At 39.9% G+C, this 128194-nt stretch overlaps 1 protein-coding gene across 6 annotated transcripts; it reads left to right on the forward strand.

Annotated features, from left to right (window-relative positions):
- The first annotated feature begins 30866 nt into the window (after positions 1 to 30866).
- On the forward strand, positions 30867 to 118963 carry GADL1 (glutamate decarboxylase like 1). Of its 6 annotated transcripts, none has more exons than XM_074860784.1 (15): positions 30867 to 31024; positions 42227 to 42399; positions 43208 to 43334; positions 45025 to 45115; positions 45815 to 45921; positions 47341 to 47456; positions 53251 to 53330; positions 53446 to 53500; positions 56901 to 57017; positions 63121 to 63185; positions 63429 to 63510; positions 70860 to 71059; positions 75350 to 75401; positions 78471 to 78560; positions 116156 to 118963. In XM_074860784.1, exons 1-15 carry the CDS (start codon positions 31018 to 31020, stop codon positions 116327 to 116329), a joined length of 1536 nt encoding a protein of 511 aa, XP_074716885.1. In that variant the 5' UTR covers positions 30867 to 31017; the 3' UTR covers positions 116330 to 118963. The 6 variants fall into 6 exon arrangements, with proteins under 6 accessions (XP_074716885.1, XP_074716896.1, XP_074716901.1 ...); XM_074860795.1 differs by lacking the exon at positions 30867 to 31024 and adding an exon at positions 32536 to 32598; XM_074860800.1 differs by lacking the exon at positions 30867 to 31024 and adding an exon at positions 32570 to 32598 and having other exon boundaries at positions 42244 to 42399.
- The last annotated feature ends 9231 nt before the right edge of the window (positions 118964 to 128194 follow it).

Below are 128194 nucleotides of genomic sequence, written 5' to 3' on the forward strand. Positions count from 1 at the left end.
TCTGGTCCCTGTCAGAGAGAGGATTTTGGCAGGAGGGACCTCTGGGCACACCTGCCAGGACTGTTACTACATTCCTGAATTCCACCTATGCTGAATATTTCTTAGTATTCATTCAGGTGTAGTCAGAAGGGATAGATGTTGTGTGTGTTTGGAGGATTAGTACAAGGACTGTGTATCATCTGGGTTTCCTTTCTGCTTCAAATAGTCCATAGACCATGTGCCAGCCCTCTGCATGAAGTTGGCATTGAGTCCACAGAGTGTGAGCTGGTTTCCTGAATGGATGAGAAGGCAGGTGGCAAGCCAAAAAATTCTAGTTTTCAAAGCCTGTGACTGGAGAATGAAAGACACAGATGTGTAAAGAAATATCTGTATTATAGATCTAGACAGACATTAATGAGTATGTGTCCTAACTATCATACCAAGGTTATAAACCCCTGCTTACACACAAGACAAATCTAGTTTGTCTAGTTCAAACTCTGGCAGTTCAAACTCCCTCTTAATTACAAGATTTATGCCTTTGCCTTTATCCTAAGGGCTGACTTAAAAGAATGAAAGAGTCGCTCAGTCTCTCAAGTCCCCTTCCTTCTTGTTCTCATTATCATAAAGGTAAAGGTGCCAGTTAAAGTTGGTCAGACATTTTTATAATTAAAGCTTTAAAATTTAATAGTGAAGCAAATGTCTTACACTTTGGCACCTTTGGTTGCTCCATCAAATATTGTTTGTGATCTTCATAATGAAATGAATGCAGTGGGGTGCTGAAATACTTCAAATAATTTGTCCTCGGGGTTTCCTCCTCTTGATCTCCATTTTTGTTTTTAAAAATTGCTTTCCTGTGGTGCAATGGTTTGTGAAGTTCTGGCAATGTCACCCAGTAGTTCAGAGATTAATTTTGAGTCATCCCCAGGATAAGGAGTCGCAGGTGCATGTCATGTGTGGCTGGAACTCCTCTGAATCTGCCAGCATCTCTGTCACTTGTCCCAGGGCCAGTGGAGAGTAAGGATGGCTCATTTAGTGTATTGATGGCAGGGCACCTGGAGCTTTTCATTCATTCAGAACCTGATTTTCCTCCTTTTAGTGTTTACTAATCTATCAGAGTGATTTCAAGTTGAGGCTTGTCTCACAGCTTTCAATTTATTCCAATTTATCCTTAAAAAGACCGGGAAACATTTTGATCCCACTGAATTTGGTAGGAAGAATCTCAAAGGTACCCCAAGTGGAGCTACAGATGTCTCTTCTCTTGCCTCTGACCTCGTAGATAATCTTGTCCTTTCCCCTCTTCCTCCTTCTGCCTCCTTTTCAAGTGCACTCATGTTTTCTTGCGGGCATTTTTTCCCCTCAGCAGTCCCACAAATGCTTTACGTGCTCTGCACTCTGCTGATAAGTGCCTACTTGGTGGTGGTTTGTGCTGGAGTAGTTTGCTTGCTACCCGGTGTGTCCTGGCAGGTGGGGTGTCCTTCTTCAGAGAGAGGTGAAGAAGCACTGCACTGCTATCCTTGCACACAGAGATCAGTAATTTCTTTACCAGTGGAGCAGTGGCTTTAGTGCTCCTTCATTGCCTGCCTACTGAGACTGACAGTTCAGATTATTGTGTACGTTCAGAGAGATCTAGGAAGAACATAACAAGTTCCCTGTGCCTCGGAAGTTGCTCCTTTTACAACACTGATTCTGCTAGATAGACATATACTGTTTATATGAAGAAAATAAATCAGTATGTGTTTGTTTTGAGAATGCAGCATCATAGAATAGATTTAATTTCATTGCAACATTGTCAACATTGATAGCAAATAACTTTAAGGCAGAACAGAAGGTCATTTATTTCTTCTTTTTCTCTTATCATCTTCATATTGTTTTCCCTTCTGTTTGATCCTGCTGCTATAGACTGGGAACCTTTGTGCAAAGCACAGAGACAACTTCAGTTGTCATCAGATTACTCAGTGCCTAGCAAAACTGGATTTTAATGGGAACTTGATGTCATGTTCAAAAAATATTATTTTGTGCTGCTCCATGGTAACATTATTTTCACATTCAAATCCTTGAAAAAAAATGTGCTTGCATGCTGATTGGATGAAAAACTGGATCTCACTTTTAGAAGATCTATGGATCTTTTAGTAATGCCTTACGGAAAGCATTGATTATGGTTATATGTCCAGCAAAGTTAGCATACCTTTTCGAATTAAAACAAATTATGAATCTCTCTTGAACCATGGTTGTTTGAAGTGGCACAGGTAGCCCTGTGCACATGATGCTTTTTGGATAGTATGTTTTGCTCTGTTTCACCTAAGCAGTCAAATGGAATCGAAAGGAAAATCCTCATGAGTAAATGTAAAAAAATCCACAGAGCTTTTATGGCTGTGCCTACCAAGCAGTGAAGAGGCACAGCATGCATACACTTACCAGAAAGTATCCTGTACATAAGGGTACTTCTGCAACTGGGCAGGCTTCAGAGGAATTCACAACACCCCTCTGTTTCAAAGCCTTCATTAAAACAAATATTTTTCTGCTTACCTGTGGCATTTCTGTAGTTTTTCAGAAGAGTATTCATATTTATCCTAACCTCTTGGGAGGAAATTCAGCTCCATTCAAGAGCCAGGAAAAAGTATAGACAACCATTTATGTCTCGCTTAAAGCCTTGTTTTGAAGGTTTAAGTGCAATTTTCTACACGGAGATGAATTTCATTCTCCAGTAGTTCTAAGTATGCTGTTAAAATTGGCTATATGTCACATCAAAGGGACAGCTCGTCTCATGGTCCCTGCGATGTTCTTTAACCTTATTTACACAAACAGTACCTATAAAATGCCTTTACCCAGAGCAGAATTGCATCTTGCTTGCTTCCTACTCTCCTCCAATAATAAATAGGCCATATTTGGTTGGTTAGAACAACTCCTGAATTTGAGATTAATTCAGCAAATGATGTTGGCTGAAACAAACAAACAAGAAAACTAAAAAGAAGAGATGCAAATGTTGACAAGGATAGTTCTGTTATTTTCCAAACATGAGTATTTCAGCATTAATTTGACTGATTTGATTCAGAAAGGAACTTAGATACCACTTGCAACAATAAAGAAGAGGATGATATCTTCCTTTTCTCCATTAATAGACCATATTCCAGTGGTTCTTGCTTGGGCTTTAGATGAGGAAGTTTTAAATCAAGTGTGGTGGTTTAGTTCCTGCCGGGGTCTGAGACCACGCGGCTGCTGCCCCTCCCTCACAAAGGGAGTGAAATACAAAGCCCTGGGCTGAGATAAGGAAAGGTTTAATACAGCAGTATAACAGCAACACAACAAACAATAACAATAAGGATAACAGTAATAACAATGAACAGAGCAAAATATCTACCAATACAGCAGTGAGAAGCGCGATGGCATAACACACGTGTTAGCTGACCCGTCTCGCTTCGGCGCCAGGATGTGATGTCCGCGTGGTATCTGAATAACCGGGCTAGAGCTCCCCCACCACTGCTGGGGAAACTTAACCCTATCCTGGCTAAACCAGGACATCAAGGCTGAACCTAAATCACAACAGTGGTTCTCACATCTTGGAACAGCCCTTGTTGCTCATCTCTGGGATGTGGTGTGTTGACTCCTCTCGATGTAACATTTTTACTGCATAGTAATACAGAAGCATTTATTGCAGCAGAGAGGCCTAATAGCTTCCTTTACAAGTAAGACCTGAAACCATCCAGAGTGATTCTCACTGTCTCTCTCTCTCTTGTCAAACTATTTGAATGTGCTCTATACTAAAGATAATTTTCAGATGAAACCAAATAGTTTAATGTTGAGTCAAAATATTTTTTCCATTTCTTGGTTTGGTCACTGAATCAGAAAAATTGGATATTTTTGCTTTTTATTCATGATTGGGAAGAGCTTCAGAAGAATATGCATTTAGTAATGTACATATTAATTATAATGCACACCACTAAATGCTAGAGCAAGAAGCTTTAAGCACGTTAAACAGTAGTTTAAATAGAGTATATTATACAGACATAGCTATTTCAGGTGCAAACTCCCACCAAAGGTAAAACTGATGTAAAATCTTACAGACTTTTAGTTAACAAGATATAGCTGAATCACAACGGATTGTGGGGGCAACAGACCTGACCTGTAAAAATCTTTTGTGAATCACTTTCCAGTTTTCCAGGAACCTGGATATAGTAAACAAACCAAGAAGTGGTCTTGTTAAAATAATTAAGATAAACCAAGTACTGAACAGCCCTCAGCTCCAGGTTCAGTGAAAATTCTGTCATTAAAACAACAGGCTGAAGGGAGAACCATTAATATGTAAATGGCTGGTCATCCTCTGCTGCAGCTGTAGCCCCTTTTCTGACTATAGCAAGAATAAGATAGAACTCAGTGACTGAGAAATGGATCTGGTGGCAATAATTATTGAAAATCAGGTGTGCTATCTCCTTTGTTAAAATCCTGCTACGCAGTAACTTTTTGCAGGTTCCCAAGAAGTATTCCTTTTCATACAGAACTTTATCTTTGGTGCAGAATCAATACTTTACATCTTGTGGCTATGGAAGTTTGCTGAAGTAGGAAAAATTACGTGGCTTCAGCATTTTTTTGTTGTTAGAGGAATATATCCTGGAAGATCCCCAGAAGTATGTTCTTTAATATAGGATTATTTTCTCTCTACCTCCAGCATTTACAACTCTCCTCTGTCCAGCCAGTCTATTATGTTTAAAATTAAACTTCTGCTAGAATTTTGGGTAGCATGTCCCAGTTGTCTTACAAGACTTCCCTGCATATAAGATATCCTCTTTTTAACAGTTATATCAGCTATATTAGATTAAGTTTACTTAATACCAGCTTCTCCTTCTTTGCCTGTCACCCTTAGGAAACAACATTAAGGGCTTCTGCTTGAATTGTTATAATTTCCATTGGGTTTCTAAGCACATTTTAAATGTAGGCTGTCATTTATTTCTTTGCTTTCTTTCTTCTTCCTCTCTTTTCCTCCCTTTGTCTCCAAGTCCATTTGTGATATGTTTGTGGAGTTGTTCTTCAGCTTCATTAGAGCATTGATTTTTTTTTTTTTGGTTAATTTATCTAATTCCGAGTCAAATTAGGACATGGTACTTGTAAATCATTTAGTTTCTCATTAATCTCTTCCAGTTCTGGCTCCATTTTTCAGCTGTCTTCCTATTTACTATTTCTAGTGAAAAATATCCAGTGTTCCCATCACTTGTCACAAGTAATGTCACGGTTGCTGTGAATCCATTGGCCTGAATAATCAACATGATTTTTTTTTATTAGAAATCAAAATATTTGCTGCTGCTCTAGAAAGCCGCATCTTAAATCCCATGCAAGGAAGTTTACTAAATGAAATTGAATAAGCAGAAGATCTAAAGCCTGCCCTGTTACTTTGTGCCAAATCTTATTCATTAGTTTTTATTTAACAATAGCTGTAGAATTTTAAGATGCTGTTTAGAAGAGCAGAAATACTGAGAGCTGCATCCTTGATACCCCTCTGGCAGAGATCCCATTGAGATGAGAGGAATAAGGACTTCAGCATTCACTTGAGAGATGCAAGTATCAGCTTAGCCAAACCCACAGATAAAGAATTCTCTGCTGCTATCCTTGACTATAAAACACTGGTATCACATCAGACTTACAAGCTGCTTATAGGTAGATTGGCAGGCCAGGCAGGGTGCCTGCTCATATAGCAAACTAGCAAGAAAATAATTTTCTCCTGAAATGAAGATATTTCAGGGCAATAGGTGGTACTCTACCTTCCGGCTCAGCACCAAATACTGCCCTAGCAGGGTAGGAAAGAGGATTAAGCTAAATTTCCAACTGAAGGGAAGGGTTGTCATTGCCCATAGCTGTTATATTAGTTTTATTGTTGAGGTAGGATGGGCCTCGCCTTTAATGTTCCCTGGCCAAATCTATCCTTCAGCTGCATGAGAAGAGTGGACTCTTGTGTCCCCTAACATTGCTCTGTACTATATGATAGCTTTTCCAAGTGGCTCTCATTGCATTTCAGAGATGTTTGCAGCTTATTTCTGTATAAGCATATATATGCTTTGTGATCATTAGATCATTAATCTCAGCCACTGATTATTATCTTATTTTGAAAGAGACAGATTTTGCCAATAGATTTTTTCTTGGTGTCACCCATCCTGACTTTGTCAATAGGCTTTGTGCAATAGTCACTGAAAACAACTTCAATGCATGGTTATTTTAGTTGCCACTCAGTGACTCATATTCTGCTGGCTGTAATGGGATTTAAGGAGCATTTAATGTTCCCTGCCATGTACGGGGCAGTTACTTAGCCAATAGCATGATAAGCATCTTAGATTTACTATAGATAGAGAAGTTAGGCTGATGGGAAGGATTAAAACATGTACACATTTTGTATTTGAGACAACAAATAATAAATACTGCCTCTTCAAGAACAAAAGTCCTATGTAGGGAAGATCAGGCCACAGTGTTTCTTCATGTGGCAAAAATATCAGAAGAGATGGAAGAAGATGGTGAAGCTTTGTTTGTAAAGCATGCACCGGTTAAATTGCTGCCCCTTGCTGATTGGTCTAATCCTTTTAATAAGGCTAGGTAAGCAAAAAGGAGGCAGTAATCATGCTGATGACTCAGAGATTTCTCTCTGTGAAAGAAAACAAGCAGAAGATGGTTGTCTAAACAGTACAGTACAGTCACTCTCCAGGTGTCCTTTTCACCTGTAAAATGGTTGCTGGATGACAAGCTAACCAAACTCAGAGGCTCCCAGTGCCCCTAGGTACAAGTGCTAGAATGCAAATCAGTATTCTGTAAGAGTGTGAGACTTGTTATGTTTCAGCCACCCTTCGGCTTGCAGTATGCATTTTTCTTAAGCCTGGATTTGTGTTGGTCCTTTTTGTTTAAAGAATAATGAAGCAGCACAACAGCTCAGAGGCTAGAACCAGCACACAGAGACACCGGGACGCTTTGTTCTGCTCTGATGGATGAGATTTAGCTCATCTTGATGAAACTGCCCTGATCTGAGGATAAGGGATGCTAGTTCTTTTACATCCCCTCATTGTGTTTTTTGTAAAATAATTAAAGGTTTGGGGGGCATGCTTTGTATTCAGTGATTCCCCCATGGAAAGTCCTGGGACACCATCCCTTCACCAGTGTTGATTTCACTGTTTATTGTAACATTTCATTGCAAAATTTGTAGTCACTTCTATTGACCTGGGACTGCAAACTCCATGGGGAGAATCCTGACCACTAGGTGACAGAGTTAGGTTACTTTCCTTCACCCAATGAGCTTTTAATTTTTTATGCAAAGTGAAGCAGACTCAGCCAGAGAGATAGTAAGGACTCCTGCCCCATAAAATAGCCAAACACTTGTGGTAAGAGCAGATTTTTTTAGAAGCCAGTTGAATCCTATCAGGCAGAAGATGGCTTTGAACGTGTGTTTTCTGCCACTTCATTTGCTGAATTTACCACTAGATTGTGGTACAAACAGAGAAGTAGTTCATTTGTTAGCTGTGCTTCAAAAGGCAGGAGTAACACTCCTCCTTCAGACATTCTGATAGACCACCACCTGGATCACCTGTCAATGGGAACACCAACCGGTGGGACCCAGCAGGGATTGCCAAGTGATGTTAAGTATCTGTGTGTATGGCCAGAAGTACTTTAGATACTTGGGGAACACTCATGTTTACACTTCAGTCCCTTGAGGGACTTGAGGATTTACATGCCAGTTGGGGAAGAAGGCAGCCAGCAGTCTTATGTATCTTAGCTTCAGGGCTGGGTGGTAAACACAAAGAAAAGTGAAATGTAGATGTCCTAGCCTTCTTGTGCATCTGGTACTTAGTAGCTTTATCATTTGAACAACATGGCATTCTGCCATTGCAACATCATGCCAAGGAAACCACAGTAATGTATGTTTGGTGCCAGCTGTACAAGTTACACAAAGAAAACTAGTTAGAGGAAAGTTTAGAAAATCTGAATGATTTCTGCAGGGGATTTTTTTTTCACCTACAAGGCTTAATTAGTAGGACTCCAGATTGTAACAGTGCAGTGCTTGAAAATGTGTTGGATTGCATCGGGACGTGCTTTTTATGTGATGCTTTCATATGCAAGTTTTGATGATATAGTGAAGTTGTTGGAAAATCCAGCAGCACTTCCTCAGACATCTCCAGTTCACGCACACTGCTTTGGATATTGGAACCCATTTCATTGCAGGGAGAAAGTTTCACGTTTGACTTCTTTTTCTTCATACAGTTCTTACAACAGTTTTATTTTTGAATTTGTCACTATAGAAATCTACATGACCTTTACTATAATCTTGGCTAGTTGTAGTAGGCTCAGTACAATGTGCGTTCAAATGTAGCTCACAAGGTAGGTGAGAATGTCACAGGCAGTACAGAACATCTCTGTGCTTTGCCTGGGGAGCTGTTAGCCTACTATGCACAAGAAAGCAGAACAGAGCACAGTGCATTTCACAGTGCATATGGCTAGCTAAGCACTTGGTAATATTTTTCACTTTCTATCAATATACTATAAAGCAAAAATGTCAGTATACATATTTCTAGGCAACAGTGCATTTTTGCACATTGATAAATACCATAATTCTCTTCTGGTTGTCAAGATGTGCTACCTATGAGTGTGGGACTTCAAAGGAGGCCATTAAAAAACATAATTTTCCAGTCTTGATTGGCACTTACATGCCCCCCTAAAAGCGAGTCATTGAGGCTGCAATTTTGAAATCCTGCTAAAAAAGGCAGTATCTCTCCCCTGACGTGTCTGTGCACTTACTGCTGGAAACCAGTTAAATCAAGGGAATATTTATAGCACCAGTGAGAGAATAAAGTTGGTCCCTTAACTGTGACACAGCCCATTTCATTCCCGTCAGCTGTCTCCTTTCTGAGCTGAACATCAGAAAGCAAGTTCCATTCAATGGTGGCTTCGTGCTGCTCTCTGCTGCTAGCTGAATCTTCAGTCAATGTCAGTGTGAGTTGGTTATTAGACCCTTCTGTCTGTACTGGCTGCAGCTCCTGCTTTGATCCCTGATCTCTTGCACCTAACATCTACTTGCCCTCTTGATTGTGTAATGCTTCATGGAAGTTTTCTAGTCCATCTGTGTGTAGGATATTTTAAGTATATGCTAATTTTATTGTAAATTATTGACAAGATGAATACGGAAAGATCTGTTTGTACAGCGTTTTTGATACTGGAGAAATCTGATCAGTCATTTTCCATCAAGGAAACCTCTTGTCCTGTTTCCCCCTCTTTGTATGCTTCATTGTGAGTGTCTCCTGCTTGGCAAGTGGTCTGAGAAACTAAGAACTAGCCCCACAGTGTCCATAGCTGCAAATACATGAGAGGTATAATCAAGTTTAGGCAGCTCAGGCTGACTCTGTTGGTGTCTGCATGTTTGGCTCTGTGGTGACTATCATGAATTCCTTCCCTGCAGGTTAGGATGGGGAGGCCCAGTGAACACCTTCTGAGACATGCTCAAGCAAGCCCAAAGAGCAGTGTTTAAGGCAGCTGGATATCATTAATTAATACTGTAAGTGAACTTCCTTAACTAAACCTAGTAGCAATCCTTCTTTGACCTTTCAGTTATTGTGGGTTGTTATTAGGATTATTTTAGGATGTTATTAGGATAATTGTCATTAGGATTAAGAGCCCCAAGCTCTTTTCCTCCTAAATGGATAATGTGTTCTTTTTATTTTAGATTAAGGAAATCACAGACCTGTCAAATCTCATGATTGCTCAAGAGGCTCCTGCCATGGAGTCACATCTTGTTTTCCTCACCTGCCTGTCCTTTGTCTTAGCTGTCCACTATATAACACCCTGCCCTTTCTCCTGCTTTGTGGAACCTGATGATGGAGGATGTGCATGACGAATGTGATCTGAATCTCCCAGTAGTGGCACCTGGTGCATGGGTTTGTGGAGGGACAAGGATGTGGTGCTACCGTGAAGCACATATACGCTCTCTCAGTGAGATCCAATATTCAGAAGCGAATTCCAGAACTTCTTCATCAGGAACCTTTTGCCAAGATCCCTGCCTGTCCCAGGCTTACCAGATCCACTCCTCTATCATCCGCTGAAGGCACTGGGACTTGAATATTGGGAAAGAAGCAGCTTGCAAATGCTGCAAAAAACCCAAACCAAAACAAACCAATCTCCTGCAGTGAAGGCTATGTGAATACCTTCCTTAATAGTCAGAAGTGACTCTAATACGAAATGTTTGCTAGGGTAAGGAGTCTGAAAGCACAACGCATAGAAAACACATACTTTGGCTGCATAAATCACAGAATCTGAAAATATTACCAGTGTCCCCTGTGCAGATCCCTGTTGATTATCTGTGCTGTAGAGAATATAGTTTTTATTTCCCTCCTGCAAACTGATTTTGTACACACTTGTTTGACATACAAACTTTGAAAAAAATATTTGATTTATTTTTTTCAGGTCCAGACCCTGAGTTCCTCCAGTTAGCTGCCAGAAATGAAATCCAGGTTCTTTGATTCATGACCATGTCTCTTTCCCATTATGCCTGAGCACTGATACCCTAAACACTGAATTCTGGGAATTTGGTTCTGAACTTCACAGTCTTGGCCTCTCCATCTGTGTGCACATACCCAGTGGGTACTATGTCCTTATGTGCTCTGAATTGGTATCCCTGTTTAGAGATTCTTGTCTGATATTTCTGGGACTTGGAATTTGCTCTTTTGGATTCTCTTGGCAGAGAGAACTGAACTTGGCACTCTGCCTGCTTCCTTTGGCCTTTAGCCTTTTCAGTGGTATGTTCTTCTTTCCTGAGACCTGTCTTCATCTCAGATGTCTGGGAGAACTCTGTGACTTTTCCCACCCTTTGCCCTGTGGTTTTGCAGGACTCTGACATGATTGTGATCTGCACGGGTCACTGATATTGCAGGGAATGGGATTTCTGAAAAATTTGTCCTCGCTGTTCTTTTTTTTTTTTTTTTCCATTTCCTTTTCCAAGTATCCATCTTAGCACCTTTGCTTTTCATTTGGCCTCGATTTAATAACACATGCAACTTCACACTTTGCCCACTTCACAGCATTTCATCTACCTGCTGATGTTAAGCGAATTCAAAATGTCTTGCGAGCCCTGATTCAGTTGTAAAAATATGAAAATATCAATATGGAGAACATTTCAAGAGGAACCAAAACAAAAGAGTTAGATACTGTCTTATTGTTTAAAAAAGCCCCTAAATATTCACATCTATTGCACTTGGCCATACATTGCTGGAGCTGAAAGTGTCCTTTTAGATTAAACATTGTGGAAAAAGTTTACATGAGATCATTTAATGACTTCAAAATGCAACAGTTAATTTTCATTTCCCTCCCTCTTGAAAAAAATGTAATTTGGTGATATAAACTGTGATGATCTGAAGTCTTCCAGTAAAAGTTTTACAGACTTCCTGAGCAGTGTCAGACGATTTTCATTGTTGGAAAAAGTTATATTTCTATCACAGCTAAATATATACCTATTCTCTTTCAGAGAACTTTTTAAAAATAAGTCCTCTTGACAAAGTTTCAATTATTAAAATTACTTCAGTCTCAGTGAAGAGACTCACTGAACTCAGAGATTAAAGCCCTTCTTCTGGTAGATAAGCACACCTGTAAGTGTACCAAGGGCAGCTTCTCTCTCTAACAATGGATTCAGCCCAAAGTCATCTAGAGTGCTTTTAAGGTGGCAATTAGTGTGGTAATTTAGCCTTAAGACGGGTCTCTGCTGCACAGTGCTGTAAAGATTGTGTAGGGGCAGTGGCTGTGTCTCTAATGCTAGATAAAACAGGCCAGGGAGCATTCTCTGCCCTTAGGCCAGGTAGTGTAGCCTAGCTCATGTTCACATGGCTAAATTCTCTTTCCCTCTTCAAACATGATGACTGAGCCCAAATGGCTTAATAAGGACATGCCAATACGGTTCCATTCCCAAAACTGAGCCCAGGTAGGATGTGGGAGAGTGTGAGTTAGCATGGATGAGAACTGGGCTGGGAGCATGCTAACACCTAAATGGCATTGATGATCATGGATGGGTGAGAACACAGGTCCGTACCTGGCCCTGCTTACATTACAGTATATAGTTTTTAAGACTGAACTTCTTGGGTATTTTAAGTTCCAGTGTTACACATTGTAATGATGATCACCATGGTGGCAGGGTCATAATGCTGACAATTATCAACAAGGCTGACCAACAAGGAAAACAACTATTGCTATTAATGGCTCACCATTTCCAGCAATAGTAAAGAAACTTCGTAAAGAAAAGGTGTGAATACTTACCCCACTTACTCCATTGGCTTTGAATTGGTTTCCTATTCTGTGGCTATGAATGTGTAAGTGCAGTAAGACTGGAAAACCTTTGTTCCCTCAAGGGAAAAAAATAATGACCTCATGGTGCCCTTGCATTAGAAATGTTGCCCCAGTTTGAATCCCTAGTAATTTCTTTTGGACCAAAATAGTTTATTCCCATGGAAACTCTGCATTTGCACATTGCTGCTCTGAGCCAAGTCCTTTCAGACTTTTGCCTTGAGGTACTCTGTCCTGTACAATTCTGATCATGTAGCTATAATCCTGTGCTTCGGTACAAGCCTTCCTTTTCATTCCTAAAAATGCATGTTTTTCAACTCAGTTTTAAGATGACCTAACAAATATATCTCCTGTAACCTCATATATTTGTTTAATGGTCACTGCAGCCCAGGAAGAAATGTCACAAATTTCACTCTTTCGATTGCAGAGGAAAGAAGCAGAAGTTCAACACATGGCATGTCAGGGATGGACAGAGAAGCATAGGCCTAATAAGCATTCCCTAGGTGATTTTCATCCATCTTGGCAGGACAGTACTGATCTGGTCTCTGATCTGAAAGTCGTGTCAAAATGGATCAGTGTTCTCTTCCTCTGTGTTGTGACTGTTATCTTAATTTATTTTTCTGCTTTTAAAGAATAATGATCATCCACTCACTTGGGTTAAAATATAAAGGCATCTGGGAATTCCAGGTCATATTTTTTGCCAGAAAATTCCAGTTAAAATGTTTTCTGATAAACAATGACGTTGATAATATCTTTGAAATATGTGGGGTTTTTTTAGCAATATTTGGTCATTTGGAGGTGAGTTTTATTTATCCAGGAAGAGGTATGAGGAAAGAGCTTATTATGGTACAGTTTTGTGTGTGATTGTCTTTGACCCCAATCCTGCAACTTGATCTTTGAAGAAGGACTTCTCTGAATGCTGCATAGAGTCACTTGAGGTCATGGGGGATGTTTGTGTATTATGTAATGAAACAACACATAGGCCTCTGGGGTACTATTGGCCTGCACTCACACATGTAGATGACACAGAGATGCTAGCCCAGTGCTCTGCAGAGCCCCCAGTCAAGCAATACTGCTGAAGAGCTACACTGGTTATGATCAGCTGCAAAAGGGTTCACGGAAGTGAGGCCTAGACTAAAAAGGTAGGGAGTCAGTGGCCTACAATGTACCATATCGAAGGCTTCTGCAACACTTTCAATTCCCAGCTGAATTATTCACAGGAATGGTCAAAGTGTTGTCAAATGCATGGGGATAGTCCTGCAAAGGGGTTTGGCTTTGACATGGACCTCCTCAGCCATAAAACAAAGGTCCCTCTTCTACTTCTCATCTATACACGGAGTCTGTACAATTTAGAAATATGTAATAAATAGTAATAAGTAGTAAGTAGCAAGTAATAAGTAATAATTCCTTCTGACAAGGGGAAGGCTCCTGCCAGGCTGGTTCAGAGACTAGCAAATTGGGTAACTAGAATTTGGGTAACAAATAGGAGGAGCTTGAAGCCATGATGAAACAGGAAAATTATGATGTAGTGGCTATTACAGAAACATGGTGGGATGTTTCCCATGACTGGAGTGTGCCAATTGATGGCTACAAGCTCTTTAGGAGGGATAGACAAGGAAGGAGAGGTGGTGGGGTGGCGCTGTATGTTAGGGACTGTTATGATTGCTTCGAGCACAAATATAGTGAAGACAGGGTGGAGTGTCTTTGTGTTAGAATCAGGGGGAAGGCCAACAGGGCAGATGTTGTAGTAGGAGTCTACCATAGGCCACCCACCCAGGACAGAGGGGTGGATGAAATATTCTATAGGCATCTAGGTGAAATCTCACGATCGCTTGCCCTTGTTCTTGTGGGAGACTTTAACTTCCCAGACATCTGCTGGGAATACAACACAGCAGAGCGGGACCAGTCCCGGAGATTCCTGGAATGTGTGGGAGATAACTTCCTGACGCAGCTGGTGAGTGAACCGACCAGAGAAGGTGCCCTGCTGGATCTCCTCTTTGTGAACAGAGAAGGACTGGTGGATGATGTGGCGGTTGGAGGCTGACTAGGGCACAGCGATCATGAAATAATAGAGTTCTCTATTCTTAGAGAGACCAGGAGAGGGGGCAGCAGAACTGACATCCTGGACTTCCAAAGGGCTGGCTTTGTCTTGTTTGGGCACCTGCTTGACAGGATCCCTTGGGAGACAGTCCTGAAGGGTATAGGGGTCCAGGAAGGCTGGGCACTCTTTAAGAAGGAAGTCTTAATGGCACAGGAGCAGGCGGTCCCCAGGTGCTGTAAGGGAAGCCGGCGACAGAGAAGACCACCCTGGCTGAATAGGGAGCTTTGGCTGGAACTCAGGGAGAAAAGGAGAGTTTACAGCTTTTTGAAGAAGGGGCTAGCCACTCACAGTGATTACAAAGATGTTGTGAGGCTATGCAGGGTGGAAATCAGGAGGTCTAAAGCCCAGCTGGAAATTAATCTGGCTTCAGCAATCAAGGACAACAAGAAATGTTTCTATAAGTATGTGACCAGCAAAAGAAAGACCAGGGAGAGCCTCCATCCCCTGCTAGACGCAGGAGGAAACATGGTAACAAGCGATGAGGAAAAGGCAGACGTGCTTAATGCCTTCTTTGCCTCAGTCTTTAATAACAAGACTAGTTGTATTGAGGGAATCCGGCCTCAGCCAGAAGACAGAGACTGGGAGAACGACACCCCTGCATTCCAGGAGGAGATAGTCAGTGACCTACTGCATCACACAGACATACACAAGTCTATGGGACCAGATGGGATACACCCGAGGGTGCTGAAGGAGCTGGCTGGGGTGCTCGCCAAGCTGCTTTCCATCATTTACCAGCAGTCCTGGCTGACTGGAGAGGTCCCGACACATTGGAAATTGGCCAATGTGACGCCCATATATAAGAAGGGTTGGAAGGATGATCCGGGAAATTACAGGCCTGTCAGCTTGACTTCAGTGCCCGGGAAGCTGATGGAGCAGCTCATCCTGTGTACCATCATACAACACATGCGGGACAAGCAGATGATCAGGCCCAGTCAGCATGGGTTTATGAAAGGCAGGTCCTGATTGACAAACCTGATCTTCTACGACAGGGCGACCTGCTTATTGCATGAGGGAAAGGGTGTGGATGTAGTTTACCTTGACTTTAGTAAGGCCTTTGACACTGTTTCCCACAGCATTCTCCTGGCAAAACTGGCTGCTCGTGGCTTGGACGGGCACATGCTTCGCTGGGTAAAAAACTGGCTGGATGGCCGGGCCCAAAGAGTTATAGTGAATGGAGGTAAATCCAGTTGGTGGCCGGTCATGAGTGGTGTCCCCCAGGGCTCGGTTTTGGGGCCACTCCTGTTTAACATCTTTATTGATGACCTAGACGAGGGGATCAAGTGCACCCTCAGTAAGTTTGCAGATGACACCAAGTTGGGTGGGAGCGTTGATCTGCTCGAGGGTAGGGAGGCTCTGCAGAGGGATCTGGACAGGCTGGAGCGATGGGCTAAGGCCAACTGTAGGAGTTTCAATATGGCCAAATGCCAGGTTCTGCACTTGGGCCACAACAACCCCCAGCAGCACTACAGGCTTGGGGAGGAGTGGTTGGAGAGCTGCCAGTCAGAGAGGGACCTGGGGGTGTTGATTGACAGCCGGCTGAACATGAGCCAGCAGTGTGCCCAGGTGGCCAAGAAGGCCAATGGTATCCTGGTTTGCATCAGAAATAGTGTGGCCAGCAGGGACAGGGAAGTGATCTTACCCCTGTACTTGGCACTGGTGAGGCCGCACCGCGATTACTGTGTTCAGTTTTGGGCCCCTCACTACAAAAAGGACACTGAATTACACGAGCGTGTCCAGAGAAGGGCAACGAAGCTGGTGAAGGGTCTGGAGCACATGTCGTAGGAGGAGTGGGTGAGGGAACTGGGGTTGTTTAGTCTGGAGAAGAGGAGGCTGAGGGGAGACCTCATCGCCCTCTACAGCTACCTGAAAGGAGGTTGCAGAGAACTGGCGATGAGTCTCTCTAACCAAGTAATAAGTGATAGGACAAGAGGTAATGGCCTCAAGTTGCACCAGGGAAGGTTTAGACTAGATATTAGGAAGCATTTCTTTACAGAACAGGTTGTTAGGCATTAGAATGGGCTGCCCAGGGAGGTGGTGGATTCCCCATCCCTGGAGGTGTTTAAGAGTAGGGTTGACATACCACTTAGGCATATGGTATAGTCGGGAACTGTCAGTCCTAGGTTAATGGTTGGACTAGATGATATTCAAGGTCTTTTCCAACCTAGATGATTCTGTGAATCTGTGATTCTGTGAAATTGGTCTATTCAGTGTGCCCCTGAAGAGCGAAGAGGATGGGAGGGTGCACCACTGGGAAACTGCAGAGCTGAAGGAGTAGAGAGAGGCAACCTTGCCCACAATCCTTCTTCATCTGGAGCTAGACTGCTAATTTCCTTTCATCACAGGTAGCTTTACTCAGACTATGGCCAAGCAAGGGAATGTGACAAGTGATAACAACTTATCACCCGCTTGGTGAAGCTGCTAGAGCTGGTGTATTTGCAATTAAGGCTAAGTCAGTTGCTAAGAAAACAGCTGCACTGGTTTAAGCTCTTAGAGTCTTTTTGCTGTTTGCTACCCTCCCTCTGCCAGCAGTTACTATTGTTGTAGGAGTCCTGGCAAAAAGAAATGTGTACCTCTGCCCCTACCGTTCCCATTCATCGTCTGTCATTTTAGTTGAAACCCACGCTCTTTGGTATTGCAAACTATCAGGTGCATTGGGAGATGATGTGATTTTGTTTTAAACTTGTTGAACAGGGTTAAAACTAACACACTTTATGCTTAATTTAAATTTTAAATTACTTAAAATTAATTGAAAATCATGCTTTTGGTTAAACTAATGTTAAACATCATTGTGAAGTTAAATCCTTAGATTCTCATCTGAATACTCAGAAATGTGAGCAGTTGTGGAGATTTTTTTCCTTATGAATTTGTTGCAGACAGAAGTAACAGGTTTTGGTACTGCGCCATCATAAATGTATGTTACTTGAATCTTTATTGCACCAGATCAAATGCTTCTATGCAAACTGTGAAAATGAAATCCAAGAAAATTGCCTTCATTAAGGTATAAATGAAACCATTTGCTGTACTTACAATGACATTCCCAACCTGCTTTTGGCATAAAATGTCTTTTACAGCCTATCCTGGCACACATATCTCCTGCCTCCCAATTATGAATGCCTCCGGGTGACCAAGTAAGCAATAATTCCAGCTGCTTCTGACAGAAGAAGACACTGCTGCACTGCATTATTTTTCTGATGAATGTATCCTCCCAATAAGCTGAAACAGGCTTTGCATCAGCAACATCTGCAACAACAGGGATTTAGAAAGTGGGTCAGGTATATTGATGGATTGGAGAAGGAGAATGGATGAAGGAGTGCATGTGAGCAAGTGTATAAATGTGGATCTACTTTTGTCTTCATATTTTCCTCCAAATACCTTGCTAACTGACTGAGGTCCTCTGGCGGTAACCATAGAGGGAACTTTCAGTATAAAGTGCTTTACTTGGAGCTTTAGTCACCATGGCTGAAAAATCTGACTCTGTTACAGTTAATAGTAATTCATTTTCTTGACTCGTATGGGCACAGCATTTCTCCTTGTAATTCCTAAACAAGTTCAGGGCAGGATCTAGGTAACACGTTGATTACGGTATTTGTCCTCAGCACTGCTCTTTACTATTGGCTCTGGAATTGTGCATGTGGCAATGACAGCAGGTTGCTTCAGGTGAAAAAATGTCTAAAATAAGATGACAAATTTCATGAGGGAAAGGACTAAAATCTGCAGACCAAGGATTACAATCAGCTAGAGAAAGAGGTAGATGGAAAACCTGTGCTGATGCAAAACCTGTGTTGTTTTGAGTCTGGTGTTAATATATCAGGCAGCCAGGCGGGAGGACGTATTGTGAAAACATCTGCAGTGCGAAGTTTGATTCCCTGGGGTGAGAAAGGAGATGGTGGAAACAGCAGCAGCAGCTGCAGTCAGACTGAGAAATCTCTGCTTTTATTGTTTATTTTAACAGCACTATTGAGCTTATGTTGTGTTGATGGCTCTGGAGACTGTTTAGTTTTCTTTTCACTGGCCAGGCAGGGCAGATTTGGAGCACACTTCCTGGGAGCTGCCTGTGGCTAATGCATAAACTGGAAGGGCCACCTAGATGGAACAGGGATCTTGAAGGAAACACCTCAGCCATCAAATGTAGTCCTCTGCAGTAGCAGGAAGCCCTGTGATAAATAGTAGTGATAAGTCAACAAAATGCTACTCTGTGTACATCCCAGGAGCCACAGAACACTTCCTCCAAACTTGTAGTAACATAAAAGTCCATAATACAAAGGGCAGAACCACAAAAACATACCACAGGAAGAGAGCAGAAGAGATTGGCCATTACCAGTGTGTTCAGACTCTAAAGTATCAGGAGAATTTGTCCCCTAAAGAAGTCCAGAAGGTCCTACAAAGTAAACAATCCTTCATGCTATTGAGAGAGACCAAAACTTTCCAAGCCTTCCCTGCCAATCTGCTCTGAAAGAAATTTTGACCCCAAACCTGGTGACCAGCTTAGCCCTTGATGCCTGAGCAAGATGCATCATGATTTGGAGAGCTGTTTATCCTCCATGTCCATTCAGTTTTCTTACTGGCCTCTAGCTTTTGAGACAGCTAATAAGGTTCTCTGTTAGTATCAATTATGGATATAGTGATAGTGAAACACTCTAGAAATTGACTGTACAGAGACTCTCAGACACATCTTATGTTGACCATTCACTCACCATTACAGAGATCTTATCAAATCTTGTAAAAAAAAAAATTCTGAAAATAAGCCCACCTTTTTTTTAATGTTTGTTTGTTTTCCAGTTAGACCTTGCTGCAGGGTGAAGAAGGGCCTCATTAGAGACTAGCACAGGAGTCTTGTTGGTTTACTTTCCTGTTTTGCCACCATATGTGTCTACTTTTTCACTGTTGTCTATAGTAGCAAGTATCAGACAAAATCTGGCCTTTTCTATGCACTTTTATAAATTAAACCCCTCCAGGTGGGACTGCTGTCAAACTAGGTTAACTTTTAGACTTTTTATCACAGACAATGTCTCTTAAAATTACCCTACAGGGTTTTAAGGCAACTAAGAGCCATATGCTTCTAGCCTTTAAACGAAACAGAAGAAAGCAGATGTGTGGACACTGTGAAAGAGAAATCAACTGAAAACTTCAGCCCATTCTTTACACCAAGGGGTTGTACATAACATTCTGGAGGAGGGCACAACAAAGAGGGGGCTGTGAAAGAGTCCATTAGTCGTTGTGTTGTCCTTGGACAGAAACGGGTAGTTCAGCACATAAATCACCAGGCATTTTCCAAGCAGACAAACTCAACTCTGAGTTGCAAAGCTTTGAAAGTCTCATGCACAGTTCCCAATAGGTGGAAAAGATTGGGTTTATAATGCCTTAATATACCAAAAGTTCCGTTTTCCTTTTAGTGCCGTGTAGATTCTGGAAACACCCTGAATGCAGTCCTGTTATTTACCATTTTGATGTAACCTTTTTATTGAATTGATTTTTTTCGACTGGTAAGGGAGAAATACTAATTAGCTCTCTCAATTTTTGATAGCTTGCCTTATTATAAAACTAATTAGTGTCTGACTTTTATTGTTGTGAGAAATAGAATACTGAAAAAAGCCTCAGAGTAACAAAATTAAAAATATGAGATTTTTCTAATGAGTCTGTGCTGGGTCAGACACTTACGTATTTTTTCCAACAAACTTTAATTTTCTTTGGAAAGGAAAAAAGAAAAGAGGCTACTCCTTGGGATACTTGAAGTTCCCTTACTACATCAGTTCTTAAGACTTGCCTCTGAGAAAATGGGAACAGTAAAGTGTGAAAGATACTCAGGGCTAGAATTGTTAAGCAAAAAATCCCATTTGCTATCAACAGAGGTTTCTGCCTGATAAACGAATGGTGTGATTATTACCTTCATTCTAGTACTAAGAATACTCAGGAATTTGTTTGACATCTGAAAAGAAACCAAAGCATCCAGAATGGAACAAAAGTCCTTATTGCCACTCTGCCACTGTAAATGAACCGAGTAACAAGGGGCTACGATTAAAGAATATATTAATGGATTTACAGAGCAGGGTCAAAAACAGTAGCAGTGTGTGGCGTATTGAAAGCACACAGCAGTGTTGTCTTTTGATGGCCAAATACTGCAATAAAAAGCAAATGGCCTTAAAGAGTCATCTTGAAAAACTGGAAGTAATCTGAGATACCTAATTTTGCTACAGTGGGCCAATTTATGTTAGGGGACCATATTATTGAAATTTTGTTGAAAATGTCTAAACTATAGGGATTGACCTTTGAAGAGGAATCAAATAGCTATATGATTAAGAAGAATGAACTTAATCAATAAAAGTAGTCCTATTTTAAAAGACAATATGCTGATTTGAGCTACTGATTTAGCACTTCTAAATACCAGTGGTAAGAGAATCTATTTCAGTGGTTGTGTAGTTTTTCTATGTGTGAACAGCTACACTGACACTAAAACTGTGCCTAGATAAACTTTTAGAAATGGGTTGCTTATGTGCAGGATGCAACACAGATGATGTAAAGTTACATATTTTGGTTTTATGTTGCTGTTGACATTAAATGTTTGAAGACGGTTATGATTCAGAAGGGAATGTAACTGGTTTTAATGGATCACAGTTGGTTGTGAACTATATAATTTAATGGCATCTTTATCCTTAAATGTGTTATATACCACTCTGTATTGCTCTATGTAAGTAGGTACTAAAAGAATGTGTTAAAATTATGCATTTTCTCTTTATTTAATTTTTAACAGTATGTATATTTATACATTTTAGGTTTATATACTAGTCAGATGTTCCCTATAGTTCAGTTCAGTTGTAAAATGGTACTAGCATCTTTTCTAAAACAAGGTGGAAGCTGATTTCTTTCCATTGCACTGCAGGCAGGCCCTGTATTTTGTGACTCACTTGGCTCCATTCTTTCTGATATGCCTGTAGAGTAAGTCTTTGTATTTGTAGTCTTCTGTGTTGTCAAGTACGGAAGTCCATGCAGTGTTGTCATCTCTACTATTTTGAATACAAGTGGTTGACTGAGCAATCACACTCTGCATTTCTTTACCTGTGAAATCCAAAGAGAAAAGAAGTCTTGACAAAGAATAACTTAAAAGTTTGAATGGAGGATGTCTCAGGAGAAAATCAGTTCTGAACAATTAAATAAAAAAGTATTATTGGAAATAATGAATCCTTCTTCCTGCCTGGGTAGCCCGATACCAGCACATCTCATGAAAGAGTCTACCTAACTGAAAAATCCAGGACTTGGAACCATTTCCCTCAAGTTGCAACTTTTGGTTTGCAGCTGACGAGTTTTTATCTAATTTTCTTCCTAAAAAAAAATCTCAAAAATACTGTGTGAATCACTGTTTCAAGAGACCAGTTCACATAATCCTAGTATCTAATATTGTTCCCAAAGTGTTTGACGGTGAAAGAAATAGCAGCGCAGAGGCTCCAGTCCAGCTATTCAGTTGTGAATATCTTTGTCAAAGAGTCTAAAATGTCTTGGCTGAAAACAGTCAAAAGACCCTCTTGTTCAAAGTTCTTCTATTCTCTCATTTGCTTACATGCTCACATTTCTACACTGGAAACTTTAGTTTCTTTTTAAATTAATATACTGATCATATTGCATAAGGTCTGTAGGTATCCATGTCAGAAGTCTACTCCAGAATAAAGGTTGTGCTATTCTCTTAAAGTACCACATCTTACGTTATATCAGCGTCTACCTCAGGTGGACCTGTCCTAGCTTTGCCTCAGCTCCATCAGCAGAAACAGCTGGTGCTTTTCATGGGTGTCTTCTTTGGAGGAAGTGTTCTTCTGAGTCCTTAAGAAGCAGAAACAGGGGTTACAGTGTTCAGCAACAAGGACAGGTTTTTCTCCTAGTTAGGGGCTGGGACTTCTGCTTCTTTTTGCTGTGTAGTAATTTTAAATCACTGGCTCATTCTCAACCTCAGAATGTGAAAGGTACTCCATGTGCAGGGCACTATGCTGGATGCAGGAGACAGGAGTTCAGATCCTTGCTCTCTCAGGAGTGTAGGAGGTAACTTTCAGCAACGCATTGGCATTGACCTTTCTATTCACTATATTGTCTGTATGCAAGCTGTTTTCTTTAATCTAACAAAAGGGACTTTTAAAGTTATGTAAGAGCTGAGGATGCTAAGAGGAGTGAGCTGCTTAGCATAATTCTTGTCCTGAGAGGTGCTTATATTTCTTGCTTATCTCCTTTGATCTCAGAAAAGATGCTTTGTCACAAACTAACCTTTTTCCTCACTAGAAAAGAATTGATGGAGAAATAACTACCAAAAAAGCCCCAAGACTGCAGACATTACTTATATGCACTGTACTGTGCCCAACTCCCAATCATCTCCATTTCTTGGTCTTAGGCTTGAATTTGCAAGGCCAGCTTGTTGCATAGGTTACCTCTTGGTAGCCAAAGATGTAGCTCGGTGTTATGAAAGCTATATGAGGTGTATCAAGATAGACTCGAATTGGAGTTGAATGTGTGTCCATTGGAAGTAACTGGTTGCTTTACTTTCTGCATGGGAACCTAGATATTAAAACTGCTTCCAGTTATCACAATAACAGTGTTTGGTGTAGTTGTGCTGTTTAACCAACAGTGTACAGACAGACAAAAGGGCCACTGACATACTTGATTTCTGCCTCTGCTAGCATGGAAGAGCTGACATAGGCCAGAAGTGCCTTCTGGTTTCACAGAGCTAATACTATCCTGAAGAAGTTAGTCCTCTCCCTATTGCTGCTTCATTTCTTCTGGAAAACAGAGAAATAGTAAGCCACTTAACTGAAACCATCTCTCTAATCTACATGCGGTATTTACATTATTTAAAATGTGTTACCATTAAAAAAATACTTTGTTCTGGGTGTGGGATGGTGACATCTGTTTGCTTCTTGACTATGCCTAGTCTCTGTATCCCAGCCATGACATCAACTATTACAGTCCCTGCATACAGCAATTTCATTTTACCTCAGACTTCTTTAGTCATAACAGGTCTTTGAACAAATACAAGAAATCGTGCTCACTACAGTGAAATTGTACAAGGTCACATCAGATATGAAGATGGCTCAAAGGAGCTTTTTTTGTCCCCAAATGCAGTTTCATGATGGTTACTGTACCTTGGTTGTACACAGAATTCTACATTTGCTATGCAAGCGAGTGTTGGAGTAATTTCATTTGCAGAACCCACAGACTTCTTTTTTGCTAAATAACATTGCTCAGTATGGTTCTGAAATTGCCTGCAGCTTTGCATCCTTCTGAATGTTATGTGGTCTGTGACTCTTGTTTTGCAACAGGAAAGAATTCATATAAAATCTGTCTTGAATTGACATAAACTTCATTCTTTTCCTGAAGTTTACAGAGACAGGAAGCTCAGGCATTAGCCGTCTTTACTTAACATGGTTACATGCTCTGGAAGACAATGTAGATGTGTTCCACTTCCACTCTGCAGTATCTGTATCTGCTTCCAGATGGTACCACACAATGCCCTGCATTGGATGGTGTTAGACCTGTCTGAGGGCATTTCTTGGACTCATGTTAACTTCTGGTGGCTGCAAGTTACAAAGGACATAAATCCTGATACTAGAAACAATATCCACGCCTTTTATTTTATGGCTTGCTAATGTGGCAACTACAGCATTTGCCACAAAGGTATTTCAGGATGGCATATACTTAGACTGCTCAAAATTTGCTAGTTTTTATTTTTTTGGAAAATGACAAGAGATTTTTTTTTTTTTTTTTTTTTAGGTGGGGAACAAACATGCAAGCTACTCTATGTGGAAAACCAGGTATATTGGGTTTTCTTAAGATTCCTGACACTACAAAATGTGAAAGTGGAGAGTTTGCCCCTTCTCTGCTTCATCACCTCTACTGTTGTGATCTTCAGTTTACTGTCTCAAGAATATCTAGTGAAGCCTGATTCAAAAATATCTATAAAATATTTAGGAAAAGAGCCATTGTGGGAGAGTCTACTCGATGCAGCTGACTGATGAGTGAAACCCTGTCTTTTCACTAATTGTATCTTCAACTTTTGTAATGTTCATACACGGGTTTTCTCTTCTAACTTCCAAGATAAACCAAGGGCTGATCTTTGATCTGTTCTGCCAGCAGATATGATCATCTGTTACAGCCCTGTGCAGGACAGCACTCTGGATGCAGCAGCATGTAGCTCCGTGTGAGCCACGTGCCAAATACTCAGCCTTGAGGAAGAGTCTGCAGCTTGCCTTGAGCATTGTGTTACTTTTGCTACTTCTTTAGCAATATCCAAGCTTGATAGTTTAAAGATAGCTCATGCATGCCCACACTAGCTGTAGTGACCGCAGTAGAGCAGTATCTGGTGTTTTTCTAATTTTTCTCTATCCCTCCTCTGTGATCCCCTTTCTCTTTCTATGCTTAAAATAGAATGTTAAGATTCTTGCATTAAAAAAAAAAAAGAAAAAGCTATATGCACTTCTAGTATCTTTTTGTTTATTAAAAAACTTCGAGTACAGACACATAAGGATGAAAACACCTTGCTTTTATTAGCCATTTTTCCCTAGGCTTCTCTATCTAGAACAAAATATAACAGGCAAATGTGAATTATATGGCCATCAAAAGATTTTGGTAATGTTATAAACCATAAGAATGAAGCTTGTATAGTATTTTTCTTTGTAATCAATAAGATCTTGAGATACAATTAGAGTCTGAGATTTTAAATATCCTCATTTATTTGTTACAATTCTTGAACTGATTTCCTTATTGCTTCTGCTACCTCTTTTGTCTGCCTGATTCAAATAGCAAACAGAAGTCCTGCTCTAATCGGTTGATCGTCCTATTTTTAATTTGCAGGAGTGATTTAATCTCTCTGAATTACAGAAGGGGCAAGCGACTTCATAAACCTGAGTAATGAGATTTGTTAAGCATTATTTTATCATGAGGATCTTTCCCAGAGCACATATCTACCCCAGGAAAATATTTTATTAAAACATAATGGGTGAAACAATATGCTGATTCCCATATCCTGCAAGGTTCTTCCTCCTATGAGGTTTTAAATTCTTTTTCCTCCCACCAAAACCAGCATTAGAGAAGGGATATGACATGACCTGGTTTGCCAACATTGATTAAATGAGAATGTACAAGACATATCAGTTATATAAAAATAGTATTACAATTTTGAGATCAGGCACCTTAGGTAGTCTACCTTTAATAATGTATGTTGCTAGGCTTCTTTTATTAAACATGGGAATAATAACAGTTAGATCTGAAATTATCATTATTGACTTGAATCAACAAAAGCCAGTCTTGAAAGTTTGCATGCTCAAGTGTTATAAATAGCCCTATTTGGATTACTGTACTTTTTTTTCCAAGAAAATATAGACGTGATTTAATAGATTTAAATACACAACGTGGGTATCTAAGCTGGGTCTATGAAACCAGCAATTTGAGTGAGTTTCCATCTGAGCAGCAAGCAGGGATAAAGATAGCAACATTAGGTTGCCACAGACCTGAGCTGGATGTCCAGCCCAGGCCTGCAGTGGAGTGGTGGGATGTCCTTTCAGTGCTTCTGACTCTTTTAGGCTGCTGCTGTTTCCTGCTCATCCTGCCCCTGGCACCACCAGCAGGGACAGCAGTGAGTTCTGGTATTCGACAGGTCCTTGCCCTGCCTCCCAAGGATGCAGATGCTTTTGCTGTTTGTGAACTGCTCCCCGTGCTTTCCTCCCCCTAGACTCTTCACAGTATGTAGAGACCTTTCGACGTCTGACGATGTGCTGTCCAGAAGATGTGGCCTATGTGTGTCTCAAGGGAATGACATTTGATCCCCTCTGATGCGCAGAATATAATCTCCAGGAAGGGTCCTGTAGCCATATTTTGCTGCTTAAAGTCAGTATTCTTTCTGCTGTTTTCTTTGCTGATGCCTTTAGGGTCCGAGCCTCACCTAACTGATGTTTTGTTGTTTTGAGCCTTGACGTTCTGAACAATGTTTTTGCCAACCAGCTAATGTAATATTGTTCCTTTGAAGGCATCAGATGCTGCAACTTGAGAGCCTAACTACTTCTTCGTTTTACTGTATAGAATGATCAGCCTTCACCTTTGGTTGGCCTCCAGTAGCACAGCAACATTATTCCTCTAGGCATGAAAAAGGTAATGAATGCCCTTCAACCTCTTAATGCTTTTCTTCCCTGTCTCAGTTACCTGCACCAGACTACTAATGTTTGAGTTCCATAGGTGATGTTGATACCAATAGAGGTAACCATGACACTTCCATTATTAATTCCCCAGGATCTGATTTTCACAAGTGCAGGGATCCTGCAGCTTTTGTTTACTCCATTTGGAGTTGGGAATTCTTTGTAATTTTAAAAATGGAGCTCACAACTTCTCCTGGGGAAAAGACAGAGAAAGAGCTGAGACCCTACTTTATGCACCTTACAGGTTAGATTTGCAAAAGTATATGGTAATTTTGAAAGCTTCCATCTTTAAGATCATCTAAAGGGCCTGGCATTTTTCTAAATAATTTCTAGAAGTCAGAACCATTCACAGGGTGTTAAGAGCTTACACACCAAAATTAGGTAGTTCCAAATCTTTGAGTGTCTTTTAGATAAAATTGTTTTCTTGTTTGTAAAGCAATCTTGTTTTGAATTTTGGGGTAGCAGAATTGAAAAAAAGTTTACATGCTAATCCCAAAATGAACCCTCCCTCTCCAACTTTATTCTTTCTTCCTTCAGTAAGGAATATATGGTTATTCTACTGTTCTGTTTTAACTATTTGTTTAGAGCCACTGGTTTTCTGCACAGTTTAGAGGAGGTTCCTCACTTGTTGAAAAGGTTGCGTCTTCATGTAACAAACTTCAGGGAGGAGGACAGGTGATGAGAACAGAAAGGGCACCGAGATGAACATTGCCATATCAACTCTGTAAGCAGAAGAGAGAAGATGCAAGTTCACATCCTGGCAAATACAACAATTTAAGAAGAATGTTAGTTCATGAATGTTTAAATTCAGTTCTCAATAGTTTATGTGCAACACAATTCAGTTGTGTGGTCCTGGCTGCTTTCAGAGAGGTAGGTATTACTTGTCAGTGTCAAACCTTTTAGTCTTCACTGCATACCACAGCTCATTATGGGGGATCATAGCTTCAGGTGAGGTAACTTGATTCATTTATGCACAAGCTGGGCAAGAAGTCCATAAATATTTAAAACTGATGTATATTTACTAGTGTAATATTGCATATAGAATTAGTTATCTGTTTTGTCTGCCAGCATTTCGAAGCTTGCAGTTTAATTATCACGTTACCTAAGTCTGATGGCTGGTGCTTTTAATGGACTCATGCTTCTGCCCTTTCCTTCAGCTTCTCCTTAAGCTCTTCTGAGCTCCTTTGTGACCCAGATGAACTGAAATCTTGTCAGCTTAGTGCACTGACAAATGAAAATAGGTGACTAATGTTGATTGTCTTTTGATATTTCATACTCTGCTTGCCAAGAATGTCTCATGCATTGTGATCATTTAAAATCCTACACACTCAGGGTAGGCATGTTTTCATGGAGACTGACTGCAGTCAGTTGACAAAGAATATAATCTTGAGCAGATGCTCACCAGTAGCCACCCCTTCTTATATTTACTTAGTATAACAAGAAAGAATGAAGTAAGAACACAAAGGACCCTTTAGTCATATGATCTCATCTCCTCTGTATCCTATGTTACTAAATTTCACGCATGTACAAGCACTGAGGGCAGTAACTTGCATTTGGCTAAAACCTATCTTCCAGAAAGACATCTTGTCCCAGTCAGGGGACATAAAACCATTAAAAATTTCTTGGTACCTTTGTTAGCTTGTTCCAGTGATGTATTATCACCTTAAGAAGAAAAATTGTGTGCTTCATTTGAATTTGTCTGACTTGAGTTTCTACCACAGCTTCTTGTTATGCCATTCTCTGCTAGATTAAAAAGCCCTTCAGAATTCAGTATTTTTCTTCTCCATAGAGGTACTTATATGCTGTAATCAAGTCAATCTTTTTGATATGATAAACAGATTGAGCTCTTTAAGTCTCACTTAGCAGCATTTTTCTTCAGTTCTCAAATCACATTTTCAGCTCTTAATCTGCCCCCTCTCCAATTTTTCAACATTTTATTCAAAACATGGGAAGGAACATAGTATACAAGATTGGTCTCATCAGTGATACATCCAGAGATAAAACTATCTCCCCTACTTCCTACTCCCCTGATGCAGAATAATCCCTCCTCTTAACAGTGTCAGAGCGAGCATTTATGATGAGTTAGTGACTACAACCCCTAAATCTTTTTCAGCAAGTGCCATCTCCCTCTCAGTACACAGCACCTACAGTCCTTCAAGCTTGTTACAGGGATTTAGTTACAGTATATGTATTTTGTTTGACAAGGCCCAATTTACCACTCAATTCAGACTACTTCATGTGGTTGCTTGGTCCTTATTACCTTTACCACTTCTCTTCTTTTTGTGTCATTTTTCAGATGTGACGCCCTTTTTACAGAAACACATTCATCTGATGAAGGTTCCTTAGTGACAGCTACTCCTTGTCATCAGTCATTTAGGCAAAGTCTTAGTCAATTTAGCATCTGCTTTAATGATATCATGGGGTACTACATTTTCTTTCAGACTGTCTTAAAGAAAGTCTAAATCATCAATATGCACTTAACCAAATGAGCAATCTCATCAAAGAATGAATTTAGAGAAGTTTGATTAGACCTGGTCTTCATAAAAAAGACTGGAATTATTTCTATTCATTTCTTTGAAATCTTTTTACATTAAATCTGTTATTTCCATTATTATTTGGGGTTCTGATGTTGGCTCATATTTTGCTGTCATTGCAATTGCCCTTTTTTGACTACTGGTATAACACTAGCAACCCTTTGGAATTTCAAATTTGGAATTCCAAAGTTTACTAAACCAGGTGAAAGAACCCAAGTATCTATTCTGGAACTGGGAGTAAAAGTTATCTAAGTTTGCTTATGGGAGACTAGTCATGATTCGTATCTTTCTTAATTACTATCAGGCTGGAGCAGTTCTTCATAATCCCCTTGAGATCCACCTACTTGTTTCTTTTGTAGCACAGAAGTACTTCTTGAACATATTTACGTTTTCCACATCAGCACAAAACCACTTATGAACTACATTTACTGATGGGCCAGTATCACCACTGGGGTTTTTTTTATTCCTAACACACTTGAAATGTCTCATTTGTCTTCAGCTCTTACAACCACAGATTTTTTTCTTGCCTATTAACTTCCTTTAGCAATTTTTGATATTGTAATTTATAGCAACTGTAATTTATCTAATTTCTCTTTGTTTTCCATTTTATTTCTAAGTGCCACCTTTGAGCTTTTATGGGAAAGTTACTGCCTTCTGTGATTGCGAAATCGTAAGTCTTTTGGCCATTTAATAGAGTCTTTAAGAAAGCCCCTCTTCCAGTGTTGTGGTTTTTGCCTTGACAGTTCCCCTTACTGTTTTTCTCAGTTTGTGGAAATTAGCTCTTTTGAAGCAGCAGAAATACATAGTTTTGATTAGGGCTGTCCTTCATTTACCCATGATGAATGCAATCAGGCCATGTTCTTGTTCCCAGGCAACTACGAACTTTTAATTTAGTGATATCTACCATTTTTATCTACCACAACAAGGTTCAAATACTTATCTCTTGCAGTATAGCCTATCTATTGAGCTACAAAATCACCTTCTGCAAGTTGTAGAAGTTATTAATGACTTCGAGGAGTCTGCAGATGAAGCTAGAAAAGGGCTACACTTGTTTCCTCACAACCAAGGAAATTTAGGCTACTATATTTGAATAAATGTTTAATTCACACCCGAATGTTTCACTAGCTTCCAAAAATCTTTGCCAAACTTTAATCAGGCCCGAATTTTAATGGAAGACATGATATTTTGAGGGCTTTGGTGGTTAATTTTTGGCCACTCTCAGACTTCTCTGTGACAACAGCACTAACACCTTTTATCAAGAAGAAAGCTTGTTCACGCTTTTTTTTGGTTTATTTTTTTAGAGGTAGCAATTACGTGGCAATAAAGGGATGAGAATTAAGAAGGCCTGTGTCGCGTTGAATGGGGCTGGTGTCCTAGAATAAACTGGAATAAGGAGGTCAGCTACAACGCACCCGGAGGCCTTAAAATATCCCCGGCGGTGCCTTGAGGAGCCGAGGCCGTGCCGGCAGCCGGCTCCTGCCCGCGCTCCCCGTCCCTCATCCCCGCGAAGGGTTTTGAGGCACCGAAACAAACTCTTGTCACGAAGAGCGACAGCACCGAACCCCTGACTTCGGAGTGAGGGCAGCGCCCGGGCTTTAAAAACTCCCTCCTGACTTACCGCGGCCTCCCCGCCGCCGGTCCCCTCACGCTCCGGGGGCAGCCGGGCCGGGAGGGCCTGCGGGCGGCTCCCCCCTCCGCTGCGCCCGGCCGCGTCCCGTCCCCCGCCCCCCCGCCGCCGGAGGAGGCGGCTGGCGGCGGGCCAGCGGCGCAGAGGGTATTAATAGGCGGCCCGGAGGCAGCGGCCGGGCGGCTGCGGGTGTGCGGGGCGAAGGCTGCGGGCTCAGCTCGGCACAGGACGGTTCGGTTCGGCTCGGCGCGGGAGCGGCCAGGGCCACGCCGGGGAAGTGCCTCTCCCCCTCCCCTCCGGTCCGCACCCGGCTCCCACCGCGAAGGCGAGATGGAGGGTAAACGCTGCCGGCCCCAGAGCCGCCTTCTCCCGCCTCTGCTGCCCGCCTCAGCGGGGCTGCGGCCCCCACCCGCCGCGCCTCAGGCTGCGGCCGCCGGGGCGGCGCCCCCTGGGCCGGGCGGGGTAGCGGGCAGCGCCGCCATCTCTGACCCCCCCCCGGGCGCTTTAGCCCGTCCTCTCCGGCCGGGGGCTCCTGGGGGCTCCCCGCCACGGCGACCGCCGGGCCCCGGGAGGAGAGGGACCTCGGGGCGGCGGCGGGAGGCAGGGGCGGCTGGCAGCCAAGGGGCGGGAGGGGTAGGGCTGCCTTCGCGAGGGGCTCCCGCCGGTTCGGAAACTTCCCCTGTAAGCTGTGGAGGTGGCCTGTCAAGTGTCTATCTATAGCCTCCTTTCGTTAAAGTGCAGCAGTAACCTAGCCAGAACGGCTTAATAAGGTAGACTTTGCATCGCTTGTTAGAAAAGCATTGCAGCACAGTATTTCTGTTGAAATAAATGATTTTTAAAGACGGGTGCCTTTTAGCTCGTTATTTTTTTTTTCCAGGCACCAGATAAAGCAGGTGTGGCAATACAGTGATTTGTTTTGGAGCAGAAGGTCTCAGGAAGGGAGAAGTTAATCCTGTTTTATAAATGTATTATTAAGTTAACTTGTTTACCTGCATTAGCAGGAAGGCCTTGCATCATTGTGTAATAAAAAAGAAAAGTTGACCGTATGTTTATAAAAGTTGGGAGTGTGGAAGACCTATGCCTAATACAATAATGGGACTTCTGGAGAAGCTTAGAAAATCCAGAGACTAAATTGTGGTACACCTAGGCTTCAGGTATGTCATTATTTGCAACGTTAAGAAATGAGGAATTCCTTGGTCTTGTGAGTGGAAACTGGTTGCTAAGGCAGAAAACAGTGAAAGTGTTTGCAGATTCCTGTTCCGTCTCCCACAAGATCAATATTCTTGATAAGAATTTCTCCACTTACCCCAAGTTGGGAATCTGTTATGGAAACAGTCAAAAAGGCTTGAGACCTAGTATGTTTCTTTTAGTTTTACCCTAAGCATGAATGAGACAGTGAAAAAGATTTTAGTCCCAGGTTGGGAAAGTCTAGCTTGTCTCCCAGAAGTTCAGTGTCTTGCATTCATGGGTGACCCAAGTCATTAACACTCTATTGATGGAGAATCTCCAAACAAAATAATATATTTGAAAGAAAACTCCTGAAACTTAATATTTTAAGAATGATGACTCCCTTTTGCTTGATTTGATGTAAATTGAATGAGCGTTGTAAAGTTACGTGACAGTTCTAATGTGCAGTAAATACATTCTAGCGTGCATAGTAGTTTAAGGCTGTACTGTGTGAGTAGCAGGAGCAGTACTGTGTGAGTGACAGCAGCTCTAAAAGTGATTTGCTTCTGACGCAGCTTATCTTAATATCCTCTGCCAAGACAACACCAAAGATAAGCTTCGAGTGGTCACTAAGACTGAGATCCTGGTGTTCCCTCCAGCTGAGTAGTAGTGCTCTTGTTCAAATATTGCCTGAAGTACACTACCAAAAGTCTAATTTCCTTCTAAAACCATTGGCTTGTGCTGGTAAGACTGTCTAGTGATAATATGATCCCCCCCCTTTCTGCTGCAGGTTTTCCAGTCTCTCTACCCTATTCATGAGTAGCATCTGTAACTTCTGCGTACCTTATCTCTCCTGAGGAATTTTTTTATTCTCCCTGTCCTCTCTTCCCTTTATCTTTGGTGATTTGCGGTTTTCTGCTAGGTTCTGTTTGATGAATGAACTTCACGTGAGTGGGATGGTTAAGGAAGTTGGGCTGCATTGTAGCCTTTTCTGTGAGTATTGATTGTTGCCTTATTTGTGAATTCAGGTGATTTGGGTTCTGGAGGAAGATTTTGCTCCTGTTATCTTGAGCTGTTGAAGAAGTGGGGCTCTTTAGTTCTTGAGGTGGTAAGGTCTTTGTTCCCTGTGGAAAGCTGCTTTTTTTTTTTTTCCTAGCAAGTGTGAATCCACAGTTAAAATCAGATCTCTTGGGCTGATATGTGCAGTTCTCCTTTCAGTACTGGTTTTATGTGCTCTTTTCTTTTAAGATGATATGGGAAGACATCTAGGAGACAAGGACTGAAGGCACCTGCCTGTTGCAGCAGTAGCATTGTGTTTGCTTTGCACAGTTGAAGCAGCTGGCAAAATGAAGGCTTGGATGTGCATAGAGTTACCCTTGCACCAGCTGCTGTGGTGAACGCATTGGGAGCACTCTTGGGGGGGGGTGTGGGGGGTGTGTGTGACACATTTTGTTTTTTTTTTTTAATTTTAAAGACCCTTAATGTATCTGAAAGCAAGCACTTGTAAGGTTCATTTTGCTTGTTGCTAAGTGAGCTTAATTTCTTCAGGCATTATCACCACTGTCCACAAGGTCAGCCTTAATGACTCTGCAGGGATGAGTAAAAGGATTTTTTAGGCTATGCTTCCACTAACACAAAAGATAGCAAAATTCCATTAATGAGAGGGGGCCAGGTTGTGGATTTGTACTCCTAGCTGCAGAAACAGATCTTGACTGCATATATCTTCAGTCATTTGGCATCAGGGTAGCTTTCCAAGGTTGTTTTGGCATGGAGAAAGCTTAGAGAATTCTGTATTTGGACCAAAAAAAAAAAAAAAAAGAGGTGTATCCTTGTGGGACATAACGGCTGAGTCTATTAAGAAGAGTCTCAAGCAAGTTACTAGCTCATCAAGTACAACAAACAGAGTTGGAGCTGGAAATCATAAGAGGATGGGAGCAGCCGGCACTTATGCAATATGTTGCTCTTTAACTTCTTAATTGCTGTCTGCTCAGTGTGTATATGGTATGTTTGGGGTGTTACGTGGTTTGCATCTTCCAGCAGGATGGGGAGATGAGTCAGAAAACGTTTATTTCATGTAAGATGTTGCTGTGTTACCATCTCAACAGGTGTAATGTGAAGCATGGTAAAACATACTGAAAGTTAGGGTGACTTTAAAGCTCTGGTAATGTGACACTCGGGTTAGTATTTTGGTCAGAGCAGAGGGATAGGATCTCTCCTGTGTCTTAAAATCTAATCTGATAAAAAAGATACTAGGAACTTTGCTAATATCACTTCGTCAGAGGAGGGGAGACATAGGTTTGCAAGAAAAGAAGTTTGCACTAAATAAAGCCATTCTGTGTGAGTGCATTCACTGTACTTCAAAATGAATAAGAATTTTCTTGGCAGTTAATGAACGTTTAGTGAAGAAGCTTAATTTGACATTTGAGAAGTTCAATAAATAATTTTTCTTTCTTGATTAAGGCATCTTTTAAGCTGTCACTTATGCAACAAAGAATTGTCGCTTTTTAATGCATTGAGAGAGCTTATTGCATACTGATTCAGCTATTATTGCCTGTTAAACAGTTTAGATTTCATGTGCCTTGATTTCCCTGCCCTTGATTATTTTAAGCAGCCTGTTTCATTAAAAACCATTTGTATTTCCATAAGCATTTATTACATGTTCAAGACAAAAAAAGTGGACACATTGAAATATATGTCTTTGTATTTCTCTGACCTTCCCTGCCCCCCACGGTCAGATTTGGGATAGTCAGGCCTAATGCTCATCCCAGATGTTTACAGAAACTACCTCGTCAGGCTTTGCAAAAATCAAAAGTTAAATTTCTTATGGCCTTTTTGCTTTGTCTTATGTCACAAACTGTAGTGGCTGTTGGGAAGGTAGTTGCAAAGCATTGATACCTCAAGGATACTCAGCAGGACAGGACTAAATTGGGGCCACCTCCTCCCTTTTTTTATTCTCCCATCTGTGCATGGAAGTTATCTTAACATTAATGGGGTTTATACATGTGCAATGGGGGAATAATAAATTTAAAAGACCAATTTGTTGTTGCTTTGTGGTGTGTCAATGGAGATTGTTTCTGTTGATGATTATTGTCAGGGCAAGTCTAAGGGTAATAAAAGGTGACTTTGACCTGGTTCAAATGTATGTATGTCCATTTCTATTACTGTTTCTTGAGTATATGTGATCTTAATATTTTTTTTTAAATGAAAAACTTGTCAAGTGTCAGCAAATGGAGGTGTCCTTAAAGAAAAGTCATGGGACCAGAGGTTTTTCAGTGCCATATATATGAGGAGGACTGGTTCTTAGAGACCACGGTCTTTTCTTAGCGAAGTAGTAATAACTCTACAAAGTAGCTGGTTAAATCTGGATAATTCAGAAGAGGTTTTGGTTCTGAAGCTTGGATGTCTCTGCCCTTTGTCGCATTTCACCTTATGTAAGCTGAAAAGCCTCATAAATATGATCTTAGCCATTGGCAAATGTCAGGGTTTCAACAAGAAAGGTTGTCTCATAAGCGGCTTGGCTTCCCTCCGCTAGTTACGCTGCAGGACAGCTTGTGTCCCATTGAGCTGCTTAAACTAATTTTTCTCAAGCAGACCTACTCCATTGTTCAGGGATTATTGAGCCCCCTCTGGGGCCAGTATATCATGCTAAAAAGCTGTTACACCTGCCCAAAGGGGAAAGAGCAAACAACAAATGCTGTATGTACCTGCTATTTGGTTGCAGTGCTGATGCTGATCTCAAATGACTGATTAATGTTTTGGCATGGTCAAAAAAGCCCCCCAAATAAGAGGTCTGCCAGTGTTTTCTGCTGGTACTTGCCAATGTGTATTGTCACCCAACAGCTTGGCCTCTTGCAGCTCAGGAATGGTTTCCCAAAACCACATAGGAAAATCAAGGCAGGCACCATCTGAAGTGACGGGTTCAGGGTCCTGCTGGGTCCCTCGTCTGTGTGACTGGTCTCCGCTGATCTGACCAGCAATGTTATAATAGTCTGTGCAAGGCAGCTTGCTCCATTTTGAAAGTGGATTGAACTACTTTGCTATACATAATATGCTAATAAATTATGACTGTCTACATAGGAACTACTTCAGAGGACCTAGTGGGCTGGAAAGTTACATCCTGATTTACTATGCACTAGCTTCCCCGTGTTAGTACATAAGGGCATATCTCAGAGCAATGTTGGAGACATCAATTAGTGAGCAGTAATTGTAAATCCTTCATATGAAACAGAAAATATTGAAGTGTTTATGATGTTAAGAAAGAGGAAAAAAGGTTTTTTGACTGTAACTTGAGTGTAGAGGTAAAACTTCCTAAAATGAAATTTAGACTTTTCATCTATTTTCACTTTTTAACTTGCATTGAATCCCAGAAAACTCAGTTTTAGTAAATTACTGCTTTCTTAGTTGATTTTTGAAAGACTGGGGTCAAAAATTGTTTTTCTACTATGACTAAAAATAATAGTTCTTGCATGAAATTACAGGCTGTCGTGGACTCTCTTGAATCAAGTTGCGGGACTTCCATTTGGAAAAAAACCCCAATTGTATTTTCACTTCATTTTTTTCCAGTGGGAAGCGGAGAAGTCTCAGGGATTCTTTATATTCTATATGGGTCACACATATTTGTCACTTCTGTCTGAACTCTGCCTCCTGAAGTTAACTTTCCTATCCCATGCACAGTGCCTGTGATTGACTTGGATGTGGTAAATATATTCACTTTCCCACAGAAAAAGGAATAGTCATTAAATGTTCATTATCGGTGTGCAACTTCTAATTAAAATAAAAGCCATTTTGTTTCTCAGATGCTTCCTATACTGTTGGCAGATGTTAAAAATTAGAACATGTGAGCTGAGAGAGTCTCACTGGGGTCAGGGAGTGGGGATTTCCATTTCATAGTTGGCATCTGCTGTTTCTCAGTTTTGCATCAAGGTGAATTCTGATTCTCCGCAGCCTTTCTTCCTAATTGGAAATGTTACAGCATGAATCATTCCTGCAGTTACTTGGTTAGGGCATTGAGTTGTTATTAAATATTAACATCAATTCCCGAGGTTTGGCTACATAAAAATTCCTGATTCTTCTTTTTTAACTTTTGTCTGCCTTTTTTTTTTTTTTTTTTGGGCATGTCCTGCCTAGTACTGTTGTGTATAGCAGGTGCTGGCACGCAGCAAATGGGCGCAACATGTCATGAGCATTCAACTAGTAAAGTGCCCCCCCAAGACTCTGGAAACATCTCTGAAAGCAGAACCTCTCTCCTAGTGGGGACCTTGCATTCCCTGTCAGATATTCATCCCTGGGGCTCCTCTCCAGATTTTTCTCTCTCCTCTCAACCTTCCCTTTCAGAATGGGAAATTCAGGTGTGGGACGGAGAATAGGACCCGTTTGTTGTACTGTTGCCATTTAGTGCTAGCAGTGTGCTCAAAGAGTCTATTGAGAGGCCTTTGAGCCTGGACACAAGTACTTTTATTTTCCTTGAGTCACGCTCTATAAAGGTCATGTTTGCATTTTCACAGTTGGAGGATTCCTATGTGCGGGGGACTGTTGCAGGCCTTCTGAAGGGAAGCACCCAACTTATTCCCTGTCCGCAGGCCTGGTCCATAAACCTGCAAAACAGGAACACATAGTATAGGGGCAATTGCATGAGCCCTACCATACATGTACCTACTTTTTTTTCATATGGATGGGTTTGCCAGGACACCAAGTCAACTTATATACTGGATTCAAAGAAACTTGCATCTTCTTTACTTGCAACAGGCCTGGGAAATTGGTTTACTAAGAAACAATGTATTTTGCCTTAAAATGAGTGGCTTTACTTCAGTTATAGAAAGTGGTGATTAAAGAAACAATTTTCTTTAAAGATTGTGTATGCCAACGGACTCAGATAGCTGTACAGTACAGGACAGGTTTGTGTTTTAATACTTTGATACATGATATGGCACCACAGTAATCCATTAAACATGATGATGTGGAGTCTTGACACTGAAGTTCACCTGTTTTCTTTTGCTGGACACACTGAAAGAAAATACTGAGGTCTTCTGAAAGAAGAACCATGACTAGATCATACAGAATGAGAAATTTGAAATTTGTTTCTGATTAATGCTGGCAATTACTGTTGCATTTGTTACAAAGCAGGAATCAGCTTTTGGCCAAAGCCAGCCTTTTGCATTCACTTGAATAGTCAGTGGTGCTAGTACAGCATAAACTGAACAGGATTTGGCTCTGGCATTCAAGCACAAGCTCCTCTTTCACAACCACCCCCTTCTGTTTCTGCCTTTTCCTTGTGAGCAGCAAATCTTTCTGGGCATTTTATTCTACTCTCCCAAATGTTGTCAGAACGTGCCAAGTACAAGACTCCAGTTTCTTTTTGTAGTGCAGGAATTTAGCAGTGAAAGTTTCTATATGTTTATGGAAACACAGATGCAGTTTTTAAAATACTGGGTAGTGCTTGCATAAAGATATAGAAACATCTGAAAAAATGTTTATTTTTCTGTACATTATTTCAGCTCCAATTAAGTGCTGGTTGGAAATCCTTAGGCTTCTGTAATAGAATATTTCATTCAGGATGAAATGTGAGAATTATAGGCTTGATTCTGCCACTGCTGAAGCCAGTGGCTAAATGCCCAATTGCCTTCAATTGGAGCAGGATCGAGTCTTCTCCAACTGAAGAGTCTTCTCTTTTGCTGAAGGATATCTTGAACTGTCAGTAATCCTTAATCTCTGATTTAAAGCACTTCCATTTGGTAAAGTTTTAGTTCTCTTTCAAGCCTGGAGCCATTTGGCTGAAATTGCGTTTGATACACTTTCTGGAAGTCTGTTTTCTGAGTCTGCTTAGGAGTCTGTTTCTGTATTCTTAAATAGAAAAAAATACATTTATTGCAGCCACATCTCTAGATTGTTTGTCTATCATGTTTGAAAACAAAAAAGGTGTATGTGACAAGATGCTTTATCTATGAAGTGGGCTCCATGTGGAACACATTCCCTTAGTCCAATCAGGTGTGTTTGAAGTATATATGTAAAAGGCTCGAAATTCTTGGAAAATAATGTTTTTAGCATTTGAGGTATGATTATTTTTTATTTGTTTTTAGAGAGACAACATGAATTATCAGCTCATAAAGACTGTGTTTCTTAGCTTAGCTTGAGCTCTGAGAAGGTGTTAAAGGCATGCTATTTAACTTGGGTATTGTGACATAAAAAGTGAACCTAGATTCTTTCTGGAGGTTCACCATCTAAAACATAATAAATTGGTCATAGGATCTTTTAAAAATGTGATAAAAAGAAAAAAAATCTTATGGAAATTCAGACTTTTATCATCTAGTTTTCCTCTTCAAGGTTTTTACTGCAGCCAAGAGGAAACACATTTACTTTTCAATAAAGAAGGGTTTGGAATTCTCATAAGAACCCAGAAGTCAGACAGTTATAAGCAGAGGATTAAGTATCACAGGATTTGCAGTAAAATCATGAGGGATGAGAATAGTGTATATATCCAGCAGTGGTTTGCAAAATCCGAAGACATTTACCTCAGAAAATGTGTATATCTGGGGCTTGATTAAGCTGCTGATTGTGAAATAGTTGTTCCATTAATTTCCAGTAATAGTCTTATGGTGTTCCAGGGCAGAATTTAGCTCGGCAAGTTCAGCTTGAAATGGTGAGCGATAACCAAAAAATTATTGGGAAAGCAGCAAGTAATAGCATGGTGTATTATTTCATGAAATATAATGTGGGCTAAGTCCTGAACTCTTTGCTGGAGCCTTATACAGGTAAATTGTTGTTGAAATGAAGGCTCTTTTCTCTCCCTTCCTTCTGACCCTTTGCTTTGCCTTTCTTTTTTCATTGACTGTGCCTGAAGTCCAACACAGATGTGTTGAGACTAGAGGTAGACAATCACCCGTTTTCCAGAGGATGTCTTCTTCCTCAGGCTCCACAAAGTGTTCTATGGAGACTGTAAAACTGTGTAGAGGTGAACAGACTTGCTGCAGATAGGGAGCTGTTGTTAGACCTATCACCCAGCCCCCTAAAGACCTGGTAGAAAAAGTAAAGTTCTGCTTTTGCTTTTCACAGAATCCCTGGAAGAGATCATTGTAGTGTCATGGAAGTACTAGTATAACATCTCTGTGCAAAAGTGTCAGAACTGGGGCTGATGGAGTTACCAACAGAAAGCTTTTGCACAGCTCTTGTTCTAGCAGAGACCTGGGGGGGGGGGCAGGGGGGAGAGCGAATACTCTTGCTCCACTGTCTATTCTTCTTGTAACTAAACCAAGTATCAACATCTGCCCTCTGCAATAGATATTAGTTCCCATACAGTTTTTTTAGATCCTGTCTTCTTTTCCATAGAAACAAAATATCTTTGATATACATGGAGATGGTAGCATCTCCAGGTGATGTTGAGGCTGAAATTATTTTTTGTGTTTATGTTAAACTCTGGTTAGTACTTAAGGCAGCTATTTATGCGTCAAATAACTAACTCTCAATCCGAAAATAGTCCCTGTTCTGTCTGCCCAAAGACCTGATGCCTTCTAATTCCTTGTTAATATGTGGTGTTTTAAGTCTTGTAAAGTTGACCTCTTCTGGCTTGTGTTTTCAGAGAGAAACCTCTAAGACTTTTTCAAAGCTGCAGTTTCTGTACAGTGCCTCAGCTGTGGTGTGCTGGGAAGCATGATGAGAATTGACGTTTTTGACATCTGTGGTTTTCCCTCTTCGCCTGTTGAAGATGTAATACTGTTTACCTGCTTGTTCTGTATCTGTCCCACAGGAACATTTATGCCTCTCCTATAACAACGTGCCAAAGGCTACTCTGTTTAACAAAATTTAGTATATTGCCCCTTTGGATTAAAAATAGAAGTGGTTTCAGAAATGTGAAGACTGGGGGTTTCATTTTTGTCATTGGTGTTACGGGAAGCCCAAGGTTCCATCTCATGTTAGAATTTTATCTTGCTTGTCATACCTCTCCTGATAAGTGAAAATGAACTGAATAGCTTCTCTGAGCTGTCAGTAAATAAAAGCTCATGAGATTGACAGGGTTTCTTTCAATCAATGGACCCTGAATTCATGCACCTTTCTAGGCAGCATTGTTGTTCTTCTATATCCTCCTGTGCATAAGGAACTGGAATTATGATAAGCATGATGAATGTGTCAGACTGCAGTGTCTGGCAGTCTTCTGGAAATTCAGTTGTTTGCTTAGACTTGTGGAAAAGGCGCCTTTCTTTTGTACTTTGTAACTGGAGCAAAAGGTAAAGCAGAAGATAAAGTTGTTTTGCGCATAGAACTTTCTCCTTCATACATCTTTACCCTTCTACCATCCTCGCTGTAGGTGAAGACGACCCTTCGAGGCAGTGCTGCCTGGCTTCATAGATCTTACCTATGCTAAGACAAGATCAGCGGGCAGATGTTGTCTTTAACCCAGATAATTTGGATATGGTAGTTACGGCTTCTCCTTTCAGCACTATACTGTTTCAAATGTCTGTTCCCTTGATATCTCCAGATGTCTCACTTTCATCTTTATCCTCATGTTGATTAAAACTGGAGTCCTGATCTTGCCATATGAAATCAATACATGAAACAGATACGTGGTTGCCGCTATTGGCCAGTGTCTTATAAGCATCTTGGATGTGCTTTCAGAAGTAATGTAAAGGAGGAAGTAGCAATGTGTTTATGGAACATATCAGGAGAGTACGTCTCATGGATAAAGGTGAGGGAGAGGAAAGAGATCGTCATTGAAGTGAATAGACAAGATAATCTGCACAGCAAATTACTGTAATTAGTGACCGAGGGCACTTAATAGCATAACGGCAGAAAGGAAAGAAGTACAGGTATGTGATATTGACAGCAATCTCAAAAGGTTTTATCTTCATGGAGTGTGGGTCAGTGAGATGCTTTGCAAAGGACGCAGAAGACACAGAGCAATAGGACTGGCTGGTGGGAAGGAGCAGCATAAAGATACGGGAAATAAAGCTGAAAATTACTTCATGAAAAAAGAGGAGCAGGAGGGATGACATGTGGAGGGAAACATTTTCAGCTAAGAAAAATGTCTATAATCTTGCATTTTATTTCTGTTTATCCAGCTGTATCATGTTCTAGGCCAGAACTCTATTTTTCTCTGTGTTTGGAAGGTGCCTTGTGTGCTTTTGTATGCTAAGAAAGCAGTAGATACCATACAGTAGGCTATTATTACCTACGTAATAACAATTTAGGTTTGAAGTAACACGTTAGGTTTTTTTGTCTGTAAAGATTCTTCCACCAAAATCTAGTATTTTTGTACACATGAAAAGGCCATGTGAATTTTTTTCCTTAAGTTGACTAAATCTTCAGCAATGAAATAATATTTTTTTAGTTTATGATTTAGTTGTTCAGACCTTGCTCTAATGGTGAGTTATTTACCTTACAGTTGGTATTTGCAAACAGGAGATGCTCCAGAAGAAGAAGAATGCTGTTTTGGTGGATGGGGTCATCCTAAATGGTCCAATAATGGACTCAAAAGCAGGAGAGAAGTTTGTGGAAGAGGCCTGTAAGATTATAATGGAAGAAGTCATCCAGAAAGCTGATGATGTAACAGAAAAGGTAAAGCCATAGAGTTGTGTTGAGAATTTATAACGGAGATAATGAACAGTAAATAATTTTTTTTCTAAACTGTATTTTATTGCACTTTAAGTAGCCTCAAAATTGTTTCTAGTCTGTGCCTGGCTCTGAAATAAAAAGACAGCCTTACAAATTAAGAAAGATCATATTATAAAACCTTTCAATAACATAATTAGCATACATATTTGCCAGAAAATAATGAGTTTTTTCATCTCGGAGTTCAATGGTCACTTTCTTTGAGATGACAAATGGGTGTAGTGTTTTTCTTGTTGGGGGTGAGGGGAGTTACTTGTTTGCTTCTCAGGGGCACTGGTATTGGAGAAGGAGGACTAGTGCATGTGGTACCACTGTGAAAGGGCAATATTATGAGGTTGCTATGGGTTTTGCAGAACCCCTGCTTAAGAGGCTGTATGGGAAGGAGAGCTGCAAATGAATCATGCTTGCCTTTGGGTGTGCACTAGTTGCTCATACCCCTTGGCAGAACAGCATCTGAAAATGCTGTAATTACAAATCCTTACCTAAGGACAGAATTTGACCCACAGGCCTTGTGCTTTTCTGCCTTCCAGCATTCCCCACTCTAATTTTTATGGTCAAGCAATGCCTGAGACACAATAAAACCAAGATCCCATGAGACCAGTTTACCAGAGATATTTTCTGGTGGCATGCTGCCCTGCAATGGGAAGTTTTGTGAAACCAGTGCTGACTGTGGTGCTTACCTTGTACCTTTATAACTTCTTCCTCTTGGCTAACCTGTTCACTGCTGGTGTCTCCTCTCCCTCTCCATCGCTAGGTCTGTGAATGGCAAGCCCCTGAGACATTGAAGCAGATTCTTGACCTGGAAATGAGGGACACTGGAGAATCTCATCAGAAACTCTTGCAACTCTGCCGGGATGTTATACAATACAGCGTCAAAACCAGTAGGAATGTGATTTCTAGTGAAGTTATTTTGTATGCTAACTTAGGAAGACAGAATAATGTTTACAAAGTTCTGTCACCTTTCAGGAGACTGGGAGTGTGAATGTTTGTTTTCTGCCTGCCTATACAAGTATGCAAACATTTGACCCTGTGTCCATCGTTTGACTGAATGCTGGTCACCATAGGTTCGACTAAAATGTGTGTAATCATGGCAAACTAATCGAAAACTAATTCCTGTAATGCCATTGACATCAATGGTAGATTCTGTCATTTTGAAGTCTTGTGAAAGTCACCTAGACAGGTATGATATTACAGTCTAGCAAAACAGGCAGGAGAAGGATCTTTGTATGTGATTTCCTTGCTGTCTGAGTGGTGAGGAGTGGAGTTGCTATCATTGCCCTCATACATTCTTAGTGAAGATTAGCCTACATTTACTACTGTTTTTTTGAGCAATAGTCTTATAGGGTGTTAATTTGCTGATAGGCGGTAATTCCTATTCCAGACACTGAGAAGATAGCCTGCAGTGTTTCAGAGACAGTATACCACATGTCTGCAGGATTAGTTTTCTATGGCTAACCTTTCTGCAGCATGTATATGTTTCAGTTTAATTCAGTTTTAGTGGAAAGGGATGAACAACATCTGTTCAGGAAATAGCGCTGTGGATCAGTAGTTTAGGATTTCAAATGTGGCGTAGTTTAGGCTGTATTTTGGAAAGTGAGGACATTTGATACAGTTAGCTGTGCATTTCCAGGGCATGTTCCCTGCTACAGTCACTGTTGCTACAAAGTAAGACCATAAAATAATTTTGAGAGAGAAAGCATGCCTTTGAAAACCATAGAAAAGTAACAATATTGATCTACAAGGGGAGTACACTACTAATATGCAGATATAATTACTGAGTTACTAGAAGGTGTTCTGTTTATCTTTTGCAAATTGCCTTTAGATTTTCATTTGTTACACTATGTCATCTTAGAAAGGATATTGTATATAAAAATATACTGTGCAAATAGTCTTTAAGTATAACATTTACTGAAGGCCCAGATAAAATATAAATGAAGCGATACAGTTTACCTGGTTTTGCATGTAGAAGCACTATGCTGTGGATTAAAATTTAGGTGGTGATCCCACTGCTGAACTGACTTGTTTTTATAGTCAACAAGAGTATAGAATTTTCTCATAATTAGTCGTATCTCAGTGTTTCAAGGCAGATAAACAAATTCTCTTAACTTGTCAAAAACTACATCAGGTTTTTCCAAGCTGTTATACTGCGCCTCTCTCTCAGTTTCAGTGGGAGCACAGGCACAGATGCCTGGGATCAACAGGTTCATGTATTTTACTGTTTAGCAAAATTTGGCTGAGCATCCATTGTGGCCTCTGAAGACCACTGTTAAAAGCCACTGTGTATACTCAATTATCAATCCCCCTTTTGTTTTTTATTTGTAAAACTTGTGAGCAACTGACATTCATTCTGTGCACTACTTACATCTCAAACCTTGTTTTGGGACCTGAAAGTGCTTATTAAATTTACTTTCAAAGAATTGTCTAACCAAAGAAAAGGAGGGTAACTCCAGAAAATATGAATGATGGAGCGAATTGTGGTTTGCGGTGATCAGCGTTCAACTAAGAGGGCCTGTGATATATTCTCTTTTCATGTATATCCTGTCATTGCCTGCTTTTCATCTCTATTTTCAGGTCATCCAAGATTTTTCAATCAGCTGTATGCTGGAATAGATTATTACTCGTTAGTGGCTCGTTTCATTACAGAAGCACTGAACCCAAGTGTGTAAGTGTATCTTTGTCCTCTTGATGATGAATTAGCATGTTTTTTGGAATAACAGCTTTTTTTGCTCCCTCCCACCTCTGATTTCTGTTTTCAGTGTTACAGAGGAGGTAGGAATTGTGTAGGAATTTGGGAGAGAAAACAGTCTGGATTGGTTGAATAGTTCACCAGAAGGTTGGCTAATCTGATGAGGCCTTTTTTTGTAGTTTGTGAGGTGGGGTTTAAGAGGAGAGATCTTTGTTTTTCAATGCTTTTAAACCTAGACTTTTATCTTACTTAGTGCATAAAAAGGAATTAATCAGACTTACTCAGTTGTTCATTTCCTTTGAAGCATTCTGCATAGCGTTGAATGAAAATGGATTACTTGTCTACTGTTTTCTTGCAAATGTAAAGCCTAAACAAAAAGTAATTGTTGCTTTGAGTAGATTATTATAGCTGAAACTTAAACGTGTGACCTACATTAAAAGCAAACTCTGATGTATTACTTTGAGAGTGAAAGTGTCAATGTGATGCTGTCAGGAAGTAAGCAATTGATCTACTGGGTCAGATCCATAGTGTTTTTAGTGTAGAGTTCTGCTGATGGTGGTCACTTCCTGATAGATTAGAGAAAGGTGCAAGAAACCTTCATCTATTTTTAGCAGTATTCTGTGGCATGAGTTCTGTAGTCTTAATATCAGTCACAATGCTTTTATTTTTGTACAGATATACATATGAAGTATCTCCTGTGTTTCTCTTGGTGGAAGAAGCAGTCATCAAGAAAATGATTGAGTTCATAGGCTGGGAAGAAGGTGATGGTATATTTAATCCAGGTAGGAACAGTTCAGATTTCAAGCTGAGTTATTATAAACCAACTAATACCAGTAATTCCATGAACATTGGATTTGTGTAGAATATTTGAAAATGCATGCAAAAATCCAGTAATGCGCACAGAGAGCTATTTAGTCCGGACTTATCTTACGTGTTTCTAGAAATAAGTCTGTGAATGTGATCATGAATGAATGAAAGCAGTTCTACATTAAATATAATTATGTGGAAATTAATTGTAACTGATGCCCTTCCTGACCTTATTAACAACAATACCAACAGCCTCATTGGATTGAGTCAAACTGGTTGATAGGCAGGGAGCTGATTTATCAGCTAGACACCAACCAGTGGTGCCTGAGGGCACTGATCTGTGTATCCTGCTTATCAGCTGTGGGAGCCAGAGTTTATCTTGGTGGGAGTGTCATGAGCTTAACTCCTTTTAGTTTTGATAATTTTATTAAATGTTACGATAACGCCAACCAAACAAATATTTCTTAAGCTTCTTGATAAGACATGGCTGCTTTGTAAAGTAGCATTCCAGCCCACTGAATTGAAATAACAAAGCCTAATAATATTATTCCACAGGTTATTTGGGTAATGAATTATTAGGCTAGATGTGAAGCTTTTCTATCTAATTTGGGGGTGAGAAATTAAATGAGTAAATGGATTTAAACCCCCCCTTCAAAACCAAAACAAAGTCAGTAATTCTAGCCTAGTAGTAGCAAAATAAATAACTAAATAAACTAAAATTCCCTGGATATGTTTTCACATCAGATTTGATGTGTATTTTCAGTAGAATCCTCGCTTTTAAAGCACAATTGCTTAACTGAAACTTTCTGAGATACTGTCAAAAGATAAATGAATTGTACTTTTTTGTGCTAGTTTTATGTAAGGGTTTTTCTTTTCTTTTGGTCTTGTTCTTTTAAGTGAATAAAGCCCATCCAGATCTTACCTTGCAGATCTTTCAGTTCCCACTCACTGTGTTTTTTTTCTAACAGCTTTTTTCTCCCCATAATGCTCTGAGGCCTGGTTGCCCAAGAGATCTCCTAGACTCTGTACGGTGCAGCCGCAGCTGAGCTTGGTGTGGGCAGCTGAGCTGGCACTGCTTCAGTGTAAAGGGGAAGGAGCTGTTGCAGCGTATTCTCTGTTGGGGAGGACTGTTTGAGCACAGTTCTTATTCTTCAGGAAATATCCCCAAAGAGCATTCAAACACACTCTGTTTCTGTGCATGCTGCAGAGCCCAAAGTTCATTTTATGTCTGTAGGTTTTGGGGGAGGAAATAAGCTATGATGGATGCATCTATAGGCCTGCTGTATGTTTGGGGTTTTTTGTGTTTTTTTTTTTCCCCAATACGTCAAGCACTCAGACACAGGACAGGTGTTAGGACTGTGGCTAATACAATCTTTGTATGTCTTTTTCTGCAGGTGGCTCTGTTTCTAATATGTATGCTATGAACTTAGCAAGATACAAATTTTGTCCTGAGATAAAGGAAAAAGGGCTTTCAGGTTTGCCAAGACTAGTCCTGTTCACTTCAGAAGAGGTAAAAACAAAACAAAAAATGGGTTTTGAACTTTATTTTTCAATGGCTGCAAAACTATATCATTTGCATATTTGATGGGGCACTGGTACAATAAATTTGTCATCAGTGTATGATGTGGAATATTGGAGCTAAGTGGAGAAGTCTGATGGTAAATTTCCCTGCAGAAGCTTCCTTGCTTTTAGAAAACAAACACAGATGTTCCTTCTCTTGGAAACTGCTGATATAAGAATAGATTGTATGTGGGGCAAACCTGAAGCAGAATGCATATGGTGTGTTATGGAGGTCTGCAGCGTTTGATTTCGCACAGCGTAATGTCTAGCAGGAACCATAGGTAGCTTTTGGATGTCAAAGTTTTTTTCTGTAGGTTTAATTTGTACTAAGCTGAGCACTTGTGGACCTGTGAGATGGTGTTCTGCAGCTCCCACTGTGCCCTATGTCTAAATACAGATTGGTTATGGTACAGAACCAAACCTACCATGAAGCATTTTGGAAAAAAATGCTGGATCTTTAGACAGTTCTTCTTTAAAAAGTTGAAAATATGTGGCTAGTTTTAAAGGTTTTGAATAATATCTGTCTGAACTGCCTGTGGGAAATTGAGTTACATTCATATGTTTATTCTGAAGCAAATTTTTTTGTGGCTTTTTTCTCTCACCTGTCTCTCCAATTTTAAGAGTTTATCATTTGATTAGTACAGAGTTGTTAATTCTGACTCCGCTGTATAAAGGCCCCGGTAGAAGTAAGAACCTTGTTGTACTAGGAAGTGTATATACAGTTACTGAAATAATTTCAGGTCTTAAGTTTATGCTCCAAACAGTTTGCAGTGTAAATAGATGAGAGGCTTATTTTGAAGAGGCCTGAGGGATGAAGGCATTGCATAAGTTGTCCAAGACAGCACATATATTTTGGAACTGAATCCAAATGTCCTAAATAAAGGTGTGGTTTTTTTGTTGTGTTCCCCCCCGCCCCCCCCCCCCCCCCCCGCCGGCAAAATATATTAAGCTTTTTTCTTTTTGAAAAGTGTGTATGTGAAATGACATGCCAGTTCATGCTTAATCCATCACATTACATCTTAGAAATAGCTAAGGAGGAAAAAATGAGGCTGAAACATGTTCTGTTAGTGCTTTTGAAATGAAGCACATAGAATTTTTATCATGAAGTAACATTTCATTTCACTTCAAGATTTAACTAAAATGTATACTTGTACTCTAAAACAAACAAGCGTTTAATTTCATGACAAAAGAAATTTTATTTGACCCCCGGTGTAAATTTATTTTGATGTCTTTGCTTCACCAGAAAGACCAAAAACATAAAACATAGAACTGACTGGGAAAAATAAATTGGTAAATTATTTGTAAGGCAGTGCTCTTGATCTCTAATACTTTCCTTGATTCACAAAATCATGTTGTCTTTTAGTAGTTAGATATTGCGGCTGCCACTTTTAGTGGCACTTTTGGTAGTTAGATGTTGTGGCTATTGTCTAAGATCTCTAGTGTGTACTCATGGTTATGAGGGAGGAGATAGGCAGATTCATATATACTTATTTTAGATCCACCTGTACTGAGTCCAAGTTATGTTACTTTTCCAAGTTTGTTTAGTTCAGATATATTGAGAATATGTAATAAATGGCCCACACTGAAGATAAGTACTTAAGTGCTTGTGTCACACAATCTTAATTTTTAATTATTTGTTTTTATTTTGAGCCTTCTTTTTATTTTTTTTTTTTTTTTTTAGTGAAGAGGTACTTGGAGGAGCAAATGATTAAAAAAAAATGATCCTGGAGAAGTTAACAATCTGTGTTTGTCTTCAGTGTGATTCAGGCAAACAGTGTTGGCATGTGGGGAAGCCATGAGGCTATAATGAACTGAAAGTATTGATAAGGAGTCAAAACACGTGGCTGCTCAAGGCATTTGTGTCATTTTAGGGCTTGGCTTCAACACTGTGTTCAAATGAAATGATTTTTGCCTTGAGTTGCCAAGTCCCAGAGCTTCAGTCTGGCACTTGGCAGACTGAAAGAGTTGCCTTCCTGTAGAGCAGGGGAATGCACAGACTTGTCAGTGACTTCATTCTTTGTGATGTGGGGCTATGTATTTCTTGTATATTTGTGGATAACATGAAGATGTATGTTTAATACATGGCCCACCCAAGGTCCTCATGTGCTCTGTTTGGCCTTCAGGAATAAAAAAGCTCCTTGTTCCTGCAAGTAAAATACTTAACTACTTAAAATTATGGTGATACGCAACGAACACTATTTATGCTACTACTCCATAGTTCTCATGCTGGACCATTACATAGTGATTCCTCTTGAGACAGTAGCAGTAGTAGAGAAATCATTATATCCCACTTTCTTGAGGGATGATTTGTGGCTCTGTAGGAGCTGAATACAGTTGTAGTTATAGGTGTTAGCACACATTTTTATCACTTTTTGTTACTTGAGTCTCATCAGAACTTTATTCTGACCCAAGAATGTATTGCATTGGTCTGAAAGGTAGAAATCTGCTAAATTTGAGTTGAGGATGTGTAAACAGTTGAAATGTGCATGCTGATGTGAGCAGTTTTTTAGATGCAATGAAACTAAATTCCTCCCCAGTGCAGCTTGATCATGAAAGTAATAAAGTGAGAGAGCACAACATTAACTCACCATGTCGTCCCCTGTTGAAATTACAATGGACAAAAATGAGTAATAAAACAATCTCATAATAATGTAATTGCTTTATGCAATCATGTTTCTAAGAAACTTTTCAAAAATCAAGGAAATACAGATTTATCTTCTGTTTTAATGAGCAAAGGGGGAAAGTACCTTGCCTTTGCAAACATTATTAGGAAATGAAAACTATAGCTATAGTTAAAATAGTACAGCAGTGCATCTTAAATGCACTGTTCCAATTTTATCTTGTGCTCAAAGGCATTCATTTCTTACACCAAATGGCTACAGACTTAATAATGTGTCCAAACAAACAAAACTGCAAAAGACATGGCAAGAGGACTCTGAACTCATTGTATTTAAAATTATTACTTAAAATTACGTATATAATCTAGATACAAATAATACCTTTTATCTGGATATTTCTTTCTCTTTTTTTGGTAAAGGGAACTATGAACAAGTGAATTAGTTGACACTATTGTGACTGGAGCTGCTAAATGTTCTCTGGTATATTTTTTTCTTAAAATTATGTGGTGTAATTTAGCATAATGGCTTCTAGTAATGATAGCGGGGGAAAAAAAGAAATTGTTGTATGTTTTCAATCAATGTAACTGAAAGACTACTTTTTTCATCAAAGAAAGCATATTCCAAGTCTATGTAGTAGTGTAAGCCTTGTCCCTTTTCTGTCCTACTGAAGACCTGACAAAATTTTCCACGAGGCACAGAAGCACTTGTGGAGGCAAGAAATAATGTATCTTGCAGCCTGTTTTGTGTTGGTATTCCCTTTGTTCTTCTCTTTCTCTCTGCTTTTTGGTATAATCTTTCAGGTGCTCAAGCCTCTTTCATCTTTCTCCCAGTCTTCCATACCATTTTTTATAATAAAAGATATGGTTTAGTCATTGTCTGTTTACTAGTATACTGAATTTGCAGGTCTGTTGCTTTCTCAGTTTGGAGCAATCTGATTATTCCTGGTGATTCATACCTTTCATTTGAACCTAATAGATAGAAATCAGTGATGAAGGCAACTTGTATTTTAAGTGATTCACTAATCAGTTGAAAACATCTCCAAACTTCTGCTGAACAACACACAGCCACTCTATCATTGTTACCATTATTGATGTAATTTGGTATAATGTAAGACTAATTATCCACCTATGTATGTTATTATTCTTGTAACAGCCTAAATGAATGAGCCCTAAAGGCTTTGTGGATGTGTCATGTTACAAAATTAAGCTTTCTTAAAACTACCTGATAGTATCAGGTAGTGTCTTTGTATGCCTTTATTTAAAAAGTGGGTGACGGTGGGGGAAACCTTTTTGTCAAAAAGAAGAGCCCTTTGAGATGATCCATCTCATCAAAATAAGCGTGACAGGTTTTAATACCCTTAATATATTCATGCCCACGCATTAAAATATTGTACATTTTTCATAATTACGTTCCGCAGTAACTGCATTTGTGTGAAATCTTTGGAAGAAAATGGAATTAATTAACCACCTGGCTTCACCTGTATGAAAAGTAACAATTCTAGACATCTTCATGGTTGCTGGAGCATGCGTTGTTTTAACTTTTCAGTAATAATGTGAAAAAGAGCCAATTTAATTTTTTGAGAAGAACAGTGATAATCCATGGCTTGGATGATCTTGATTCTGAGAAGAACTGTGTAGTCCTATGAGATGCTGCATGCTCTCAAAACTGACTCCATTGAGTGGGTAGGCATTTGGCATGCTGCAGGTTATTCAGAGTGGTTTTGACATCTAAAAATATCTTCAGATTAAGAAGGTTACTGTATCTTGAATTCCCAGGCTAATCTTGAAGATGGATTAAGCTGAGATCAGCATACTCTTGTTCTGGAATAAGACTATAAAATGCTCTTATGCTGGAATAATAGTATCTACACTAGAGCAGGTCTTTATAGAGGTGAATGTTGGAAATATGGTAAGATATACCTTGAATATTTGTTTAACAGAAAAAAGCTTGTAAAAAGTACAGAGTGGACTGTGGTCTTGAGTATCCTCACCATTTTACCACATTCTGATTGAATAAACACCCATTTCTAGCATCCTTTTAGCAGGTGAAGGAGCCTCTTCTTTTATGCTCGCTTCACAGGCTTCATATACTAATGCCCTTTATTCAGCACAAAGTAAGAACTGGACTGCATGCATCTGTACTTATTCAAAGAGGTCTCTGTGATGAGACGTAGCTAAAATTCTTTGCTGAAATAACTTCATTTTCTGAAAAATGCAGACTGGTCCAGACTGGAGCCTTTTACAAAATCCATATTTACTTCTGAAGATGTGCTGAGTCCTGTCTGAAGTCTGCTTGCTTTCATTATATCTTCTAAGTTTCATGTTCATGTGAACAGACTTCACAACACCATGATTTTCAGATCCTTTTGCAGAGATAGGGCATTGAAAGCCTTGGCAGTCCCAGTTGTAGCACATCTACAGGCTTTGGTAAGTCTTGGGACTTGAGCTTCTTGATCCTAGGAACAGAGTTTCTGGATCAGGCCAAGAGTCAGTTTAGCATAGTATCCTGTCTATGACAGTGGCCAACAGCTGATGTTTAGAGAAAGCATATAGAAAAATTACAAAGATAAAGTGATGGAGGCTTTAGATATATCATAAGATACATCCTAATTAAAGGTCCAGTTTCCAAGGAGCAGTGCTTTTGGACTTTGAGACTTATCGATTGCTTCTAGGCTGTTGAGTTCAATAGTCTTTGGACCTTTCTTCTCATGCATTTCCTAACTCTTACTTATTGATAGTTTTGACTCAGTTCTACTAAAATAAACAATTAATAATTCTTCCCTGACGACACTTCAAAATTTCTACTTTTCATTCTAATGCAGAACTAGCTTTAAAAAAAATTGTATGGAGTAGAGCTTTTTATTTTTTTTTTAAACCCACATTTTAAACATGGTACACATCTCTTTTTGTCTTATTTTTCCCAGTCTTCAGTGTGTGTCATTGTTAAATACAAGATGGTCTTGGTGCTGCGTAGCTTTGTCAGTTCACTTTCTGTGTTAGAATATGCTGTTGTCATGACTGTTAGCTGCTGTTAAATTAATTTCAGTGTCACTGTTCCCTATGCTAAGAAATTTCTTTCTTTCATTTTAATTGTGTACTTTTTTTTTCATGCCTCTTCCATTTACAGTGTCATTACTCCATGAAGAAGGCAGCCTCCTTCCTGGGTATTGGTACAGAGAATGTTTACTTCATCAAAACAGATGAAAGGTAAGCAAGCAAAAGCCATGGCTGTGGTCTCTGAGCCTTTTTAAAATGCAGTAGTGCTGTACATAACCAACCTATTTGAATGTAACTGAAAAAGTTTTAAATCTGTGTCCCTTAGAGGTAAGATGATACCTGAGGAACTGGAGAAACAAGTCCAGCGGGCCAGGAAAGAGGTGAGAGGGGGAGAGCATGAAGGAGAGAGGAGGAGGAGTGTATGCAGACTGTGTGCTTTGTGTCTGAGTGAAAGGGAGAAAAACTAAGAGTGAGTGAAATCTTAAAAATAGGGCAGTTAATGTAACAGTGTCCTTGTTATAGGTGCAATCTGTTTGCCACAAACTTGTGGAACAAGCCAAGACCTCTAGGTGCTACAGTCTTATAAAGGAGAAAAATTCCACAGGGTGTTTGCTACTAATGAAAATCCCAAGCACAATGCTGCTCTGAAGTATTTAGCACATTTCTTCTAGGATTTTTTTTGCCCTTGATCTGTTTTTAAATGGATGCAATATTTGTTTTCCTTAAATGGCAAATAAAAACTGGGTTTTCAGTTAATTACAGCAGCAATCGCTCTATCCTCTGCAGTGAGCAAGAACTGTAACATGCGGCTTAGTCTCTAAAACTATAATACAAGCTACAAATGCTGAATTTGTTCCTTTCTAGTGTTGTAGCAAGAGTTCAGAGATTCAGTCCTTTGCCTCTTTTCCCCCAGGGACTTTGCCAAACAGAAAGTCAAAGACTAGCATTTGGAAATGTACTGATGTTTATTTGGACAATATTAACATACATTCCCACAGTCTGTAAGATGGCAGTTACTATAGTCAACATAATTTATTTTAGATAGCTTGGAGGACTGAATGTGAATTCTAAGGTGCGGAGCATCTTCTCTGGGCTTGGTTAGCTCACCTTATTTCCCACTTCCAGTTTGTGCATCAGAGCAATAGGATTCAGAGCTCAGCCCTTAGTCCACAATCTGTGAATACCAAGCAGCTAGTCCAATGTCTGTGATGTGGATGATACCTACCCTGGAATCCTACCTTGGGGAAACCTAATTTTGTGGCTGATAGAAAAGCCAAGGCAGTGCTGTCCTGTCATGCACTGCATGACTTAGAACTTTCACTAAGATCTGATTTAGATACATCGTTTGCCAGACAACCATCCCATCTTTGACCTTCATGTTAGAGAGCATAACTATTGATACATGGTGGCCCTACTGACCTAGCAAACTCTCCTGCTTGCCTCTTTCTGTACTTATCTGTGGAGGACAACCTGTACTTTACTCATTTGAGCAAGGTGGAGGGGAAAAAAAGGACTGAAATAAAATGTAGCAAGAGGAGGCAGGCTGACAGGAGAATGAGCTCTTTGCTCTTGCAAAACCAGAATTTGTTTGTTGATGTAATAATAAATTCAATGGTTATTTGAAAGAAATCCTCTGGCATTTATCATTTTTAAAAAAGGTCAACCTCAGTATGATGCTCTGCAATTTAAAAACAAATATTCTATATTAAAATGCTCTGCTTACAGGAGGACACTATTTCACTTGCATTTTAATGGAAGTTACATGTATATTTGAAGGGTTTCATTTCATCAGAGCTTCAGTAAGTGTGTCTGTCCTTGATAAAGTGCTACTTTACAACTTTTACAGAAGGACACTTCAGTGAATTACAGTAAATATTCTAATGACTGTAGACAACAGAGGATGTATTTGCTAGTGATAGAAGCACAAAATGATCACTGACTATGAATAGTAAGAGCCTTAGGTCTCTTTTTAGAGAATTTAGTCAGGAAGATTTATTTAACTATATTGTCAAGAATAATAAAATTTTAATTCCCTTCTTTGTGGGGAAAAAATGTAATGGTAACAATCTTCGGAATTCGTAGAGATCCTAGACTTGTCCCCATATTCAGTCATGTTACCTGCTGGCTGCTGGGGGACCTTTGACTTCAGTGTAGCTGTGGGAGAAAATTGGTGAGAACGCTAACAGAAACTAGATGCAGCAGATACATCTTTGCCTCACTTGCAAGTGTTTTGTACTTGGGCTTAAGGCTGGTTTGTAAGTTTGATTGACTTTTGTGGTAGGCTGTACTAGGAATGAATGATCAAGAAGTGAATTATAGTCTGGTAATTCTTTGTGAATGTATGGGATTAATTTAAATTCATTCCAAGGTTACTTTTCACTGCTGTAGCAGTTTGTAAAGAATTTTAAAAATACAGATAAATCATAATTATGTAACAGTCTTCTACACTGTTAAAGAAGTATAAAACTGTCAGAGTGTAAATGTGAATTAAGCCTGTCTGTCTCTGTAGCAGGTGTTTAAAAGTGGCAACTTTTTTTAAAAAAAAAAATCAGATTTCAGCTGAAGTGAAGATACATAAGACTTGTGTAGAGTGTGATTTTTTTTCAGCTGATGTCTGATTTCAGTGAAGCTACATTGAGTTACATCAGCAGAGAGACTTACATCATCTGAGAGATTTAATTCACTGCAAATGAACACCAGGGATCACAGACTGTACAATTTAATAACAACTTTAGTGCCTCTTCAGTAACTGCATTGTCACGGTGTGGACCAGATGCTGAAACGTGCAGAGAAGTTCCTTCAGCATGTATTTACCAGCAAGTGAGACCACACAGCCATTGCTACAGCTGATACCCTCAATTTCATGGAGTTGCTACAGACTCCACCAACTCTTTTCATTGTTTCAGTTTCTGCTTTTAAGTAGACACAGGCACATACATCTGCAAGGGTATGTGACCTAGTCTGCCACTGTAATTGCACCCCTGCTATTACTTGAATGGGAAAGCAATGAGCAAAGCCACTGAAAGCAAGATGTATGGCTTATGATGGCTGCCTGAGACTGCAACCTGACAAAAGTTTTCCTTATCCCACCTGTCTAACTTTAAAACTGTCTGAGATTTCCAGTGATCTCTCTCCTCACATTCAGTTACCATCTACAGTCCTTCCTGTTTTCTAGACAGGGTAGGAGCAAGAGCGTAGTGCTTTGCTGTAGATGGGGATCAGGCATCGATGAATGTTGCTGTCCTGGTATGTGCCAGTGCTGCCGAAGGCAAATCATCTTCCCTAACTGAAGGTTCCTCTTCACCAGGCAGAGAATAGGGGCATTGTAGAGACAATGCAGGTGGAACCCCTAGAGGGATGAGCTCTTTCCTTGCATGGGTAGCCTGCTGGCTGAGCTAGTAGCTTTATTTTATTTGGCAGAATGGCAGAAAATATGTAGTAAAATGTGGAAGATTGAGAAATGAAAATCAGTGTATAAAGAGAGATGTCAAATATGCGGTATGTTTTGATCTTGACAAAACTAGCATCTGTCAAAACAGTCTGAAGCTGGTGAAGTCTGCCCTGGGATGGTGTTAAGTGGAAATGAAAAATGTTGCTTTTTTTTTTTTTTCTTTTTTTAGTCAGCACTTTTAAATGCAGTACCTTCTGCTGGGAAACTAAAATGTAGACTGTCGCATCTTTGTCCTACATTCCTAGACCTTTTTATACTTTAGCTTTGCAGATAAACTGGAGGAAATGAGCAGTGCAAATGACAGTTTTTTGTTTTGAATCCTATTGCAGGGGTCAGCACCATTTCTTGTCTGTGCTACAGCAGGCACAACAGTGCTGGGAGCATTTGATCCTCTGGATAAAATTGCCGATATCTGTGAAAAGCATGGCCTCTGGCTCCATGTTGATGTGAGTTTGTATACTGTGTAGTTTTGTTTAATATTGCTTTTTTATAATTGCTATTTTTCTCGGACTGTTGATGTTTCTTTGTAGAAGTAAGTTGGGCTCTAATAACTTTTTTTTTGCATAGAGAACCAATACATTCTGATTTGTCTGTTACATGTGCTGAGAAACAGCAAACAATTTGGTTATGAGAAACAGCCAAAGCTATTTTGTCAGTGTCAGGTTATATTTCAAAATGATTTTAAAATCAGTTTCTTCTTGCTATTCCTAAAAATGCTTCAGGGGTAATTACATACAGATTCTTTCCACATTCCATTGGAGAACAGACACATTAGAATTGTTGTATATGGTTCATAGAGGTTAAAATAAAGGTATACTTCTGACTGAACCAGTCATAAATTATTCTGTTTCATATTTACAGGTTTGAGTTTTCTGTGGATCTCCTCATGTGTTCCTAAATTGTTTAGAAATTTTTCTTTTCACATTTCTTTATAATTTTAGGTTTGGATATTAAAATCCATTCATAATTTTTTGGGGAATAATCATTGAGCCTTTTTATTACCTGAAAAAGCTGTAAATGTATTTTTTTGAAAATTAGGTCGCTTCATAATTTCTAAAATTGTATTCTCTTTATAATTGCAATGCTACAAATCAAGAATGGCTAGATAAAAGCCATGAAGCAATGAGAGAATTTGGAGCAACATTAATGGAGACTTTTAGACCCGATCTAAACTTTTGAAGTGTTTGTTTAATGTTGAGTATGTAAAGAAAAATCACACAGGCAGCAATGTATGTTTCAAATAAACGTCTCGCATAATGTGTGAGTCAAAAGAGCTTTCTTATTGACTTGGAGACAAAGATGCAGAATTTAGCCCTAGTATTTAAAGTGCCTGCAAAGCCTCCTCATGGCTGTGTGCTGGTGAGAACAACCCAGCAGATTTTCAGCAGAAGTGCAGCATTCACATTAGGTGCTAATCTCTTGCATGTCTGCTTGTAGCTGGTGGAAAGAGGGATGTATTCAGAATCTGTATTGGATCTTAGGTGAGTTGAATAGACAGGGCTGGAGACACCTGCAATGACTGTAGGAGGACAATGAGTAGTCTCCTAACATACTCCATGTAGCTGAATAACTAAAACCACGTGGGATGAGCCTGGGCCATATTTTGAACTATATACTTATAGGCAGTTGATAGTGTTTTGTAAAGAATTAACTTCTGATTTTTGCCTCCTGTTAAACTAAGGTAAAAATGCCAGTGAATATCTTAAAGTTAATTTGCTGTTTGAATAGTGACTGTAGTTGTCAGATGTTAATTGATTCCTAGTAGAAGGACAAATGTCTGGTAATAAATTAGGTTTATGGTCTTGGAAGACCATTTGTTCTGTTAAGATGTGATTCATATTACGAACCTCTCAGTGGTTCTCAGGAGTTCTGTCAGTATTTTTTCCATCTTTTCTTTCACCCTCTATGAAGAGTTGAGTGGATAGCTGCTTCTTTATTTTTTGTTTAAAGTTTCTAGCTGTATTTATATGAGAACAGAGTATGGGGAAAAGACTGAAAGCTTTCCACGTAAGTGGCATTAGGCATACATGTACATACAAATGTACTATGGTAAAATGAACAGATTGTAATTCATAATGTGACCCTTTTTTCACTCACAGCACCATTAAAAATAGGTTTGCTAGAATAATATGTGAAAAGGTACAGTGAGACCAGGCATCTGCCATTCAGAGAGAGTGTACAAGAAACATAGTGAAGAGTTGGATTTTTTTTCTTTGTTCTTAGGCAAGCCTACCTCCTTCTAGCCTTATAGGCAAGAATATAATATTTTTGAAAGCTTTGAGGATCTACATTCCTCTGAAAGGCCTGGCTTCTGGTTGAATGATTTACATGTTATGCAGTCTGAGTTATAGCAAGTGAGTATTGCTGTTTGGGCCTGCTGTAACTTTGGAGAAAAAAAAAGATACAGTACAATTAAAGATTAAAAAACATGGAAAGTCTCGTCTAATTTAGGCCTTTTCATGTATCATGATGGGAATCAGGATTATCTACTGCAAATGGTCTCAAGAGCTGTTTATAAGAATATCTTACATGAATGTCAGTGGTGTTATTTCCAGATTTACACTGATGTGTCTCATTTCAGAATGTTTTCTGATCCTGAAAATTGATATGTTTGCCTTAGGGAGACTTTTCATTAAATACGAAATGATAAAGCTCATGATTCTTAGGAGGGGCAAAAGGGAGACTGTTAACATAAAATCTGTGGGCTTCAGGAAGATAAATTTCAATAAAATCAGAAATAGTAGATAAGCTCTCACATGGAGACAAACCTAAAGAGGAAAAGGGAGTTAAGGAAAAAGCTGTTTTAAGCATATAATATCAATGAGCCCAAAGTGTCTCAGCTGTCAAGCCATTCAACAGCCTAAGTGCAGAGACTATAACCAGGCTTATTTTGTGCATGTTACAGTATTCGTACAGGCATTCCAGTTGCTTATTGCATTCTATCATACATCTATGATGCCTTAATGACTTGTTTTGCATCATCAATATGCGCTCAAGCTCCAGCACTTATGTATGTCATGTATTGTGTTCGTGTAAATTTAAATACTATGTATGAGTATTTCTTCCCTGCTAGTCCTTACTTTGACTTTTTTTCCTATGGCTAGACCAGTACAAAAAATTATGTTTGACCTATTAGACTGTGCTTAGGTAGTTAGTTTAATGACACTGTAGACACTGTGATTCCTGTCGTTCAGCTGTAAGCGGCTTGTTGCATATGAAACACAGTAATTTTCTTATACCTAGTTACCTGTTACATTGCATGGGACACAGGTGATAATCTTTGTGTTTTGAGCTACCCTGCATTGCTGTCAGCTGAATCTGTCATAAACAAAATGTGTCAATCTAGTTTGATCAATCTACCTTCCTTCTGTAGTTTCATGGCTGGAGGACAAACAGTTAACTTTATTGTGTCTTTGAAATATCTCATCGGAAAGCCAAAGAAACATGCCAAGCTGCAGCTGTGCTAGTGAGTGAAAACCTGGCTTGAAAAATCATACCCAGAGAGAAGTTACCAGTGGTTCACTGCTGAAAGGAGAGAAAATTTTGAGCAGGATTCCACAAAAATCCATCCTAAGTTAGAAGTTATCTGGTATTTTCATTAATAACTTGGATGAAAAAGATTATGCTGACTAAATTTGAAAATAACATAAAACTACTGCAAGAGGCAGTGGGAGGACAAGATTAGAAATCAAAGAGATCTTGACAGTTTGGAGGAAAAAAGTGGAAAAACTAGGCTACAGTTCAATAAAGATAGAGCTCTAAGTTTAAGCTGTAATAATCAACTGCACAAACACAGGCTGGGGATTGCTGGCTAGATAGCAGATCTTCAGAAAAAGATCTGGGTTTTGCAGTACATCACAAATCAGCAGTCATAAGCATTTCCAAATAAGGTTAAATGTCTTTCAGAATTGAACAAAGAAGATATATAAAATAATTCTCTCTTTCTGCTTGGTGCTCCATCTGCTTTATCTAGATTGTGTCCAAATAAAAAGCTGCATTGCAAAAAGGTTAAGGACCTACAGGAGAAAGATTAGAAAATAGTAGAGCAGTGAGGATAAACAGAACCATATCTAGAAACTATGACCAATGAGGAAAGGTTGAAAGCACTGATGTTATTTAAACTAGAAAATTCGTAATAGTCTACGGATGCTTTAAAAGCTGCTGCAAAAAGAAAAGGAACAATCTGTTCCCCTGACCACTGCAGGTATGACAAGTGGTAACAATATTTAGGACTGACAATTTAAATCAGTAGGGTTGTTACAGTTAAACACAAATTAAGTGGTTACGTTGTGCAGCCTCCATCATTAGAGGTCTTTAAAACCAGACAAAGCCAGTGATTCTCAGTCTTAGGTGCCTTCTCACTAATTTTTGGGTTTTTTTTGCTAGCCCTGGATCCCTAAGCAGTTGATCTTTGAACTGGATAAAGCAGTATGGAGCACAAATTCATCTTGTAGCACTGTGGCTTGAGAGATTGAGAGGTGGTAGAGATGCCTGGACCTCCAGTATTATCATCCTTCTCTTCCAGATCTCCAGCAGTAATTTTTAAAACAAAGGCAGAAAGTAGTGCCAATAGTGCTGTGGAGGCAGCAATTGCTGGTGTCTATCTGTACATTATTTTTCACTTTGATGCTAGTCACAAGCTGGGTGTGTTCATTGATTAATAATATCTAGAAAAGACAAGTGTTTGCCAGAAGTGAGATTAGTATGACTGACTCTGGCTTTGGGTGTGGCACACTGTTGAGATGACCTCCTGAGGGCCTTTCTAGTCCTGTTTTTCAGAGACAATGTGAAAATGTCAACTTTTTCAAATACCTTTGGATGCAGATCTATTATTTTTATTATTTATTAAATTTATTATATTTATTATATTTCAATGGATTGCTTATCAGTTATGAAAATCAGGGAATAACTTATTGACTGTTTTGAATGAGAAGGGTGAAATTTGTCTATGAATAGGAAGTTCAGTTTGATTGTCTTCCCATAACATGGCAAATTTGGGCTAGCTGGGGAAACCCAGTTTCAAGTTATGGTTCTGCCACAGGATTACTGTGAAGTTTCAGGCAAATAATTTCCTACCTTAGGTACCACCTGTGCATTGAGCAGCACCCCTTTCCTCAGCAAGGATGTTGTGAGCATGACAACATAAAATATGGTGCAGTGCATTAATGTACTGCATTAATGAGAACGACATGTGTTAAGGCAAGTTATTAACCTTTCATTTCCTTTGTGAGCCTTTACCATGCCTGTCTCCCAGAGATAGCAGATCTTATTCCTAAAGTATGGCCTGTGAAGCAAATATTGATGCTAAATTCTTAGATCAGCTATCACATCTGTTTCTTTCAAGGGAAAAAAAGAACAAAAGCCAAACAAGCATACAAGCATGTATTCTCCATGCTTAGGTCAGGAATCTTCACATCAGTGATTTTTTTTTTTCATTTCTTCATTAGCCCAAAATGTATGATTTTTTTTTTTTTTTTTTTAAATAAACTGAGTCCAGATATTTTGTGGACTGATGCATCTCCGAGGAGCCTTGCTTACTTCACAGGGAATTTGCTTAAGTGGATTCTGCCTACATGAACATTGAAAATCACTTTTTTCATATTTAGTAATATTTTCTCAAATGCATTGTATGACATGTCTACTGTTTGTTGCATCTTCTCTCCACCCCTCCCATGTGGACAAATATTGTTGTTTGAGAACTGAAAATTCACAAGACCTGGTGGGTGAAATCTGATCCTTGCAGAATTCATGGATGAGAATCACCTTCCCTAACTCAAGCTGCCCAGAATTTAAACTTGTGTAATTTGTTGTCTGGGACCCGTGGAGAGAGACATCTGCAAAAGGTGTCACCCTAAGACAGGTATCTAGAGTAGATAAGATGACACTTGATAAGGAGTTTCATTGGAGGGTGCCTCACTACAGAGAAGGCCTAAATGGCTCCTAGACCACACAGTTCTTAGATGACCCAAGGGAGATGTGGTGAATCTTACTCCATTTTAAGGTCAATTGGATTCCTGGTAACAGAAGTGCTGCTATTGACGACACACTGACTTTGCTTTTCATATCCAAATTCTGTGGAAAATCTGAGCCTGGACTTTCCAGTTGGCAGAGACAATCATTTGCTACCATTTCCCTTGTGAATGTCTCAGAAAGAAAACGTCTAGCAGGAAGAAGATACGCAAAATGGGACTTTCTGCTCTCACTGCTTAGGTTTAGGCTGGGGGAAAGGAAGCACCCCTGATTCAGTGTCACAATTGGGTCTGGTTATGCAAAGACACTTTGGTTCATGCTCTTGCTTACACAGAAGGGACAGTGTAGTTTGTGACTCACATAGTGGAACAAAAACCATCAGCTCCTCTATTTTAGGCATAGCCCCAGGCTGTCATCTTTATTTCAGTAGATGATACTAAAGGCAAAATTTAGCTCACTGACCGTGTGGTAAACTAAGTTTTAAATGAGATAAAACATCTTCAGAAATTATTAGTTGAAACATTATCAAAAGAACTTTATACCAATAATATTGTCTTGGCTCTATAAATGTTCCAACAGGCTTCTTGGGGTGGCTCAGCTTTGATATCAAGGAAGCATTGCAGACTTCTTCATGGCATCCACAGGTAAGTCAGTTTAGTTCATGGGCACACTTCCCCATGAAGTGGTGTGTCCTGTTTGCCTCCATGAGAGCTGCATTTTCCAAAATACTATTAATTGGATAGATTTCTGAACTGTGGGGTTGTGCAGGGGAGAAGTGGGAAATCTGATTTGTCTGCTTGGATTGTGTTTGCCCATTTTTGATTCTCTAGTATCCATGATTATAGGTGCAATTTCCACCTCCCTTTCTCCATTTATAAATTTTGCAGGGCTGATTCTGTTGCCTGGAATCCCCATAAAATGCTGTTGGCAGGAATCCAATGCTGTGCTCTTCTGGTGAAAGACAACTCTGTAAGTCCTCCTGTCCTTTTTTCTTTTTTTTTTTTTTTTAATGTAGTAGGCTCTCATTGCTGTAATGTGGAAGTGGAAACAATTAGAAAAAACTGGAAGTCAGTTTTACTAGAGTGCAGTGCAAATGCTGAATGATATTATTTTGAATTTCACCACAAAATTAATAAAAGGGTGAGTAAGAGAGCAGGGTCAAACCGATCCAAGTCACTGTACTCACCAGTGGTCAAATTCTGCAGCTGGTGCCCTTGCTAGTTAACTTCTGTACATGATTTGCATTCAGAATTTAGTATTTTGTCACCTGGGTCTGCAGCACTTAAACACTGAGCTCATCAAAGTCCTCAGAATAGCTGTCATCCATTGGGACTGCAGCAGTACTGCATCTGTTTAAAGTAGGCAGAGCTCCTCTTTGCATCCCCTTACATGGGTGCACCAGAGCAGGAAAGGAGAGGGATAGGAACTGAAGCACACATAGGTAAAGGTGCTGAGCCTTCTCTCTTCACTCTACTAGTTCTTCCTCATCACCAGGGTGATTTAGGCTTTCCAAAAGCCATGGCTAATTAAAAGGTCTGGCAAAGAAACAACAGAGCTCTGATCTCAAGTGGCACAAAAGTAGAGATGAGTCTGCAATGTGGTGAAAGTCCCTGCTTATATCTTTGTGGAATTCTTCTATCTTAATTGACCTCTTTCTGTTTTTTTTATTATTTCAAGTCCTATTTCAAACTCGGCCCTGCTAAAACTTACATCAATTGTCCACCATCAGGGGTGAGTTTTAGCTTGTGCTTCATAGGTTATGAATGACTGAACATCATGAAGATATGGAGCCCCTGAGGTTTGCATCACTATTTTGCGGCCATGGTTTGTAAATCACTTTTATAAATCTCTGTCAAAACAGCTGATAGTTTCTATTCAGCTGCTAGTGGTTAGCTATCCATGTAATTGGTTACTAACTTCTGGTAGTAAGAACTGATGAGGACCAGAGAGCATAGATGCTAATCAGTGCTCTTGTGGAGCTGATTGCTCCAAGTCAGGGGTGAGACATAGCAGGACAGCAAGGAGAAGTGTGCCTCCTTGTTTCCTTAGATTAGAGTCTGGTGGGATTAAAGAGAATTAGACTCCAGTACTACCTGTCCATCACTTTATTCCAGGATGAAAAACAAGCAGAATGAAGTTATTGACTAAGAGAAATGCAATGTCTTAATTGCAGGCTTGGGAAGATTTCAGTGCTATATTTTTAACTAATTAGGCCCAGTACATAGATATAGCCCCAGGTGATGATTAGACTATTGGGGCTGCACAGTGGAAATTTCTCAGAAAGAAAGAGGAAAGAAACGGAGAGGAATGAAATATTCTAGCTGCCCTGGCATTTATAGTCACTTTACAAACACTCTTCCAACTTCAGGGCTCTGGCAGCCTTTCTGTATTCTCCTTCCAGGGAGTGTAATGTCTGGTAGAGGAATCCTATTCCACTTCTAAATCACAGCTAGGCAATGTTGTACTGGAAATACTTGTGGAGTTGAATCTTAGGCCACTAAGGGGTGGAAACACAAGTATTACTGATCATGCAATCAGTTTCTTTTGTACAGCGAGACACATTCTGGAAAGTAGAAGATTTTTATGTGGGGAGGAGAGGGCATTATACTCTGTGTTTAATTTCTGGAAAATTGGCATTTACGTGTGTATGTGCCAGTGCAGTCTTTATATGCAAACAGACACACGTACAGATTTGAATACTTTCTTACCAGCTTTTTGAAAGTATTGAAATATAAATCCTTAAGAAAAAAAGATCAAATGCATCTTAAAGATGCTTTGGCAGAAAGATCTTGCTTCACTTTGATCCTCTCCTTACCAGAACAGGCAGCTGAATCCAGTTTCCCATTAAAAATGCTATTTTCACACCATTAAGATAAGGAAGAGTATGTGTATCAGTTTCTCACCTTGGAGCTTGTTCCACTGCTCCTAAATCACATGAATACCTACGGCTGCAGGTGAAGCACAGATTTATTTGTGAACATAATTCCTTCACGCTGTGGTTAGGATGTGTCAGTGAGAGCTGGAAGAGTTTGGCACACATTACTCTTCTAGTGAATGTTCAAGGAACCTCAGGTGGTTTCTGAAGTGGTGAATTCTGCAAGAAATCAGACTAGCAAAATGCTAAATACAGATGTTAAAACTCATTTATGAATCAAGCCCTAGCTCCCTTTGAAGGTCTGATTAAAGAAGTTTTGTTAGCCTGTCTTCCCATTTGCTTTGAGATCCATTTGGAAACTGTGGACTACCTCAGGATTAGGGTTGGGTGGTTATAAGTGGACAAATAATCTTCAGTTTTTCCTCTCTCTCTCCCTCTCTTTTTTTTTTTTTTTTTTTTTTTTAGGGTATAGATAGTTTAACAAGCCCAAGCATTGTATTTTACTTTATGAAAAGATAATCTTGAGAAGGAATCATCGTATTTCTGATGTAGTAGTGACACCCTGATTTCCCATTAGCAAAAGTAATAGTGACTGGTTTTGTTTGGTTTGGGTTTTTTTGCCACACGGCATCAATAAAGCTATGTGGTTTAGCAATGTTAATAGGCTTAAGACATTGCAGCTAGATTATTAGAATGAAACATTGTATTTAAATATTTTCCTATACAGATTAAAAAAAGGATAAACTGCAATGACATGCTGATAAAAGAGTATTTTACAGCCTTAGCAAAACAAAATTGGAATGATTTCCAAAGAAGGTAGGGATAGAAAAGAGAAATATGTGTTTGACTTGGTTGGAAGGGAGAAGCATTTTCAGCAAGGGGAAAGAGAGATTGGTTAAATCTTTGTAAAAGCTCAGATCAATGACACTAGTTCTTCAGTGCTTAAAGCACTCAAGAAATGCACAGCTATTTCTTTTTCACTGCCATACCTTTAGTAACTTTGATCACTTCTGTAATAAGATAGACTTGCTCAGAAAACACTTGTCTTGTTGTGGTGTGAATTGCAGTGACTGTTTAAACACAAAGCTAGGTGGACCAATATTCTCAAAACATTAGTGATTCAGCTTTGTTCTTATATGTTCTTAAAATGCTATGAATCAGTCTTGGGTTATACATACTCCCTTAGGACCACAGACCTGCTCCAATTTTTCCTTGCTATAATCCATATAAATGTGAATATTATCACCATATAGAGAACTAATGTTTATCACCAATGCCAAAGTTCTGTGACTTGTTAGAATGTAGCACTAGGTTAGGTAATTAGCAATCAATTCTAGGTAATGAGCAGAATTTTCATTTCTTACTTAAAAATAAAGTCTCAAAGAATGTAGCTAATGAAATCCCAGTTTAGCACAGAATAGAATTGATTGAGGTGATCATGGTAGCCATCTACAGTGTAATCTTTTCCTCCTCATTAGCAGTATCACAAAGATATCTACTTCCCTGATTCCTTTACAGGGCAGCTGCGGGAAATAATCTATTCCCATTGCTTTCTGTTTGGGGTTAGTACAACTGAGAGATTCTTCTCACCTCTTGAAGTGAATTACAGGGGTGGCCTTTTGCACTGCACTGCTTTTTAGAATTTTCAAGTATGCCATTTAAAAGATTGTCCTTATTGCTTCAGATGAGGCAAATCAGGAAGTTGTTTGTCTCGGGGGAGAAAAAGCTTGGGGAAAAAAATATTTTGTTAATGAAATTGAAATTCACTTTAAACTAGCAATGGAAATGGAAAGAGATCAGGAGGATTGCTGTAGGTAAGTGCATTCAATGAGAAAATTATGTTGAATTATGAAACTGAAGTTCTTCTATGTATTGATTTCAGTATCAATAATTACTCATTTATTTGCCTTTAATTAGAATACACAGCAACTAGTGTTTGGTTTTGATGAAGTCTATGGATATTTGAAACTTCACAGTGGACTGGGACCTCCATGAAAATAGTATTTCCATTTTCTAAACTTTTAACAGCTCCAATATAAAGCAGAGCTGCTACCATTAGTCTCTGTACAAAGGTTAGAAAGATAAAAGATGCTGAAGAAAGAATCTTAAACTTGTCAAATGGGGCGGGCAGTTCTAATGAAATTTTTGCAATTCTTCTGAACAGATGAAGCAGCTCAGTTACTGTGTGGAAAAATCAGGTTGACATAGCTCTTAGGGATATGGTATAGTTCAGAACTGTCAATATTATGTTAATGGTTAGACTAGGTGATCTTCAAGGTCTTTTCCAACCTAGATGATTCTGTGAAAATGTTGGGGTCTTCTTGGGACTGAGAGTGTTAGAAAACATATACTTTTTTACTTTTTTTTCCCTACTTTTCCATCATATGACTAGGAAAACTGAGATGACTTTTTATGTCTTCAGCATGTTTGAGTCTATTACTTCTGAGACAACAGTGATCAAGGAATAACTGCTTTCTTGAGCATAAAATTTTATCTTGGATTTTTTCTCTCTTCTGTTGTCCTTCCTGCCCAGACTGTTTTTTAACATTGCCTTTGTCTTCACTTCTTTTTCTCCTCCACCTTGCTTCTTGCATTGGTCTGGCATATTTCTTTTTCTCACAAAGCATGATTTTTGTTTCTTCTGTCTGCTCTAGTGAGGTGCTGGAGGATGTCACTGTACTTGCCTGTCAAGATTGACAGTAGGCAATATCTTCAGCAGGATTTCTTGAGCATGTTGCATTATTAGTAAGATAAGCAATGGAAAAGGATCATCAAGCCAGCATGTTTTGTCAGCTTCAGATGTACCAGGAGAGTGGGACAGTACCCACTTTTTTTTTTTTTAAATTAAATATGTTCCCAGGAATTTGAGTTCACTCAGAGAGATTGAACTATTTGTTCTTGTTGCGTTTTCACTCTAGAGCATTTGTTTTTAAACTATGAAACTCTGCAGCTGTACTGTGATCTTAAGTGAACTTTTCACAATCTCTCCATAATATTGCCAACTGAGTTTGGGTTCCTTGTGACAAACAAAAGTTATTATTTCTCGGATGACAGGCATGAGGGGAACTAATATCCTGTGATGTCCTCTATTGTGCAGCTCTATTACATTCTGATAAGACAGAAGATAGTCCCACATTGATCAACCCTGCTATACACTCACTGCAGAAACACTGCAAAATTTTCAAGTCAGTAAGAGACAAAGCAATTAACTTAAATTTTTGGATGTTGCTAGGTGTTTGTTTTTTTGGTTTGGTGTTTTTGGTTTTGTTTTTTTTTTTTGTTTTTTTTTTTTTTTTTAAAATACAGTGTCTAGTAAACTTGTATTTACCCTGAAAATTAAGGTATGGGGATGTAAATGAATAGGGCACAATGGCTTGACAAATAGACTCCTGTTCCTGTTGTGCAGCTGCTAGCCAGAGAACACAAAGCTGCAGAAGAACTGTGAAGGGTGGATGCTTCAGAGCTTGACTTTTCTTTGGTTTCTAGTGTCATCTTCTCGTCTTTCTTTTTCTGAGAAAGTTGGAAAGCGGGTGTGAGAATCTTGTATACTGCAAAAAGAACTGTGCCCGGGATTGGCTTTCCAACTACGGCTACCATGTGCTGCAACAGCACACTATTGCTCTGACCTCAGAGGGAGAGCGGCCACTGCCCCTTTTTTCCCAAGCTGTCACATAAACTGTCTTTTCACAAGCCTGAATGTGCTGGTCCTGTAGCTAGAGTTCAGACTGAATTTGCTGTCATTTTTGCAAACCAGCAATATTACAGTGGGATATTCAAACCCCTACAGAAGTTGTGGAGAAACCTTTGGTGTTCTCCTTTTGTGCTCTGTGAATAGGTGCACAGGTTGGGGTTTTTTTTGTTTTGTTTTTAGTATTGATAGAGGGAACTGAAAAGGTAGGAGAGAGGGAGACTTATTCTGTGTATGCCAGTGGATTATTTCTCCTTTGGATTTTTTGTCTTGACTTTTTTTTTTTCTATTTTATTGTCAGTTCCAAAGTTATCAGTAGTGTATTGTAGTGTAGATCAAGAATTGTACCTCTGTTATGGGAATATGACACTTTGATTAAGAGTGATGTCAGACACTGTCTGCCATTTTAAAATCAGACTTGCAGCAGATGCAGAGAAAAGGATGAAATGTGAAATGCTTTTTCAGTTGGTTCAAATCAAAGAGTGATGTTGAATTGGAAAATAAATTGTGCTATTCGAGATACTGTTTAGCAACTTCTGTCATGCTGTGTCCACTTCTGTTCCTTGGTCTGTTCTGCACAGAAGACTTCTGGTTCAACTGTCACTTAAGTACATGTTTGTAGATCTGAGTCAGATGCTGTGGCCATGTTTTTAACCACATCTGAATTTCTATTCTAGTATTATCTTATAGATTGTGGTTTATTTTTCTTAACCATTTTTAATATCACTGACAAATCTACAACCTTGTCTGTCTCCTGGGCTCCTTGTTAGGGCCACCCTCATCTCTGCTCTCATAACCTGCTTTCTGCCTGTCTTTCTCTCCACTTCATACTATTACAGAGTATACTTTGTTATTTCATTCTTTGGCCAACGGCAAGTCCTATGCCTCTTCTCTTACCCTGCACTTTTAAGTCTGTAACAGCTTCTGTGCTTTCTGTTTCCCAGCTTTTTTCCTAGCTGGAACTTGCCACATTACTCATTTATCTCTGTTTTTTGCTGCTTGTCTCTGCCCAGGCAGCCTCTCAGAATTTGGAGGCTGGAGATTGCTGAATAAAAATAATTTCATTAACAAACCATAATTAGGGTATGCTAAAGTACCTTTACTGAGGTTTATATTTAAATGTTAAAATGTCTGAACTGTGAAAAGAGACAAAAACTGGGGTTGTGCTAATCTTCTCGTGGTGTTTACACTCAGTCAGCCTATGCTAAATCCTAAGTGACTTTATTTTCTCATAAGGGCTAAACATTTATTTCTTGGGGCTAAAACCTTCCCTATCTGCAACTAACTGTGCTGTATATAAAGTTCTTTGACAACGATGGAATAGATTGAGCCATTTGTGAACACATAAGAAGCTCCTCAGGCACTGTTCTTCCAATCTGTGGACTGGAGCAGTGGACAAAGGCTGCTTCTTCTCCTCCCTCTTTCCCACCCGTGTATTTCTTTGGGCAACTGTTTCTGTGGTACTCACTCCCATGGCTTCTTGAGTCAGAATTCCTCTTCAGCCTGCAACTCTTCAGTGACGTGAAGAAGAAAATAATAAAAAAAAGTTTCATTGTTGTCAGTGCTGTCTTCACTGGTTCGGGTTCATGCAGGGTTCTTAAACCATACCATAAGCTTTGGATAGTTTCCTGCACATCCAGTTGTGTTTTACTAAGCAGTTGGTACAGACAGGGGAAAAAAAGGCTTTGGCTTGTGAAGAATAAGAGGTTTCAAAATGCTTATCAGCAGTCTAAGTCTCTGTTGTGTTTCTAATAGGGCCTCCTGAAGAAGTGTTACTCTGCCAAGGCTGCATACCTGTTCCAGCAGGACAAGTTCTACGATGTCAGCTATGACACTGGTGACAAGTCCATTCAGTGCAGCAGGCGTCCGGATGCGTTCAAATTCTGGCTGATGTGGAAAGCATTGGGAACCACAGGCCTGGAGGAGAGAGTAAACAGGGCACTGGCTTTGGCTAGGTACCGCCTCACAATTTTGAATATGTCTAATCTGATTGAAATGTTGACACTGCTGATACTCTGTATCCTGGAACAGACTACATTGTTACTTTTTTTTCCCTCTCCTTTTGTTTGTGTATAATAGGAACAACTAATAGCAATAATAATTAGTGTTACTACGTTTGCTACAGTATTTAATAGTAATTATTACTTTTAGCAATAAGCATAGATGTTGGTAAGCATAGAAGTCCAAATTAGACTATCAATCTACATTGTTTAACATTTATGTTATCTGAACCAGACATAGGACAGGCTTACCAATACACCCTCTTCTAACTCATAACTGTGTGTTCTGGTGTTAATGTAAAAGCAGCCCTATGTGCCAGGCTCTGAGCTGCGTCTATCAAGAAGTGAATTAGCCCTTTTTCTGTTCGCTTCATCCCTCATGGCTGAGGAAATGCAGAGAGCTGATGACGTGGGGAAATTTGTATGAGGACACTCAGTTAATGTTAGGATGTAGTAGAGGTATATGAAGCCATATTGTTCTGAGATACTGCTTGTTTTTTCTCCAAGTTTGCTGAAGTTCTTAGTGCTTTTACAGTATGATCTGTTAGGGACTGAAGCACCTTTTTTGTACAACCTTCCCCTCACCCACCCTGTTCAATTTTATGAAGTTTCTGGTCTTGCAGAAATGAGTTTTACAAATCAATTCTGCAAAATCCTGTGTTTCTAAAGTGATGGTGATGTCTCATTTTCTGGGAAGAAACTTCCATACACAGCTTGTTTTGTCTTCTGATAGAAGAATCAATATTGAAATAAGATAATGGCCCATTAAAAATAATTGACTGTTCAGAATTTATACAAGATAACTACAATGAAATCTTCACCAATTCCTGGGCTAGCTACACACTACTATAAGTCAAATCATTAATACTGAAAAACAGTCACCCATATCATATTGCCATTTTATTTTTTTTTTATGAACTACCAAGTTGAAAAGAACTGAATATTTATTCCAGTGAAAATTAAAGGAATAGTCCCACTTTAATGAAGTCACTTAAAGAAAAGGTAAAAATACCCATGTCCTAAACCCAGAATGGATTAGAAAGGAATAAAAAGAAGCAAAACCAGAAAAGCCCAAATGAACTGTGGCTTTTTTCTCTATTTTATTTCTTTAAGGCCACTCATTGTTTGGCTGGTTAAGTGTTCCTTAGTATCTTCTGGTTAAATTGCACCTTGTTTTTGTTCCGAAGCATTGTACTGTTCTGTGTCTGTACAGAGTAAGTAATTCATTCCACTATCAATAGGAGAATTCAGCCTTATCAAGGTCACTGGCCAAGGTTGTTTGAGAGTGTAGTGATTAATGACTTTTCTGGGATCGATATTTTCTTTAAACGTTAGGATTCAGCTGGTAGTGCTTCTAGGGAGTGACTGGGCTGTCTCCTTTTTTTTTTTTTCCACTTTAAGAAGAAATTCTTAGTCATTATCTGATGAAACATATTCTTTACAGTAGCTGCATTGCTGTCTTGAATTTGCATGGACATGGACGCTTTGCAGCTGAGACATCAGGTTTACTGGGCACTATGCCAGGTTTCCTAACTATTCAACAGCTGTGCAGCCCTTCTCCTGATTTGTTACAGTAGGTGTTACTTTGATGTTGCAAAGATAGTATTTCAGTGTTCCTGAACACAGACCTGGATTATTTCTGGACCTAGTCCACTGACTATAGAATTTAAGAGCAAGATTACTTTTTTTTTTCTTCCCATGGCCAGGCAGAGATGCAAAGGTTTTAGTGTAATTGCAGGCAAATTTCTATTGCATCAGACTTTGCTTATTGGCTATTCCAGTAATTTCTTCTTGCTCTGGAGATGAATCACGTTTTCAGTGTATTAGATATCCCAGGGACACTGTGATGCTACCTATTTGGAAAGACTTATTTTTAAAATACCTACAGTAGAGCATCCTGCTGATCACTTCAGAAAGTTTTTTGCTGGTTTTTTTTTTTTTTTTCAATTATTTTTGATGCGGGGATGTTGCTTTATGAAGTACACTAAAAAGAAAATAGAAGTAAACTGCTTTTAGAATACAACTATAACCACCTCTGCATTTTATGCTTCAGCATCTTTGCAGTTTTTCTGCCCGATTCCTCTTCTGACACCCACTCTTAGCAGACATATGTCTACTTTCACTGCAGATCTCCATCCCTCATTTTCTGTAAGGCTTAATCATAGCAAACACCACTTCTCTGTGCGCTCCAGTCCTCACTGAGACTCAAGCCCTTCTGACATTCTACAGCCATGACATGATAATAAAACTCCACTGTCAACTGTGGAAAGATGCACAGAGTAAATTGCTCCACTGCCATCAAATGGTCCTGGCAAGATAAATCATGGGTGATGGATTTTATAATGGCTGCCTTCTTAGGCTATTGGCAATGTAGTTAAGAACATGATTAACAGTGTTGTGAGCTTGACCAACATCAGATGTCCTATATCAGATGGTGGTATTAAAAGAAGGCACTTATGGTAAGAGGAAGAGTATAAAGGTGATAATACATAGGTTTCTTTTTCATGATTTATTAAAGAAAAAAGAGGGCCACATTTTTTTGCTGATTTCACTTAATGTTGGTTTTATGGCATGGACAAGTATCTTCTAATCAACAGGACAAAAGCACTCAGCTTGTTTTACTTAAGACAATTTCCCTACAGAAGCAGGTTCCCCCCAATACGCTCACATGATATCTAGCCTTCTGCTTACCTTTCAGCATGCCTCTCTTTCAACCTAAACAGTAGTGTGGGCATTAACAGCCAGGTAACAAACAAATGCACACAGTAGGATCTAAATGATCATGTCAGAAAAGGCCCAGAACCTCAGATTGTTATAGTGAGAAGAAACATCTCAACAGTGCACAGTGCGGTGCAACTCAGAGCTGTGTGTTGTGGGAGCTGGCACTCCACCACAGCAATCATTTTGCAGAGATGTGTGCTAAGAGGTAATGAGTCAGATGCACAATACTTGTTAATAATAAATAGTGTGACAACTCCCTATGCTCTGTTTTGAAAAATGTATACTATCTAGGGTATTGATTACTGCCTCCCTAGCCAACCTGTTTCTGCAACATGTCTACTGAATAGCAGGTGTTGCAGATACAACTGTGCTAGAGGTGTCCCTGTGGGGGCAGGTTTCAGGCATGTGGATAGGACCAAGGTGGGTTATTTTGACAATATTTTTCTTCTTCAAGTAGTAGATAAACAAATTATTTGTATGTTGACCAGTAATGCAGCTGCAGGTAAGAAAATGCCAAATAAATGCACCAAAAGAACAGATTCATACACAATCAGTGGCTTATCTGTCTCAGTTTTATTACTGTTAGACAGCAAAATCTTTGTGTGGAAGACTTAAGTTCTGTTGAAATGGAAAAGCTGTGTGAATTTGAGGGTGATTTCTTTGGAGTTTTCCTTGGGAAGGCTGGGTGGGGTGGGTGGGGAATAAAGAGAGAAGTCCCAGCTATGTCAGTGTCCTCTTTGCTTCAGAATTCCTGTGTGATGTGTGCCATGGCAAAGTTGAGGTCATGTGTTAAAAAATTTCTATAAATTGAAGCTGTTTGGATCCAAAGTTTTGATTCAAACTCATCTTCCCATTGAAGGCTTCCATGCTTTTCATACTGACAGGTGAAAGAGGAAAGAAATCAGTATTTCAGTGCATTGTTAGCGTAGGATACCCAGGGATTATTGTGCATCAGCAGTGGCTTACTGAGTGGAAATGTGCACTGTTGTGTACAGTCTGGAACACTGGGAAAATTGCTGGGCTTGAAGTACATGGAAACTTTTAAATTCTGGGCTACACTAAGTGGTCGCAGTTACAAGAGTAACTGAGAGTTAGTGCAAGAGATGTCAGGGTGACCATGAAATAACATGGCAGCACAGCATCAGTACTTGAGAAAGAGATGGAGGAATTAATTTGTAGAGAGCAACATCAATGGAAATTTGCATTGTGAAAGTTCACAGTCTGATGCAAATAGGATCAATTTGTGCCATGTGGCTCCACTGAAAATCTGTGCCTGAGGACAGATTTTGGCCTCTCCTCAGTGCTCCTTGGATGGCTGTAGCCTTCATTTGTTTCCAGGAACTGATAGCTACTGCATTTTCACAGCAGGTAGAAATGAGGTTTAACTCTGGTTTCTTTAGGGGGAGGGGAGGGGAAAAAAAAAAAAAAGGGAAAAAAGTGTATACATGTTCAAGACCTTTTTTTGTTGTTGTCTGCATGTATTGTTTTGTTCTGTGCTTTAAAACGCTGCATTTTTAATTACAGATATCTAGTGGAGGAAATTAAGAAAAGAGAGGGATTCCAGCTTCTTTTGGAGGTAAGTGAAAATGGAACTGAACTGTTGTTGTTATTGGGGAGGGTGTCTATTGTTTGATTTTGTTCTTTTTAGCCAATTGCCAATTTGTATTTGAAGTATATAGTAAGTTTATGTACTGGAGATACACAGATACTATTGAACACCTATAACATGCGCTGTATTCCCTATCACCACTCTACCTATTTTCCTAGCTTCTGGGCCTGTATTGCCTCAGGGGTTATAGATGGAGCACTTGTCTGTGAAAGTGAAGAGTCTGACTGCAAAAAAACCAGTGCTTGTCAGACTGTGTACTATGTGGAAGAATATTTTGATCCTAAAATAGAGTTTTCATTGTTAAAGCTGATGGTTTTTTCCTTAATTCTTTTTCTACACCTATCTCAATAAAAACTACCCAAAAGTTGTGTTTTTCACTCACCTTTGCTAAACCTGTCAGTTTATTACCTGTTGGTGATGTTGTTTGGGGGAGAGTGAGTAAAGAGGGCAAAGCTAAAGCGCTGTTTTTCCACTTATCCTCAGCTCTTTGGTTAATGAGACTAATATCTGAGGATGTTGCAAAGACCTGTCACTTTTGGAAAAACCTTCTGCACTGTTGGAAGTGTATGTGTGTGAAAGACAGCTGGGTATGTAGCATGGGGAGGAAGAGAACACATGGAGGAGGAAGGGAAATGGAATAAGTGTCACACATGAAGACCGACAAACCATAATGATGCAGGTTTGGTTTACACTTGCTGATGCCATGAGCATTCCAGGTTAGAATAGAAGAAATGTGAAATATGAAAATATTTTATGCTATTCATACAATATAAACTTTTCCCTTTAACTCTGAAAACTGAATTTAAAAGTGCGTACTGGGAAACTTTACATGGAGTGAAGGAGTTTGGACCAGCAGCACGTGATGAGATTACAAAAGTGGCAAGTCTGTTAAAAGCTCTCCATTTTCTGTTATTGTAGAGTTCAGCAGAGAGCTCGGATTTACTGTAGATGTGAAGGCTGTTGGTGAGAGCAGAGGCTGCTGTTTAGTTCCTGCAGGAACAGGACACCTGTATTAAAAGTGGGATTGGAAGGAGTGCTACAGTATGGGCTATAAGAAGGAAGTTGAACGAGGGTTAAGAAAAGGTTTTCAGGAGTGCAGGGAGACAAGCAGTGATAATTCAAAGAAAGACTGCTGGGAGGCAACTAGGCCCAGTTATGTGAGCCCTTTCTGAAAGGAATTTGGACTTTGGACAAGAAGCTCAGGAAGATGATCCTCTGGTACGTGCAGTGAGGAAAGTCCTGTAATGAGAACCACTCTATGGCCTGGAAATGCCTCTCGCACTTCACTCATCTTGAACTTTTCTGTGGTATAATTGCTTACCTGCTTGGATAATTGCTGTGAGAAGATAACCAGAAATAGTGAAGCATGGCTGGGGGCAGTTAAGTTTTTCTAGGATGAATGGTATTTTCAGAGGGGGATGATGTATTTGATGTGTGAAAGGAAACTGAGATAATCAAGAAGGCAATATAGGCAATGACAATATGGTAATATATGCCATCTGTCTACTCCTGCCATCTGATTTTAAATATTTTTAAAATAAACCCTGTAACAGTGAGCTAGTGCTTGCACTCATGAGGAAGCCGCAGCCTTTTCAGGGTCTGTGTTTATGTGTGTACTCAATGCATGCTCCTTGGGGAAAGAAATGGGACTTTAAGAGCTGAGCTTTATTTCATTCAGTGGCAGCAGGTGGCAGGTTTGCAGCTCTGTTCCTGCTGACAACGATATTCTTCTTGATGATTAAATTGTATTTAATGCATTCTTTGAAGTGAGGCAGAAAATGATATGAGCAGTTCTCAGTGCCCTTTCATGAAAGAACATGTCTCAGCTGGTGGGCTCTCCTCGTTCAGGGGACTGCCTGGGATTGTAATAGCAGTCGCGTTCACAGTGGGGCTAAAAGATGGTGTGACCCAGCTACTAACTTTTTTTTTCTTTCAACCAGTACTAATGAGGATGGCATGTGGGAGGGGAGAGGTGTGTGGGAGTTTATAATCCACGTTATAATCTAGACCCCACTTAAATACTGTGGTGCAAATAACATAGGTCAAGATTGACTGAGTAGTTTTATGAGTAGTGTTGGATGGATTAGAAGGCAGATCTATTCCTCATGCTATTGCTATCTGTATAGGTAAAAAAAAAAAAATTAAATTTGTTCCAAATTAGCAGGAAATGTAGACACACCCTGGACTGGTCTGCTGGGAACATTTCCTCAATCATAGCTGAAACAGAAACCTCATGAGCATAAAATGCCTTATTTTATAATGCGTGGTGAACAGCCATTCTTGTTGTGAGTCTTACTCTCTGTTGAGTTTAAAGGCAAAATTTCTCTGGAGGAAAGCAGACATGTGGAGTCTCAGTCTTTGCTCAAAAGGCCTGCTTAGATATTGAACAAGATATATCCAGGATATGGCATATACCCTTCAAGGAGTCCCGAGATTCTTGTGAAATGTGGAGATTGAGAAAGCCAGCATTAACTCCAGCACTGTGTAGCATGCTATATAATATAAAAGGAGATTAGCATTGTTGAGTAAAATATGACTAGGTGTACAAGTGTTAAATGGTGACAAAAATTGAGTTTGTGTTTCTGTAAAATGCATCATAGGAAACTTCCATTTTAAAAAAATACTAAAAAGAGTGTTGCTCTCTTTAAAGTTGCTTCAATTTTGAAATCTTTAAGTTGCCTCTGTATGCCTCTCTTACAGTTTTTTTCCTAACCAAAGTTTTTAGTGAGCAAAGCAGAGTTAAATATGTATATAGGAAGAAGAAATGAAAAAGGAACCATAACAGGTTTCCTTTTTCTGGCAGCAGGAAGAGAAATGGATGATATGAAAATTATTTCTAGCTTCAAAAAAGGGAAACAAAACGTGAGTCAGAGAAGGAATTTTTAATGAAAAGGGTATAAACTCAAAAAGGTATTCCCTCCATTCCCTGCCCCCCCCCCCCCCCCCCCAATAAAGCAGAACTCTTTGACAAGCTATAATATGTATTCCTGTTCCATTTGTTACATCTTGTAAGCAATCATTTGTTCTCTTGTTTAGCCGGAGTATGCCAACGTTTGCTTTTGGTACATTCCACCAAGCTTAAGAAAAATGGAGGATGGACCTGAATTTTGGCAGAAGCTACACCAGGTGAGCATCACATGAACAGTGTTATCTGTATCTTACTGATTGATCTGTGTGCCAGATAAGAATGTGAAATGGCCCTTGGCTTTGCTCACCATTAACCTACCAGTAGAATGGGGATTTAATCCTTCACTAGATGTTGGTAGGATTTAAGTTTGTTTTCTGTTTAGACAAGGATAATTAATTTTTTTCTCAATGTAAGAGATGCAGGCATTTACAAGTATTCAGCTATCAAAGCTGTTAGCAGCTGGTGGAACCAAGAGAAGAGGAACAGTGTTGTCTGCATCTCTTGTCTAGACAGAGTATTCATTACCTGTTTCAGACACTTAATGCTGTCCTTGGAACTTCTCTTGCATTATCGATGATGATCTATGATAATGCAAGTGAGGAAGTGCTTAAGAATATATTTCTGATGTTAAACAACCCATAAGCAAGAGGTAATGGCCTCAAGTTGCGCCAGGGAAGGTTTAGACTAGATATTAGGAAGCATTTCTTTACAGAACAGGTTGTTAAGTGTTGGAACAGGCTGCCCAGGGAGGTGGTGGAGTTCCCATCCCTGGAGGTGTTTAAGAGCAGGGTCGAGTTAGCGCTGAGGGATATGGTGTAGTTGGGAACTGTTAATCTTGGGTTGATGGTTGGACTGGATGATCTTCAAGGTCTTTTCCAACCTAGACGATTCTGTGATAAATGACAACAGGAATACAATGGGAAAAACTTCATTGGTGAGTGTTTTGGTAACTGCCATCCTGGTAGAAAATCACGAACATCTTAAAAAAAGCAGCAGTAACATTTTGAAGTTACTACTGGGGAATCAGTAGTTAAGACTTAATTAAGATGCCAATAGACACTATGGTATTATGTTTTACTGAATAAGCTGTTCTGTGAGGAATTGAATTTAATTCATTCTTTGCTCCTCTCTGTAGCAGCTTTGGTGTTCTGCATTTATTTTTTCCTAGAATTTGCTTTTGGAAACTTAAGCTAGAGCATGGATGTGCATACCATATGCAAACATACATATTGTATACATACTGTATACACATGCTATACATACTATATATACATGCATACTTCCTATAACATCTGCTCTCCTTTCAGCAGCTTTTCTTTCACAGGAATTGCTTTCAATTTATGCGGGATGCTGGTGTCTTTAGGGCTGAGGTCTTCCTTAACACTGTCTGTATTGTTTCGGAAAGTATGTTTAACTTTTGCAGTACAAAGCCATGCATAGCCACAGTGTGGATACAAGGGCTTTGCATTTACCATGCTTTCACAAAGCATGGATGGGTTATGATCCTTTCATATGGGGCTTCCCTTTCCCCTGTTAGAGTGGAAGGCCTATATATATGTGTACATATACACACACACACACAGAACTTTATAACAGCTCCTCTGCCCATGGAGGGGTGAGGATTTGGAAAAGAGCAATGGGAAGGCGTAGAAGAAACAGTGCTGCAACTGTCACCTTTTGATTTATGTGTGCTATGGAAGGGACCGAGGAGGTAAGGGCTGAAGTACAATGAATGGCTTTGAGCACATATATTGTGAGTGGCTTATTGAGTGTAACTTACTGGTTCTTTGCTCTGATGCTTTATGGTGCTTCCAGTCAGGGTGGGGAATAGATGCTTGGCTTTATTTTATGTACTGATGTAGATAGACTGATGCTGGAAATGCGGATTTCCTAGCCAGTGTTTTGTGGGAGAGAACTTGGAGGGAAAGGAGCTTGTGTGCAGTTTCTCCCAAGAACTGAGCACCATTGCAGATCTCAACCACTCCTTTCATTTTCAAGGTGACACTTTTTTGATTATTATGCCTCCTCTGATGAAACACTAAGAAACACAAAATCCTAAAACATAACCTATTTTCTTCCTCCCCACAAAAGCCTGAAAAAAAAATCTACCACAAAACAGACTAAAACTCCCTAGCAAAGCAAGGCACTGAATGGCACAAATTCCTCTCCCAGAGGAAACAACAAATGATGATTGTTAGTTGCGTTGTTTTAGGCACTGCTGGGAAGTTCTTGGACACTACAGAAATGAGCCTGTTACACAACTAAAACATGTTATTTCACCTCCTTGATCCTCTACAGGGACAGGCCTGGGGTTACTTAGCTTTTTGGATGCCGGTTTGGGGCACAACATGTATCAGTGAGCATATGAGATGACAGCACTGGGTCACAAAAGATGTCTGACTTTTCCAGCTAATGTCAATTTGTTGATTGCAACATTGCTGATGCAAACAGCATAGTCATTATATTACATTAATCAGCACAAATATATGGCTGGGGAAGAAGGAATGCATCCTGGTCAGTGAGGTGTAACTGATAAGAAGATGAAGACTGGAGAGGTTGTTGCATTATGCCATTGAGGGGCAGATGGGGATGTGTACAGTTTCTTGACTGCAAGTGCTTCCTGAATATTCTCATCATTTCACTAAAATGAGTATTAAAATGCTTTAATTCACAAATTCTTTCACACAACATTTTAACATCACAGTTATTCTGTTTATCCAGAAATCAGTCTTCCTTTTTGTTGACCTGCATATCTGACAATAATTAAGGAAATGTTTGTCTTAAAAATCTCTTGAGCAAGTAATTGATTTTATTCAACTGCTAGTTCAGCAATATTGTTCAGAATAACATGCTGTCTTCTAAGGTTAGTTATATGAGTTTCAGTGCTGGCAAAAGTTGATAGGCAAATAGCTCTGATCTCAGGTCCTCAGCTTTGTGAAGAATTTGCATAGTCCTATGCAAAGTAACCGTGAAGGTTTTCTGCTATACTGGCTCTTCTCTAGCTTCCATGGCCCACTTTAGGTGAAAATATGTCAGGGCTGACTGAATCGCAGTGTGATACCTGATTCTGATGTCAGTCTTATAGCTGTCCTATATAAACTGTGTCTCTCAGAAGCTTTTTTTTTTTTTTTGTGGTAGGCTGTTTCTTTGTTTGTTTTAAATTCTGAGGCCTTAGATTTTAGGTGTAAAATTAGCCCTCTTCAAGAATCCCCAACATTCAAAAAAGAAAGGTGATAGGAAAGAGAGGCCTCAAGGATTTGGGACAGCTGCTAGCTGGTCATTTGACTCATCACCTGAACGCTTTAGGGGAAGAAGAAACAACAAGTTGGTGGGGAAGTAAAGAAAAGCATAAATGGTATGTTACTCCATTATGCAGTGAAACCGGGAATTCTCTGCACATCCGCAGTCTTACACCACTTTCATCTTTTGGGATAACAGTGGGAATTGGCTGTGTAGTGAAACTGGTTCTGTAGACTGTACAGCAAGGTTTTGGATGCAGTTGGGTGGTCCAAGATAGTCCGTGCCCTGAACATTTTGCAGAACACTGAAGGCAGAGCAGATGGCATGACCTTAAAGGAACCTGTGATGTAAGGTGTTTTTCAGTAACATTCTTCACAAGTAGGTGAAGAGGGATTTCTACTTGTAGAAACCATACAAATGGGCACTCTCTGGTAATTGGGGAGCTGCTGTTACATTCAACTAGAAATATTTATAGACGGGGTTATTTTGTCATTGCAAACAGGGGGCAGTTGTCTCTGACCTGGAACTGACATAATTGACAGGATGAAGGCACAATTGCTTTGCTAGTACTGTACGTGCCCTCTAGTGGTGGTTTTGCTCCTCTTCCTCTTGTGACACACTGTAAGATTTACTTTGTTTACTGCTGAGGATGGTCAGAATGTCACAAGGTCACAGTGACAAAAGTGTAACTGGAAATTACAAGCCACAAATGGAAGTGAGGGAAGAAGTAAGAAATTTAAGCCCAGATCATTCCGATTTTCATACTTTTTCCATAACTACAAATGTCTATGCATATTCTTACTTGTAACAATTTTCTCTTTAGAGAAGTCAGCTTTCTCAGCTTATGTTGAAGTGTCTCCAGATGATGCAGGATTAGCTGATTGTTAGTAATACTGTCTCTGGAAAGCCTCCTGGCAGCACAGAGGGTGCTAGGGCATAAGGAAGGGTTTGGAGGGATGCATCTGGAACTGTTGCCATCCTGTTGCTAACCCAGCCAGCCAGACATGCCTTGTGCATTCTGGATGAGCTTGTAGTCTGCTCAAACTCAGTGTGGTCTAGGAGACACAGAAGTAGCCATCTTTAACAGAGCCCTCTTCCTGTGGGAGCCTAGCTTTGCTGAAGGATCCTGGAGCATAAGTGTAGGTAGGCTACTGCATATTGAATACTGCTCAGTAAAGAAGGCTAGTGGTATATTGTGAAGTACCACATTAAAACTGGGCTTAAAAAGGTGTCAGTAGGTTCCTGGTATGTCTTTTATGTTTTACTAAACTTTGCCTGGTCTGCAGTTCTGAACAACATGTGCTGGGGTATCAGATTTCAATGGCTCAGTAAAGCTTTTATGCACAGTTGTTGGTTCCAATTACTCAAAATTCTAGCATCAGTCTCACACTCTACTTGTGTGCCGTGTTTGGGGTTTTTTGTTTTGTTTGCTTCTTTCCTGCCCTTTTGTGGGTTTTTTGGCCAAAAAAATACAAAATTTGTTGACTGTATTAGAAGGCTCAGGATACTATAGCTTTGAATGCCATTTTTGCTCCTCCCCTCTTCCCCTTAGTGAAAGGTAACCTTATTCCTGTGTTTTCCCCCCCCACTTAAGAGAATATAGCTGTCTGCTATCCGAAGGCATATTTGTAAAATAGCCTGTCATGCTGACTGGTGTTGTGATACATTTATATAATGAGAGGTTTCATATTGAAGCAGAAATGTAAGGAGGTTGAAGTGATGTTGCCTTGGCAACCTCTGAATCTTGTGGTCTTTGTGGTATAAATCAAACACTAATCAAGGACCCGATTCAGTATTTTTTTATGTATTCAAAATACCTATTGACTATGGTAAGCGGTTTGAATGGGAAGGGAAAACAAAACCTCCAATTGGTTATATTAATAACATTCGTCCCCTGTATTTTGGAAGTACAAGGGAAAAGTGACATAACCACCACAACATTAAATGCAGTGAGCCCGGGTTTATATGCAAGAAAGGTCCCCAATATGTTACTGCAAGTATATTTCCACTTGGGATTTGCGTGCAAAATGTTACCTGAATTCCTGTCATCCTTGTGTACTATACTTTGAGTTTTTCTTATGCTTGAACAAGAAAACAATTAAACAATATTTTAATGTGTGTGTTTGAAGAGTAATGGTAGAGACCCATTTCTGTGAACTTTACTTACATGAGTAATTTTTATGGTAACAAGTAGCCTACTGACTCTAGCATCTAGCTCTGTTTGACATGAGTTTCTGTGGAGGGCCACATCGAATGACAAGAAAATCAATAGTAAGATTTACACAGAAGTATATGGGAGTTAGATTGGCTAAATCATTGTGACTGACAGATCTGGAACTGTTCATCAGTCATTTGTGAATACTGTATGTTGATCTAATTGTTTCTGATCCCATGTGCTTTCTTGTTGCATTGAAATAATGTAATCATGTAGAAATACGTTTGGAAAAGAACAGAAAGAAAAAGAGTGGGTCAAGTTCTGGGGTATTTTTTTGCAACATGTAAGGATTGTTAAGAGGTGGTGCCATCCCCTAACCTTTTTGCCTTCTCTTAAAGCAACCTACATATCTGTTGTGGACTTCCAAGAAACAAAAATCTACAAGTGGAAGAGATTGCTTTGGCAGGTCTAAAATAAAGACCTCCTAGGGGGATGGATCGTCATTTTAGCAAGTCAGATGGGGACCTCCACAGGGGTTGTCTGAAGAAACTTGGTGTGTCAGGGAAATCCTCAGGGTCAACAGAAGCTCCAGATGCATTGTATATAACTTGAGGCAGTTACCCACGGAAGCTACTTGAGGAGTTGGCACAGTTTTCCTCCATTTTTAACATGGAGAAGGAGAAGGGGAACTCCCAGAACATGACTTAGGCAACCTACAGTCAGAAGCACCCTTGGGAAAGACTTGTCGGTCTTCATTATTCAGGAGGGGAACCTTAGGGATGTCAAGGTCCCAACTTGGGTGCTTTAGCTAATAAACACAAGTAAGAAGAACCCAACACTAAATTCTCAGCATGCTGTGTGCTGGTTTAGGCCTCTATTTTACAGACTCCTGGAGGGAAGAGCTGCAAAATCTCTTCCTAATTCAATGGACCCAGCTGAATTCTCAGTATTTTGTTCAAGAGGGCCAGAAATGCAGCATTCTGGGAGAGGTGGGAGCAGGAGGCCTGGTGGAAGCAGGGCTGCAGGCAAAGACCTTAAGGGAGAGAGGCACAATAAGCCCTGAAGCCACAAAATGAGTAATACAATAATAACCAGGACTTACGTTGTAGTGTGACCATTCCTCAGCAGAGGATGGTGCTCAGAAACGTAATAATAAGTAGTCACTTGTTAAAGTAACAACATCTCTTATTTTGCAACTAATAGTACATAATATAGAGTAGATGAATAAAATCTTTGTAGTTTACCTGCATATAAATGACTCTTATTATTAAGAGAGATCTGAGCTCTGATAAATGAGAAGGAACAGTACAGTGTAATATAATAACAGAGAAAAATTATAGCAGTGTTTCAGTACCTTGTTAATGAGGGATTTGCACACTTTCTCTTTTAATGTTTTTTCCTGCAGTTTTATATAACTCGTCAGTACAAAAGTGGCTGTAGCTGTTAATCAAAAAAAAATATTTAGCATGACTGTTTTAAATGTCTCCTCCATAGATTTGAATTGTAAGAACACAAAACTAACATGCCTTTTAAAAAAATTTGTTAATTCAAAATTGAATACTTTGGTTTCTGACTGCATATCTTCACATAACTGGAATTTATGTCTTTGTTCTCTGTTATATTTATTCTTGCATGAGTGCTGAAGTAGTAGTGCTAGACTAAGGGGCCAAATTCACTGTTAAAGTCTCCATCAGCAGAAGAAAATATCAGAGCATTTTACCTTGATGGTGTCCATCTCACCTTAGCATTAGACCCAGGTGCTAGCAACACTTCAGGATATATTTTATATTGTTAGGTTTGTACCAACTTGTACCAACTTTGTACCTGTATCTGCTTAACTTTTGGCCCCATATAATGGTTTGTGAGACTGACCTGATCTTACACTTCCTCTTTCATAGGATGACTGGCATATCAGATGTGTGTATGGGAATAGAAAGAAGGTATATTTATATGACTATTGTAACCTACAGTAGATGTAAGCAAATATATGGCAATAAGGCAAATATGTGAACTGCTTCCAGCCCATGCTTTCTATAATAGTCCTAAGTGATATTTTAGTAATTCATGATACGGCAATTGTAGAGACTTCTGTTCTAGCTCTCTGCTTTGCCCCTCTTCCAGACTGGCTTTTCAGGAATGGGTAGTACCAGTTGGGCTCCAGTTAAAAGCAGTTCTATTCATGCAGAAATCTATACTTTTTTTAGGTTGGTGGTACTGTTTCAATTGAGGCAAATAGGCAAGAATCAACATCCCTAAATAACCTTTCACTTCATTTTAACCATTTAACTTCTGTCCTTTGGATAGTTTACTATTTCTATTCTACTCCTCAGTCCCTTCCCAGACATGTAATACCAGGTGATATCTTGAACTGACAATATTTACATCCCATCCAGCAATAACGCATCTGACAGCAAAACCTCTCTATTGTAAGAGCACTGTTACACAGCTGCTAAAACTACCCCTCCATTCTCAGAACAAAGAGAAGAAACCCAAATGGCTTTGCTGCTGTATCGTTTACTAGATGAGTGCAGGGCAACTTTTGTCAGAGGCTTAACATTGGGCTGTGCATGTTCAAGGCCCACTGGGGACTGAGCTCTATTGATCCCTAGTGCTCAGTCTACAGAAACGATTGAAGCTGTGGGGAAGGCGTCTGCTGCAGCTCCATGTGTTGCATTCAGGCTGAACAAGGATTTCCTCTTCCCCCAGCCACCTGCAGAGCAAGATTGCTCAGATGTTCAGAGGTGAAGTAGGTTTCACACTAGTTGTTTCTTGCTTGAAATCCTTTTAAGGATTAATGGAGGGTCCAATCATTTCTCCATGTGGCAATACACATAATGGCATGAACTGAAGCTGGGAGGGAGATAGACAAAGTGGAGAAAAATATTGTGAGGAAATAAAATCATGAGAGACAGACAGAGTCAAAGTAAAGGACCAAACCTTCCAGGGAGATCAATGCAAGATGTATTTTCGTCACAGTATGTAATGCTCTCTGAAGGTACCTTAACTAGCTCAGGTAATAGGAGCAGTATGGCCACACGTAAGTATGGTACTTAATTCAGGTTAAAAACTATCTCATAAGGACGGGTTAGTTAACATGACTGTTCTGTCAGGACCCAAGCAAATCACCTATGATAGTGCGATATGTTTTATGTAGATGTACTACCTTCTTACAGAGCAAGCATAAGGTTCTACTTGTCCAATGTCTTAAAAATTTTGCATACTGCCTCGCTAAAACCTGAGGGTCATTCTGGCTTTCAGTTCAGATATGGAAAACAAGGTGATTCTAGACCTTTGCACTGTTAAAAGCTTCACACATAATAAATCTTTATGTTTACATACAGGAAACATCTAAAAAGCCTTATTTTCTAACTGAAAGATCACAGAAACAAAGGCTGTGGGGATTCAGTGGGACTGCATTCTCTGCTTTATTGCCACAGATTCAATTGACTAAAGGGTGCTTAAGCACTGCATAAGCGCTTCTTGCTACTTCTGTGTGAACAAGGACAGTACTATTTAATTTGTATGGCTTTCAAATAGAAACACCACTGTTACCCAGAGCAGTGGACATTTTGCATCTATTGTTAGGAGTCTCACAGATTGTAGAAGGACTAAGAGGGTAAAACTAAACCACATTTCTTTTCCAGAAAAGTGGCTTTTTGGGGGCATAAAGTGGAAGTGGCACAGTTCATATCAATTAAGTAGGCAGTTCATGACATACCTCACAAAATCATTCTCTCTGCGTTTGTGAAGGATTGAAAAACTAAGATATATATCTAAGTGTTCCTAATTTCAAGATAATGGTCGTCTTGGTTAAAGTGTTATACTAGGGTAAAACTGAAGCATTCAAATGATATATCCTATTATGAATGACCAAGGTGGAAATGAAAAATAATGATTATTGCTGTGAACACAGAAACAAAGAATAATTTTACATTTTTCTGTTTTTTATTAGCCTGTCCTTATGCTAATAGGCAAAACCAGCTGATCTGAAAACTAAGTCAAATCTGACATTTTTAAAAGCAAACATTAAACTATTTTCAGAGTATAGGAAGCTGAAGGGAATTTACATTGAATTTGTCCCACTAGTGAACCCTTGTAAGATATTTGAAAGACAGGTAAATTAGTGGCGAATTATCAATATTTTACAGATAAAGGAAATAAGGAAAAAAAGGCATGGATGTAAGTTTATAATCTGGTTTTGCATTTAGCACTTCAACTTTTTATCCCTTGTCCTTTCCCAATAGCAAAATAAAAATAAGCATTTCTTACTTGGAGTCATATTGCCACACAAAACAGTGTTGCATTTTTTGTTCATTACTACTATAGAAATGAAAAATTTCATATTTTGTAATGAACACTGTGAGACTCTTCAAAATTGTTCATATGTGCCTTCTGAATGTAAATGTGTGTGCTCATGCATACACGTATATGACTTTGGTTTTACATCTTGGGATCATGTAAAAGAAAATTATTCCTGAAAAGGGAGAGGATGGAATGAGGCATAGTATTACTCAAGTAACTGAATTCTTAGAAAAACTTAACAGAATCACAGAACAGTTGAGGTTGGAAGGAACCTCTGAAGGTCATCTTATCCAAGCCCCCTGCTAAGCAGGGATGTCTAGAGCTGGTTGTCCTGGACTATGTCCTGGAGGCTTTTGAATATCTCTAAGGATGGAGGCTCCATAACCTCCCTGGGCAACCTGTGCCAGTGCTTAGTCACCCTCACAGGGGAAAAAGTGTTTCCTGACATTCAGAGGGAATGTCCTGTGTTCCAGTTTGTGAATATTGCCTCTGAGCCTGTCACTGGGCACCACTGAGAAAAGCCTGGGTCTGTCTTCTTTGCACCCTCTCTTCAGGTGTTTCATAGAATCACAGAATGAGTTGGGTTGAAAGGGACCTTAAAGATCACCTAGTTCCAACCCCTCTGCCATGGGCAGGATCACCTTCTGCTCGACCAGGTTGCTCAAAGCCCCATCCAACCTGGCCTTGAACACTGCCAGGGAGGGGACAGCCACAAACTCGCTGGGCAACCTGTTCCAGTATCTCAACACCGTCACAGGAAAGAATTTCTTCTTTACATCTAATTTAAATCTATACTCTTTCAGTTTAAAACCATTACCACTCATTCTATCCCTACACCCCCTAATAAAGAGTCCCTCCCCAGCTTTCCTGTAGGCCCCCCTTAGGTACTGGAAGGCTGCTATAAGGTCTCCCTGGAGCCTTTTCTTCTCCAGGCTGAACAACCCCAACTCTCTCAGCCTGTCTTCATAGGAGAGTGCTCCAGCCACATGATCATCTCCGTGGCCTTCTTTTGGACCTGCTTGAGCAGGTCTGTGTCCTTATGCTGGGGACCACAACTCCAGTACTGCAGGTGGGGTCTCATGAGAGCAGAATAGAAGGGGAGAATCGCCTCCCTTGACCTGCTGGCTGCACTTCTTTTGATACAACCCAGGATACGGTTGGCTTTCTGGGCTGCACACGCACATTGCTGACTCATAGTCACTTTTCCATTCACCTCTACTCCCATGTCCTCCTCCACAGGGCTGCTCTCAATCCACTCATCGCTCGGCCTGTATTTGTGCTTGGGATTGCCCCGACCCAAGTGCAGGACGTTGCACTTGGCCTTGTTAAACTTCATGAGGTTTACATGGTTGAGGTCCCTCTGGATGGCACATCCCTTCTCTCTAGCGTGTTGACCGCACCACACAGCTTGGTGTCATTGACAGACTTTCTGAGGGTGCCCTCAATCCCACTGTCCATGTCACTGACAAAGATGTTAAACAGTGCTGGTCCCAGCACCAACCCCTGAGGAATGATGCTCGTCACTGCTCTCTACTTGGACATCGAGCTGTTGACTGCAACTCTTTGAGTGTGACCATCCAGCCAATTCCTTATCCACTGAGTCATCCATCTGTCAAATCCACGTCTCTCCAATTTAGAGACAAGGATGTTGTGTGGGACAGTGTCAGATATAAGTCCAGGTAGATGATATCAGTTGCTCTTCCCTTACCCACCAGTGCTGTAACCCCATCATAGCAGGCCACCAAATTTGTCAGGCACTATTTGCCCTTAGTGAAGCCATGTTGGGCATCACCAGTCACCTCCTTATTTCCCATGTGCCCTAGCATAGTTTACAGGAAGATCCACTCCATGATCTTTCAAGGCACAGAGGTGAGACTGACGGGCCTGTAGTTCCCTGAGTCTTCCTTTTTTCCTTTTTTAAAAATAGGGGTTATGATTCAATTTTTTAGTCAGCAGGAATTTCACTGGTCTGCCATGACTTCTCAAATATGTTGGATAGTGGCTGGTCCACTTCATCTGCTGGTTCCCTCAGGACCCGCAGATGCATCTCATCTGGTCCCATGGACTTGTGCACCTTCAGGGTCCTTAGATGGTCTCAAACCTGATCTTCCCTCACAGTGGGTGGTTCTTCCTTCTCCCAGTCCCTACCTTTGCCTTCTGCATCTTGGGTGGTGTGGCTGGAGCACTTGCTGGTGAAGACTGAGGTGAAAAAGTCATTAAGTACCTCAGCATTCTCCATAGCAGGGTGACCAAGTCTCCCATTTCCTTCTGGAGAGGGCCCGCATTTTCCTTCATCTTCCTTTTATCACCGACGTACCTATAGAAGCTTTTTTTGTTGCCCTTCGTGTCCCTGACCAGATTTAATTCTATTAGGGCTTTGACCTTCCTAACCTGATCTCTGACTGCTCAGACAATTATTCTGTATCCCTCCCAGGCTACCTGTCCTTGCTTCCACCCTCTGTAGGCTTCCTTTTTGTGTTTGAGCTTGTCCAAGAGCTCCTTGTTCATCCATGCAGGCCTCCTGGTGTTTTTGCTGGACTTCCTCTTTATTATGATTCATCTCTTCTGAGCTTGGAGGAGGTGATCCTTGAATATCAACCAGCTTTATATACACTGATAAGATCCCCCACCAAGCCTTCTCTTCTCTAGGCTGAACAGTCCTAGCTCTCTCAGCCTTTCCTCATAGGAGAGATTCTTCAGTCCCTTAATAGTTTTCATGGCTCTTCATTGGGCTCTCTCCATGTCTTTCTTGTACTGGGGAGCCCAGGACTGGACACAGTCCACTAGGTGTGACCTCATCAGTGCTGAGTAGAGGGGAAGGATCACCTCCCTCGACCTGCTGGCAGTGCTTTGCTAAATGCAGCACAGGCTACACTAGCCTTCTTTGTGGCAAGGACACATTGCTGGCTCATGTTCAACTTGGTGTTCACCAGGCCTCCTATGTCCTTTTTCTGCCAAGCTGCTGGGTGGCCCCCACCATTTGTTGGTGCATGGGATTGTTCCTCCTCAGGTGCAGGATTTGTCATTTCCCTTTGAACTTCATGAGGTTCTTATCAGCCCATTTCTCCAGCCTCTATTGTCTGCATGTTCCAGTTTCTCTTAAATATGGTCAATATTTTTGCTATTTTAATAGTCTTTGGCTACTTTTAAGGAAAAAAAAACCCAAACCCACAACCCTATGAAAGCAAACACAACATTATTCCTTGCAAATATATGCTTTCCAAGAAATGGTGATCTGTAAATCTATGGTTTATTCTTTGACAAAAATACAGTATGTATTCTTAGCCTTTTTACAGTCAAATATTTTTTATTCTAAGCTATGGGAAATTGCTATACTCTTGATGTATTTTGTTGGTTTCAGCTAGTGCATCCAGATTCCTGACTACGTAGTACTTGTTTGCCCAAACAGCATGTATTTTCCTCTGCTTAAATAGGGCTAATTACTCTTCTTTTCCTTTGCTTCATTTTGGTGTTAAAACATATTGACTAATATTTTAAATGTTCTTTTGTGCCTGCCTGTGAAGAGAACTGCTTTTAATAAGAAAGTAGAGTTTGAAGACACTCAACACAGTAAATTTAGTTCTAGTTGACCCTATTGACTATGTTCTTATAAGGCAGCACTGTGCTCCTGCATATCTGTACACTCCTTCATTATGCTCTCAGTGCCATATGGACATTAATAACCTATGATGGGAAAAAAAAAAGTTTGAGTTACAGGCTGAACTCCAAACTACAGCTTTTCTGAAAGTGTCATAGATCATGTTTAATAGCCTGTGGATCAAAATGAAACCCAATATACATCACAGGGGAACTCAATAATTGAAGCATCCTGGGAATGTCTAAGTACTGGAGTCTTGAGGTCACTAGAAGCTTCATTCTGTGCTCAGTTTTTACCTGAATAAAAGCTGTGTCCCCTCCCCCCCCCCCCCCCCCCCCCATCTTTTCTTTTTGTAACAAATAGTAATCATATTTTAATGCACTGACTTAAATTATTTTATCTGGCATTTAGGGGAATGAACATTAGGAAACAAGGAACTCCTTTTTCTTCCCCTTTCACCTCCTAATTTTCTGTGAAATGAGAAAAACAGTCATTCAGAGGCATTAGCATTTCAGAGTGTCTCCAGTACACTCAACTCATGGCTCTCTCCTCTCTGTGCTGTGTGCCTGCAGAGCAGTCCCACAGGTGCACTGAACACGTTCTCTGGGTCTGTGAAACTGGTCTGCATGCCAGCTCTGAATTTACTCCTTTCATATGAGAAGTCCCGGGGGCTCTCTGAAGGTTCCTAACTGGTCCCTTGGTGATGAGAACACAATAATTTGCAACCTTGGGGCTGCACAGGTGGTATTGTGTGAGTATGGGGAGGATGTATAGTCTTGTCTCAGGAAAACAGCAGTCACAGAAGGGTTTTGTGGACTTGGTGCTCTGCGGTTTGCACAGGGGATAAATTGTATTCCTATGTGAAGGTGGTGGAAGGAAGGTTGACTTTTGCAGCATCCTACTGACAGAAAAAAAACTTGGAATGAAACTGTAGGAAGTCTGGCCAAATTGAGACCCTTGGGCCTTTCTTCAGTTGTAATCATGGGGCTCCTGTGCCAGGGCTGCATCATGTGATTGTAGCAGAACTGGGCTGGTGCGGGGCATGCTGGCTGACACGAACCCTCAGGGTTAGAGGTAGTGAGGCAGCCATGCAGCCCAGATCAGTCCCATCTCATGGTGGGCAATGGTGCTCCTTGAAGACCATCATTGTTTCACCCCATTGTTTCGCCTTGTGCCTGTAAGCTGCTCCTAGAGCTGCCCTTCCTGAAGCTGTCCAAGTGGTGGCTCCCTGTCCCTGTGAGGATTTTGGTATGCGGTTCAGAGGATCAGGAGTTTTGTCTTTTCTGTTATAGAGTGGGGGTTTGAACTGAATGGGGTTGATGACTGAGGAATGCAAATGAGGGAATAGCAGATGATTCTTAGGTGAGCCCTTGCAATGAACATTTTAGGATGCACTAGGGATTGATGAGGTGACTGTCCAGCAGAGTCACTGGCTTGAAATACGATGCTTATATATATTCCTTAACATTGCTAATAACTGATATTTCAATGCTGAAGGATATGTGTGGGATAAAAGTAACATCTGCCCCTCCTATTTGCATAGGATGAATCTCATTGAGAGTGAAAACAAAGAACGTGGCTAAGCAAAAATTATTTTCAGCTGTTGTTTAATTGTTAGTGTATGATTTTAATTGCTTTTGCACACAGCAAAACTGTAATGTGGAATGGAAGCCACCATTTCTTGGTTGGCACCTTTTTAAGTGCAGCCTCTCCCTCCACAAGGGTGTGGTAACAGGAGCTTCTCTGAATGCTTTAAATATCTTATAAAGGTACTTGAATATCAGAAATTGTGGGTGGACTAAATGACAACCTCGTGAATGAATAATGAGTGCTAGTGTGGTCTGTTGGTAGTTTGGCTTTTTAAATGAACCCTTTCTGCCCTACACAATAAACTTTCCTCCAGTTACAAATCTTTCTTGTGGCAGCGTGACCATTCTGCCCTGCCAGCTGGTACCTGCTGTGCTTTCTGAATGAACCAAATGTTTTCTAGCATTCTGTTGGTTTTGGCATGTTTAATAAATAACAACAATGAATTGGCTATAGTGCAGTAATAGCGATTACAAGATAAATAGCACAGTGATTTTTTTGGGTCATTTTATAGGGAATTGGACAGAAGGAAAATAAAATCTTTGAGTTTCACCCTTAATTAATGGTCCCCTACAGCGTGAGTTACTATGTATTTGGTGGAAAACAAGATAAGATATCTTTCTGCCTTATCAGCCAGAAAACCAGAAACTGCTTAACAAGATAAGCCTTTATTTTACCTCACAGGAAAGGTAAATTTCTGCTGTGGTCTGAAACATGGGTGACAACTGCAATGCTGGCTTAACCTATCTGGAGAAATACTTCATTGTATTTGTTATATCAGGTATAAGTGTGGAACTCCCATGTTGGGTGGAGTTGCAGAGGATGTGGGCACTTGAGCATATACAACATTTCTAGAAAAGAATGACAAACATACCTGGGTTACAAAGATTTGATCAAAGAATTGTTTAGTGGTTGTTTTAGGGTCTGAATGAAACATTTATGGCTTTACACTTCTGCTTATATTGGACAGCTTATGTAGATTTTGTGGAAGAGCAGTAGTGCATGGAAGTGTCGTTACTTTGTTCCTGGTTGTCCAACAGATGCAGGTTTTTTTGTGCACCGGAATAGGAGTGCAGGTACTCCAGAGGAAAGCATGCTCTCTGACAAAGAAGAGCAATGAAGTTGTAATTTCCCTGCCATTCCCCTCTTTCTCTGCCCTTTTCTGCTGCTTCCTGCAGCCACAGCTCTTTACCAGCACAGTTTTTGTGCCCTTACTCTCTGAACAGACCAGGTGTGCTGGAAAAGATGCGCCTGGACAGGGGATGCCGTCCCTCTCCCCTTTCCCTCTTCTGGGCAGACCACCTGAGCCAGCTGCAGTCAGTCCAGGGATCTGTGGGAAGGCATCAACTGGCTTTACCTTTTTCCCTTGAAAGTACACTTAAACTGAATTGTTCCTGCCAGACAGGAACGTATTAGCTATTGTTTAACAAGCTTCAGGTTGCTGCAAGTGACTTATGAAAATAAATGAATCAACTAATTTACATGTTTGTAGCTGATTTGCATCCAGCCATAAAATGGAAGCCTGTGATCAAAAGGAATTTAAAAACAAAAGGAATTACCCTGCCACCTCTGTATTTTGGGGACTTTTCTCTGGGTAGGCTGGTGACTTTTATATAAGCGCAGATCTTCTAGAAAGGCATCTATTCTTGACTGGAAAATATCAAGAAATGGTAAAACTACCATTTTTCTGGCAATAGCTAATTCTTTCAATAGCTAATTAGCCTTCCTGTATGAAAGGAGATTGATTGAGAAGGGAGGAAAAAAAGATGGTGAAAAAATACCTTTCCATACTAAAATAGCCTCCTCTATTCTATTTTCCCTTTTCACATGCTCATAAGCTATCATCAAGTCACCTCTCATTCTTTTGTTTATAAACCAAATAGATTCACATCTTTGAGTCATCATTAGCCATTGAATCATTTCTGTGGCTGTCATCAGCATACTTCCAGTTTTTCATTATTATTTGGAAAAAAAAAAGTGAACATCTGAACTATGTATTGTTTGCCAGCACCTGAGTTTCCCCTACTGCGTATGGAGATAAAATTGCCTCCTTAATGCATGTACACTTGTTTATAAAATCATGAATCATATTAACTTTTTTCTTCTACCATATTTCTTTGAGAGCTCAAGCTGATGAGGCTTTGTTATGTATATACATTGTGATGATGAATGCTGAAATGAAAACTTTTCTTGTGTGTATAAATGACTATTTCAAGAACAAAATAAAGACATCTTGTTTTTTTGGTTTTTTGTTTTTTCCCATTGGCCCATGGAAAACAGGCTGACATCACAGATTAACCAGTGGTCCTAGGATCTGTGGATCTGTGCTTATGGATCTGAGAGCAGCCCTAACTGTTTTGAAGCATCTATAAATTACAAAACTTTGTCTCTTGCCAGAGCTTTTAAAAGCTGATTTTGGCTCTGATGTAGAGTGAAAACAATTGCAGAGAAGTCAGTTTCTTGCCAGGAAGGATTCTTGGTTTCTGATATGTGACCTGGAAGCTCATATGATTTTTTTTTTTTTGTTGTTTACTGCTACAGTCTTTTCAGAGCCACCGTTTTTAGGATAGTCATCCATTCTGAGCTATCTGTGGTTTTTTTCTTACATGCACAACTTACCTTTTGGCTGTATTAAAAAGCCATTGCTGGAGTTGGTTTGAGCACTCCAGGTCTGTGCAATGCTGTGTCTTCCTCATTTTTCTCCCTTTGCAAGCCTCTCACTCACAAATGGTATAACCTGCCATTTATTGACTTCCAGAAAACCAACAATGAGGATTAGCATCAAGGCTAATCCTGATCTCTGTGAAGCCTCACTAGCAGTGACATTTGATTGACACCCTGTTTACTACATGTGGAGATATGCTAGTTATTCAAATCTTGCCTAGTTTTACTGTATTGCTATTGTGTGGTCCTAATTTTTTTGTGCTGTTGCTGTTTGAATTGTTCCTGTTATTTTTCATCTAAATGGCTTGTGTAAGGCTTTCTTATTAAAGCTCTAAGTGCAAGTAAATCATCAAGAAAACTTGTAATATCAGCAAAATAATGAAGGCAGGCTGACCCAAAAAATGGTGTTTGCCAGAGATATAAATGTAACTGAACACAAAAGACTAAATTTTAAATCTGTTTCTATCAATTTTAAAATTGCTATATATTCTTACCCTTTAATACATTACAAACTAAATCTTGTACAAGTGTTTGGTTTTTTTTTAACTTTTTGTTCATATTGGCTTAAGCATCCTTATTTCACTAGATCTATCTCCTTACCACTTCTAATACTGGTGCTTGTTTTCTGAAATTTCCATGATATTCCAAAAATCATCCAAAGATTCAGTGAGCTTTTTTTAATCTTGGGTACAAGCCATCCAGGCCTGTAGATCTAAAAATTTGCGCTCAGTAGATCTTTAACGTCCCAATAGCTGCTGATGGCTTGGAAAGTTCATCAGATCTGTGGTAGGAATCCCTCCCTGCAGAAACTGAAAGCTTATTGAACACTTCTGCCTTGCCTGCATTTTTAATGATTAACCATAGGTAGGGCTTAACTCATCCCCAATGTACATACTGAAGTGTTTCTTCTTTCCTTAGCCCTGTCAGTCAAGGATTTCTTTTCCTTCTGATAAATTTTCTCCGTGTCACATTTGTATTGATTGCTATCTGATCTGCTTCCCCCTTTCAACTTGTTAAATATTGCTTTGCTATCTTCGCTTTGCCAATAAACCAGGATGGGCTTTTAGATAAAGCTGTCTTCTTTCTTGATTGAAGGATTGCAGCTTTTGGCCATCTAATCTCTTCTTAAAGAGCTTTAAGCTTTCATCTATCTTTTCCACCTGAAGTTTTTTGGAAATGAAGTCTTTTGAAACACCCTTTATGATTGGGACCATCCTTTTGCTTTGGCTGCAGTGAGTATAGTCAGGTTGTGATCAGTTCACAGAGGGAAGTGCTGATTTATAGAGCGATGATTAATTTCTCTGTGCCGCGATATGGTTGGAAATGAAGATGCATCATCCTGGGTCCATGCCACTCCTGCTGCTGTGTTGGGACAGGGTGCATTGCTGTGCAAAACTGATCATTGTATGGAATGGGGACTGTCTGGTCATGCTAGGTCAGCGTGTGTGGCAATGGGATGTGGCGACTGGGGAAGGGAGGGAAGGCAGGCACAGCCAGTGCTGGGTATCCAGGTGTCTTAGCTGCTTGAATGATGCCTCAGTTCAATTAATACAGTGCAGTTTCCTACGGAGACCCTGGATGTAGCATTTGTGCTTGTGAATCAGGTTAATTTTTGCCATCAACAGTAGCTATGAGGTAGTTGTGTTGCCCTGGAGGGCTCACTGCTCAGGCTGCCCAAGCACTCTGCTGGAAGTGGTTAGGGAGGGTGGTTAGTACCTGGCTGTAGGACCTGCCCTGCACGCCCAACTCTGGAAATCTGCGGTGCCGGTAGCAGTGCCAGGGCGCCGAGCTCGGGTCCCCCCGGCTGAAGAGCTACACGTGCCCTTGGGGATGCCATCTGGGGCACAGCTTTTCCAAGAGAGGGTTTTAAGCCGTAGCTAGTAGTAAAGGCAGGTGACCATTGGGGGGCACCAGAACAACAGTAATATGTCGGACCTGCTAATTAGTGCACACGCTGTTAATGTCTGTTTGGTGCAGTCGGGAAAAAAACCCGATGTTTGCGGAGGGGAGGAAATTTCTTCCAGTTCTTAAATCAACATTATTTCTTCAGTCATACTGTCAGCTCTGTTTTGAAGGCACGAGCTGGTAAAGAATAAACTATAGCAAGCATGAGTTATCTCCTACTTTCCAGGCAGCACTAGCTTTTTCTTTTTCTTTTTCTTTTTCTTTTTCTTTTTCTTTTTCTTTTTCTTTTTCTTTTTCTTTTTCTTTTTCTTTTTCTTTTTCTTTTTCTTTTTCTTTTTCTTTTTCTTTTTCTTTTTCTTTTTCTTTTTCTTTTTCTTTTTCTTTTTCTTTTTCTTTTTCTTTTTCTTTTTCTTTTTCTTTTTCTTTTTCTTTTTCTTTTTCTTTTTCTTTTTCTTTTTCTTTTTCTTTTTCTTTTTCTTTTTCTTTTTCTTTTTTCCTTTCCTTTCCTTTCCTTTCCTTTCCTTTCCTTTCCTTTCCTTTCCTTTCCTTTCCTTTCCTTTCCTTTCCTTTCCTTTCCTTTCCTTTCCTTTCCTTTCCTTTCCTTTCCTTTCCTTTCCTTTCCTTTCCTTTCCTTTCCTTTCCTTTCCTTTCCTTTCCTTTCCTTTCCTTTCCTTTCCTTTCCTTTCCTTTCCTTTCCTTTCCTTTCCTTTCCTTTCCTTCCCTCCCCCTCCCCCTCCCCCTCCCCCTCCCCCTCCCCCTCCCCCTTCCCCTTCCCCTTCCCCTTCCCCTTCCCTTTCCCTTTCCCTTTCCCTTTCCCCTTCCTTTCCTCTGTATAAAATTACGTATTGATTACAAGTTTTAGACTAGAAAGTAATTTTGAATAAGTTATTTTGAATAATTATCACTGAGAGGTCAGTGTCTAAGAAAATACGAAACTGCTTGTAAAGATTTTACAGTTCTTTCCTTCCTAGGCATTTGAGTGTCTTATATGGAGTCTGAATCCAGTAATGTTTGAGGAGTTAGTCTACAGTTTTAACAACAGTTGAGTGGTGGTGTTTGGTTTTTTTTCCTCAGTGACAATTCAGCTGATGATCTGAATTTCAGATGTGAAGGGATACGTAAAGACATCCCTTCTGGCTAGTTGCTCTGTGTGGATTTTAGCACGGGTAAATGTTGTATAACAATGACTATAGGCTACTGGTAAATCATGGTGTCAGAATATCTTTGCCTGCTCCCTGACCTGGCCTCACAAGAAAAGGGGAGAGAAATATTTTTCCATCTAATCTGCTAATCTTTGATGAAAATTTACAGTATTATTATTTAATATTGAAGGTATTACCCTGTTTAAGTAAAGATGTGATTTCTGTTTTGGTTTAGCCTTTTTAAGTTCCTCAGTGTAAAGATACTGAGTTTCTCTGTGTTGAGTCACAGTATGCTTTCTGAAAGGCAAGGCTGCTGGCTGAGACCTGGCCTTGCTCAGCCAGTGCTGTTGGAAAGCATTGTCCAAGTTATCCCAAGTCATCTGCAGTGATCAAAACCTAAAGCTGCCAGGGACTTTAATCCCCAATGGTGTGGGTGGTCTTCCTTTGTCCAGTTGTCTTACTGATTTACTGGCCTTGAATTCCACATTGCATGGGTGAATGTCGAAGCACAATCAGAATGTGAGCTTGAGTTATAACAACACACACAATTAATTTTTGTAAGTGAAAAATTTTGCAAATACTATTTCTGACAATTTTGACAAAAATGAAATGAATGTAATATTTAGACACCTGGAAAAAGACACAGAGACTTGATGAAAGAACTCATTGCCTGAAACCACGATGCTTTTTCTCACTAAGTAATTTGGCCTGGAGAAGATTCTACTTCACTATGCACGTCTTGCTTTCTTAATATCCCTAGACCGCCATAGTCACAGACTACTAGAAAACAGTGTCATCGTTAAACATCTGGCTTTCATCAGGTGGCTAGTGGCATCTGGAAATTACCGTTTTTTCAAGTTCACTAAGCCTATCTGAGGTCTTCTAAAAATGATAAAAATTGTTAATTCTACTGCTGCTTCACTTTAAATCGGGAAGTCACTCCTTAAATTTGTGCAGTTCCTTAATTCATGCACTAGATGGTGATCAAAATCAGTCCAAGTTGTATGGTCTTTTCCCAAAGTCAGTTGACAGTGGAAAATGAAAGCATGTGAGACTGACCGTTTTTCGTGCCAAGCTTTTAAACTTTTTTCTCTGTTCATGAATGATTAATCTATTTAGCAGAATCCTCTTGAAGATTAAGGTAGAAATGAAAGCGTTTAGGGGCGCTGCTAAATTCATATAACCTGTTCGAACTGTGATTTTTAAATCAATTGTTTGATAAACACATAGGAAGTACTTCTGTCTGTGTGATCATGAAATATTTATAAAATATACCGTAACTTCAGGCTGGGGTTAGTGTTGTTTCCACAATACAGGAATTCAAATATACCAGTTCTTAAAATAGTTGCTATGGACTGAAACTCAGTCTCTATACAAACTGATTACTGGCAGTTAATATAAGGTAGTAATGAAAAATGGGGAGCACTACTCTGAAAACATGACTACAGATTTTTATAAGATTAAAAACAAACTAAGGAGAAACCATTTCATACTGCCCACCCTGAAATTATAAAAGCTGCTCTAATCCTGTACCTTGGGAACAAAACTAGCTTCAAAGGAAAAGATTGCAAGATGTATTTTGGATTCTGTAACTGGAAAAATGCATTCCACTAAAAAGAATCAGTCAAAAATACTCCTTTTACTAAAAAATCAAAGTATTATTTTCAGGATTGGAGGCTGATAGATGGATTTAGACAGATTCAGGACATGGGGAAAGCTAGTAGAATACTGTGTAGAGTGATGGCAGGTAGGAAATATCAGTGGTGCAGTGTTTGGATAGTAGAAGGGGAATGTGGAAAACACGGGACTGTAAGATGCCATTGTATAACACACTGGACTGTACTATAGCCATTATAGGCCAACAGCGTAGTTCAAATAAACAGTTGAAAGAAGGAGGTTGTCACATAAATAGTAAGTCTTAATAGCTGAAAGCTTGTTTTTTTGTCCTCTTTGAATGTCTGTAAGTAAGGGAGCAGAAGCCTGTCTCAGGACTGGTGCTCAGGGCCACTTTCATGCATATACCCTTCCTCTGGCAGGGTTGAAAGCTGGTGGAACCAACTCTTTTGCTGCTCCAGCATGGGAGGAGGTCCCATGGGGTATGGCAAAAGATACAGTGCTGTGGAGCCACCTTCATGTGTGGAGAGATGGAGAAGATCTGATGGTGTGTGGAGTAATGGCATGGCTTAAATTAGGTTTAAATTGAGAGTCCTCTTTTTTTCTTCCTGAGCAGAACACAGACAGTCAACGCTGAGACCTTATCCAGAAGCTGGATAAAGAGATCCCCTTTGGGCAATAACCTCAAGTTAAATATTTGTAACTGTGACTAATGTGAGGCAGGCAGTGAAGGCACAGATCATCAGTGGTTAGGAAGCTGGATAACGGTAAATAAGTGTCTGCTCACAGGCAGTTGTAGGGTTAAAAGGAACAAAAGGAAATTTGATGCAGCTACAGCATGTTTTACACTGCTGATCCATGTAGCAATGAGGAAATGCATGGAAAAGCAAGATTCCAGACAACTGAGTTGATGATATGATTCATACGCTGACTTTTTAACTCAGCACTCAGCTCGGTTATAATGAGAATCATCTGAGGGAAGTAAAATAACAACAGTTTGAAGCTTGTAGGAGGGCAGTAGCCTGTAGCCATGCTAGATGCGGAGAGTCAATTGCTCTGTAGCACATCGGAGAGATGGAGGTTGTGCCACGTACTAGATGGAGGTTTTTCTTTGGCCTGTTTTTTGTGTTCGTGTTTTTTGGAGGAGTCCACTGCAAGTCTGACTTTTGTTCTAAATTGGTCCTACACAGCTGCATGTATACACTTGCGTGCATGTAATATATGCATGCAAATAATCTGTGTATACACGAAAAATGGATCTTTGCATGTACACATAGCCAGCTTGGCAGCAGTGCACCAAAGGGATTTGTATGCACTAAATTTATAAAAACTGGCTCTGAACGTAGAAGGGAAATAGCGTCAAGAGAGCTGAAGCACACCCTTAGTATGGTGTTAGCACGTATTCTCACAACTGTTCTTGGTTAAATATGGCTCTTCCTCAAACAGAATCAGAAATGCAAACCTCACATTGTCTCATTCTATGCATTTTAAGTTTTTGATCTTAGAGAATTTAACATACGATAGGATAATGAGGTAAAAGCATATGTGGATTTAATCCTAGTCTGAAGTTCCATTTCAAGTTCATGCCAGATGAACCTCCACCCTGAAGACAGAGGTTTTTAATGATCAGTATGCATGTGTGAGACCAATGGGATGCTCCTGGGATCAAATGCAAATGAGTTCTTAAATATAGAAAATGATTCAAAGCACATGTCCCCACCATTTGAGTGAAAATTGTAAACTGTCAATTGTCAGCCACAGAAAAGACTTCAGAGCAGTGGCAATTCAGTACAATGTCAGAAGGCAGCTGAATCCAGGTGTTCTCAGGACCCAGGAGCTATTCCTCCTTTTCCAGCCCAATAGGTGTGAGGCCATTGTGGTTCCTGTCCCCAGGTCCAGTGAGTACACATATTCCAATAGGTGCACATGTGCGTGCACGCATACACAAAACACATGGTATACACACAGCTGACTGCACAGATCAACACAGAGAGCAGTGTCTTTACTGGCACTCCCATAAACACACATAATAGTCATACAGACATGAACAGTATGAACAACCAAATTCTCTTCAGCTGATAAGGACTGAAATCTTGCAGGGTAAATATACGCACAATATGGTCTCTCTGGTAGCTAGTTTTAGAAATTTAGTCTATCCACTTGCTGGCACCTTGGTCTGCAAACCTCTCAGGTTGCAGGTACTCAGACCTCTTATCCTGCTAGCTGGCTTGTCCATCTTGAAGTTCACTGTTGTTCACACATCCACACAGAAGAAAGAAATAGAATTTAATAAGAATAAAGTCTGCAGTGATCAAGTGCAGGGTTTGTCTAGGTGAGTGTACTGACCAGCCGTCTGTTTGTATCTGACTGCCCTGTTTATCTTCTTTTCCCTCTATATTACCACACTTGTTCCTCCCCAATCCTTCTTGACCTCTCTCTGTCCACATCTTTGGTCCTTCACCTATGTATCCCATAAAATGTTTTCTACAGTCCCAGAATCTTCTTCCCTCTGCATCCCATAGTAAGTACTGTACCCCTTGCCTGGCATACCTTTGAGAGTTTAAAATTTATTTTTCTTTGTGGGTTTCACACTAGGGGCAAGTGTGAAGTGATAGTCAGAGGAGTAGTCAATGTGATGTGCTCCATTTTCACTGTTCAGGTTACCAGGGTTCCTCTGCTTGTTGTTGTTTCTCTGATCCTTGCTGGGTCTTTGAGGTTAGCTTTTAATCACATCACCTAATGCACATTCACCATGTTAGTCACTGGAGGAGCACTTGGTTCCCTTGATTCTGCTTGTACTTTGGATATCTTCCCTCTGCACTGTGACCAGTGCAGCTCTTGGGCCTGTCCAGCAGTTCCATAGCCTAGAAACAGCAGAGGAATGTGGATTTTAGATATCTTTGATTTAAGATAAACTGTCTGCATAGACTTTGTCTTACCTTGCTTTAGCCATCTGAAATTTAGGTAGAGCTCTTCCACTGAAGCCCATGGAGGAAGAGAGAAGCTTTTTCAAATTGACCCCATCTATCTTAGATGCCTACTCTACGATCTACTCTCTAGAGGTGCCTCTTTTTCTCTGTTAATTAAAGGCAAAGCCTAGGTGACTATCTTAAGCTAGATGTCTAACTTTGAGACTGCCAAAATGATGGAACTTGAATCCTACTTTCCACATTTTAACTTCAGTGCTGGAGGCCATGTCTCTGGGTAACACATGACGTACAGTTCAATGCACCTAACACTTCCTCTCAAGCTATTACTCCCCTTATGTGTGAGACTCTTACAGAAATAGGCAACTACCATCTGTACACAATGCAGGTCCCGATGGAAAAATACTGTCAAGGATCAGTGTAAGTCAATACATGGAGCTGAAACTTGGGAACTGTAGTCTATATTACTGATGTGTGTGGCATAAAGAAGATGGAGCAACCAGGCTTTGATTTTCTGTGATCCCTCATATCCTCACTAAGTCCTCACCAGCAGTAAAGTTCACAGCAGTCAGCAGCCCTAGGTGTGCACCGTGAGTGCATGAAGTGCTGACCACTGGAGGAGCTGTCATCTGCACTGCAAGTGGGGCACTCTGCATTGCACCCACACTGAGTTCGGCTGTGGTTCCTTCAAGAAGGAAACCTCTTTGACCCAAATGATGGCAAGTTTGTGTGTATTCTGCAAGACAAATTTGCACTAAAAATACCCTGTCCTGCTCACTGACTCACTAATGTACCCGAGTGATATCTACTTTGGTATAGAGTTGTGATTAAGATCTTGGTTGTTATTTCCTTTCTGTGTGCCTCAGTTCCTTCCAGAGATTAAGATGGAGATGATAGTATTTTCTCTTGTCTATGAAATACATTGAAATGTGGGGATGGAAAGCACTGTAAAACTCCAAAATAGAAGGACTTTTTCACTTATGCTTAGGAGTATGACTCCTTTTTCTTTTCCCTTTTTCTTTTCCCTGACAGCAGCTACTTATTGATTTGTGTCCCTGCTCCTTACCTGCCTAGTGCATGAATAGTAGATGGATGTGGCTTTAGGAGTATCAGATTTTTAAGATGAATGAGGAAGTTTAAAAAATGGTGTAATTCAGAGCTTTTGGTTCCTTAGCTGTGCTGGTCCTGGCAGAAGAATGGAAGGAAGGTCTACAGCATCATAAAGGAAGAACCCAATGAAATGTATAATAATACAGTCATGGTAGAGAAAAATAAGTATTTCTATACCCACATATTTAAATTTATTGAAAATTATGTGATTTAATTATCAAAGCACAGTAATTATGACCCATGCAATACTAATGACTATTGACAACCAAGGCTCACGAGGACACACAATCTAATTAGCTTTAATGGCATGGATTTAATAATACATTGGATTAACATCTATTAGAACCAAGTATCAAGATTTATTGTTCTCTGAATAAATATTGACCTCTTGCTCTCAGGTCAATAAATCTTAAGCTTGCCTCCACTTAAATGAGTATCTACTTACTACGTTAGCACTCTGTTTCCTATCAACAACTTCAGTAGGAGGAGAGGGGAGCTGCACTTCCTTCCTGCTGTATCAAATGCTTCTTTAAGAAATTGCAAGAAAACATTGAATTTTCAAATAGAGGAAGAAGGGTTTGGGCCCTAAAGTCTTTGTCCTTTCTTCATGTAAAACTGCCCTTCCTTACTGTTGCTATATAAGGAATTTCAGAAATGTTCAGAAAGAAATCAATTACAAGTAATGCCACAGAAAAAGTGTGTAGCTTGCATCATCTGCTCACTTAAGTAGTCTTTATATTTTGTGTAATGTTGTGAGTGGTGTCAAAAATATTTGTGGGGATGAGTGGGAGGAAATCCTGCTCCTTCATGTGTACTGAGATAGAAAGTTTTTTCTAGGACTTCAGATTTCATTTTGTTCTTCAGATATTTAAGCACATATTCCTTTCTAACTGTAGGCATCTCAAGGATTGAGGTGGAATATATTTCTTTTTCATGCCTGCAAGGAAGGAATTTCTTGTTTCTCTCCAAAGGGGTCAGTATGGTTGGAAATATCTACCAGTCTTACAAAATTTCTTATGACTGAGGAGAGTTCCTCTAAAAGCAGTAGAAAATACTTGAGATTGATATCCATTCAGCAGATATTTAGACCTTCCTTTAAAATTTGATAAAGTTATAAGGAAGCGTGTTAGCTTAACTCTACTGCAGGTGAATTCAGCTATAAAACTTCTCCTGACTTCAATGGCAGACTTCTGTAGGTGAATGCTGATTAATGTGGAGAATCTCTTCCAGAGCCACCGATCAGTTGGAGACTTTATACATTTTGTAGGAAGATTATTTGTATTTATTGAATTCTGCAGATTTTTTTCAGTAAAGGAAGTGAAATCTAGGAGACTTTAATGGATGAATTTTATATAGTAGATTGTAACTGCTCTCGAAGAGCAAAAGATTGCTCCCTCTCTTGTAAAAATATCTATGTTGATGTGGAAGCCTGACAAAAATGTGTAAGTTTTTCACCCTGCTATTCTTTTCCTTCTAACTGTACCATTTTGGACTAGATGATCTTCAAGGTCCCTTCCAACCTAGATGATTCTATGATTCTGTGATTTTTACCTTTTTGGTGTGATTTGTAGGTAGCTGTGGCACTAAGGGAAATTGTGGTATTTGCCATAGTCCAGAGTGAATACCTGGTCAGACTGGCAAAAGAATAAGGTTCTCAAAGAAATTTAGTGTACAGGATTAGAGGATTTAATCTGTGACTCTGAATGCTGAGCTGTATTTATTGGGGTGTAGGGTAGGCCCAAGGTTAGCAAATTTTTTATTCCATGTATTCCTTTGAGGTTACAAATCTCTGCAAAACAGATGCTAAATTTTGAGCTCAGTGTGCCTTTCCCCCTCCAACTGCCCTTAAATTATCTAGGGACTGACTGCAGTCTAGTTCTATTTAGCTAAGACTTTATTAATCATAATTACCTAGATTTTGGTTCTTTAGTTTGCAAACACTCGTAAGTGCAAATCATTATTTTCCCTTCACTTTCCACCCTTTCAGACTGCAAGAAAATTTGTGAATTTTGAAACCCTAGGGATCCTGCTTTGTTCTTTCAGTTTCCTGATTGTCCATGTAATTAAACATAGATATTTGTAATGTTGCATTTAAATTGTGGATGAAAAAAAAAGCAAAACATGCTCACTGGAGATGAGGAGAGGAAGAAGGCTGAGATGGAATGAAATTTGCCCTGGGACAAGATGCACATGGGAAGTGTTGTGACTTTGATAGGCCTCCATGTGGAAGGGTTTGGTGGCCTTTATTTCACAGCTAGATTGGGCTTTAAATAAATGAGTCTCAGGTAGGCAAAACAATTCTAATAACTGACAGTTACAGGTCCTATATCTCACTGGGTGGAGGGAGAAAGGGGATTATTTTCTTTGTTAAATTGGGTGATCAGATGAGACAGCAGCCTTGCTTTTGTGCTAGCGGTCTGGGTCATGGTAGGCACCGTCCCCTCATCCTCCGCAAGAGATTGTAAGCAGCCTCTGAGATCATTGTGATGTTCTAAAGGAGAAAAAAAAAAAGTCACAAAAGATAACTAGTTTTGTTGAAATACTAATTTTTCTTTAGATCTGGTTAGAGAATATGAACAAAGCCATATTACTGTTCTTTAATCCTTACTGTAATTCAAATACAGAGGTGCTGTTACCTTATGCCAGAAGCTGACTTGTGCAAGTAGTAAATAAGATCTTAATGGTTGGGAATAATTCAAAGTTTCTGAATCAACATTCCTTTTTCTACACCAGAAGTGTGTTGAGTTTTTGAAGTTGTGTCACCATATAATGTAATCTGCTTACTGTAAAGTACTCCTCCCAGCCCCAGACATTCACATTGCACTGTGATTTCTTTTTTCCCTCAATGGAATAGAACAGAAGCTCATCCCTATGCATACAAATTAAAAAGGATATTTTTTTTATTAGTTACTCTTGCTTTCAAGATGGCAAGCTGTCCTTTCATCCTGGATGGAGACAGGGAACTTAATCTTTGGCAGGGTTGAAAGCCTGGAAAACTTAGTCACTAAAATGGGAACTTAACAAAATGTTGCACAGAAGAACCTCATGTACACTATGAAAGCTTTTAAAACAATTATTTTTATAAAAGCGGTAGTGCTCAACTCTCTTGCTACTTAATAAGACCTCGGTAAAGCACCACAGAAATGACAGGAAAATAATAAGAAATCCATGTGAATTGTATTGAAAAGCCACATGGGCTCAGACAGAAGATGACATCGGACTGTGCACCTGGAAGCTGTGTTTTTCACCAATGTACGTTTTAGCTGTAAGTAAACATATAGACAGACATCTTTAAGTGCTGATTCTGTTCTGGTGCTGTCTGTTCTGGGTGCTGTCTGTTCTGCCTCCTCCTTTTCAGAGGCAAATGCCATTAGTGTAAAAGCCTTTGTCTGAAGGCTATTTTTTGTTGCATAAATGACTGGCTGAAGAAGTCATTTAAGGCAATCAAAATCCGAAGCCAACCAGCCATCTCATATTAGTCAGGTCATTTTCAGTGATTTGTGGGGTTCATTAATGTGTCTTCTGGCAAAAAGCAATGGTTAAGAAGACGATGTGCAAAATATGATAGCGTAGACATACTGCACAGCCCTGAGTTGAAGGTGCACGGAGAGTGTCGGTATCAGGACAAAAATACAGCAGCATCTGTTCTCCTTTGATGTGTTAGTTGCTCTGAAGAATGTGGAAGTGGTTACTGCTATTTTGACAAATGCACTTATTTCTCCTTTTGTTGCCTGGTGTGGCACAAGGGGAACACTGGCGCAATAGTGTACGGCAATAATTTATCAGTGGTTTAGGGATGTGGGCCCAGAACAAATTCTAGACAAAAGAAAAACATGTTTGGGTTTTACAGAGCGCCTTGGCTACAGGAACAAAGCTGTGATTGGGTGTGCAAATATTTGGTATTTCGATTGTCCCGGTTGGGGTGACAGCTGACAAATGGTCTGAGTTTGTTTTTAATTATCACCAAAAGGGAAAAAGCCTGTTGTTTTAAAGCCAGCAACTGATGTTGCAGCACAAGGCAAGGAAAGATATTTAACGGTGGAGGATATACTTTCTCAGTGTTATAATATGTTGAGAGCACTATTGCTTCCAAATATTTATAGTATTTAGCTAATTTTGTGATTACAGCCAACCAAGGAAACTGTTTTGTTCACTTGTATTGCATCCAATGATTGATATTAAAAATGCCAGCTACAGTTCTTACTTAATACTGACTGGTATCATTGATATCAAAGTTATCTTCTGCAGTTACACTGGGAAATGCAGCAGATATGCTGTGACAGATGTTTGTGAGACCTATTTGGCACAGAAATTATTTAATATATATCATACCAGCGTACAGAGCACCCATGAGGTATCAGGGCTGATTACAATAGATGTGTGAACACATAGAGACTTCACTGCCTGGAAGGGTTATATGCCTTCTGTGAAGGGAAAAAGAAACATGTTACCCAAAAGAGATGGAGTGATTTGTCCAAACAGCTTCTGGCAGATTTAGGGACCGGTCCTATTTGTTGAGTCTGTATCCAGTACTTCAACCACGGTGCTATCGTTTAGGCAAGATAAGAAACAATATTGTGAAGACCCACTGAAATTAATAGCCCGTATGTAAAAGTTTAAAATTGCATCCAAATACTTCACTGAATTGGGGTTTTGTTTACTTTTTTGGTGGCAATTCTGTGCAATAGTTGTTTTCTTATGAATATACATGAATCCGAACTGGTCATTTCTAGCAGGAAGCGTAACTTGTCAGAATTTGAATAGCCAATAAGTTGCCTTTTAAGTAACAATTATGAACTTCCAAATGAGAATTTGCCTCTGCTGAGGTGGCCAAAATAGATTTTTGTGGTCAGATGAGAGGGGACTGTTCTGTATAAAATTGGTTTTCATTGCAAGCAATAATTGAGGCAAGAACACAAAATGTGTTTTCCATTTTTGTGAAATCATGAGAATGTGATCTTTCCATTTTGTCAAAAGAGTGATTTTTTCGTCTTCCAGCTACAAATCTTTGGCCAATTTCTAGTGCAGATTCAGTACCTTGGAAAATTTCATCAAGGCTGTGTTTGAGGAAGAGAAATAGTTTGAGCTGCTAATATGCTCCTGTCCTTCCAACGCTGTCTAGCCTTCTTTTGTGGATCCCTAGAAAGGTTATCAATTTACTGCGAGTGTGGCTTTCTCTAGTAAAAGCTGAAGGCTGTTTGCAAACTGCCACCTGAAGCAGACACATAAGGAGGAAATTTAGATAATTGCATTCTGCTTCCATTGAAGTCCGTGGCAATTTTGAAATTAATTTCAGGAGGAGAAGAATGGGATCTGGTGGCTAGGAGTTGCTGCTGCCAGCAGCTGGAATAACTCTTCAGCTTTATGTTGCATACATGCTCAGTGACCTGGGGACTGTCCAAAATATTTGGAAAAAATGTTTCTGCAAACAATTGCCAGTATTAACACCAGTTTTTACAGACATTCTGACTTTGTAGCGCTTGCTGGGCTAGCACATTTAGAGTCATTCACACTGCTCGAGGCTATTCACCTGAGATTCCCAGCCAAATTTTGCTGACAGAACAGGCAGTCCCGTGAATTTTCTCATACTTTCTGTCTTTTCTGGGGGCCAGAAATTCTACAGATGTTTCAGTTAAGCAGTGTCATCACTTTTGATCCCACATATTTATGGTTGGACAAATAATGGATTTTTTGGTTTGGCCACTGAATTAAGAAACTGAAAGCAATTCTTGGTTTTACTTAACAAGAAGGAATTTTTGTTTTCAGACAAGCTAAAATGAAACAGTTTGCTCAGTTTTGGTTTCTTCAGTCCTTTTCTACTTTCTGCAATAACAATGGGTCAATTTCCAGTTTAATTTAAGATTTAATTGAAAACAGTATTTTTAAAACAAATATTCTAAATACTTTTCTTTTAAAAATTTAGAAAACCTTTAGGCTTTTCTGGTTTCTTAATTTTTCTTGCTAATGCTGTCTTTTCACTTGGGCTATTTCTGAAATTTGAATTTTTTTTTTTCCCCTGAAGCAAAATATTTTTGTAAATTCATTGCTTAGCAGAATATTTTTACCCAGCATTGTTATCAATTTACAACTCATTCCTGTTACCTGAGTGTTTAAATACAAAATTTACAGAATGTTGCTTTTAAAGAATATAGCCTCTAGCCTACAGTTTGGAAAAGCTATTGTGATATGTCAACATCTGGTATGACTAGACTAATATGACTAGAGTCTGTGAGAATGACTGCAGTACAAGTAGCATTCACATAACAGAGGTACAGTGTCAGAGGCATAGAAAATCATTTGTGATGGGACAGTTTGAAAATACTGGATTAGGCCTAAAAGGAGATCCCTTACAGATTAAGGGCGGGCATGGAGAAAGAAATTCATAACCAAGGTTGGACATTGTCTTCCATTATCAGTAAACTATTCTGCAGTTGTTCAACCTGAGCTATCTTACACTGTCAGAATATCTGTTAATTGCAATTGGCAGAACCAACATTAGAGGAGAAAAATAAGGGGCTAATTAAACCCAGTAGGTGCTTATTTCTTTATTTAAGCAAGAAAAACAAGGTAGCATATTTGTTGGGAAATTCTGCTTGTCCTTAAGGCAACTTATTTGGCTATCCATACCCAGCAGCATTAGTGCGGTTGGGGTTGAGGGCTTAGTGGATTTACCTCATATGAACAGAAGAGCTACATTACTCTTTTCTGTCCCTTGTTATCAGAAGGCATCAGCTATTTTGGACTAAGTGCTGAACTTGAGCTATAAGCTGGTAATAGTGGGGTATGTATTTTAGAAGTTAATGGGATTGTGTGGTTTTAAAATGCTAGGCACCTGGTTATCTTATTATGATATTATCCTTTTTTTTTTTTTTGTGTGTAGTTAGAATAAACTTTTACAAACCAACTCTAATTACAAATGTCCATACTATTCTGTAGGAGGCAGCTTACAGTGAATGAATTCCAAAGCATAATACTGTGCTGTGACTAGTGCAGGGGGAAAAACCACCTATTTAACAGAGCTGCTCTGGAGATTTCACTTCACATAACAAACACATGTGCTAGGAAATTGATCCTTAAGAACCAGGCTTACATAACTTGACCACTGTGAGAATGGTTTCGGTGCCTTTGCTAGATGGAAGGAGAAGAAATTATCTGAAATAGGTGTTTCATCAAGTCCTCTGAAAGGATTTTAAGTGTCCAAACTTGGGAACTAGCTCTTGGAGACACTAGGTACATGCTTATCCTGCTGAGAATGTGCTCAACTCTGTTGATGAGTCAGTCTTTAATGGTGGTTGCTGAAGGGTGTTATGTGGTTACGGCCTGAGCTTGGTGAAAGTTCTTGAAGTGTTGGAGAAATGCACTGAATGCCATTGACAAAACAGTTAGGGGCAACACAGTGTTTTTTAAGGTATTGCCCTGTGGTACAATTGTGCAGAACCATTTTTCTCAAGAATACTTGAGATATGGAGAGGGAGATGTATTGCTTTCCTGATCCTCCTGGTGCACTAGGTACTTCAGCTGTAGTGTCCAAGGTGTTCCTAGCTACTTATCGCGCTGCTCCGTTATGTTCTGGGAAGGAACATTGGCATCTTCCATGTGAATATATATGAGGGTCAGCTGTGGTCTGGACTCTTGATAGAAACAGCTTAAACTTTAGGGCTAAAACTTTTTGTAGTGTGGCTGAGTGCTGGCTGAGAGTGGGAGAAGAGACTATCATGTCACCCAGGTAAATGGAGAAGGAGCTAAACCACTGTGTCATTGCTTCTCTAGTTTAAAAACCTCTGCTATTAGAAGTAAGGGAAACATGAGATGTTACAGACTCTGTGTAGGTTTGCATGGGGAGACTGTGATGCACCCATCAGTCCTCAGGCAAAGCAGTTCCCTGGGCGTCTGATTGCACAGTGCAATGTGTGCAGCTCTGCTGTAGGATGGCTTTCCATGCACTGCACCTTCTCTCCACCTTTCTAGGTGGAAGAAGGGCATGTCTGATACCTAATATGCTGCTGAAGTGAGCATTTGAAATAATAATCTCCAGGGTGGATTGGCAGGGGAGGCCAGCAATGGGAAGGAAGTGGTGAAGGGAGCAAAGGAGAGGACTTCAGTTTTAGGATACATTACACTTAAAATTCTGAGACTGTTCCACTGACAGGTAACATAAAGAATTAGATTTACAATTTGAAGTAAGTTCTGTAGTAAAATAATTGGACTGGTGAAGCAATCTCACTCTCACTAAATTGCTTTCTGAGGAGCCTATCCTGAATGGGGCTGTGCAGCTCCTTCTGATATTTGAGCATCCTCAGGTTTCATTGGCTTCGGTGGGAATTAAACTCATTGAACTCCTCACTAGGCAATAAGTTCCTTATAGGTCTAATTTTTCTGCTGCAAAGTGGTAGCTGCCTTTACTTTCAGTTAGCAGTCATACCCTTTGATCCTCAAGTTCAAGCCTTAGCATGCATGTATCCTTTAATGGTTCTTTTGTGAGACATGTCCTTAAGCATTTGTGCATATATTTTGTTCCTTGTTTTCTGTGGATAGGGACCCTGATAGTTTTGTTACACTGACTGCATCCCACTAGCAAGCAGAACATGCAAAATACTTGATGGAAAACCTTTCCAAAAATAATCCTCTTAAAAGCCCATAAGACAGTTTTATGGGTTTTGTTGTTTCTTTTAAGTAGGAAGTGTTTGTTTTGCCATCAAAAAGGGATGGATGCACTTCAAATCGAGGACAGCTTCATTAGTATGGAGGATGAATGAGCTAATAAATGAGATAATGAAAATGAGATTTTTCTCTTTCCTTTTCATGAGAGAAGACCTTACTGAATTGCAGTATATTTACAGTCCTCATATTACTGAAGCTCTAAATGTTTTTGCTTTCATGGTCTCCATTTGTGCTACTGCACGTTTTGGGATGATGGATTGTGGAGCACTGGGTGTTGAGATGAAGAGAATCAATAGTGTGATACAAAAGATGAAATAACTCTGATGGAACATCAATAAAGGCTAAAAGTTGCCATAGGGATTTGAATCTTAAAGAAGAGCTTGAGAAAGTGTATTAAGAAGAATTCACTTCTCCCCTTGCACTTGTAGTGTCTTTATTCCATGACTAGAAGTCGCTTGGGGGTTCTTCTCAAGTACAGGGGTGGAGGAATTTTTTCTTTTCTGTATCTATATGGTGCCCAGCACAGTGCCTTCTGGGCATGATGTCTTCTGAACAATGTCACAGTGTTACTGCTATCTCAGGCCATAGCTGGCGTGAATAATAATGGAAGAGTAGAGCTCTTACTAGGCTCGTGTGCTGTTCAAGGGTGCAACACTAGCAAACTGTAGGAGAAGTAGGAAAATTTTTATCATGCCAAAGTTACTCACTATTTAAGAGAAGATGTGTTGCAGGTATGTACAGTAGTGTACATAACCAGGAATGGTCCCAACCAAGAGTCTTCCTGTTTGACTCCACCACTGGGAAATGTGCAAGAACAATTATAAGACCCAGATTTTGCCCTGGTGTTAACACTGCACAGTACTGCGTTCAGTGGTTTATTAGGATGCAGTTTGGAATATTTCATCTGAAGCAAAGAGGATTGTTTGTTGAGTAACATACTTTTCAGGATGAAGAAGGCTGTCTCATGCAAAATAGCTACCATCTCTATCTGAGCAGAACTCCAGTGTTTAATTTTTTCTTAAGTGTGGACTAAATGAAGTTAGTCTGAAGTAATTCTGAGCCATAAAACAAGAGAATTGAGGAATCCTTGAATCATTTGCTAGGCAGACAGAAACCCAGGTAGATGATGGTATAGGGATTTATTTGATTACTTCTATTTCTAAACGATGTACGCATTGCAGATACACAGCAGAATTGTGCTTTCATTGGTAGCTTTCATTAGGATCTTTACGCAGGAGGCACACCTGGAGCTCCACATTAGATTTTATGAATTTTATGGAAAAAGGTGCTATTGAATGTGACTGAGGGTATCACAGTATGCCTCTTAACATTTCTGCTGTAATTCTGAGTGTTCCTGCCCTCATTGTTTTCTTCTTGTTTCCCTAATGTTTATCAGAACTACTTTCACAACTAATTTCTAATTTGTTGCTTGCAGCAATAGACAAAAAAACAAAATTCTGATTGCACATTTCTTTCATGTGCATAATTCATACTGATGTCACACTCTGGACTTCAGTTAGAATTCTGACTCCATCACTCTCATAGCTTAGAAAACCAACACTAAATAAAACACGTAGCTTTGTCACAAAGATTAACCAAAATCAGAGAGACAAATTAAATTAGAACCATAAACCCTCCTCCTCTGAATTCAATCTACATTCTGAAACAATGGTAATTTAGACATGTACCACTAAACAAATATGGGAAAGCTAAGCTGTTAATGTTGAAAACCTTAGCTGTTTCTATCTAAGCAAATTGTATGGGACTTGCCTACTAAAATGTGCCATGTAAAAATAAAGCTATTAAGGCAAGGTTGGCATCATCATTTTTCTTTTGCAGATCAGGTGGTAGTTTCTGGCACTAACTTTTAGAGCTGAAATAAATTAATGCAGAAACCAAGGTTAGGTCATATACCTATTTACTTAGTTCAAAGTCAGACTGTCACAAAAGGAAGAAAAGGAACGCACTGTTCTGAAATACGTTAGTGTTATTAGTAATATATTAAAATGCAACACATTTTAAAAAATACTACTTCTGTAAAAATACTTATTTATGTTGATTTCTGTCTTCCAAGGAATAGAGTACTTAATCCAGCGATGCATTTCAGTTTATGACTGATTTCAAGCATGAGAATATGGAGCTAATCACATGCTTAAAGTTAAGCACAGGATTAATTGGACAAGGTTAATAGCCCTGCTGGGATGAGATCAAGTGTTCAGCTATAAGGACCTGACTCTGCCAGTCTTACCCATGGATTTTTTTTCTGCTGTGAGACACCTATGAGTTTTTATCCCATTCCATACAAGAGTGGTGTAGCCAAATGCTACTTATGACTTGAATCTGAAAGATGAAATCTTACGCTCCAGGATCAGGCCTTCTCCCTTAATATTGCATCACACTGACTTCTTTAAGTTTAAGTTTCACAGGGGTTCAGTGGAGAGTGTTCTCTAGGGAGAGTGGCTTTGCAGATGTGGCAGGAGAAGGGCCATCGGGGTGAGTAGTCAGGCTTAGCCTAGTTAGCACAAGGAGAGAAACCCTGCCTTTTACCAGCTGCAGTTGATGTTATTCCTGAGTTCAAACCTTTGATCTAACTCAAGAAGACTAGGGACCTTAACCCAAGCTTTCCCATGTCACAGATGAATGCCCCAAGCAGCAGGCTTTTGAGAGTTTTAGATCTTGCACTGATTCTTCCAGGAGTCCCAGAACCTGAGGGTCTCCAGTGCACAGTCTGCCTCTAAACCTTTAAGTCTGAGCTTTATTGTTTCATGGGGCAGGCAGTGGGAAGGCAGGCAAGGGGTGCAAAACTCAGACACTTCAAAAAAACTTCAGAGTCACAAAATACAGTTCCTGCCCAAATCTGCTGTATTTTTGTGTGTGAAATCAACCTTTTTTTTGTCTCTACTTTCAGGTTGCTCCTATAATTAAAGAAAGGATGATGAAGAAGGGCAGCATGATGCTTGGGTACCAGCCTCACCAGGGCAAAGTCAACTTCTTCCGCCAGGTGGTGATCAGCCCGCATGTTAGTCGAGAGGACATGGACTTCTTGCTGGATGAAATTGAACTGCTTGCTAAGGACTTGTAGCTGTAGCTCCACAGCACCAGGTGCTGCTCACATGTGATGTTTATGGAGAGAGAATGGCAGCAGCATTCTGGTGCTACTTTGTGAAACGTAGTAAAAAGCTTGACATGTAGTTTGGAAACTGTCATTTTACAGAGTGATGTTGAGAGCTTTGCAGGTAGAACACCCCATTCACAGGAAAGTATTTGCTGATGGCAAATCAGCTGAGTGGCCAGGAGGAGGCTGGTGCTTGCAGCACCACTGCCATTCTGGGAAGTGTTTCCTCAAGAAGGGAGCATTTCTGAAAATGGTGTCTATGTCCCAGGGAGGGCAGCTATTTACGGGGTGCCTGTGCACAGTGTAGCTCAAACTGGTCACTTACATATGCAGGCAATATTCCTCCAAAGTTACTTTTAGGAGTGGATTTAGCTCAGTGAGCCTTAAAATGCTAGTTAATACTCTGTCTACTCTGTCAGTATTTTACTTTGGTATGTGTTTAAGGGTAGAGGCCTGGTTGGTAATTACACTGATAGGACTGGAAATTGTGGACTTACATGAAGAGTTCCTCAAGGCCCCTAACTAGGTGGATTGCCCAGGATTTCCCCTGTGAGCACAGGCAGACATCAGAACGGGGCTCGGTGGGGTTGTGCAGTCACCATCCCCGGAGGTTTGCAGGACTCCCCTGCACAAATCCCTGAGAAACCAGTATTGACCCTGCTTTGAGCAGGCTGAACTAGATGACCTATTAAGGTCCCTTCCAACCTACAGGATTTTGTGATTCTATGAAATACAATCATTGGGTCCCATCAGTGTTTGCCAATGTTGCCCACCCAAAATATCACCACCACTTTAGCAGACTGAGAATATTGGAATAGCACTTAGAACTTCTTACCTCTTTGTTAATAGGAGTTACCTATCGTTTCTGAACTGCTGTTCACCTTCCTCTATTTTTAAAGTGTAAAGATTTATTTAGCAGCTTTTAGATGCACTTTAAAATTATAACAGAAAAAAGATATATTTACCTGAAAGATATGTATTTTTTATGCATGGTGACTATATCTATTAAGAATATAGCAAAATGACTTATTTGTCATTGTCTGTATTTTCCTACAGATTTGAGATGACTCAATCTTATGTTATCAGTGTATAATTTATATTTTGACGCTGAAATTAAGGTGGTGGCGATCAGAGAAGGCCTGCCTGTGTTTTTATGATACGAACAGCTTGAACATTTTTGGTCAATCTTTAAGTTGTAAAATTAAGTTCTAAACTTTGTCTTTGCATTAAGAATTATAATATACTTTTGATCTGTTTTTATTCTATAAAATGATCTATTTTATAAAGATAGAGATGTATTTCTTGGGGTGACGTTCTTGCAGCAAACTAGTGGAAATAACCGTGTCTTTCACCATGTAATCAACACCTGCTTAACTTTAATGTTTTGATGCTTGTTTCTTATTCTGTATTTGAGGTAGAACTGACCAATATGAAGCTTACTGCTGTAATGTTTTCTGTCCTGCTGAAAGCTGTCTGCAAACATAATGCTTTCTTGTTTTCATTTCCTACATTGTATTAGGATCCATTGCGTGACATTCCTACTTCCAATCTCCAGGATGATGGTGTGGAAAGTTTAACAAGGTCATGGTAACCAAGGAGGTCACACTATCAGAGCAGTAGATAGGAGCAAGAGTCACCCTGCGGCACTTGACAGATGCCTTTAACAGTGTCCTGGAAGTGAATATTCTTGTGCTGTTATAGTGATCCACTGGACTTTAAGCCAAAATCCACGTTGATATTAATATAAAAGTGAATATCACAATGTGGCCCCTGGATTCTGCCCTGTAATACCCACAGATCACTTTATCATTTATTGCCTTGTGCTTCTGGCTGTACCAGCTATCAGGATCTTGGAAAGCCCTAACTAAATTCACGGGCCATAAGGCTTACTTAGCCCCTCAGCCACTCCGGGTGGAGTGCAGAGTACACAAGGGGAGCTGGATGGATGGGATGACTTTGCTGTTTCTTCTTGAGTTAGACTGGACTGTTACCCCTTCTTCTTCTCTTTTTTGACCTGGAAGAGAAAGGCAGAATACAGTGTCAGGACGTTTTGGTTATGGTCCAGATTCTTGGTAAGTACTTGATTTTTTATTCGAGGGGAGCTATGTCACCTTCCATCAGCTAAGAATTTGGTCCATGGTGTTTTGTGACACCACTGCTATCAAAAAAAGTGTTACTGTCTTGTTTCTTTTCATATTAGCGCATTTCTGTTTCCAGATACTGTGACACTTATGGCACATGTCAGATGGAAGTAACACAGTTCCTTTCTGTGGCAGTACTGGCTATACTATTTTTAACTGAGAGTGAAATGGAACTTTTTTAATGTTTGCGGAAAATACGTCTCTGATCAACATGTGCACTGATTTCTTCAAAGGTATAGGTTAACCTTCCAGTGTGATGTGAGTACCTTATCTAATCGTCATATATTTTCTATTATTTCTGACCCCTTATCACGTCCCAGGTGTGCAATATGATGGTCTTATTTCAGGACTAATGTCATTTTCTCATAGTTGCCTATTTAGGACTAGTATGTACAAAATGTCTATTTTGTAGCTGGTGATTTTAATAAAAAGTGAAGTAAATGACACTGTTATAAATGAAGGCTGTGTTTGTCATTTGTCAATCTAAAACTGCAGAGATATATATAAAGAAGGTACCTATGAGCACTCCAGATAGAGAGACAACAAACTGCCAGCACAGCTTTAAAATGTGAAACCTAGTTTAACCCTGCTTCAGGATGTGGTTTATCTGTGTGCTGTGCCCATATCATCTTTAATAAACATCTTGGATGAAAACGTGTCACAATTTATCTTCCTCTTCCTTTCAGTTGCAGAAACTAGACTGTCTGCAGAGATGGCCATTTTATTTATTTTTTTACTATTCTAACTAGATGCCATTGGCCCATGAGCTCCCTCTCCTAGTTACAGACAAGCACCATCTCTCAAGATGCTAAACCGAGTTCTGGAAGTCCGTGTAGAAGCTGATACATTGACTGCAATTTCTTCTGTCTACTTCTAATAATCTTTTTTCAATAGGAAAGGAAGGAAATATTTAGACAGAAGGGATGCTGAGGCAGTTTTTGCTCTTAGTTGTGTGGATGCATCTTGTCAGAACTTTGGACTGGGTCCATGTGAAAATCACTCATACAAATTATCGTGCCTGAAACAAGCAGTCCTTGTCTCAGGACTTCTAATATGATTTTCTGTGATAGATTAATACCAGTCAATAGTCTCTGGTTATATATGATTTTAGTGCTTCTAACTCACACTGACTTAACTGGAAACCCTTGCTGGATTGGGCCCTGAGTTTTATCGCTGGGATCTTTCATTTCAACACCAGCAGTTTGGCACTCAGAACATCTCAGTTTATCTACTCAAGGTTCGTGCCTAGAGAAATTCAGATTTATCTTTATTTCTGGGAGACTGAATTGAAATGTATTTTCATTTGTATCCTTCAATGATGCGTTAAAATGCTTTTCAAATATCATTTGACCCTTAAAGGACAAGAAATGTCCTTTAAGAAAAGCCTGGTAGAACTGGTAGAGTTGCATTCCCAGAATGTCAGGTAAGAGCATGTAAAAACCTGTTATGTGCCTGAGGCTTCCTCATGCACACAGATCACAGAATTAGTTCATGCTCAAATAATTTTTATTTTTAAATCTTTGGTTACCATGATTGGGCTTACAGAACTGATATGAAATGTTGAAGGCAGAGGATAATTCAAAAACACTAAATGTTCAGTCTGCTTTCTCCTATTATGTCACATATGAGCTCTGTGACAAGCCAAAGGTAAGCTGAAAGTGTCATTTGAGTCCCCCATTTTCATCAGTGCCAAATCTGTCCAGCCTCTCTTCCCTGTTGGCTACTTCCATGGGCTTTCAGTGAGAGAGTGAAGTGTGTTCATCTTGGAAATCAGCTGTAGGTAAGGCCCATTCACATGCCTGCCCTTCTTCCTGTGGCATAATTGCTAAGTGCTGATAAATCGTTTGAGCTTATAAGCACTGTGTCTAGTACAGTAACTGCTAAATATTGCTACTGTTACATCCCGAAATAATGCAATTGCACACATTCATTATGTCTTAATTGCACATGCTAATTGCAGGTTAGATGCAATCAAAGCAGCACTGCCTGGCAAATGCACTGTGCAAACCATGAGAAACCCTGGTGGAAGGGTTTTCTTTCTTTAAATTGAATCTAGTCTCCCACAATTACATGTTTTTGCTTCAGATGTACAATTAGATGTTATTACTCTAATTCTGTAACTACACAATAATCAACCAAAAATTACTTTGAGAAGCAAAACAAAACAAGGAAATTTGCACAGCAAGAGGTACAATAAAAAGAACGTCAAAGGTTTTGAGGCAAACCCACAGAAGGAAACAATGGTTGTGCGGACGATTAACCTCTGCTAAATCTAATGTACATGATGCACCACACGGCTGTGCTGCAGGAGTGCAGCAGTGAAGCTGTACCAATCATGGAGTCACCAAAGAGCTTGCATATACCCTGACACCGCAGCAACCTGCCCCAACACAGCACGGTCCATCCACTGATCCTAGACAAGTCCTTTCAGACTTAGTAGTACAGTAAAGGGTTTTGTATATATCAGGGTAAAGTTTGTTTTAAAGCGATCTCAATAATAAGAGTGATACTGAAAGGATAATCTTGAACAAGTCCAACAGAGATGACTACTTTAAGCCTTAGTAGCTCATGTACAATTGAAGCACAATTGATCACATTTTTAAAATTCATTAAAAAAAACCAATAAAATCTTTATTTTATGATGGATAAATAAAGTGAAGGACATGGACCCTTAATAGTTCTGTCAAACACAGATGTTCTGTTTTGATGAAGTAATTTCTTTCTTGTAAGTAACTTGGAGAGCATTAACTTCTACAGCGCTATTTAAAAATGGGAAGTATGATGAAAGCACTTGCCATGAAATAGCAGAAGCCCGTGGAAAATAACATCTGCCTTTGGGACTGTGCAGTCTATATTGTCCTCCGCACAGCACTGTTCTTCCAAGAAACTGTCATGCAGCATGTCATTCTGGGAAGTGACTCCTTAAATCTGACAGGCATTGGCACTGGCAGCTTTATACATCCTTCCTCTTTCATGCCAGGTGATGTGGGTTTTTACTCTTGCTCTGTTTCTGTGGCCTCTCTCATACCTGGACATTTTTTCAGAGGGAGATTTTCAGTATTTGGCACCATCGGAAAAATGTCTGCGTAGCAGAAGGGGGAAGGTTGAAAGCCGAAGAAAAAGCAGCGCTCAAGTTGGTATCTTGAAGTGACATTTTGCCTTCTCTTTCTCAGCAAGGGATTTGTCTAGATGCTCATATGATCGCTCACTGCTCCTATCAGAACTATTGTAACACCAAGATCAGGACTTCTCTGTGCACGTGGGAGACCAGTTTGGCCTTCGGAAATTAAATAAGACAAAGGGTGGGAGAAAGAAATGTTAGTTGTCCTGTTTTACAGAAGAATGATGCACAAGGAACTTAAAACTTCTGTTTTTGTGAAAGCTTGCACTGTGGCTTTAGAAAAATTGTTGAAGGAGTCACTACCAGGAGACAGCAGTGAGTGAAAAATGGGACATAGTGGGTTTAGCAGAGGGAGATGGTGCTAGGATAACCAAAGAGCTTTTTGGGAAAAAAAAAATTATTTTCTAGACTGTACCCTTACAGTATTTGATGTGGTATCATTTGGGAAAACCTGCACAAGATGGGAAGCAGGATGGCAAATGTAAGGGGGCTAGGACTTTCTAGTGATGGAGAAAGGAAGATACCACTCGAGTACTGGTGTTGATTCTGGGCTAATCTAGCTTCATACTCTTATCACTAACCCTTTGAGAAAGATCAGACATATGTTCATGAAAATTGCTGATGAAGCTATGTTGGAAGTTTTAAGAGTTTGACATGCAAGAAGAACTAGGTGATTTTAAGAGCTTGTGGCAGGGGAGACTCAGTCAAACGAAGTGCAAAATCTTTGGGGACTTGCAGAAAAGCTGCAAGAAGTTTTTGATTAGAGATAGAATGTACTAAACACTTGGGAAACAGAAAATTGTGGGGATAAGTATACTGATGGTATAAATAGTATGAGCTAAGTGTAAATGCTGTATAAATAAGGTCAGCCAGCCAAGAAATTCAATGATAAACACCAAAGCAGATCTAGCTTCTCAGGTGGAGCATAGCAGCAAGGAAAGGCTAGATGGGTGGCAGACTCATGGCTGGTCCAGGCCTCCATCACCCAGCTCTGTTGCCTCAAGATGTGAGCAGTGAAGTGAGAATATTAATCGGTGTAACAGAGCCAAAGAGTGGCACTCCTAGTTGTGTGTTCTCTGGTAACCAACTGTACCACACATGGGATGTCTCTTCCAACGAGTACTCCTGGATGTCTCACATGTGGCAGAGGAGGGAACTGGAACTAAAACTTATTGGGATTTTTCAGACAAGAATGTTTTGTCAGAAAATGTTGCTTTGTTTTAGTCAGTCTCCTGTGAAAATACTGAATTTCAATGGACTTCAGGGAAATGCATGCAGACCTGTGATCATTTCTTGTCATCCTGCCTAAATAGTGATGGGAATGTGTTTCCAACGACGACACTGGTGTGTTTGGGACATCCAAGCTGAGCAATGGGGAGCTCAGGGTGCCATGAAAAATGCACTTCCCTGACTCTGAGCCCCTCAGCTGAGCAGTGATTCCTTACTCTTGCTCTTTACCAGGGTTAAAAATGGAGTTAGGAACACGCAAGCCACTTTTAAGCTGTATGGCCTCAGAATGCTGAGTTTCCAGGCTTGGTTTTGTTCTGAAGTAATCAAAATGTCTGGGTTTTTTTTATATTTTCCTCTCCATGAGAAATACTGATGTTCTATGGCAAGTTACAAAAGAGGATGTCTTGCCTCCGTGCTCCAGCACATTTTGGTATTTCCCATAGAACAAAATTTCCAGCTTCTTGACCACCCAAAACCTCAGACCTTTGGAGACACAGACTGAACATGGAACATCAACCCCTGTGGCAGGAAAGTATCTCAAGACGTCATTGAGATGATATCACCTCCATCCTAGATAGGAGCAGTGATACCAGAGAACTAGTGTCTAACCTTTGCCTAGTCTATAAGTCATGACCCAAAATGCTGGACAGCCTTCCCATGAGGTTTTCTTAATGGCTAATCTAGATTTTCCCTGCTGTGCTTGATCATGATTAGGGCCAACACATATTTTTCCTCTTTGCAACTTCTACATGTTCAAAGATTATTATCTTATTTCCCCTTAATTATCTTCTTTTCTAGTCCTGCATTACGGTCATTCCTCCCACGTTTCCTCAGAGGTCATGTTTGAAATTCTTCTGATTATTCTGTTGCCCAAAACAAGACAGAGCAGTTCTCTGAAACCTTACCAGGTTTTAAAAGGGAGGCAGGATCACTTTGTAGATCTCTCAGCTACCACTGCTGTTTATACATCACAGTTCTTTTGTAACAGCAAGACACTACTGACTCTTGTGAGGTTTGCGATCCACCTGGGCACTAGAGCTTTTTTGGCCGGCTGCTATATCTAATGGCTTTTCCCCATTAGATAGATATCTGTACGTTTAATTACTCCTTTATAAGTGTTCCCCCTAAAGAGGATCATATTTTTTCAAAACATTTATTCAATCTGTCAAGAACAATTTGAATTATCAGTCCATCCTGCAGCACACTTGCAGCCTCTCACAGAGTGATACAGTTTGCAGATTTAATAAGCATATATTTTTGTCCATCACCTAGGCCATTATTTAAAATATTGAATAGGAGCTAGGCTCGGGTCACTGTGGAACCATACTCAATGCCTCCTAGGGATCTACGTGGTAACTACCGTATCTTTCAATCCAGCTTTGCACCCACTCTGTACTTGAGTTTAGACAACATTTCCCTAGTTTGCTAACAAGAATATCACTTGACGTGATGTCAAAAGCCTTTCTAAGCTCAAGTCCTATGATGTTTACTGTATCTTCTCTGTTTTACGAGAGCTACTGCTCTGTAGGAAAAAAAATACTCCCAGTATTTAGTTTACCCCCAGTTTTTTAGTTAGCTGGGTTCCTTTAGAACTGGAAGACAAAGACATTGCTCTGGACCCAAAGTATTGGGCCTGATGAGGCATAAGACATTAAAAAAAAAGAGCTCCTCCCCCTTGCCCTATTAAGAGCCCTTCCCCCATAATTATTGTCTTAATGAAAGCACTACATGCAGCTCACAATACCTATAATTTAATTTTAAATACTCCTGGTAGGCAATTAAAGCAGTTATTTAAAAATGCAATTCTTACCATAAAGTACAGCAAAATGGAGTCACAAGCATACACAGCTTATTAATCAAGGCATTTAATATCCTCAATTTAATAATTTTATTATTGCCATGATGTGTGGCTCAAGCAAGAAATGTGTTACTATGATGGTGAGAGGAGTCATTCACTCTATAGCATTCATATATTCTAATTGCTAATGCATTGGCCACATGTATAGAAAAGAAGATGAAAAAAGATGAACATCATCATTTGACCTGTCTGACCCTGTAGCCAAAGCTTATTTCATGCATTTGTCCATGAAATAAATTTCCATCTCTTCTAGAAGCTAATATGATTGATTTTGCATATCAGGGCAAGTGGTGCAAAAATACAGCGCTCCAGCCTAGCCAACCCACGTGGCAATCAAGACCCACCAAGGATTGTCAAAATGCTAATTGGAAAATTGAAAGGCAAAAATTTCTTTGTAAAAATCCATTGTATTTCCTGCTAAGAATTTTGAATCAAATACCTTGTGTCATTAGTACTAATATGAAGACATGTAAAGAAAAGAACAACCAGTCTTTAAGCTAGTCTGTGGCACTCTCCATGTTGGTGGGAAAAGCATGTTGTCCATACTAAAAATCTGCCTATAATCCATAGACATCATAGGTCAAATTGCTGAAGTCAAACCTATTGAGTGAGGTGAAGGGATGGTCTTAATGCAAGCCCATGAAAACACATGGAATAGGCATCATCTCTCCAAGATTCAGATGTCTGACCTTTGGCTGCCTGTGCTGAGGCTCCCTCCTGGCTCCCTGCACAGCCCAGCTCCCACCTGGGGAGGGCCTGCCCTCCATAGGACCCAATTTTAGGCCAAGCAGCTGATGTGGTGAACATAGTGAGACTCTGCTGCATCACTCACTCGCTCTTGGGAGAGTTTTCCTGAGAATGTTTCATATTGAAAAGTGAACCTTCTGCTGCCAAAGTGTTTTCCTCTAGAATTAATAAAACCAAATTAGATTCTTCCCCAGATCGGGAATGAATTTTGTCTGGTTGTGTGTCATGGATAGAATAAACAGTTTATACTTGGGCAAAGGCTGTGTTTAAGTATGACTGAATCCTGTTTGGTTTACTGTGATTAACCTAAACAATTTATAAATGGATGAAGTAAGTTAATTTAAATTCTTTCTTCCATTTCCTATGGCTTTGTTAAGATTAGGTTCTTAAAGCAACCATTCCAGAAATTATTTCAAGACAAGCAAATTAATGTTAACATTCCTACATTAAAATGAAATTGCCTTATTTTTTCCCCCCCCTTATTTAATAAGGCTTACACGTCCTTTCCAGAAGTACTCAGGCTAAACAACCTGCTGCTTATTGGGAGATGCCCTTAATACCTTAAAACATGGGAGCATTTTGCTATGCCATTCAAAGCGTTACAAGAAAAATTTCAGACTAATCCCCTGCAAGTTGCTTCTGCAAATGACTCCTCAGTGGTGAGGCTGAAGTGTCAGTGACGTTGTCATGTTTAAGAAATATTTCTCCTGCTTCTCACATGGGGATTAGATGAGCAAAAGGGGTTGTAGCCAAAGCACATGAGCAAACCTGTGTAAAAGTGTATGAGGCTTAACAACTGGAAAATTAGAAGTCTTGGTATGAGATTTATGTCCTGTTCAAAACCTTTTAGCTAATTAAAGCTATGGCCTACTTTCTTCTGCCTCTAGGAGCACTGGATGGCTTATAGAAAGCGAGTACCTCAGCTGAAGAGAATCGGTACCCCGGCTTTAATTTTACCAAAAGAGGAAGCCTCACCTTTCCAGAAATAAGGCTGCATTCAAGTATCAGTAGTTATCATCATCTTTCATTTGCTAAGTGCCTCTCTTCTTATGGATGGCCTGCTCCTGAATGTGCTGTCTGTTAACCCATGTGCCGAAAGTTATAATTCTCCTTGGTGGCAGCACTGTGTGGCTGTTTTTCTTGGTGGTGTGAGGGTATGGGCTCTGTGTTTTCTTTTTCCTTTCTCTGACAGTCTTTAGTTCAGTTTTGTTGGATCAAAGATGGAACACTGTTTTTGTCATTCCAGGCATTCATATACCCTGTATAAAAGGCTTTGCTCTTTCAAAAAACAGTGTTTTACTTTAAATGATTCTCAAACAATCATTGCAATGATGCACTAAAAGACCCCAGAGTAGGCCTTGCATTTTCATCTCAACCTCTGAAGCAACAACCCTTGGCATGTCTGAGTCTGGGGAAGCATTTTTTTATATGTTGCCAAATGATGTATTCCCAATTTAATATCAATGTTTTTATAATCTTATTTTTCTGGGTAGTCATAGCATAGACAGTCTTGCGAGATGAGTGCAGCGATCCTCTCAGCATTCACATACATGTATAAGGAAGCCAGTAGATAAAGACTAGCCTTTAAGAGCTAAACATTTGCAGCCACAGACAGACAGATGTTTATCTTGGAAGAAGTTTATACTGTCTTCTGTGTGAGAACTAGAAAGACAGTTTTCACCTTCAAGCGAAAGCAGGAATTAGATGTAATCATTATCTTCTGTAAAACATTTTCTAACCTTAAATGGTCTCCAGCAAGGTTGATGCATGAAGACCCTGGCATATTTCTAACAGAAGAAGTCTATTTCTGGAGGTCTTTGTGCAAGAGCGAAAGTGCCAGATTTGGGCTTTGTTGGGGCTGTGAAGGGTGGTGAGGAGCTCTTCTTCTGTAGCCCACCATATAGCTCTGATAACATGTCCTGCATGTCACATCGGTTTAGCTCATCCTAAAGAAAGCACTCCCCTAAACCCCACGCACAGCCAACTGGTGGGTGAGGCACTCTGCAAAAAACAGTGAAAGCATCACTCTGGGGTGCCAGGAGGGGACGATGTGGTCATCCTCTCCTTCAGAAAACTAAAGAGACAGCCCTGGTCTGGGGAGTCTCACTCAACCACTCATGCTGGAGCAGAAAGCCGGCAAGCCTGGCTGGAGACCTGCTCGCCATCTCCATGCACACTGGATAGAAACATGATGTGTATTTCCTTTGGTCTTTGCTTCCTCTGCATCGCTCCAGCCCTACATAAGCAAAGTGGTGGTGTATGAAACAGGTGTATGCAATGGGTTTACTCAGGCACTATTTCCAGAGGAGGACAAACCCTGGTGATCAGGAAGTCCCTGCTGGGGAGAGGAGGGGGCCGAGGGAGAGAGGGATGCTCCAGCCTGAGCAGAACGATGGTGAGGTGCCTTTCAGGAGGCCATACAAGGCTGAACTCAATGCTTAAACCCCAATATTTGATGCCGGTCTTGTTCTGAAACACAAATACCATGAGTTGCTTTCATGAGAGAAAGACCAATGCCCTGATCCAAAACCAGTGGCAGGACCCAAAGGTGTGTGGGAGGAGGAGAGGAGCAGCAGGGAGGGGAGGGCAGCAGCTTGGGCTTGAAGCCATGGAAGGGTGAAATATAAGAGGGCAGGGTGAATTGCTTTTTATTTCTTCCACAGGAAAGCTTTGCTGCAGTGGAGGAGGAAGAGGGGGGGGTGTTTTCAGCTGTCAGTGATCCCTCCTGTGACACA

Source organism: Strix uralensis, chromosome 1 (genome assembly GCF_047716275.1).
Source record: "Strix uralensis isolate ZFMK-TIS-50842 chromosome 1, bStrUra1, whole genome shotgun sequence".
Classification (NCBI taxonomy): domain Eukaryota; kingdom Metazoa; phylum Chordata; class Aves; order Strigiformes; family Strigidae; genus Strix; species Strix uralensis.

Excerpts from the sequence above, each read along its gene's own strand:
- GADL1 (XM_074860784.1), top strand. Across the intron at positions 53,331-53,445 it reads TTCATCAAAACAGATGAAAG|AGGTAAGATGATACCTGAGG; the intron begins GTAAGCAAGCAA and ends TGTGTCCCTTAG. Across the intron at positions 63,511-70,859 it reads TTCTGGTGAAAGACAACTCT|GGCCTCCTGAAGAAGTGTTA; the intron begins GTAAGTCCTCCT and ends TGTTTCTAATAG.